The 144,179-nt window shown below is 32.3% G+C and overlaps 12 protein-coding genes, 3 long non-coding RNA genes, 1 other non-coding gene and 1 pseudogene across 18 annotated transcripts; 9 read left to right on the top strand and 8 right to left on the bottom strand.

Annotated features, from left to right (window-relative positions):
- Positions 1-2,369: 2,369 nt before the first annotated feature.
- On the bottom strand, positions 2,370-6,484 carry LOC121218429 (arginyl-tRNA--protein transferase 2-like; annotated as a pseudogene).
- Positions 6,485-13,434: 6,950 nt separating this feature from the next.
- On the top strand, positions 13,435-15,228 carry LOC107899835 (uncharacterized). Its single transcript, XM_016825585.2, has 2 exons — positions 13,435-14,516; positions 14,980-15,228. The coding sequence occupies exons 1-2, from the start codon at positions 13,435-13,437 to the stop codon at positions 15,212-15,214; spliced, it is 1,317 nt and encodes a 438-aa protein (XP_016681074.1). The 3' UTR covers positions 15,215-15,228.
- Positions 15,229-34,837: 19,609 nt separating this feature from the next.
- Positions 34,838-40,816, top strand: LOC107900535 (NF-X1-type zinc finger protein NFXL2). 2 transcript variants are annotated; one of them, XM_041096009.1, is made up of 13 exons: positions 34,838-36,104; positions 36,182-36,295; positions 36,378-36,433; positions 36,736-36,802; positions 37,021-37,113; positions 37,522-37,607; positions 37,704-37,866; positions 37,976-38,149; positions 38,367-38,557; positions 38,682-38,763; positions 38,937-39,143; positions 39,922-40,011; positions 40,089-40,816. In XM_041096009.1, the coding sequence occupies exons 1-13, from the start codon at positions 34,935-34,937 to the stop codon at positions 40,245-40,247; spliced, it is 2,652 nt and encodes an 883-aa protein (XP_040951943.1). In that variant the 5' UTR covers positions 34,838-34,934; the 3' UTR covers positions 40,248-40,816. The 2 variants fall into 2 exon arrangements, with proteins under 2 accessions (XP_040951943.1, XP_040951942.1); XM_041096008.1 differs by having other exon boundaries at positions 40,086-40,816.
- A 2,068-nt stretch (positions 40,817-42,884) lies between these two features.
- On the bottom strand, positions 42,885-45,777 carry LOC121218577 (putative serine/threonine-protein kinase-like protein CCR3). The gene has a single exon (XM_041096006.1). It carries the CDS (start codon positions 45,451-45,453, stop codon positions 43,012-43,014), a length of 2,442 nt encoding a protein of 813 aa, XP_040951940.1. The 5' UTR covers positions 45,454-45,777; the 3' UTR covers positions 42,885-43,011.
- A 10,358-nt stretch (positions 45,778-56,135) lies between these two features.
- On the top strand, positions 56,136-58,201 carry LOC107900218 (uncharacterized). The gene is made up of 3 exons (XR_001684832.2): positions 56,136-56,233; positions 56,706-56,786; positions 57,947-58,201. It is a non-coding gene; the product is annotated as an uncharacterized lncRNA (long non-coding RNA).
- An 11,207-nt stretch (positions 58,202-69,408) lies between these two features.
- Positions 69,409-70,614, bottom strand: LOC107900217 (probable pectate lyase 4). Its single transcript, XM_016825909.2, has 2 exons — positions 69,857-70,614; positions 69,409-69,763 (listed from the first exon to the last, which is right to left on the bottom strand). The coding sequence occupies exons 1-2, from the start codon at positions 70,594-70,596 to the stop codon at positions 69,409-69,411; spliced, it is 1,095 nt and encodes a 364-aa protein (XP_016681398.2). The 5' UTR covers positions 70,597-70,614.
- Positions 70,615-75,983: 5,369 nt separating this feature from the next.
- Positions 75,984-77,143, bottom strand: LOC121218576 (putative pectate lyase 2). Its single transcript, XM_041096005.1, has 2 exons — positions 76,431-77,143; positions 75,984-76,338 (listed from the first exon to the last, which is right to left on the bottom strand). The coding sequence occupies exons 1-2, from the start codon at positions 77,126-77,128 to the stop codon at positions 75,984-75,986; spliced, it is 1,053 nt and encodes a 350-aa protein (XP_040951939.1). The 5' UTR covers positions 77,129-77,143.
- A 3,013-nt stretch (positions 77,144-80,156) lies between these two features.
- LOC121218575 (putative pectate lyase 2) lies at positions 80,157-81,302 on the bottom strand. Its single transcript, XM_041096004.1, has 2 exons — positions 80,605-81,302; positions 80,157-80,511 (listed from the first exon to the last, which is right to left on the bottom strand). Exons 1-2 carry the CDS (start codon positions 81,300-81,302, stop codon positions 80,157-80,159), a joined length of 1,053 nt encoding a protein of 350 aa, XP_040951938.1.
- An 862-nt stretch (positions 81,303-82,164) lies between these two features.
- Positions 82,165-82,638, top strand: LOC107899832 (uncharacterized mitochondrial protein AtMg00820-like). Its single transcript, XM_016825582.1, has one exon. It carries the CDS (start codon positions 82,165-82,167, stop codon positions 82,636-82,638), a length of 474 nt encoding a protein of 157 aa, XP_016681071.1.
- Positions 82,639-84,920: 2,282 nt separating this feature from the next.
- On the top strand, positions 84,921-87,464 carry LOC107900533 (PHD finger protein ALFIN-LIKE 2). Of its 2 annotated transcripts, XM_016826154.2 has the most exons (5): positions 84,921-85,134; positions 85,224-85,256; positions 86,050-86,272; positions 86,657-86,777; positions 86,877-87,464. In XM_016826154.2, exons 1-5 carry the CDS (start codon positions 85,047-85,049, stop codon positions 87,123-87,125), a joined length of 714 nt encoding a protein of 237 aa, XP_016681643.1. In that variant the 5' UTR covers positions 84,921-85,046; the 3' UTR covers positions 87,126-87,464. The 2 variants fall into 2 exon arrangements, with proteins under 2 accessions (XP_016681643.1, XP_016681644.1); XM_016826155.2 differs by lacking the exon at positions 85,224-85,256.
- A 19,693-nt stretch (positions 87,465-107,157) lies between these two features.
- Positions 107,158-110,051, top strand: LOC121218574 (zinc finger CCCH domain-containing protein 29). The gene is made up of 2 exons (XM_041096002.1): positions 107,158-107,443; positions 107,805-110,051. Exon 2 carries the CDS (start codon positions 107,818-107,820, stop codon positions 109,789-109,791), a length of 1,974 nt encoding a protein of 657 aa, XP_040951936.1. The 5' UTR covers positions 107,158-107,443; positions 107,805-107,817; the 3' UTR covers positions 109,792-110,051.
- A 740-nt stretch (positions 110,052-110,791) lies between these two features.
- LOC107900530 (probable serine/threonine-protein kinase PBL18) lies at positions 110,792-113,766 on the top strand. The gene is made up of 5 exons (XM_016826150.2): positions 110,792-111,015; positions 112,114-112,376; positions 112,456-112,722; positions 112,810-112,945; positions 113,094-113,766. Exons 1-5 carry the CDS (start codon positions 110,958-110,960, stop codon positions 113,555-113,557), a joined length of 1,188 nt encoding a protein of 395 aa, XP_016681639.1. The 5' UTR covers positions 110,792-110,957; the 3' UTR covers positions 113,558-113,766.
- Positions 111,992-112,683, bottom strand: LOC121218573 (uncharacterized). Its single transcript, XR_005915050.1, has 2 exons — positions 112,592-112,683; positions 111,992-112,494 (listed from the first exon to the last, which is right to left on the bottom strand). It is a non-coding gene; the product is annotated as an uncharacterized lncRNA (long non-coding RNA).
- A 270-nt stretch (positions 113,767-114,036) lies between the features above and the next one.
- On the top strand, positions 114,037-114,109 carry TRNAA-AGC (transfer RNA alanine (anticodon AGC)). The gene has a single exon. It is a non-coding gene; the product is annotated as a tRNA-Ala (tRNA).
- Positions 114,110-114,209: 100 nt separating this feature from the next.
- LOC107900531 (em protein H5) lies at positions 114,210-114,932 on the bottom strand. Its single transcript, XM_016826151.2, has 2 exons — positions 114,734-114,932; positions 114,210-114,639 (listed from the first exon to the last, which is right to left on the bottom strand). The coding sequence occupies exons 1-2, from the start codon at positions 114,846-114,848 to the stop codon at positions 114,470-114,472; spliced, it is 285 nt and encodes a 94-aa protein (XP_016681640.1). The 5' UTR covers positions 114,849-114,932; the 3' UTR covers positions 114,210-114,469.
- Positions 114,933-124,861: 9,929 nt separating this feature from the next.
- Positions 124,862-136,043, top strand: LOC121218572 (clathrin heavy chain 1). The gene is made up of 31 exons (XM_041096001.1): positions 124,862-125,213; positions 125,452-125,656; positions 126,354-126,442; positions 126,592-126,670; positions 126,813-126,940; positions 127,419-127,517; positions 127,607-127,715; positions 128,084-128,163; positions 128,258-128,485; positions 128,575-128,640; positions 129,042-129,158; positions 129,255-129,452; positions 129,579-129,695; positions 129,852-129,911; positions 130,176-130,262; positions 130,356-130,439; positions 130,531-130,665; positions 130,752-130,814; positions 130,902-131,006; positions 131,079-131,191; positions 131,301-131,553; positions 131,645-131,781; positions 131,863-132,141; positions 132,227-133,229; positions 133,373-133,858; positions 133,962-134,132; positions 134,209-134,394; positions 134,939-135,061; positions 135,214-135,324; positions 135,465-135,642; positions 135,841-136,043. Exons 1-30 carry the CDS (start codon positions 125,169-125,171, stop codon positions 135,630-135,632), a joined length of 5,124 nt encoding a protein of 1,707 aa, XP_040951935.1. The 5' UTR covers positions 124,862-125,168; the 3' UTR covers positions 135,633-135,642; positions 135,841-136,043.
- Positions 136,044-138,556: 2,513 nt separating this feature from the next.
- Positions 138,557-139,147, bottom strand: LOC107900529 (uncharacterized). Its single transcript, XR_001684961.2, has 2 exons — positions 138,902-139,147; positions 138,557-138,792 (listed from the first exon to the last, which is right to left on the bottom strand). It is a non-coding gene; the product is annotated as an uncharacterized lncRNA (long non-coding RNA).
- Positions 139,148-144,179: the final 5,032 nt, after the last annotated feature.

Genomic DNA, 144,179 nt, shown 5'->3' with positions numbered 1-144,179 from the left:
TAAAAAATAGATTTAGACATCTCAAATCAAATGAGGATAGAAATTAGATATCAAAATCTGAATAACATCCAAGGAAAAACAATCTATTGAGTAATATTTTCTCGTGTTGTATTAAGAGAAACACATGGTGTATTTATACACATTCCTACTACTACTATTACAGCTCACAATAGAGTCCACTATTTTGTCTCGGTCTTTGGGCCAAATTCCCAAATCGTAACAAAATCAAATACATAGATCCATTCCTAATTATACCAAAAATTGATGAGTCAATTCAATTATGACCAAGAAACGCCAAGAAAAAAGGACCTTAATTAGCACGAAGATTAGAACATGAAAAGGTGATTCAAGAAAATAAATTGAACATGAAAAAGTGCTAAAAACAAATGGAACATGGAAAAGGGCCAAACATAATGAGGGTTTATAAGCTATTTGGGCCAATCATTTTTGGATTTGTTGTGCCATTTTGGAAAATAAAATAATCTCACTTCGGCCATTCTAACTTTTAGCCACTTGGAATAGGGACTTCAAAAAAAAAAAAACTTTTTAGCCACTAAAATATAAGAACACTCATACTTACCAATATTAAGACGAGAAATTTTCATATACTAAAATTCTTATCATGCGTATACGTGTGGGAATTTTAAAATATATACATATATTTAAAAATAATATATAATAAATAAAAAATGTATGATTTGAAATTAATTAATTATAATAATATATTAAATATGTATGATATTAAAATAAAAAATTAGATTAAATTATGAGTGAAACCAAAGTTAAGCACATAAATAAATGAGATAAACAATATTAAATGCACTACAATTATTTAGCATAATTTTGTCATTAATTGTGAGTTAGTGTCGAGTTAACTTATGACACCAATTCAATAAAATAATATTTTTTAATTACGAAAATACATTTTTCATATTTTCCCTAACTAAGTTGGTGCACGATAAACTCGTGACACCAATTCAGTCAGGAGCTTAAATAATAGTATAGATATACAATTGATGGAAATAATAAATTGTGCATGATAAAATAAAAATGTATAAGACACACCAAATGAAGCTAAATTTAAAGTTTTACTAATTCAATTGGTGTGGCTTTAAATCCCACAATATGCATATTTTATTGATATTAATTGAAATGAAAAGACTAAAATACCCTCAAATACCCTCAAACATTTTCGTAATTTTTCTAACCGAATTAGTATCCGGTTGACTCTTGACACCAACTTAATCAGGAGCTTAACTAGAAAAATAAACATACAACTGAAGGAGATAATAAATTGTGTGTATTAAAATAAAAGTGTATTAAGACACCCCAAATGAAGCTTTGAGTGAATAGTAAATTTAAAAGGTTTATTAATTCAACTGGGACAGGTTTAAATCCTATCATATGTATAGTTTTTAATTAGGGAAAGATATTTCTATAATTTTCATAACTGAATTTATACCCATCGACTCATAACACCAACTCTTAATTGAAGTTATTCTTACACGAGTAATTATCACTGAAAATAAATTAATATCACAAACTTCAAATTTTTTAACTAAAATGCCAGAATAAAAGAAGGGAGGGAAGTTGGGGTTGAGGAAAATAATTTTTGCTTATAGAGGCAAGAGTAAACATTATTTAATACCACACATAGTCACTACAATAACACTAAAATGGCATATTCGAATATCAGAACCAGAGAAACTCACCTGATTTCGATTCCCACACCAACAGGATATCTCACATTCCCTTAATTCTGATTGATGAACCCGAAAACTCAACATGAAGTTCATAACAGCTCTCTTTCGAGGCAACCGGAAAGCTACAAAAGACTTGGAAGGTACACTGATTTGAGACTGAATTTCTAAGTCAAGCAAACCAAATAAAATTAGCCTGGTGAATAAACCATACGCTCGGACAGTTCTTCGCCTACCACTTTCTGGTAGCTGTGCAATTGCTTTTCCAGGTAGGGACCAAATGCTCGTTGAAGATCCTTCGAATAGAAAACCCTTAAATAGAATAAGACATTTTGTACTAGAAGATAATTAAAGGAGATTTACATTTAGCTTACGATATAAGGGTCTGAATCCCTTCACTATATTATGGCTATGTACTTGCATAAATATGCATTCTATAGTATATATGGCAGAGACTGAAGATCAACTGCACCTACTTTTAGTTAACAAATATATTGTGGATCAATGTTCAAACTAGGATCGGAAATCATGAGATAAAAATCTCTAAACTCTTGCCAGTTGCTTAATTGTTATGTTCTTTTCTAACTAAAATTTACCACTCAAAGTAAAACTGAAAATAAGAAGTGCCTAGCTTCACTTACCTTGTATCTTACTAGAGATCCGCTCAGTTCGACTAAAACATTACTCAAATCACCATCAGCTATCGCAGCAGATCTCAAGCCACTTGTTTTGGGCTCCAATAATCTGTTCTTCGTCATCCATAAGAACGTCATTTGAGTCTTCTAAGCCGATGTCATCGTGCTGCGATTCCAAAACACTTTCAGGAACACAAGATTTCTTTTTATCGAGCAATGGCCTTGCCATATGAAATGAAATCCACCTGGAAATATTCCTTGATGCCCCCAGCTCTTTGTTATTTGCATTGAGAAACTTTTAACACCAATGATAATAAAGCATTCAAATGATGGCATCTTAAGGAACTTTTGAATCATTAAAATAAGCAAGAGTTAGGGGCATCGAAGAATTTGCTCGATGTCATTATATGCCTTAAGAAACTTTAACATCAATGCATTATAAACGGAAAAATGTAAGTAAACGCACAGTCATCGGAGGCTGAACTTACTGGTAACGAAGAGGACAAAGAAGCTCGGATGGGTAATATGATCCTTTATATCGCATCTTGCTGCAGGAGTGTACGTAATAGCCCATACAATAATACTAAAGACTAGCACTATAGACTTGGTTCTCTTTCACCCAATCAATTTCTTGCAGAGCTGAATATTTACCCAACGATAAAATCGCATAATCAGGATCCCAGAATAAATACCTACTTGATAAACATCGAGGAAGGATGTCTACCACACCAACAGCAACTAGCTTGCCATCAATATTGTATTGCTGATGGAAAGAGCCAAAGCCACATAGCTTAACATCTATATTATCTCTTTAATCAATTAAATAAATATATTTATATTAATTATGTTGACAATAAAAAATCGTATTATTTTAATATTTCCATCGAACCCATGCTTTCTGTAAGTATTAATTCACTCGAATTTGTTGGTTTTCGTCCTTCTTGATTCCTTGTGTTTTACTCTCAACTTTCTCCACTTCATCTGCTTCTGTCGTTGTCTAGAGGAGTATTGGGGATAGTAATTTTCTTTTTGGTTTTTTATTTGATTGAGTTTGGTAAGGAAAGAGAAAAGTGAGTCAACAAATTAAAAAAATAAAGCTTCCTTAGTATACCTTACATATGGGGAACCACTAAAATCCATGTCTTTCTAAAACTCTTTCCTTTTTCTTTAAGTAAAACTTCAAAGAAGTTTAAAAATGAAACTCTCATATTATGAATCATACACATCAAAAAATAAGCTTAGATCAAATGATATTAATTGTTAAAAGACTCAAGAAATATTCTAAGTAGAGAGTTGATAGCTAAAATGTAGTACCTGTTTACGGCCATGAAAGAGCATAACATACTTGCTATTATCTCTATTTTTAATTCTCTTCCTGCAGCTCTTTTCAACTATGCTATCAATGTTTCTATTTTTATAATAACTTTTTTTCTAGTTATTGGGGACTAACCTAAAATTATTTAATCTTTTCTATGAAATTTTTAAACAGCTTTTAGTATTTGTAAAAGATGTTGGCAAGGTCCAAAACACCCTCTAGCTCCCGTGATGTTCCGCTCGTGTAGATGTCAGCCCAACTAGTAGTGATGAGCAATACCAAATTAACCTGCAAATTTGATCAAAGAGATAATACTTAAAAGTGAAAAAAATGAAATTAAAGGTTGAGATTTAGGGTTAGGGTTAGAACAGTAAATAAAAATAAATAAAGCTGAGTGTTAACTTGATCACAAGTCAAGCCACTCATAGAATGGGCTTAAACAAATAAATAAGGTCAGTTTTTTAAATGGGTCGAACTTCGGATAAGATTTTTTCGTCCGATTCTAGTTCGATCCAACCCGAATCAATTTTTTTGCTATTGTTTCGTTTCTGTTTTGTCATCATCTCATTGTTTTTTTCATACAATTTCGTTATCATACTACTAGTATTTTGTTGTTATTGTTTGAATATTGTATAACTCTTGTTTTATTGTTAATGTTACTACTATTTTAGAGGCATTTGCTTGCTAAGTTGTAATTATTTTAATGTTATTTATGTATAAAGACTTTTTTTAATGTATTTTTAATTTGTTGGGAAACATTAATTTAATGTTTTTAGTGTATTTGATATATTATATTTTTAGATTTGTTTTTATTTAAAAATACTAATCTAAAAATTAATACGGTTGAACCAGATCGAGCTCGGATTTAACATTTTTAGTCTGGGTTGGGCTTGGATAGAATTTTAAGCTCATTTTTAGGCCAAACTGAGCTTGAACCTAAAAAAACGAACCTAAAATTTTACATCAAATCGGTCCATGATCAGATCTACTGAGTACTAAACGAGAAATGGTATGTTTCAAATTTTAAAACATAAATAGGGGAATTTGAGTGTTGTAATTTTTTTAAGGGAGTAATAAATTTTAAAAGGTTTATACAGACGAGACAAATAAATCTTTCGTCGGTATAGAATTTTTACTAAAAATTAATTTTAATTGAAAGTTAAAATTAAAATTATTGCTTATATTAAAAAAACATAGAAAGTGTTTTTTAGAATTCATCCTATACCGACGGTAGTAAAATATCATAGGTATATATAAGATCTATACTGAGAGATCATTTTGAATTGTCATTGTAGATATCCTTATATGTACAGGTTTGACAGATAAGTAATCTATTGGTATAGGCCTTCTTATATCGATAGAATTTGATTATCGATAAAAGTAAGTGTTGGTATATGACAATTTATTTGTAGTTATATGTCGATAAAAGTAAGTATGGTTGTATAACAATTTATTTATAGTTATATGAGCACTTATAAGACCTCTACACTTACAGCACATTTGGTTCGCTGTATTGGAATAGAGGTGTAATGGAATAGAGACGTAATAGTAAATCAATTGTTTGGTTGAATGTAATGGAATAGAGGCGTAATAGTCATCTTGTGTTTGGTTGAATGGAATAGAGGTGTAATAGCATAATGGAAAAAACTAAAATAACTAGAATACCCTTAGCATAAATTTGTTTGGGTAAATCATTATTGTTAATTGTTATTTAAATTTTAATAAGATTATTAATATCAATAATAAATAATTTAATCATATTTAAACATAATTATTATTAAATATATTATAATTAAAATATATAATTTAATAAAATTCTTAATAATTAATATTCTTATATGAATTTACTCAAATCATAATATATGATACTATAAAATATAAATTAACATAATTATTATTAAATATATTATAATTAAAATATATAATTTAATAAAATTATTAATAATTAATATTCTTATATGAATTTACTCAAATCATAATATATGATACTATAAAAGATAATTTGGAATAATTAATATTAAATATATTTTAATTAAAATATATGACTTAATAAAATTTAAAATTATTATTACATATAATTTAATAATAATATATAATTTCATAAAATTCTTAATAATAAATTTTCTTATATGAATTTATACAATTTAAAATAATTAATATTAAATATAATTTAATAATGATATATAATTTCATAAAATTCTTAATAATATAATGTTCTTATATGAATTTACTAAAATCAAAATATAACTTGAGAATTATATTCTGCATAAACATAATTAACTTATATTAAGAAAATGTTAGATCAAAATGAAATTCTACATCATAATCCATAAGTTATATAGTTTTACAACATCAAAAAGTTTGAACATTAATTTTTAATGGTGAGAAAGAAATCTTTTGACCCATTCCAATCGCGCAACAGAAAGTAAACTAAAGAAAACGATTATTTGAGTTGGATGATCTGGAATTTTACTCAAAGCTTCATACCGTTGATCGTCAGTTAAACCTTCAATTTCCCATAAGGTTGAATATAAATTTGAAGCTTTCTCTTCCATCTTTTGATTTTCTTCTGACTTCTGCTGAACTACCACCTCGGAGGCAATACTCCTACTGATTTGATCGCCAACGGCCTTGATGTTTTTGGCCAATAAAGTGGCAGCCTCATCAAATGAAGAATACATATTATCAAGAGCAGCAGATTTCTTCTTTCTCTTGTTTGAAGATGAGGAACCCCCTTGGTCTCTATCTCCTCGCGGCTCCGTACCAGAAACATCCATGTCGTCCAAAGAGACATCAGCTTCGCAGTCATAGAATATGTTTCTCTCTTCATTCATATCTGCAGTAGGTACATCCTCGGCATTTATTTCTTCAAGAACATCAGCAGCTATTTGAGCATCTTTCCCAGTCGCTCGATATATGGCAGTAAGCTGGTCGTAGTAAGGGAAAGTACGATGTCTGAATTGAGCGGCTTCTTTGTGACTCTAAATAAAATGAGGAAATCATATTAGTTATAAGTTCGGTAAAAAAATAAATAAAGACTTGAAATACATTTTACCTTTAAATAGGAGTCTCAAACTGCATCTTCAGCAACAACGAGCTGCCTATGCTCGTCCCAACCAAAACCGCTATTGTTTTGGCCATTAAGCATGTCGTAGACGATTGACCATTCCCTTTTTAGTAACCTAATCCTCGATTCAATATTTGGTTTCGCCTTCAACATTGCATTTGGTAAAGCCTTTTCTAGCATTTTTTCCAACTCGTTCAAATAACCGGCTTTGAACCCGGTATCAGCATTAAATGTTCCAACATTGTGCAAGTCCACCATGCAAGAAACCAAGGCTGCATCTTCTTCTAGAGCCCATTTTCTTTTGGTTCCTCCAGAAGCTTGAGAAGAAGCATGTGATTGTGAAACACCTGACATAATTATCTTAAGAAAAAAAAACAAATTAACATTATTTACTATTTTTAATATCATGAATCAAAAGGTGAACAGTTTATAAAATTATATCGTTGGTTCAATATCATGAATCAAAATCTCAATACTAAATTTAAAATTATAACACATGCTGAATGAAAATAAATTAAATTATAATTCAACAAGTTTAGTACAATACAGAATTTTATTCAAACACGACCAAAGTTTCATAAACTAGCTACATAAAATAACATCAACAAATTAAGTCAAACTCAAACTGTCCCTAAACCTAACTAATTTCTAGATGCTTGCCATTCATCGAACATTTGGTTGGCTAGTTCCATCCTCCAAGTAGCCCAAGCATCCGATGGATGAATATTTGTGATATTCGGTTCATTGTCATCCACCACATTACTAGGTAATCCTTCTCCCACCTCCGCTTCAATGGGATCAATACTCATAAGGGTTCGAATAAAATTATGGAGCAAACGACATGCAATAATAATTCTATTGTGCACCCTTAAAGGATAGAACGATGGACTCCTAAGTATTCCCCATCTAAGTTTTAGTAACCCAAAGCATCTTTCAATAACATTACGTGCTGAGGCATGTTTCATATTAAAAAACTCTTACGGAGAACTTGGCTGATAACCCTAACGCCACTCGTTCAAATGATATCGTTGTCCTCTAAATGGTGCAAGAAATCCTCACAATTTGTGTATCCAGCATCAACTAGATAATAACAACCTATAAAATAATTTTTTTTAAATGATTAATTCAGCACAAAAAAGTTTAATCTTAATGAGTAATTCGAAGTCCTCTAACTATCCACTTTACCATGAGGAATTTTTAGCCCATGTCTTCTACTAATGGCATCTCGAAGAACCCGTCCATCAGCAACTGAACCTTCCCAACCCAGAAGAACATCAACAAATTGCATATCAGGTGTACAAACACCTAGCATATTTGTTGCTATGTCACCTTTTCGCGTTCGATATCTAAGTTTATCAACTGTTGGGACCTTAATCTTAATGTGGGTTCCATCAAGAGCACCTAAGCAATTCTATATCACATGATAGAAAACCTTGAGTTAGAATACTAATTTAAATCTAAATCAACTAATGTTGTACAAGCTATATATAAAACTCAGTCCAATACCTTAAACCATTTCCACCTTGTGTCAGAAGAATCGGCTGTAATTGGCTCCGGCTTTTTAAAAAACACATCTTGTAAGTGTATGATAGCATTTAAAACACTATGAAATGCTCTGCTAACAGTTTCCCCAGACCTTCTAAAGTGATGCTTGATAACTCGATTTTTCAGGTGATGGGAGATGATATGTAAAAACATTGCTACTTGCTCATCAACCAGCATGTTTCTTGACGACTTCAATCCCCCTATCGATTCTAACATCTCACATAATTTAAAAAAGGCAGTTCTATTCATCCTAACTTGTGAAACACAGGTCTCGTCACTAGCATATACAAGCCTTTTCACATAATCTCGTTTTGCATAAACATCTAAGGTATAGGACCTAATCATTGGTCTATAAGTATGTAGGCTAAGGCTGGCACCCATTCTAAATAAGAACCAAATCGCAATTCTATAGAATTTCAACCATAATGTCAATGCAATACGAATTCTTTTACGCCTCGCACTTTGTGCAATTAAAGGCAGACGAAGCAAAAAAGTATATATTAAATGAAATAAATCATATAATATAATATAAGGACTATATATCAAATTATAAACTTAATCAAAAGTCCTGCCCGAAAAGCTCAACTTATATTAACCTTAGTCAAAAAAATTCATAAGCTGGAACCCAGCACATATTCATATTTATTAATTAAAAATTTTATTTAAGTCTAATTGAAAATATACAAATATATTTATAAAAAATAAAATATATTTGTGAGTAAAAATTCATAAGCTGGAACCCAGCACATATTCATATTTATTAATTAAAAATTTTATTTAAGTCTAATTGAAAATATAAAAATATATTTATAAAAAATAAAATATAATTGTGAGTAAATGTTCAGACTAATATTTTAAATACATAATTTAACATTGCAAATACTTTACCCTTTAATGGGTTATCTAATTAAGTGGATGAACTTATGAATTTTTTAAATAGATGAAAATGAATTTTTGGATACAAACATGTATGATCATAAACTTTACAAAAATTATCGTGGCACATGACTGAAACCAATTCTGCCTAAATTAATTTCACTGACCGAATTAGCTTTCATACCAGGAATACTTATTCAGAATAATATCATCATGGCACATGAGGCATTTCATGCCATTAAAAGAAACAATTAGGGAAGGAAAGGTATCATGGCCATTAAAATTAACAGAGAGAACATTTGCACAATAGTTCCGAGTAGAGGACTCCACCAAACAGACCCCCTATCCCCTGCTTTGTTCAACCTCATTGCAAATGTCTGATTAGTTAACATCGAGAAAGCAAAAAAATCAAGGAAACTTGAGAGCTATTGTATTTCTTGAAAATGACCATCAATCTCTCATGTTTTGTTCATAGAAAATTGTTTGCTTTTGCACAGTCAATATACCTAATGCAACAGTTATCTCAGAAACGAATAAAATTTTCCAAGAGGCATCGAGCTAGGCTGTCAATAAAATGAAGTCTTTGATTTTTTTTATGTAGTACATAATAAATTCGTGTCTTGTTTTATACTATATTATAATAAATTTTATCATATGACGTATATACAGCCAATATTTTTATTATTGTACGTCCATATACAATTATGACTGTATTAAAAACCAAGTTATTCCTGCACCTGCAGTTTTGGTCCTTAGAGGGCAAACAATTTAATTCAATTACAATAGGCTTTTCCTGCAATCTCACTTCAACCACATGTGCACTTTGTAATTACCAATCTACTCAGATTGTAAGAGATAAAAGTAAATGGCAAACTCAGTAAGTTTTGAGTAGTAAAAGAATGAACATATTCCTAGTAAGTTTTGAGTTAAAACATCATAAAGCTACCCTAATCCCTAATTCTGAATCTAAACTAGTACAAAATGTACCATCATCTCCCTACTCATCTCTTCCACTACTTTTTTACATCTCTAATCAGTAATATACTTCTCTTACATTTCCACAACCTATCAGTAATATATATGCTAATTGGCCAACCAAGAAAACCACAAGATAATTCACAACAAATTTAGTTAACTTCCATTTCCAAGACTTAAAACGTTCATATATCATATGCCAAATGCTGTCCCTGTACCTTTCGACTATACAAGTACCAAAAGAAACTGCTAGAATATATAAAACCATAAAGATAGAAAGGAAGCAAACAGTTGAATATTCAAAAGAAACTTCAATAAGTACCAAAAGTCAGTTGAATCCTTGTCCTGCCAAATTCTGAGCAATGTCGTTTCAGCAATAAGTGTACAAGATAAGCACTCCTGCATACATGAATGCTGTTACACAAGACCCCCCAGACAAAAATCAATAACAGAGTAGATTTAAAAGCATTTATTAAAAGGAGGGGGGAGCTTCACAAGAAACACACATGATCGCTAACAAAAGCCAACCAAAGAATGAACTGAACTGAACTACATACTGTTCTAATGTATTAAGGACAGATTCAAGTGGTACTTAAAGAACATGTGGAGACTCAAGCGAAGGAGCTCAACCAAAGAATGCATCGTATAGAGGAGCTTGAAGAGAAGGAGAGAGTAGCAATTGCATTTGATTCTGCAAACAATTGTATAGCCACATGCAATCGGGGGAAACAAACCTGTAATGAGGAAATCGGGGGAGGGAGCGATGAAGAACTGCTGGAGCAAAGAACTTGTAATGATCAACAACCAAACAAATAATGAAAAAAAAACCATAACCGGCAAGAAAATGAGGAACGCCGATTTACCAAGAACTGAAACAATCGCATGCAGAGAGGAAAGAAATAGGTTACTCAGAGGCGGAGATTACTCACTTGCCGATTCAAACCGTCCGGAGATCCGAGACCGTCGAGTCGGAGAAAGATGCAAAGCTGAAATCGGGAGCGGCTGGAGGTTTGGTTCGCTGCCACCTTCTGGTGATGTTGGGAGGGAGAGGGTCGGCTGGAGTCGATTTCGGCAAGGGGAGGGTAAATGAGACACAGATTACCTAATCTTTGCTTTTGCAAGGGATTAGAAATCGGTGGTGCAGCAGGCAAAATGCGGAATCCGTCCGCAACGGATTAGGCCCGTATTAGGGCAATACAGCGAACCAAACGCTGTATTGAGTGGGGCCACCGATTCGGGGTGTAATGGCTAATCCATTACACCCAACCAAACAAGTTCTTAATCTTTTATTTGTCCTCAAGCAAAACAATTGAATTGACAAACAAAACATAATTTCATACCATTAGAACAGTAATGAATCAAAAATTTTAGTGTCGAATTTTGTGAAATTCTGAAAAAATACAGTGAGGTTTATCGAGAAGTGACATTTATTTTTGTAGCTAGTAATTATTTTTGAGAATTTTAGTAATGTTATTCAGCCAAGGATTGATTTGAACGAATGTGAAAATTGAGAATTTAAGCATTAGGACTAAATTGAGAAAGGAGTAAAATAAAGAGGTTCTATGTGGTTATTGGTTCAAGGATTTAAAAGCTAATATTTTTAGATTAATTGTAGAGGTGAGCAAAATTCAATTAGATTCGAAAAAATTCAAATTTTAAGTTAAACAAATGAAGCTATTCGAGTCAACTCGAATAGGTAATTTGAGGTTTAAGTTCGAGTTGAGTTGAATTTTAAAATTAAAATAACTCAAATTATTCAAATAATTCGAATAAAAGATTGGTGTAAATACCCCTTTGGTCCTTGTCAATTTTGAAAATGAATAAATTAGTTTCTCTCTCAACAAAAATTATAAAAAAAATTTAAAATAATTTTCAAAAATTCAAAATATTTATAAAAACTCCAAATTTTATAATTTAAAAAAATAAAAAAATTTAAAAATATATAAAGAAAGTTAAAATTTTAAAAGTTTTCTAAAATGATAATTTTGGGACCTAAATAAGTTAATTAATGATTCAAGTTTATCATACTAAAGTATTTTTTTGCTTAATTTTGCTTTGAAAAAGTTTTCAAATATATATGGTTTTACATTTATGTGCTCTAATATGGAATTAGTTATACTGTAACAAGATTTTAATTTAATTCGAATAATTTCACTCGATTCAATTCGACTTGTTTCGATTTGAAAAAAAATTCAAATCGAGTTAGGATAATAAAATAGAACTCATCAACTCAATTAACTCGAAATTTTTTCACTCAATTTGATCAAATACTCACTCCTAAATTTGATAAGCTAATACAAAATGATATCTGAATATTAATTTGGTAAGAAAATAATTATTGTATCTGAATATAAAGTATTATTTAATACAAATTCAACATTTAATCTATTTTACTTTTTTAAATATCCCATCCCCTCACTTCACCTTCCTATTTCTGACACTAGACTTCCACAAGAGACAATGTGTGTTAAAGACTTGATTGATTCAAATAACATAGTCATGCATGTTAAGCCCTTCTTTCCTTATGGCTTGCAGCTAGTAGTGTAAGCACATCTCCTTGGTGGTTCAGTGGGTAGAGAAAAGACATAGTATTCTGATCAGTTGGCAGAAGTCTCAAACCCAGTCAGCTGATCTTTGGCTTGTTAAGTTCTTCTGATAAGTTTATAATGTAAGTGATAAAATTATCACATTTATCACAACTAATTTTACCTATAATCACAGCCTCAACTGTCACAATGTCAATCTTGTTCTAGGGACAGATCAAGATAACCCAAACTTCAGCATCTCTCTTATAGTTTCTATCATCTTTTCTTGTTATGGAATTTTCCCTTTTTATGGTTATTATCATCCTTTTTCCAAGTTTTCAAGTTGCTTCTTTTTCTATTTTTGTATCATATGATTCTTTTTCTCAAATGCTGATGATGCAATTTGGTCATCAACTTTATCTTTTTTATATAAAAATTAGTCAAGTCAATCAACTAAGACACATGGATCTATATTAACCATTGAAATCATTGACATGGAACAACCGGTTCCATGAATAACAGGTGAAAATGTTCTTTTTAATGTTCTAACATATTCAAAGCTCTCCAAAACTCAAAAAAAAAAAGAAAGTTGATCTGATTTCAACCCAAATTTTATATTTTTATTTTTAGCTATTTTTTAATTCTTCGACAAAAAGATTCACATTCTGGGTAAGTTTTCAATTTTATTTACTCCAAGAATTTAGCTTGTCGATGAGATTATTTTAGCTTTAATGAAATTTCTTCATTGTTTTAATGGAGGGTTTTCTTTTATAACAGATTGCGACCAAATTAAGCTATGGAACTAAAGTTTACACCTACAAAGAATCTGCAAATGTCAATATTCAGAACCCCACAAGAATCACCCTCTTTAATATCATCTATAAGATCAGCCGATCAAGTTAAGTGCAACCAATCTTTGGCCTATGGCTACCTTCATCGTTCATCACGTTTTAGCTCAAGAAAGTTTACGGCTCATTGTTGCTCAAGCTTCAATGTATTCCTCCGTGAAAACAGTGTTCACAAGAGCATAGAATTGAATCCTTCAAAGCAGCCTTTACCCTCAAAGGTCGAGTTCCTAGATCCCACATCGCTCGGAATCTGTTCGGAGCCATTGAATTGGCCTGAAAGAGATGAGATTCGAAGGTTCACCATCGAACAAGAAGCAAACAACGTGGGGGTCCCACATTCACTGAGGTTGCGAAAACAGAGGGGGAAGTTGGATAGTTTCGTTGGTAATGCAAGTGGATTTGCATATTCCTCTGTTAAAAACGCCATTGCTTCATTAGTTTTCATCATCAGAGAGATCCAAAACTACACGCTGATAATTAGGGAAAGTCTTTATTCCGAAGATTTAGCGGATGTCATGTCTAAAATCCAACAAGACATGACGTTAACCTTTGTATGGCTGTTCCAACAAGTGTTTTCCCAAACGCCGACACTCATGGTTTACGTCATGCTTCTTTTGGCAAATTTTTCTGTTCAATCAATGGCAGAAAATGTTTCTTTTGATGTAATCCAACGACAAGGATTCACTCAAAATGTTGTTACAGCAATCGTGTTGGTTTCAGACAAGGAAAGTGAAAAAGAAGAACAAGAAGATCAATGTCCAAAAGCCAATGATGAGGTTAGGTTATGGGAACCAATGGTGGAAGAGGCTTCGAGGATAAGGGGGGAGTCGGTTCATGATAAAGCCTTGGAATATCAAATAAGGCAACAATTGGTTTCTCCATTGCACGCGGAGGTTGAACCAGATAACCACGAAGTTCATTTCAGAACGAATCTTGTTTACCAAATGCGTATTGACGAGCAGCCTAATAATTCTCTTTTGCTAACAAATTATGCTCAGTTTCTTCACCTTGTTGTCAAGGACTATGACAGGTAAATTTTCTGCCTTCGGATTTGAGCTTTTTATTTGTGCTCTCAATCTCTTTGCGTCAGATATGGGGTATGAGTATCGTAATTTGTAATGGTTGGGATTTAGTCGTTTACTCCTCATCTTCACTGTATCAATATACTAACCATATGCCCCCTAAAGTTTGCTACATGAAGGTGCACCTGAGTTTTGAATTAAAGGTTGAATGGGTACCCATAGGTTTAAGGTTTAAGATTTAAGGTTTGGATTATCCTTAAAGCTTCATAAGCCTTACTCATATCCCATAATGTGTTAGACACGAATATTAGGCACCACTGCTTAAAAACAATAATAATCAAAGTAACATAATTCACTACTTTCAGAAAAGAACGAAAAATAAGAAAATAAACATTGATGTTTCACGTCGATATCAACTGCATGCCATTTATTTGTTGTATGGTATTAACTTCTTTTGTTGTCTATCTGCAGGGCAGAAGAGTACTTCAAACGTGCTATTGAGGTGGAACCTCAAGATGCCGAGGCATTGGGACTATATGCTGATTTCTTATGGAAAGTGAGAAACGATCAGTGGGGAGCTGAAGAAATGTACATACAAGCTGTCGAGGCTGACACCAAAAACCCTTTTCAAGTATCAAAATATGCAAATTTCTTATGGAGCACTGGTGGCGAAGGCACTTGTTTTGTATTTGATGAATCAAAATAGTAACAAAAAATTTCTTGAAAGTAGATATAACTACCTCCTTCTAGTGGATATTACTTAATGCTTTGTACATATTTAGAAGTTCCTATGTTAGTAAAATTTTCTATTAGTGTAGTATTTTTTTTGTATTTATTCGAATTGAATAATTGATAAATATTCATTTATTATTCTTTACTCTATGCAAACATTTTCTCACTTTTATTGTAGGTAAAACAAATGTTAAAAGAAAAATATCAGCTTATTAAATTACCAATGGTTTTAAACTAATGATAAGTTTTATAATATAGATTGTTTTGTAATATAGGAGACAATTTATATTAGTGGATAATCTAAATTAAGTCTTGTGTTATAGGATCACTATGAGCAAATTATCCATGTTAGGATCATGTTAGGACTATTTTGTTGTTTATAAGACCAACTGGGGAGATAATTTGTGTGACACCCCACACTCGACCCAGTCACTGAATCCGAATGTATGACATCACGTTACGTTGCTGAAGCAACTCAGACTATTGTAAATCAATAGATCAAAAAATTTGGTATTAATCCATGAAAATTTCCAAACAATCATAATTATATGCATAAACACGATGAAGTAATGATAAACGATCTTGCGTAAAATGTTTCGGGTTCAAACAAGGTCAAATACGGAGTTAGGATTCGAATCCAAATTCAATGAGCCAAATTTAACAGTGTGTCTCGAGACAATTAAGTTCATGTCTCGAGACACAGATTCCTTGTTTCAGACCTTTAACTTTGATGTTTAGATGTCTCGAGACCTAAAACAAGGAAAAATATAATTTAGGTTCGATATTTAGTAGTCTCGAGACAAAATATTGATTGTCTCGAAACCTAGCCATGTATGTCTTGAGACATGGTCAACCTATCTTGAGACAAATGATAAAAAATACCTAAAATGAATAATTTGTTCTTGGTGTCTCGAGACAATGGTCTCCTTGTCTCAACACCAAATGGTAAAATGTCAAAATGTGCACTAAGTCAAGTATAGAAATGGTACTTGTTAATCACCTAATCCATACCAATGTGATATACACCAAATGGACTTATAAAAGCACAACCATATATCTAAAATTCATAGCATTCGATGCATCATATTTTGTCATAAGCAAATAGTTAATTAAACAAGATATACACATAAGTTTAACTACTTTAACCAAGCATCAAAATCAACAACTATCCAAATAATACACTTTTATAGCATATACTAATTCACTTAACATTAAGGTTTCTTCAAACCAAACTTCATTAAATTAAAACACACCTATTTAACCTATAAAAATTGTGTCCAAACACTTAATGACCATGACATTCATTTCATCATAATTAGCCTAAAGAACCAACTATCATTTTGTACCAAACTAATAATTCAACCAAAATATCTTAATATGCATAGTATGGAATGCATGATACCAAAATCAATCCAATAATTCACAAGGAATGCATCATCATTATATTTACAAATCAAAACAACATAAAGACTCCAAGATGCTTCTTAATGACCTAGGTACATGTCGTATATAACCTATCAAGTAAGCACATTAAAAAAGGTGGCTGAGCCAAGAGAGTTGATAACTTGGATGTTGACAAACTTGCGAACACTTTAAGAACCTAAATCAAACCTGTACACGGAAACAAACAAATTCGTACATTGAGTATTGAATACTTAGTGGTACTAGAATAATTTGAATTCAAGTATAAAAGCTATTAAGATAATAAGTATACCACTAAAACATTAAATCAAATTATTAATAATTTCAAGATATCATTTCATTATATCAATTTCAATCTTAAGATTGTTTTATATTCAAATCAGCATGATTACTAACATGTATCATTTCTTAAAATGGCCTTTCATTATTAGAATTAGAATAGCATTCGATTACTATGATAAGGGTGACATTTTATCATCAAATTAGAATGACATGTCACTTTCAGAATCAGAATGACATTTCATTTTCAGAATCAGAATAGCATATCCATTATTTACATTTAGCCCCTATTAACTAGATTAAGACACAAGTACGGGTACGTGGATCAATCCCCTAACATTTCACAATAAGACTCGGAGTGTTGATCAGGCATGAATGCACTGATCCCTCTAACACTCCATGGAATGTATTACAACGAAGTTGCAACGACCCAATTTTAGCCATTGTTGAAAAATATGGTTTCAAAACCCAATTTCGTAAATCGAGCTTATGAGATTATAATAGAAGGATTTATGAAGTTAGTATTAAAGTATATTAATGAATGATCGAGTAATTAAAATCATTAATTTTAGTTTAGGGACTAAATTGTAAAAATACAATCACTATTAAATTTTAATTTGAAAAATACTTGAGAACCCAATTAACAATTAATCAAAGGGCTTAAATGGTTATTTAACCATTGTTTCTTACGAGGTAGTGGAAAGGTGATGAAGATATCCACTTAGCCCTTATAATTATAATTATAACATATATAAATGCCTTAAATTAATACACAAAACATGATTAGCTTTGTTAACTAAACTATTAATCTAAGTATAAATATATTAAATAGTGGGAGAGAGAATGAATTCATCATCTTTCCCCCAAATTTTATGCCTTCCTTGATATTGAAAGAAAAGGAAAAATTTCAAAGTCCTTTAGCCATTCGTTGAGTTTTTCTGCATGATTTTTTATTATCTAAGATTAGTAAAACATATCCATGTGTTAAATTTATTGGTTATTAAGTATATGCTAAGTTGTTATTAATGAATTCTTGAGGAAACTAAGCTTGAATGTTGAGAACTTTTGAATGATAAGTTTAATTTTTAGAAAGCAGTGAATTTAGCTTAATTTTTAGAGTTAAGCTATACGGTTAATCTTGGACATTAGGGATTAAATTGAATAAATTAAAATTTGTTAGGAAATTATGCTACAGATTAAAAGTACAAGGTCCCTAATGAAAGAATATGAAATTAGATTCTGATTCGATGTTAAATATCGAAAAATATGGGCAAATCGATTGTAAGGACTAAAATGAATAAAATGCAAACTATGTTTAATTATTATGTGTTTTTCATGTAATTGGCTGAAAACTAATACAGTTTCTATAATTGAATTATCGTATGTAGCTGAAGACGACATTGATCTGTCTCGAGATAAAGGAAATGCGAGAGTCGTAGAAATAAACCACTACAACTCAACAAGGGTTATGCCTCCTCTTCCTATAAATAGATGGCACCGGTAGAGCTATGAACACAAAACGAGAGAATTTTTTTCTAGTTTTTATTAAGAAGAGAGAATTTTTGTTTTCACCCCAAAATGAGAGAAATTTTTTTCTAGTTTTGTGTTTCTATTCAATTGGTTTGAGCCTACTCTTGAAACAATTCGTGGTATGAAAATAGTGGAGAACATCGTTTGGTTGAAAGCCGAGAACAACGAACATCTTCTAAGTAAAAAACGTAGGTACGAATCCGATTAAGGTTTATTACTATAAATATCACAAATTTGGTCGATTTTCAAAATTTTATTTTTCCGCTATGCAAGAAAATCATTTTCAAACCAAGATTTTTCCAACATATTATACTTAGGACATACCAATGAGGCATTGGGTGCCAGATATATTAGTGTGATAGTTGGATGATCCGTGTATCCGCCTTGAGTTCGTGTCTGGTTAATAGAGATTATGAAAACACGTATTTTGCCTATTGACTTTGGTTATTGAATTGTATATTTGTATATTAATATTTAAGCAATAAATGATGACATGTGAAATTACACATGATTGTGTTATTACGAGCCTTGAGGGTTGATCCGGTTATATAACGAATCAATAGATTCGAGAATAGAAGGAAAAGGTACCATGACTCTTTGTGATATACTATATTGTTCATGTAATTGAAAGGTATGGTATAAGGACTAAATGTTGATATATGGCATGACGAGTAACACAAATTGAGATGTTAAGTTCATGAGACTAGTAATGTGATTATGACTTAGATAGTGTATGGATACCATGCTATGTGTATTTGGTACGTTGCTTACGTATGATTATTGATTTAAATCATGTTAGCACCGCTGAGCCCTATTGCTCTGCATACGGTTTGTTTATTTTCATGCGTAGTTATCATAGATCTCGAATTCTCACAAAGTGATCGGCAGCATCCAGATTCAACTCTCTCAACTCAACAAAGTTTGTACAGTTTTTCTATGTTAATAGCATATGGCATGTAGCTAATATCTTGAATAAGTTTTTAGGTTCATTTTGGAAATTTAGGTACTTGTGGTAGAGATGCTTGCACTCTGTATATGTTCATGTTTATTGGATGGTATGTATATGCACTAATCTAGTGAAACATGAGTATGTATGCTCAATTCGTATATGTAAGCTTGGTAACGAGGTATTGCTTACATGCTAGGTAGTAAAGAGTGATGCATGTGATTAGGATGAATATGAATGTGTATGTAATCATGTGTTGAATGATGTTAAATGTGCCAAAAATAGTAGTTTGGCATTTGAATTAATGCCTAAAATGTACAATGTTGAGTTTTAGGGTCACTTAGACCATTTGGGATTTGTACTTGGTAGGTTTGAAAAGAATGATGCAAAATTGGGGAAAACTATCCTCATAGTCGCAACATTCCCCTGTTGGTGTCGCGACATTGAGTCCCCTATCTTCAATGTCATGACTTTCCCCTGTTGAAGTCCCGACACCCTGTTTCCATGGTCGCAACTCACTCCAAATGAAGTCACGAAATCATGCTATTGTATTCAGTGTCGCGATATTCATTCTTTGATGTCGCGACAACACCCTTGTATTAACTTATTTTACGTTTTAATCCCCCATTTGTTACTGGAGTTTCATAAGGACCTACTTATAATCCAGATTTAAATAATTGATGTTGATAGAAGTTTTAAAACTCGAAAGGTTGCATGATTTGTCTTCAAATGTTGAAGTAAAAGTCATAATTGTTCAAAGTTAATGATATAATTTTATCATCGAAGTTTATCATTTTTTATTAAAATAAATCACCAATTAATCTACTAAGACATATGGCTGAATATTAACCATAGAAATCATTGACATGGAGCATCAACTACTACGAATAACGGGTAAAAAGGTTCTTTTTAATGCCCAAACATTTTCAAAGCTTTTCAAAACTCAAAAGCTCATCTAATTTAAACCCTGATTGTATATTTTTATCCTTTTATATAATTTTTTAATTCTCCTACAAAAATATTCATATTTTAGGTAAGTTTTCCATCTTCCTTTTCAATTTTATTTACTCTATCAAATTTGCGTCCGATTAAATGTTCTCTTTTCTTATAACATTTTACCATATTTTCTAAATTTTTTAATTCCATTTTATAAATATATATTTTTACATAAATTTAAATGTTCATATTAAAAAAAACAAAATTATTCAACAAAAATAATTTTAATATTAAAGAATCCAAATAACTTACGTATACATAGAAAAGCAATAGCAATTTATTATTTTGATTTAAGTTATATCTTGAGTTTTCTTCTCTTAGAACCCTTTGGTTACCCTATGAACAGGATTTTTGAGTTTTAATGAATTTTTCTTTCATTTCTTTAATGGGGTTTGTTTCCTTTAATAGATTGAGACCAAATTAAGCTATGGAACTAAAGTTTATACCAATAGAGAATCTGCAGAAGTCAATATTCAAAACCCACAAAAATCACCCTATTTAATCTCATCTATAGGATCTGCCAATCAAGTTAAGTGCAGCCAATTTTTGGCCTATAGTTATTGTTGGGATTGACCCGATTAAGCAACAAGTAAAAACTAAAGAGGATAAAAAATCACAGGTAAAGATAATTTTACTATAATGGCAAAAGAACAAATAGTACAAAAGATAGAGATAAAAACTAAACCTCGAAAACCCGAAAACAAAGAACCCTCTAAATGTAAACACAAAATTCTCTAAATGTGTTTTAAGTTCTAATATCTAATTAGTATATTTTCTAAGGTTATAAAAGAGCCTATTTATAAGCTAAATTCATAGGTCAAATAATAATAAAATAATCTAGATGTACAAGCCCAATTTTACCCGGGCCCGTATCAAATGAACCAAACCATACCAAAAATAAAAATATCCCATTTAGCCCAATTACAAACCTAAATCAGATGGCCCAAATCAGAAAATTTTAACAGCCCAAACTAAACCTACCCAAATAACCCAAAAATTAGCCCAAAACCAAAACCCTAACAGCCCAACTAAACTTTTTAGCAAAAAAAACCCTAGGTGCGCCGCACCTAGGGTCTTCTAGCCTCTGCGCCGCATGTCTCTTCTACCAGTGCCGCCACCGCCGCGCCGCACGTCACCTCAGTCGTCTGCTTCAATCACCGCCTTTGCCCACCTGCCGCGTCAAGTCACCTGCAAACAATAAAGAAAAACCATAGCAGTAGCAAGTGGGGGGATTTGTAATGAAAAAGGCTATATAAAGCCATTCAACAGATTGTAAAGGGGGTTTGAAAAAGAAAAGAAAAAAAAGGATTTAAGAAGAAATAAAAGTAACCTTTTTGTTCTTATTTCGTTTTTGTTCTTATTTCATTTTTTTCGATCTCTTTCATTCTATTTTTCATTAATCTATTTTTTATTTTTTTTTACTATTTTTTACTTCTGTTTCTTCCAAAATACATATGTATATACGCGTATGTAATAAAAAATATAAAAAAATAAAAAAAAATACCTTTTTTGTTTTTTCTGGACACCGGCGGCGGCATGGCCGGCTCCTCTTGCCGGATTCTGGGCTAAGAGAGAGAGTAGAGAGGTTTTTTTATTTTTATTTTTATTTTTTGTTTTAAAGAATGGAGAAATGAAATTTTTTGAATAAGATTTGGCTTTTATAGCACACATAAAACGACGTCGTTTCACTGGGGGGTTTTAGTGCCAAAACGGCACAGTTTTGCTCGACCCGTCGGCCGACCCGACCGGCTCCAGGGGATCCGCTTTTTTTAGGGGAAGGGCTAATTGCACTTTCAGCCCTTCCGCTTTTTAATGATTTTGCAATCAAATTTCTTTTAGTTTTTAATTTGGCCCTAGAATTTCTTTCATATTTCAATCCGATCCACCTTGAGGCTGTGCGTTTTGGAGGGACAGGATTACTCCCCTTTTAGTCCCTTCTTGTTATTCGCGCATTCAATGTGGTCCTTCCCCTTTATTTTATTCGTGATTTGACCCCAAATGTTATTTTTTAACTCAATTTAGTCATTTTTTGTTATTTTGGTTACTTTATTATTAAAATTAATTAGTTTTATTATTATTATTATTATTATTATTATCATTGCATTTTATTTATCCATTTATACCATTTTTTTAGATTTTGTTATATGTATATACATACACACTAACTTATATATATTTTTTATTTTTTTTATATATATGTACGTATTTATTTTTATATGCTTTATAATTTATATCGATATATACATACATTTTTAACATGCATACACACATAATTTTTCCAACCTATATACGTGTATAAATGTACCTACTCAAATATATATTATTTATACTTTATACTTCACATATGTGCACACGATTTTTTTTTTATAAATACGCACACATTTATATTTTTATATTCTTATATATAATATATATATACATCTTAAATTTTTACACATATACATACACTTTTAATATGCATACGTACATATTTCTAACTTTTGTAAGTATATGTACACATATTTTTATATTATGTTTATTTGCGTAATTTATATATATTTATATACATATATATACATACATATTTTAATTTATATCCATATATATACCTTTTTACATTTTAATTGTATTTACTATTTATTTATTTCATTTTCATCATTGTTTTGAATGGATGTTTTAATTTTATTCGTTTATATATGTTGTTACCTTGTATGTTGTAGGTTTGACTTTTTATTTATTTTATGTTGTTGTTATTACTTGTATTATTTTTATACTTTCATATTCATTATGGTTTTGCCATGCATCATAAAAATGTAATTTGATTTCACATTCTTTTCTACGATTTCGTGTTTTATTTTACTCGATATAACAAAATTTGTTTTAAAAAAATGGCATTCGTGTTTAGATTTGAGAAGATCGTATCCTAACTTACTGGGTTTCAATTTTCACAATAAATCTGAATACATGAATCTTTTCAAACTCAAGTTTTAAACAATCTCGAGAATTAAGAAAAGATCGTGTCCTAACTTACTGGTCGTGATCTCATTTTTAAATCCGAGATGGCTAAAATGTCTTTCAAATAAGTAAATTCTAGCATTTTTTATTCGCGTATTGGGAATTCGAGACATTATGTCCTAACTTACTGGATATAATTCTCTTTCTCGAATAATGTAAAATATGCTTCTTTTCCTGAAAATTTTCAACGTTTTAATACAATGATCGTATTTTTAAAATTCTTCAAAGTTTTCAGTTTTTTGACACTAAGGGTGCGTCTGGTTCGCTGTATTGGATTAAAGGTGTATTGGATTAGAGGTGTATTGGATTAGAGGTGTAATAGCAAATCAACTGTTTGGTTGAATGTAATGGAATAGAGGCGTAATAGTAATCTTGTGTTTGGTTGAATGGAATAGAGGTGTAATAGCATAATGGAAAAAACTAAAGTGACTAGAATACCCTAAGCATAAATTTGTTTTGGTAAATGATTATTGTTATTGTTATTTAAATTTTAATAAGATTATTATTATCAATAATAAATATTTTAATCATATTTAAACATAATTATTATTAAATATATTTTAATTAAAATATATAATTTAATAAAATTCTTAATAATTAGCAGAAATTTGTTTTGGTAAATTATTATTGTTATTTAAATTTTAATAAGATTATTAATATCAATAATAAATATTTTAATCATATTTAAACATAATTATTATTAAATATATTATAATTAAAATATATAATTTAATAAAATTCTTAATAATTAATATTCTTATATGAATTTACTCAAATCATAATATATGATACTGTAAAATATAAATTAACATAATTATTATTAAATATATTATAATTAAAATATATAATTTAATAAAATTCTTAATAATTAATATTCTTATATGAATTTACTCAAATCATAATATATGATACTATAAATGAAAATTTGAAATAATTAATATATCATATATTTTATGTAAAATATATGATTTAATAAAATTTAAAATAATTCTAACTAATAAATTATATTTTATGAATTTGTATAATTTAAAATAATAATTATTACATATAATTTAAATTGTTAATATTAAATTTCATAAAATTCTTGATAATAAATTTTCTTATATGAATTTATACAATTTAAAATAATTAATATTAAATATAATTTAATAGTGATATATAATTTCATAAAATTCTTAATAATAAAATGTTCTTATATGAATTTACTAAAATCAATATATAACTTGAGAATTATATTCTGCATAAACATAATTAACTTATATTAAGAAAAGGTTAGATGAAAATGAAATTGTACATCATAATCCATATGTTATATAGTTTTACAACATCAAAAAGTTTGAACATTGATATTTAATGGTGAGAAAGAAATCTTCTGACCCATTCCAATTGGGCAACAGAAGGTAAACTAAAGAAAACGATCATTTGAGTTGGATGATTGGGAATTTTACTCAAAGCATCATACCATTGATCATCGGTTAAACCTTCAATTGACCATAAGGCTGAATATAAATTTGAAGCTTTCTCTTCCATCTTTTGATGTTCTTCTGACTTCTGCTAAACTACCACCTCAGAGGCAATACTCCTACTGATTTAATCGCCACGGCCTGGATTTTTTCCCCCAACAAAGTGGCAGCCTCATCAAATGAAGAATACACATTATCACGAGCATCAGATTTCTTCTTTCTCTTGTTTGAAGATGAGGAACCCCCTTGGTCTCTATCTCCTCGCGGATCTGTACCAGAAACATCCATGCCGTCTAAAGAGACGTCAGCTTCGCAGTCATAGAATGTGTTTCTCTCTTCATTCATATCTGTAGTACGTTCATCCTCAGCATGTATTTCTTCAAGAACATCAGCAGTTGTTTGAATGTTTTTCCCAGTCGCCCGATCTCTTGTGTATATGGCAGTAAGCTGGTTGTAGTAAGGGAAAGAACGATGTCTGAACTGGGAGGCTTCTTTGTGACTCTAAAAAAAATGAGGAAATCATATTATTTATAATTTTGTAAAAAAACAAATAAATACTTGAAATACATTTTACCTTTACATAGGATTCCCAAACTGCATCTTCAGCAACAACGAGCTACCTATGCTCGTCCCAACCAAAACCGCTGTTGTTTTGGCCATTAAGCATGTCGTAGACGACTGACCATTCCCTTTTTAGACACCTAATCCGAGATTCAATATTTGGCTTCGCCTTCAACATTGCTCTTGGTAAAGCTTTTTCTAGCATTTTTTCTAGCTCGTTCAAATAACCGGCCTTGAACCCGGTATCAGCATTAAATGTTCCTACATTGTTCCACCATGCAAGAAACCAAGGCTGCATCTTCTTCTGGAATCCATTTTCTTTTGCTTCCTCGAGAAGCTTGATAAGAAGCATGTGATTGTGGAACACCTGACATAATTATCTTAAGAAAAAAATAAATTAACATTATTTACTGTTTTTAATATCATGAATCAAAAGGTGAACAGTTTATAATATTATATCGTTAGTTCAATATCATGAATCAAAAGCTCAATACTAGATTTAATGAAATAACACATGCTGAATGAAAAGATAATTAAATTATAATTCAACAAAGTTTAGTACAATACAGAATTTTAATCAAACACCACCAAAGTTTCATAAACTAGATACATAAAATAACATCAACAAATTAATTGTAACTCAATTTGTCCTTAAACCTAACTAATTTCTAGATGCTTGCCATTCATCGAACATTTGGTTGGCTAGTTCCATCCTCCAAGTATCCCAAGCATTCGATGGATGAATATTTTTGATATTCGGTTCATCGTTATTCACCACATTAGTAGGTAATCCTTCTCCCACCTCCGATTCAATGGGATCAATACTCATATGGGTTCGAATAAAATTATGGAGCAAACAACATGCAATAATAATTCTATTGTGCACCCTTACAGGATAAAACGATGGACTCCTAAGTATTCCCCATCTAAGTTTTAATAAGCCAAAGCATCTTTCAATGACATTACGTGCTAAGGCATGTTTTATATTAAAAAACTCTTGCGGAGAACGTGGCTGATAACCCTGACGCCACTCGTTCAGATGCTATCGCTGTCCTCTAAATGGTGCAAGAAATCCCTCACAATTTGTGTATCCAGCATCAACTAGATAACAACAACCTATAAAATAATTTTTTTAATAAATGATTAATTCAGCACACAAAGTTTGATCTTAATGAATAATTCAAATTCCTCTAACTATACACTTTACCATGTGGAACTTTTAGTCCATGTCTTCTACTAATGGCATCTCGAAGCACCCGTCCATCGACAATTGAACCTTCCCAACCAGGAAGAACATAAACAAATTGCATCTCAGGTGTACAAACACCTAGCATATTTGTTGCTATGTCACCTTTTCGGGTTCGATATCTAGGTTTATCAACTGTTGGAACCCTAATCTTGATGTGGGTTCCATCAAGAGCACCTAAGCAATTCTATATCACATGATATAAAACCTTGAGTTAGAATACTAATTTAAATCTAAATCAACTAAATGTTGTACAAGTTATATATAAAACTCAGTCCAATACCTTAAACCATTTCCACCTTGTGTCAGAAGAATTAGCTATAATTGGTTCCGCCTTTTTAAATAACACATCTTGTAAGCATATGACATCATTTAAAACACTATGAAATGCTCTGCTAACAGTTTCCCCGGACCTTCTAAAGTGATGCTTAATAACTCGATTTTTCAGGTGATGGGAGATGATATGTAAAAACATTACCATTTGCTCATTAACAAGCATGTTTCTTGACGAATTCAATCCCCCTAAGGACTCTAACATCTCACATAGTTTAAAAAATGCAGTTCTATTCATCCTAACTTGTTCAATACAGGTCTCGTCACTAGCATATACAAGCCTTTTCACATAATCCCGTTTTGCATAAAAATCTAAGGTATAAAACCTAATCCTTGGTCTATAAGTATGTAGGCTAAGGCTGACACCTATTGTAAATAAGAACCAAATCGCAATTCTACAGATTTCAAACCATATTGTCAGTGCAATACCATTTCTTTTACGCCTCACACTTTGTGCAATTAAAGGCAGACGAGCCATTACTGCAACATATTAAAATTAGAACACACTATCAAAGAATTGAAGTTGCAATTACACATTATCAAATAAAAATAAACTCATTATAATTTAGAACAAACGAAGCAAAAAAGTATCTATTAAATGATATTGTTCCAACTTTAATTTCATTTCTTTATCAATCACTAAAACAATAAAGAAAGAAAATATATTTAAATACATTTTAAATATATTAAAATTTAAAGGTATATGTATAATTGACCTAAAATTAATTGTTGGTATTTGTTAGATTATAACTAAACTCATTATAATTTAAAATTATAAAGCATGTTCAAAGTTTGAACATTGATTAGTTTATTTATTGATGATTAGTTTAATTAAGGTGACCTAATTTTAAAACAAATAAAATAAAGAATGAGGATTTGATTTAATGATGAAATTGAAGTTTTAAATATATTGATTAGTTTATTAAAGCATGTTCAAATTTTGAACATTGATTAGTTTGAACATTTAAATTTAAATTTACAGCATTAAACAATAATATTACACCTGAGTAAGCTCTTGTTTTACTCAAAATTCTTTTATCTATTGAATAAATGATTGTCAGTTTATGTTGTTGCCAACTTGGCAGGTATGTTGTAAAATTCAGTGAAAGATTCATCCTTGCATTGGATTTTAGATACAAAGGTTACTAATTATACAGTGTTTGACTTGCTGTGTCTTAAGTCCTTATCATGTGTAACCAATCTAAGTTAGTTTGATTATTTAATGGTCGTTTAGTACACATTTCTCATATAGGCCATATGTGGTTACCAAAAAAAATGAAAACTTTACTAATATTCTTTATCCACTATAATTTCGTTACAATTTACTTTCAATCCCAAAATTAACTTAGTATCTAAATTGTTTCATTTTTTTATTTTTTATTTTTTATCTTTGACTTTTGCATAATCTAATATCTTTGTACTAAAAGGATGAAGGACATTGATAAAAAGCAAGGTCTCTACATCATTGAGTCTAACCAAAATCAATCAACATTGTTTCAATCTTCTTCCATGTCTTTTTTTTTCTTATTTTACCAATGTTTTTACTAAAATTTGTTCTTCTACCGATGTTTCTACTTCAATTTGGCACACTCGACTTGGACATGCATATTTGTAGAAAGTGAATTAGATTTCACCTTTTAAAATTATTTGTAAAAAGCACACTATAGATTGTTCTATTTGTCCAAGTAAGTTTGTTCACACTTTCTTATTATTTATTCACACGTACAAGATGCTTTTTCACTCGCACACATTGATCTCAAAGGTCCTTATATTATATCAACACATAGTGGTTGATGATTTTTTTTGACCATTTTATGTAACCACACTAATATTGCTTGACTTTATCAATTTAGGTGATGCTATTGTTTGCCTTAAATAATTTATTTCTTTAGCACAAACAATTTTTTGTTCTCATCAAAATCATTAGGATTGATAATGGCAGTGAGTGTAACCCTTATTTGTCATTCCTTGGCATCATTCATCAAAGCTCATGTGTTTGCAAGCTTATTTAGGGAGCAACATCTAATGCTGCATCGTCTACGCTAATGCTTATAACAGAGGTATCAAACGTCTTATTATATCCCTTACATTCACAACAAAGAATTCCAGCAAAACCAAAGTAACATGAATACAAACAAGCAAAATAGAAGGAATTCATTCAAACTTGTGCTTTAAAATTGTAGTGCACACTCAGCTTCATAAAGGAAAAAAAAAGAAAAGGGAAAATCCTGAAAATAATATCTTTTCCTTTCTGATAAGCTTGCAACCTTCAACAGGAAAAACAACCAGGAGGCAGATTTCCACTTGGGATTGGCTCTATCTGCAGAATAGAAAATTTCTATGGATTGTGATGCGCAAGTCCAGTATTACAATTGAAAAAAATAAGGTATAATTGAAAAAACATGAAGCTGAAGATTTGTTGTTAATTGTGATGCACAAGTCCAGTATTATAATTTCAGATACTGGAGACAACAGAATAGATACCAAAGCAGAAAAGACTAGATTGTGTAAACATTCCATCCAGGTAACTAGAAACATACTTTTTCATATTAAGGTGAGCAAAGAGAACGAATCAAGCACATAAGTTTTCAAGAAAAAGGCATAACATATACGTTAAGAAAAAAAATTAAAAAAAAGCAGCAGCAAGTTCATAATATTTATTTATGATGAGTTTTGGTTCTGAATTTTCTCAGGGCTTATTTATTTTAGTACCAAAATAAACATATACGTTTGAACCAAAATAAACCTATGTTTCCAAATAACGGTCTTACCACATAAAAACTTGAATGCTTCATTTTGTCTCGGCAATGAAGGAAGTTCGCCTTGTCTTTTTTAGGGCATGCATTTTATTTTTCTAGTATGTTAAACAACAAGAGGGTACCAGCGACTGTTGGTATTATTAATCAAATTGTCTTTTCGTTAAAGACATTCATTCTATGATTTAATGATTTAAATTACCCTCTACAATTTGAACATTCCATTTTAGGAATTTGCTATATGGATATATAGATATGGTTATGAATTATGCTATAGGATCTCATCTTTTGCCCATATTCAACTAACTTTTACTTGTATAAAACTCAATAGGATTCTCTGTTGAACTGCACATACATGAACAATGATTATGTCCTATAAAATGACTAAATTTATCCTAAAAGTACAATAAAGACTAGTTTACATTCCATCATTAAAATTAATAAGAACGTCATATTTTTCTTCTCCATTAGGAAAGTCCAGATAGCTATGGAAATGTTTGTTTCTTTTTCTAATATTATTCCATTACTATTGCTCTTTCTTGTATTCAATGTTCTTCTAAAGACGTGTAACTTACCATGCACTAAAATTTTCTCATCTCATAATACTATTAAACCTAACCTAAAACTTGTGCTTGTATGCACTGCAATTGCAACTAAGCAAACCCATGAATTATGGAACATATTAGCGTACCAGATCAACTAAATGCACTTCTCTCCTGGATTCTGATTCAGTAAAATGGCAACTACTCGTTAAAATATTGAGCACAATGTCAAGATCAACATTCTGAAGCTTCCCCTCCACCTCCTCTAGATTCAGGAAGATTAATGTCAAGTACCTTATGTGGTTTTTCAAGCCACACAAGAACAAACTGCTCATCATATTATATGCAACATATGCCTTCAGAGAAGATTTGATAACTACTACCCTTGGTTCTAATGCTGGTCTATCTGAAGAATGGCTACCAACATGAACATGCCATTCCATAATATTAAATTAAAAAGACTCATACCAACATGAAACTTAACTTCTACTCTATGTTGATTAAATAGAGTTTTATTCAGGAAAAAAATTATTGTCTTCAACTGAAATTATAACATTCAATTTTCAAAGAATCCAAAGTAGGGTCTGATTTTTTCTGGTAGAAATTATGTCTATGCAAGCAAATATTTTTATGACCGAAATCAGCAGCAGCACAATGACAGCAGCCACAATCCAAGGCAAAGACAGACAAAGAAATGAAAAGTTTAAGATTCATACCTCAAGATTCAAAAACCAAACGCCGAGACCGAGAGAAAAAATGAAGCAGTGGATTTCAAAAACCACAACAAATGAAAGGGAAAAAAATGAAAAAAGAGGCCGAGAGAGAGAATGGGTAAAGAAATGGGAGGAGAAATGATGAGGACAGAAAAAGGAGAGGGTGGAGGTCGATTTCGGTTAGGGAGGGAGGGTAAAACAGAGACTGATTTGGGAAGACGGACGTAATAGGGTAATCGTCGATTTGGGAAGGGAATAGAAAAATAGAGAATTTGGGGATTAGGTCGGTATCGTAATAGGCGCGTAATACTGATTACAACGAACCAAATGCCGGAATAGGTCGGTAATGTAATAGGCGCGTAATCGGGGCGTAATGGTATACCTATTACAGCGAACCAAACACACTGGTGTTTTTTATTGAAAAAATAAATAAATTAGTCACTGTAAGCAAAACAGTTTCTCCGTTAAAATTGCACTATTAAATGTTTTTTTTGGTGTTTATATATGTTAGGGATTGACCCGATTAAGCAACAAGTTACAAAAAAGTGGAATAAATTGAGAAATTGAACACACAAATTTAACGTGGAAAAACCCCTCCAAAGAGGATAAAAACCACGGACAAAGATAATTTTACTATAATTGCAAAAGAACGAAGAGTACAAAAGATGGAGATAAAACTAAACCCTAAAAACCCGAAAACAAAGAACCCTCAAAACGTATACACAAAATTCTCTAAATATGTTATGTGTTCTAACCTCTAATGAGTGTTTTTACTAAGGTTGTAAAAGAGCCTATTTATAGGCTAAATTTATATGTCAAATAATAATAAAATAATCTAAACTAATCAGTGTTTGACTGAAACAAATAAACAGAGTTTAACTAAAAGATTATTTCTCAAATTTAACTGAAAATAGGAGTCATACTTAACAAATCTCCACCTCGACTCATATTTCCACAACGCCATCTTTGTCAAAGCCCGCCACGAGCCTATCTTGAACTATGCAGGGAATTAACTGAGTCGAATCTGTGCTTAGAAACTGGAAGACTTCTAGTCTTCGACTTGTACACTGCCAAATCAAAACTAACCCGGGTCTCATTTTCACGAACACAGTGCCCTAACTTTTCAAAACCTGCATCCAAAAGAGAACCTCTCTTCAAAGAAACGGTCATACATTTTTTCCTCCTATGACCAAGTTGCCTCCGCTCCAAACGAGTTGACTTCGACTCTGTAACGGATGAGGGACATCCGATTTCACCGGTTACTGTAAAACCTTCCAGAATATAAAGACTGCCAGTTCTTTTACCTTTTAACAAAACGAGAGCTCCACGAGATACTTTAATAACGCTCGACTCGATGTTGATTCTGCATCCTTTCAAGTCTAAAATACTCAAGGAGATGAGATTCTTTCGTAAATCAGGTACATACCTGACATCTGAGAGTGTCCTAATTGTCCCATCGTGTGTCCTGATTTTAGCAATTCCAATACCAACTACCTTACTAGATGAATCATTTCCCATGTGCACAACTCCACCTTCAACCGAACTGTATGTAGAGAACCATTTTCTATTGGGACACATGTGGAAAGAACATCCCGAATCTAGGATCCACTTGGACGTGAGCTTGGAGTTATTTCTCGTTGACACTAACAAGAAATCATCACTGCTTTCATCTGCCAAATTAGCACCAGCTACATCTTCCTCGTTACTCTCAGCAGCTTTTTTATTTCACAGTTTATAACAATCTACTTTGACGTGACCTAACTTTTTACAATAGCGACACCTTTTGTCTCGTTTCTTTGATGCTACCAAAACGGAAGCTTGCCTATCTGCCTTGCTATCCAAATGAAGCTCATTGTTGAGTTTGTCTCTACTCAACAAATGACCCTCACATCTTCGAACGAGATTTTATCTCTACCATAAATCAGGGTTTCCCTAAAAGACTTGTATGAAGGGGGTAAAGAGCACAATAATAACATAAATTGATCTTCATCATCAATATGAACCTCAACATTCTTTAAATCATTTAAAAGAGTAATGAATTGACTGATGTGATCTCTAAGAAGCTCACATTCGTTCATGCGAAACGTAAATAGACCTTGTTTCAATACTAAACGGTTAGCCAGAGACTTAGTCGCATAAAGAGTTTCTAACCTTTTCCACAAGGCGGATGAGGTCTTCTCCATCAATACCTCCTGCAATACCGTATTCGCGAGGCACAACTGGATTGCAGACAAGGCCTTTTCATCAAGCTCTTCCCATTCTGTTTTATTTAGATTCTCAGGCTTTTTCCCGGTAACAATATTTTTCAAACTGGATTAAACTAGATTTGCCATCATCCGAACTTATCACAGATTAAAATTTGTCTCACCATCGAATTTCTCAATTTCAAACATTATTGTTGTCATATCTGAATGAGCTGATCTATGAAAATTGAACTAGCTCTGATACCACTTGTTAGGGATTGACCCGATTAAGTAACAAGTAGCAAAAAAGTGGAATAAATTGAGAAATTGAACACACAAATTTAACGTGAAAAAACCCCTCCAAAGAGGATAAAAAACCACGGGCAAAGATAATTTTACTACAATGGAAAAAAAACGAAGAGTACAAAAGATAAAGATAAAGTTAAACCCCAAAAACCAGAAAACAAAGAACTCTCAAAACGTAAACACAAAATTCTCTAAATGTGTTATGAGTTCTAATCTCTAATGGGTGTTTTTACTAAGGTTGTAAAAGAGCCTATTTATAGGCTAAATTTATATGTCAAATAATAATAAATAATCTAAACTAATCAGTGTTTGACTGAACTAAATAAACAGAGTTTAACTAAAAGATTATTTCTCAAATTTGACTGAAAATAGGAGTGATACTTAACAATATATAATGTATAATAATAAATTTAACCCTCAACTTTTATACATTTATTCATTTTGAACCCTTCTCTTTTAGTTTAATGTTTTTTTGAACAATTTCATTATAAGTTCTGATTATATCTGTTCTTTTTGACACAATGCCTAGAATTACCCATAATCTCTCCTAGAATTGCTCATGGGTCGAGCCATCCAGCTCGAAAAATGGGAGGGTTTGGATAAAAATATAAGCCCGAAAAATGGACTTTGACAAAAAAAAATAATACTTGTTTATAAAATAGGCTAGGCCTCAGGTAAAGCTTTTTTGTCCCAAGTCCGGAATTTGCAAAAAGAAGTTGTTTTTTTTACTATTTTATTGCTATTTTTTTTCACTATTTTGCTATCATTTCATTATTATAGTGTTACTATTTTGTTGTTATTGTTAATTTTGTTACTAATATAAATGCATTTACTTGTTAAGTTGCATATATCTTAGTGTTATTTAAGTATACATTTTTTAATTTATTTTCAATTTCTTGGAAAACATTTATTTTAATATTTTTAATATTTTTGATGTATTATATTTTTTTTTAAAAAGTTATATAAAAAATTAATACGAGTTCGGCCGAGCCTGAGTTTTAATATTTTTATCTAGGCCGAGCTTGGATTAAATTTTATGCCCAGCCCAAGCCGACTTATGAGCACTTCTAGTCCTTCCGAACTTATAAATAGGAGGATAATGCGATTTAGCGTATTCAAATCCAAGTCCTCTTATATTGACAATAATATCCATATCAATAGACATTAAATATTATATTTTTATTATTCAAATTTAATTGTCCAACACATTTGAATATCTAAATTTGTTCCGAAAATAATTTCATTCTCCGAATTTGTAAATCAGCAAAAAGGAAAATCGAATTAATTAATATCCAATAATATCTGGGCCGTTCATCACAATTGGACGTGATTTTTTGAATATCTCAAAAAAGAGAGCCGTCTAAATCATCACTCTGAAAACCCGGCAAGATCCGATTCCTCTAAGAGAAGTTCAAATCCAAGAAATGAACACAACGGCCAACTACCAACCGCCACCGTCATCGCAACCGCCATTCTCGGACTCGGACCTGGACTCGGACTCCGATTCCGATTCCGAGAACTTCCAAGTCGGTTCCGATCTCTCAAACTCTATTTTCAAAACCTACCTTGAATTTTCCTCATCTTCATCATCATCATCATCATCTTCGATCACAGCCGTTGATCTGTCCAAGATCCAATCATTCTTAACCTCTTCCTCCTCCGGCGCTTTATCATGCCTCATTTGCCTCGAACGGATCCGTCCCTCTGATCCGACGTGGTCTTGCTCTTCCCTCTGCTTCGCTGTCTTCCACCTCCTCTGCATTCAATCATGGGCCCGCCAATCTTCTGACCTTTCAGCAGCACGCGCCGCTGCACGTCTCCCTATCACCGCCGAAACCGCCGCCAAACAAGCCACCTGGAACTGCCCCAAGTGCCGCTCCTCCTACTCCAAATCTGAAATCCCTAGATGTTACCTTTGCTTCTGCGGTAAGCTCCGAGATCCTCCGTCTGACAACCCGTGGATCCTCCCTCACTCTTGCGGCGAAATATGTAACCGCCCGTTGCCAAACAATTGCGGTCACTTTTGCCTCCTTTTGTGCCACCCTGGTCCCTGCCCGTCCTGCCCGAAATCCGTCAAAGCGCGTTGCTTTTGCGGCTCCGTCGAAGATTTTCGCCGTTGCGGTTTCAAAAACTTTTCCTGTAACAAACTTTGTAAGAAGCGTTTAGATTGTAACAAACATAACTGCTCCGAAATCTGTCATCCAGGCACGTGCCCTCCTTGCCGTGCACGTGAGACTTACCGTTGCCGGTGTGGTAAAAAGGAAGAAGAGAAAGATTGTTGTGACCGGGATTATCGCTGCGAAAATGAGTGTAAAAAGTTGCTTAACTGTGGAAAGCATGTTTGTGAAAGAGGATGCCACGGGGGAGATTGTGGGGAGTGTCCATTGCAAGGAAATAGGACATGTCCTTGCGGGAAAAGAATTTATGAAGGGATGCCCTGTGATGGGGTGGCTCCGGTTTGCGGTGCAACTTGTAATAAGCTGTTGAACTGTGGTTTCCATAGGTGTCCCGAGCGGTGTCACAAAGGACCTTGTGTGGAGACTTGTAGGACTATGGTTAAGAAGGCGTGCTGGTGTGGAGGATTGAAGAAAGAGGTAGCAAATGTTTGATTGATTGCTTTTTGTTACTGTTCGTGGAATTTTCGTGATTCTTTTAACTGAATTTAATGTAGGTTCCTTGCTATCAAGATTTGTCGTGTGAAAGGAAGTGTTTGAGAATGAGGGATTGCGGACGCCATGCTTGTAAACGTCGTTGTTGTGATGGAGATTGTCCGCCATGTTCGGAGGTGTTGTGTTTTATTGTCTTGTTTTTTTCTTTTGTTGAAATTGTTTTGCCTGTTAAATGTTATAGAATTATGGATGCTTCAGGTTTGTGATAAGAGGCTTCGCTGCAAGAACCACAAATGCCCTGCTCCTTGCCATAGGTATGCTACATGATTAAGTTTTATTACTTATTTTTCTTTTAAGTGTCTGTAGGGCAATAAAATTGTTATAGTAGGACAATGATAAACAAAGAGAACTGCCTAGCAACTTTGTCATTGCTGTTCTAAATGGAATAATTATCCCTTCTCTAAACTTTTCAAAGTGAAATTCTAGTTGGCTTTGTCATGTTATTATAATCTTGGCAGCTATAGGAGAAAAGAAAGGCTCAGATGCTATTCATTCTTTGCTTTGAGTACTTATCCAGAAGGAAAAATGTGCTGACTATGAGTTTTCATTATTGTAGAGGTGCCTGTGCTCCCTGTCCAATTATGGTGACAATTTCATGTGCATGTGGTGAGACACACTTTGAGGTGAGAGTTCATTTATCACAGATTCTATGTTCATTTGCAGATGGTTATATTACTGCATTCAAGCATTCATATCTCGTATTATGGCTATATAGGGTCTTAGTTGAGTTGATGATGGGTTTGTGGTAACTTGGCAAATTTCTCCACAATGTTATTTTTATTTGTATCTGCTGCTAATATAAGCCACCTTTCGACATTTTGTGATGGTTTCTTTCTACTAGGTTCCTTGTGGTACTGAGATGGATCACAAGCCTCCTAAATGCCGTAAATTATGTAAGATAACTCCTTTGTGCAGGCATGCATCAACCAGTAAGGTACTATTAAGATTCCTTACCTCTGTATATTCCTTGCTGGAGCTTATTTATGTTGTAGCTTCCTTGTGTCTGTTATATGAAGCTTTTGATAGTAACGTGACCTTGCCCGAGTTTTAATCTTATGCTAGGATTACATGTTATCTGTAATCATCATGATTATTTCATTCATTTCTATGCATGATAACTTTCATGGTTTAGCTACTGCATATGTCTTAGAACTTATGTTATTAGCTAGTATTGTCATATTAATAAATCCATAATTTTTTATCATGTTTAAAAGTCTCTATATTGCACGTGTCTCTCATAAAGTCATAGTCTCTGTTTTCTTTATAACTTAGCATAAACAAAGTATATGGCATATTTTGCTCAAGTTCTCCTAGCCAATAATTCTCTTCCCTTTTTTACCAGCCGCACAGATGCCACTATGCAGCTTGCCCCCCATGTCGGGCACCTTGTGAAGAAGAATATCCATGTGGTCACAAGTGCAACTTAAGGTTTGCCAAATAGCTTTTTGATATTCAAGGTGTGACTTCAAACTTTACGTATGTCTCTGTTAGCTAATTTAGTTTTATTTCCTTCTGGTATTCCAGGTGTCATGGGCCAAGACCTCCTCCCAATCCAGAATTCACATTGAAACCCAAGAAAAAGAAATCAAATCATCAGACAGAGTGCACTCCAGGCACCCCTTGCCCTCCTTGCCCAGAACTTGTTTGGAGACCATGTGTTGGCGAGCACTTTGGAGCAGAGAGGATGGTTGGTTTTACTTCTTTTTAAGTTGTAAAGGATTAGCTTCTGATTGATCTACTTGATTGCCCAAAGGCCGTGTATTTCATTTTAAACTAATTCTTCTTCCTTGTTTCAGATGGTTTGCTCCAATACAACACGATTTTCTTGTGATAATTTATGTGGAAATCTTCTTCCTTGTGGCAATCATTATTGTACAAAAACTTGCCATCCCCTGGAGACCCAGCCTTCTTCATCAGGACATCAGAAAAGAAGTGAATCTTGTGAAGTGTGTAATCTCCCTTGCCAGAAGGTGCTAAACCCGTTATTGTTCTCATTTATTCTATTTACGATTTTTGACTCCTAATCTTTTTTCCCTGCTTTGCTCTCTTGGTCTCTTGAGTGCTTTAAACTTTAAAAACATATAAGGCTGCTATCAAGAACTCATAGTCACCACAGTTTATCTAGTTACAAGAAACTGTATTTAATAAGGGGAATCTGATTGCCTTATCTTTTAAACATGTCCCCAGGTGAGGATGCCTAAATGTTCGCACCCCTGCCCCCTACCATGTCATCCCGGAGAATGCCCTCCTTGCAAAGTGCTCATGAAACGGTCATGTCACTGTGGTGCAATGGTCCATGCATTTGAGTGCATCCATTATAACAATTTATCTGAAAAGGATCAAGTGGCTGCTCGCTCATGTGGGGGCCCTTGCCATAGGTAGTTTATAGATATATTCTTGCTCTCTCTCCTGCTGCAGTTGCTTTTTAGGTTGTTGGATTGTTTTTCATTAACCTGATATAATTGAGATATATGATAAATTCTTTTGAAACTTGTGCTGCAGAAAGCTGCCTAACTGTAAGCATTTATGTCCTGAAATATGCCATGTTGATAAATGCCCAGCCCCTGATAAGTGCAGCAAAAAGGTAATAAATTTTAATTAATTGACTATATCACTGATAAGAAAGAAAATTTCTATATTTCAGAGATTTCGGTGAATGATTTCCCTTCAACTTACAGCAACATCATATAATCGAGTTCACAATCAAAATTTAAAGTGTTGTTAGCTTCCTATTCATCTCCATCTTCTATGTGCCAGGTTACTGTTCGCTGTAAATGCCAAACCTTGAAGAAGGAATGGATATGCCAAGATGTTCAGGCTGCATATCGTGATACTGGTAATGACCCCAAAGATATACCAAAGAATCAGTTTGGGCTTGGACTTCTGCCTTGCAATTCAGATTGTAAGAGAAAAATACAGGAGGTTGAGTCAGCTCTACAATTGCGTAAACCTAAGGTTCTGGAGGTAAGATCTTTTAAATTGAGTTAGCATTTTTCAACTCCTATTTCATCATTCATTTGCTTTGGAGCTTACGTATTTTAGATTACTTTGATGCTTTATTTTGGTTTATGACTATTTGAAAACGGCATGCATTGCATGCATAGTGATTCAAGCATCTTCAGTAATCGCATGTAACATGATAGGCAGCCTGGTGAAATAGAGCCTGATAGAGTATCGATTTCCTTCATACAGTTACTAGAAATAGGAGTATTTCTTATACTTTTAGTTGTCAGGTTTTATAGTAACAAGGAATTCTGCCTGCATTTCCCTTTGTGAAACCCGAATTTCCTCATTCCTTTCATCGAGTAATCCTCCTTTGAGTTAGAACTTGTGGATGTTGCTGAGATAATTGCCATTGTGGAGACATCTTAATCTCAAGAAATTCAGCCTACCATCTTGTTACATTTTACGCTATTATCATGGATTCTAGGAGTTGATGCTAGCCTTTTCTAAATTACTAGCAATCAACCCATAAAAGCAGTCTCCAATTTTCAGAGATATATCATCGGGTTTTCACAAAAAAATGGGTGGGGCTGCTTTGGAATTTGGTTGGAAACTGCTTGGCCTACCAAGAGAGTCTCGTACTTGTTTTGTATTCTATTTGTTAAATAGTTACAATTTCAGTATCCGGTTGCAAACTAGTACAAAAAAATTTATTTGCATCGTTCTTTATTGTCATGCATGCTTTAACCTTCCTTGCATGCATGCTTATAATTTTTTACCATTGCATCATTTATTGAAGAAAAAAGAGCCAGAAAACAAAAAGCATGGGCCAAAGCGCAGAAAAAGGCGGGATCGGATTCAAGAGGGCAAGCAAGTTTCAAGATTTCAGGTATGTTGTTCTCTTCACAAGCTCAATAAGCATTTCCTAGTCAGTTTTCCTTGCCTAACAACATTAATTTCCAGCAGGAATTTGTTGCCACCATGAAGCGTCTGCTTTTATTTATCATCATCGTAGCAGCTCTGATTGCAGTCACATATTACAGTTACAAAGGTCTCTTACAACTCTCAGATTGGATGAATGAAGTTGAACTGCAACGAGCAAAACGAAGACGTTCACGATTCTGATCTCTCTTGCCTTAGGTGCTACTCTTGGATTGGGTGAATGAAGCTGAACTGCAACTGGCAGAAAGAAGACCACCACGAATCTGACCCATCTTCAACCTTTTAACATATTACAGTTACAAAGGTCTCAGGAGATTTGGTTTTTTTTTCTTTTTATGATAAGGGGGGTTATCAAATATCAAATTGAAGATTTGATACCAAACTCTTCGCTACTCCACTCCACTCAAGGTTCATCCAACGAATCTAATCGTTCTCGGGCTTCTTGGTTGAATTTTTGTTACTCTATACTAGTGGTTCGGTCTACGAGTATGATCCATTTCGGGCTCTTTTATTATTGAATTTTGTTACATAAAATATGAGCTCGACATTCACCCAATTCATATATAAACTTGGGGAGTGAACGAAATTTCAGAGTTTTCCTTCAATTTTGAATCAGATCTGTAACAAGGCTATGAAAATATCTAAAAAGATACACTTATTGACGGGCTGGGTCTAGTCAAAACCCACATGTCTAAGCTTGTTTCGAATATTCAAATTATTGTTCAAAAGTCGTTTTACTTTAAGGTTCTTTATTTGATGCCCCTTCGATCGATTTTTTTTTTAGATTTAAAAAATGAATTGAAAATGTGATAAGTGTAAAACTTATTTATAGAATAATTAGTTTTAATTCAATTCGGGCAATAACTCAATATTTAATATAAGTTTGAATTTTGATTATTTTAATACTAATCTTCTTATTCTCCAAACATAGACCATGACCCAAAACATTGAAATATTAATTGAGTGAAGACTGATGAACCAAATTGTTGGCACCAACTGAAGTCTTTTTCTAATAATCCGGAATTTGGGTAGATTTACCATGAAGTATAATCTATAAACCACCTTCCCACCTTGACACGTGTCTAGGTTTTCATTTTTCTTTTTCTTCTCATAAGAAAATAGTCAAATCTCGCTTTTGATTTTTCCACTAAAATTAAGATTTAATCTTTTATAAAGGAAGGTCTTTTACTTTGACACGTGTCCAGGCCTTTCTTTTCATCAAATCTCACTTTTGCTCCCTCTACTATACCTTAAATTAAAATTTAATCGTTATACTTAAATTCTACAATAATTTGGTCTCTATTTTTGTAATATTTATTTAGAATTGTTAATATTATTAACTACTATGATTAAATTTTTTACATGGATTTTTAATATATATATATTTTCTAAAATTTTTATAAATTATATAATACTATTCAAATTTTAATTTTGGTCCTTGTACTATGCTCAAATTTAATATTTAATTTTTATATTTTAACTTTTTGGCATAATTTGTTAGCTCAATTTTTTCAATGTCTTTGATTAGCCCAAAAACTTTATTTCGATTAAGATGACGATGTAACTTTTAAGAATTGTTAACACCGTTAAAATTATCTATTAAATTCACGTTCATTGCAATATCTTTTTTTTTATTACATGGTTACCGCGTGAGGTTTTTTTTTCTAAAATTTCAAAATACCACTCTAATAAATTTGACAAAAAAATGTTAACGATTGAATCTGAATTTTTAACTTTAAAAGTTAGACTAAATTCTTAAAAAATAATATTTATTTTGTTTTTAAGTCATTGATACCATGTCCCAAAACACATTTTTATTGTATTTCATATTTTTGTATAATTTATCATATTTTTTAATTTAATTTAAGTTTACTTTCCCTAAAAAAAATAAATCTACTTACTTAAAAGATTGAAATAATAAAATTTTTATTTAATTTTGTAACATTTTCTTTTTAATTCAGTTATGATTTTTAAAATATTTCCAAGAAATATATTGTAGATGAGAGAAAATCTGAAATTTAGTTTTAAAGATTACTAATAATCAAAATAAAAATCCATATCCAAAAATTTATTATTAATAATTAAATTTAAAGTCGAATATTAAAATAAAACTCAATTTTTTATTAAATGAAAAATTAAAATAAAAATTTATGTCTTCAAATAAAATTATTCCTCCGAAATTAGGCAAAAGGAAAGAGGTTGTTAAATCACCGGCCAAATAGGCCACCACCGCCTTATCTGGCATTTGCCATGTACCCCAACATTAGGTTATATTAATTTCGATATTCATAAATAAAAATATGCTTTCAGTTTAATATGGGGGGCACCGTTTCTATTAATGAATAATTGAGGAACTTGAATATTGACCGTCCACGTGTAGGGATGATTAAGATAACAACTATGCCTAATTGGTGTTGACCAAAAGTCTTAATTAAATCCAAACCCCATCTTTCTTTTCATAATTCAAAGTCAATGAATTTTTTATCTACTTCTCTTACTTTTTCACTATAATCATGCTTTAAATATTTATATTTTATTTCATGTTCGTTTTGTACTGTTCATATTTTCTGGATTCAAAATTGTCCATCTCAACAATATTACCTTTAAAATTCGAACCATTTTTTGGCATTGAAATATAAAATAAAACAACCCTGGAAAGCAAAGTTTTAAGTCCCCATCTTTGTTTGTTGTTAGGTTGGCTGACTTGTTTTCGTCTCTCTTCTTTGTTTCTTGGTGTGAAATCAAATGGTCAAAATTTTGAACCATTTTCCCAATTATAAAAAAAAACATAAAAAATTGTAAAAGGCCAACAGACACAAATGATGTAAGCATTTCTTCTTGTTGTCAGTGTTCAAAAAAAGCATCTTGAAAATTCTATCCTTTTTACAACCCAAAAGCTATGCCTGCCCTGCCTAAAACAAATTTTAATTTTTTTTAATAGAAAAAATTACTCTGAAACAATGGAGAAAGCACCACTTGAGATGCTGCCATGGCTGCCATCACAAACAGTCAAAGCTCTTTCCAAATTTGAAACAATATCACCAATTGTAGGCCTATCTTTGCCTTCCAAATTCACACAATGCATTGCTGTATAAGCCATTAGTTCTACGGCCTCTGCTTCATTAAGCTCGGGTGGTCCAACCCTAGGGTCTAATACCTTCACTACTTCACCATTCATAATTGCAGGCACCGTATAATCAACTAAGCTCACTGGTGTCCCTCCACTTTCGCTCTCCTTGAATATGGCTCTTTTCCCTGTCAGAAGCTCTAGCATTACGACTCCGAGTCCATATACATCGCTCTTTGTTGTTAATACGTTTAATCCGTAGTATTCGGGATCAATGTAACCGACTGTTCCGGCTGCTTTTGTTGGCTTGTAATCTCGGTCTGATTCCGGTCCCATCATCGAGAGTCCGAAATCTGAAACCCTTGCTGTCCAATTCGCATCGAGTAATATGTTGGAAGACTTTATATCTCTATGAATTATAGGGGGAACTGCATAGTTGTGAAGGTATTCGATCCCTCGAGCCGCGTCGAGTGCGATTTTGATCCTCATTTTCCAGGAATTAAGTAAACTGCTGGATTTCTCGATGTTGTTCTTATCATGTAAGTGGTCGTAAAGTGCTCCATTCTTCATGTATTCGTAAACTAAAAGCCTTTCATCCATTTCTTCACAATATCCAACAAGTCTAACCAAATGCTTGTGGTGAAGCCTTGATAAGAAGGATAATTCGGACTCAAATGCAATCTCTTTCTCTTGATATTTCTTCATTTTCGAGCCGGTTTCACCTCGTTTGATTGCTACTTCACGACCGTCCGACAGTTTTCCTTTGTAAACAACCCCGTAACTCCCTGCACCAATCTTGTTTTCTAATGAGAAACCATTGGTTGCTGCAACAAGTTCAGCAAAGCTGAATTCCTCGGCTTTATCAGCGTGTTTCGATGATGTTCCGCTTCGTTGACGAATCATTGATGGTCCACTTCGTTGACGCTTCATTGCTCTCGAACTTTGCCGTCTAATCCTCAACGACCTAGAAGGAGGACTGTTGTTCGATCCAGGACCGCCATTTGAGCCTGCTCGAGTGATTGTTGGCTGAACTGAATTATGAACTTTCTTTTTCCCAAAACAAACACCAGTCCATAAACAATAAATAGCACTGCAAATCCCCATAAAACCTCCAATTGATCCAACTATGGCAAATGCCAACAACCCTCTTCTCAACTCTCGAGACGGCCTCGATACCTCCGGTGATGGAGCCACCGGTGACGGTGGTGATGCGGTGGTGATGTTAAAACAGGGCCTACAAATGTTACCAGAACCAGAACAAAGCCTATTCGACTCAGGATATATCCCACACTCACTGCAAAAAGATTGAACACAAGGCCCTGGTAAAATCTCCGCCATTAAAGGTAACTCAAAAGAATAATTTGAATTAAACCCGTTGTTCCCAGGCCACCCGGGACCCCAACAAACTATAGATAAATTCTTAGTTGTTAACCCACAAGTGAAATTTAAGCCTGCAACAATGGATTCGAACTCGATGTCTTCAATGGCGGACTCAGTCATGGAACCCCAACAAACAACCGTGCCATTCAATCTTCTAATCCCACAACTAAACCCTTCACCGAGAGCTAACCATGAAGCAAAGCGTAACCCTTTGTTTAATGGAACATTGAGTTGACCTGCCGAGTTATTTCCTTTACAAACTAAATCGCCAACCGAGTTCACTCCACAGACATGGGAAACCCCAGCTTCGATATTTTCCATTGAAATGTTCCCGAACTGCCTTTCGATATCTGTCGATACTACCGAGTTACTTCCCCAACAAGCAACTCGGTTGTTTTGACTCAGTACAATCCCACAAGAGAACCCAAATCCGGACGTGATTTTACCCATTGTGTAATTGCGATTGGGTAGCTCTCCGACGTCGTTGCGGTTGTTTCCGTTGGGTCTCCAACAGGCGACGGGCTGCGACGTGTTCGTCGTCGTTGCGCAAATCCTTTCGTCGCCGATGGAGAGGGATTGAAGGAAAACGGTGTCGTTAACGTAGAGGCGTTTAACGGGGTAATTCGGGGCGTTCGTTTCCCAGCAGAGGAGGCTGTACCCGCCGGAACGGAGGGCGCAAAGGTTGGTTTCACCACCGGCGACGGTGAAGTAGGAAACGTTGGGGAGAATCGGGACAGGGGCGATTGAGGAAGAGGTGTTATCGCCGGCGCGGTAGCAGATAATGCGTTGAGTCGGCTGTGCGGCTACGATTGCGCATACGGTGGCGGTTCCGTAGGCGACGGCGAGCGTCAAGCCGGAGCCCAAGGCATGAGTTAACGGCGGGAAGGAAATAACGGCGAGGGAACTGACGGCGAAGAGGAGTGGGAAGAAAAGTTTCGTCATTTAAAAAAGTGGAAGATGACGGCGGAAGAAGTGGCGTTTCCGTCCGTCAGCTTCATTTGGGAAGAGAAAGTGAGAAGCAATGAAATGAACGGAAAAATCAAAGTTTTAGAGAGAGAAACTAATGAAACGGAGAGTTTCAATATTAAAAGCGTTTTAAGAAGAAAGAGAATGAGGCCGTGTTTGGAGCCGTCCTCTTTTAATTCCCATCTTATTTTTTAACTGTCATATAAAATTTTAATTCTACCATATCAACTCTCTTATAAGCATAGTGTCATATACAATGTTCTAAGCATGACGGATGATTGAATTAAAACCATAATTCCCGGTTCAATCGTTTTGATTAGTTAGAATTTTATAAAAACCTTTTTTTTAAAGTATTAAATAGGTTTTTGTCTTGATTTTCAATTTTTATTGGTTTCAAGTAATTCCCTATTCAATCAGTTCAACTTCCCTGTTCGAATCAATATATCTATTGGTTCTCAATCTTATCGATCCAGTTGAACGATCCAATCATGTTTTAAGAATATTGCTTGCGTCATCAAATATTAACAGAACCCAAGTTCAGTGATCAAAATAGATCTAGTTGTCAAATTCAAGTATTAAAGTAGATTTAATGTTTGAACTCAAAACATTAAGGTTGACAATTGAACTTAAAATTTACACCTTCTTGTAATTATAAAAAAAATTGTACATGTTGACTAGATAATTGTAAGAACATCATAATTGTTCAAGTAATGTTTGGTAGTATAAATTGTAATTAAATAATTTTATAAGTTTACATTTTAAAAAAAATACTAATTATCATAAAAATACCAATAATAATTGAGGAAATAAATTCCTAAAGATGAAGTTAACAAAAAAAATCGTATACACTTTTATCTCACTATTTTAACATTTCATACTTGTTGAGTTATTTCCTCTCTAATGTTAAATATATACTTCTTGTTACCATTTGCTTATCACCGGCAATGTATAAATAACTTATAATAAATAATATATAATTTAATTAAAATTAATATAAATAATTTATAATTCAAACATCTGTTTTGTCATTTCAATTAAAGTTTCATTTGTTTTTTTATATCAATTCTTTTTTTTTTGGTAAAAAAATACAAAAGCAACTCTTACATCCAGATCATTCTAGCTTAGTCAAACCCTCTAAATCATCATGAATAAGATTCAAAAACATAACCAAGTGGTTGTAGGAAACTATAGAATCCTATCCTCCAACCAAGGGCATGTCTAGCTAATGCATATGCAACTTTATTTCCTTCCCCGTAGACATGTTGTATCTTTACTTTCTATTGGTTTTGAATCAAACACTTGACATCCTGAGCCACTGCAAAACAAGAAAATTCTGACATAGGACTCAACAACATATGAACAACTTCTAAGCTGTTGAATTCAAGAATCACATTCCTTGCTCCTATATGCCAAGCTTGTCGTAATCCATCGTATGCTCCCCATAGCTTGACTTCAACAGTTGAACAAATTCCAATCTTTCGAGTAAATCCCATCTTCCATCTTCCATGATCGTCCCTAATAGCACCACCAGATGATGCGTGATTAGTCTCCAACATCTTTGCACCATCTGTATTCACTTTATACCATTCCACTTTCAGTAACCTTCCAACAAGTTTCCCTACTATATTTGATGAATCGTTTATCAATGCCCTTTATTTATTTTTAATCCATATCATATGTGCATCATAATCTAGTTTTATTTATTTTTTTGGATAAAAAACTTAAGGGAAAAATACTTAAAAGCCCTTGAAATTTAATAAAAAAATATCTATTAGGTAGCGTTGATATTTTTCAATGTTATGATTCCAATGAAATGTTAACATGTTAAAAAAATGATGAATCTCTTGAATGCAAATGGAGAAAGGGGAAGGAGAAGGAGAAAAAAGAGAGAAGAGATAAGGATGAAATTGAATGAAAATAAGGACTTAATGTGAAAGAAAAAAATTTCAAGACATAATATTTTTGAGGGAAACTATATGTTACGTGGTACTTAATAATCTTTTATAAGGTAAATGTCTCTTACACTAAAATTAACATTAATCTAAAACTTTATTTATCCTTTCTGCTAAAACCTTTTGGTTTAATAGTAGTAGTTATTTTGATCAATTTCTATAATCAGTCCAATCACTTTTCTCAATTTCAAGAATTGGTCCTTATTACACTTTAATTTTACTAAATATGATTCCATTTGTCATCTCTCATTACCTTGTGTAGTTTGAAATTGAAGGCATGGCAATGAAGAACAAATAAAAAAACCACATTATCAATGCCAACTCATAATAAAATTAAATATTCAAAAACTTATTAAAAGGTAAATTTTTTTTAAAATTTTCTAAAAATAACTCAAATTTTTTAAATAAAATAAAATTAAAACCATCATAAAGCAAACAAATTCTAAAAAAAAATTCCAAAAAGAAGTTTTTAAATTTCTATTTTTTTTTCTAAAAAATTCGAAATTTTTTTCTTAAAAGAACTTAGATTTTTTAAAATAAAACCATAAGAAAATTACATATAAAATTAAATTTATAAATTTATAAAAAAATTATTATTTTTGTATATAAATTTATAGAAAATGTTACCAAGGTCATCATTTTTTTTCTTCAAAAAAATAAAATTCATTTCAATATTCCAATAATCTGGGTCATTTTTGGAAAAAGATATTTAAGCAATTTTTTTTTTTACTTTTGGAATTAAAACTGTATTCTTTTGAAAAAAATAAAAATTTAAAAAATAATCTAAAAAATGAAAAAAAAAAATTAAATTTAGACAATTTTGTAAATTCATATGCAAAAAATATAGTTTTAAATATTTTTGACTTTACATAAAAAATTTAAGAATATTATAAAATTATAAAAATAAATATACTATAGTTTAAAAATTGAAATTATAAAAAAAGCATTTTATAAATATTATATATTTTTTAGTTTTCAAATATTTTTAGAATATAAGAATTTAAAAAACAGAATTTTTATTATTATTATAAATTATTTTTTATTGTAATTCTATAAAAAAATCTGTTTTTTTTATGAATTTCTTTTTTGGATTTGAAGATTCTTTTGGATTTCTTTATATATTAAAAAGAAAAATTGTTTTTTATTGGCCGTTACTATCACTAAATTTGGTGAAAGTGTTTTCAAGTCCCTCTATTATAGATACTAAATCAAATTAATCCCTCAACTAATAGATGAATCAATTTAATTAATATATTATTAAAAAAGATAGAATAATATGAATCCACAATAAAATTATCATTTACTGTTGAAAAAATGACATGAAAATTGTTTCTACACAAATGAATAAATTCATTTTTTATTTTTTTAAAACATTATATAAACGAAATCTTTCGTCCAAACACAACTTAAAAGATTTTTTTTAATAGCACTTGTCATACATTACAAGCTTGTTTTTTTCACTTAACAATTAAGTTTAATTTTGGCATAGGCAGTATTGTCAATGCAGGAGGATGTGAGTTCGAGTGCATTAAAGTACATTATCCTCCTATTTATGGGTTGGGGAGAGGCTATAGGTAGTTCTAGACATTGTGTCAAAAAGAACAAATATTATCAGAAATTGTTCAAAAATAATAATTTAATTTAATTTTTGAAAATTAATTCATATAAAAATTTATGAAAATATAGTATTAATTTGGATTTGAATCTTCAACTTTTTTTCGAATTGATTTTTCTTTTTCTATATACTTTATAGCTTTTTTTATGAAATAATATTTAAGATAATAAAACTTGTTACCATTTATTTATTTATTTCCTTTTCTTTTTCTTTTTCTTTTTCTTTTTCCTTTTTTTTGTAATGCCTGTTAAACAGGTCATGCTATGAAATTGGAAGATAAAATAAGCAAACTCGCTAAGCTGTGGTACTCGCCATATGGAACTTCCGCGTGTTAGATACTGGTATGCCTTACGCGCCCGCGAGGTGATAAACACACGCTTAGTCAACCCGAATTAATGAAACACTGAAACAGTTACCTAATTTTGACCAAATATTTAACTTCTTTTCGCTAATAATGAATTAAAATATACCTATAATTCAATTTTCATTGAGTTTTTAATAAAAATAAGGAAATTAAAGACTCTTATAAAATAAATTAAATAATAAAAAATTATGAAATTTCACGTTGAAATCTCATTTAGGTTTTTCTAATGTATTTATACAATGAATTGAAAATCATCATAAAGTTGCTTATTATTAGGGTCGGTGGTTAAATTGGTTTGTTTGATCGACTTTTTAATAAATAATTGACTTAATCGATCTACCTCTACTCATAAAACAAATCAATCAATCGATTTAGGTTTAACTAATTTAATCGAAACTACTTAATTAACTTAACGCATTTGTATTCAACATATTTATATTAATCAAACTCTTCATTTTATTTATACGTATTCAAGTTTCTTTTTCATAAACAACCCCAACATACTCTTAAAGTCTTTAACGATATAAACGCCTCTTTACTCTAAAATTTCGTCTTTGTCTCTCATTGCCAAAACTTAAATGTGATTGTGAACCATCACAAGTCATCATGTGCCAACGACGTTTCAAACTTTTAAATGTGGGAGAATGCCTCTTATTTTGACCAAAATTTAATTTGACTTTTCTTTTCCTAGTTAAACTCTATTTTTAGCTTCCCACTTAAACTCTGATTAATCTAGAGTTGTTCTAGTAATATATGTTATGAATTTCAACCTATAAATAGCCCTAGTTACTCTAGGTTTTACACAACAAAAAAACTATTTAGATTTAGAGAATTTTATTCTTTATTTCGAAGGGTTTTTCTTGTGGGGCTTTCAGTTTTTTTAATCATCTCCATCTTTTGTACTCTTATTTATTATAGTGAAATCTCCTTTTTACATGTGGTTTTTTACCCTCTCTTAAGGAGTTATTTCACGTAAAATTTGTGTGTTCGATCTTTTCGATTCTTATTTTATTCACCTTGTTTATTATTTAATCGGGTTTATCCCCTACAAACTGGTATTAGAGCTAATTAAATTTCTGCAATCAACCCGTTCAGAGATGGCAGTGTTAAGGTTCGGTATTGAGAAGTTTGATGGAATTGCAAATTTCAATTTGTGGCAAGTTTGGATGACGACAATACTGGTTCAAAAAGGTCTGAAAATGTCATTATAGGGAAAAAGCCCGCAAATAAGAATCAATCAGAATGGGAAGAGCTTGATGAAAAGGTCTTATCCATTATTCAATTATACCTCACGAATAATGTGGTACAAGAGGGTCCGATGGAGAAAACAACATCTGTGTTATATATGAACGAAATCTCTAGCCAATAGGTTAGTATTAAAACAACATCTCTACATGTTCATAATGGTTGCAAATGAGTCCATTAGAACTCATATTAACGAGTTTGTTACCCTTCTTAATGAATTAAAGAATCTCAAAGTAGAAATTAGTGACACTGATCAAATTATGTTGTTTTTATGCTCTTTGCCCTCTTCTTCCTCTTCTTATAAAACTTTCAGCGAAACTTTGATTTATGGGAGAGATCATATCTTGTTCGAGGATGTAAAGGGCAACCTATACGTTCTGTAAGCGTCAACGATTATTGGTGCGACTGCGATTACCAAACAAAAGTTGAAATTACCACTACGTTGCGACGAGAATCAACCTGACGTCGCGACAACATGACATAACTCTTTCTCTACCGATTCCGACTCAAACAAATTTTAGCATATGCAACTGGGTCATATGAGTGAGAATTGTATGACAGTCTTGTGCAATAGAGGTCTTCTCAAAGACACTGGAGTTGGTAAGTTAGGTTTCTGAGAGCATTACGTTTTCGGGAAACAAACCCGAGCCAATTTCGATTTAACAGCACATAGAACAAAAGAGACTTTAGATTATGGGGTCCATCTTCTGACATTTAGAAATGAATATAATCTTCAAACAGTTTTTTCAGAAGATGAACCTCATAAATCCATAAATCAGAATGAATATAATCTAGAGTTTCTTTTGAGCGTTTAAAGATGGACCTCATAAATCAGAATGAATATAATCTTCAAACTGATTTATGGGGTCCATCTTCAGACAAAACTTTGAATATAATCTTCAAACCGATTTATGCATTTTCGGGAAACAAACCTGAGTCAGTTTTGATTCAACAACGAACATAACAAAACTTTTATTGATGATCACTCCAGAAAAGGTTGGATTTATTTCTTTAAATAGAAAAGCAAAGTCTTCAAAATCTTCAAACAGCGAAAGATACTGTTAGAAAAAAATTGGAAAACCTGTGAAGCGATTGAGAACGAATAATGGTCTTGAGTCTTATTCATCAGAGTTTAATGATTTTTGCAAATAGGAAGTAATTGAAAGACATCGAACCATTGTTGGAACTCCACAGTAGAATGGAGTTGTAGAAAGAATGAATAGAACCTTGCTATAAAAGGGACAATGCATACTTTCTAATGCAAGCTTAGGGAAGGAATTTTTGGCTGAAGCCGTAAACTTGACAAGTTATTTGGTAAATTGGTTTCCTCACTGAGCATTGAACGGTAAAGTTCCAGAGGAGATATAGTTAGGTAATCCTCCCAATTATTCTAATATTAGAATTTTCGGTTGTCCTGTTTATGCTAAAGTTAACTAGGGAAAGCTCAAACTAAGGGTTGTTAAATGCATTTTTCTAGGATACTCTGTCGGTACAAAAGATTTTAAGTTGTGGTGTTCTGAATCTGACAAAATAATTGTTAGCAGTGATGTCAAGTTTAATGAATCTGCCATGTTTCGATCAGAAAAAGGGGACTTCTAATTTTAAAAACATAACAAATCAAAGTTTCTTGAGCAATGTGGAGTCAAAAGCCAAAATAGAGGGCGACATCTCGATGAGCAAATGCCCAACGTCACAATGACACGACGAACAAAGGTCTCACCCGGACAAAGAGTCATACAACGTCATGAAGACACGAAAAATTCTAATTCCTACAAGATTAAAGTTGTTTCGGATTTGTTTCGGGCTCTATCTAACTCTCAAGTATCCTCACCATCTCAATTAACTACTTATAAGTTGGCTCGTGACAGGAAAATGTGAGAAATTCGACCACCATAGAAATATTGTAAAGGAAACCTAATGGCTTATGCTTTAACTGTTGCCAAGAGCATTGATTCAACCGATCCTTCGTGTTATTATGAGGTAGTTTTGTTGGAAAATCAGGTTTGGAAAATGCAACAAAAAAATTTATGGAAAAACCAAAGTTTTAATTTTTTTTTCAAAAATAAGAACTTGGTTGTGATATCTAAAGTAATAAACATTCAATCAAAATTGTACCTTTTCGATTCATCTAGGATGAACACTTCGACCAAGTAGTTTTCTCCATTATCCTCAAGCTTACGTCTGTCCAGTGTGTGCTCACTTAAAATCAGAAAATTTTCCATAAGAACTACCAGTGGGGTAATTTTGCAATTTCTCTAAACTTTTAGACCAAGTTGTAAATAAGAAAAATATCTCTAGAAATTTTCTGAAATAATTACTTCAAAAAAATTTCTGTCTACAACTTTATCTTAAATTCAAGTGTGTGTAAATAATGACCAAAAGCTCTCTTTATATAGGGAGAGTTTAGAGAGTTCAACTATGATTAAACTTAATCATTTTAATACTAAATTTAATCTAATATTTATTTTGATAAATATTAGATTAAATTTAATATTAAATTTTATTTAATTAATAGAAAATTTATCTACAAGATAAACATTAAATTAAATTTAATATTAAGATAATCACTTTAATATTAAATTAATAAAATACTATTAAGATAAGTATTAAATTAAATTTAATATTAAATCTATAAAATAATATTATTTTTGAAATAGTTAATCTAAATCAAATTTTTTGGTAGAGTCCTAGTAGGAGTGTAATTCTTACACTGCTCAACCACCGAAGACCCATCGCCGACCATTTTCTAGCCACTGAAATGCCACCGTCGCAGCCACTAGCACCCCGAGCTGGTTCGATTTCTGTTGGTTTGGTACGGGCTAGTGACAACCCAACTAATCTGGCCCAGCCATCGGTTGGGCAGTCGGTCTAATTTTATATATCAGGTTTCATTCGACCAATTTTTGGGTTTTGGTCTCGATTTTGGGTCCCGAGCCCAATTTACGATCTTAGGTCCAATTTTCAAGTTCAATTTCCCATTGGGCCAATTGTCTGACTTGAAAATTAATTTTCAAAAATATCACTTTAATTTTACTTGATCAAAATTGATTTTTTCAGAAATCACTTAGATTTTCCAAATTAATTTTTCAAGAAATTCTTTAATCAAATTCTCTAGTTGAACAATTCTCACGACCACCTAATTTAATTCTACATCGAATTAATCAACTAAATTAAATTATTTCCAAAAACGTAGAATTTCCTTCTGATTCAAATGCAGTCCAATCGAGTTTTTGTTGAGCTAATGGAGGGACAAATTGGACATATATAGTTAGGCTCTAGTAATTGCAATTATGTTCAGAAGCATCGTTCTAACAAATCACAATTACTTAATCATGGAGTCAGTCCACAAGAAGTACCATGATTGAAAACTTCTTATTGTATACTCTTTACGAAAGCATTTCATTCAACTGCTTTTTCCAATGACATCGTCATATGTGTGTTACCCTCATATGATATCCTTGATTCTTTTGAGTTAAATCTGTTCACTCAATACAATCATATTTTATCTCATTGTCACCATTATATCTTCTTAATGATTAATATGACCACTGTCAACAAATTAATGTGATAAATTGCTCGTTCGAGAACAAGTAACGCGTGGCTACATTCCATATTTATCAATCCACACAATGCCAATGAGAGGATATCGTTAACTCTTTAATTGAGCTATGAATTCCACTATTGCTAGTAAAGCCATGCCATACACAACTCATGTACTCAACATACCAGCTATTAGCTTGATCATCTTTAGAGCATAAACCTCCATTTATATCAAAACACATAAGTTACATACACATGGTCAGTGAATAACTCGGGATTTATGTAAATCACACCATGAATGTCACAAGTGAATTCATTCACAAACGATTCAGAATTAATTCATCTTGGGTCCAGTTTAATGTATCATTCTACCAATAAATACATCTATGTCTCTACCCATGGAGCCAATTGCTCTGATAGCCAAGACTAGCTATCTCTTTAATTGAAATTGTAGACGACATAATAATCTTTTTCAGTATTTGAATCAAATGCTCACTTTGATTCTTTTACGGGATTACAAACTCATTTAGATTATCTACTGAAGCAAGTTGTTTTTCTCCCAATATAAACGTTCTTATAATGCCACTTATCATCAGTCTGAACTTAGACAATCAATGAACTAATATTTTTTTATCATAATTCTACTATGTAGGCAAAATATGGACAGAAATACAAAAGACATAACATGAAATGTGAAATTTATTTATTCATCGTTCAAATACATAGAAAATAATTACATATTTACTACAAGATAGGGACATTTCTCAACAAGTTCAAGCTTCCGATTCTAGCCAATGACTCGTTGCAATGGAAGAAAAGATGAAATCATTTCAAAAGAATAAGACTTGGAGGCTAGTTAAACCATCCATCGGTAAAAGAATCGTTGGTTAAAAATGAATGTTTAAAAAGAAAGAAGGTTCGAGTCCTAACGACACTCGGTACAAGGCAAGAATGGTTGCAAAAGGCTACAATCAAGTGGAAGGAGTTGATTTTCATGATATTTTCTCTCCCGTTGTGAAACATACGTCCATTAGGCGCTTTTGACCTTTGTTGCATCAAATAATCTTGAGTTAGAGCAGTTAGATGTAAAGATTGCTTTTTTTCATGATGACCTTAAGGAGGATATATACATACAACAACTGGAAAGCTTCAAAGTTGAAGGTAAAGAAGATTATGTTTGTCTTTTACAAAAGTCTTTGTACGGTTTGAAGTAGTCACTTCAGCAGTGGTATAAAAAGTTTGACTTCTTCATATTGAGTATTAGTTTTTCTCGAAGTAAGTCTGACAGTTGTATTTATCTATAATGTCTTGATGATGGTTCTTTTATATATTTGTTGCTTTATGTTGATGATATGTTAATTGCGGCTAAGAATCCATCTGAAATTAATTGTCTTAAAACCATGGTTAACTCTAAGTTCAAGATGAAGGGTTTAGGTCCAGCAAAGAAAATTTTAAATGATAGACATTTCGAGAAATTGTTTTTATAGCAACAAAGATACATCAAGAAGATCCTTAAGCGATTTGAGATGCAAGATGCAAAACCAGTAAATACTCCTTTAGCTATACATGTAACAGCCTGATTTTGACCCTAGTCGGAATAGTGGTTTCGGGACCAAGAATCCTAGTTAGAAAAATATTTTAAAATTATTTTCTGTGTTTATTATGTATGAATTTACTTGTGTGAAAATTTCGTGCTTTAATTTTGTCATTTGAGTGTCCGATTAAATAAAATGATTAAATTGCGTAAAATGAAAATTTAGTGGTTATTTCTAAAAGGGCCGAATAGTGGTTGTTCTTTAATTATGGGGGTTTTATGTTGCAATTTGACCATTGAAAAGATAGTGGACGACATTATGTTTAAAATATATAGTTTTTATATTATTTATAAAGGTTATAATAATAATTTATATATTATAATGTTATTATAATAAAAACAAAACATAAGAAAGTGGCCATATTCATTATCTTTGTGCCGAATGAAAAGAGAAAGAAAATAAGAAAACTAAGCTAGGTATTCGGCCCTTGCTCAAGCAAATTAAGGTATGTTTTGATTTTGGTTTTTGATGATTTTTATGTTTTTGAGATCGTTGTTTCGAATACTACTCGACCCATGCTTAAATTTTTGAATTTGATGATGATTTTGTGTTTTGCCATTGTTGAAAGCTTGTAATTTTGTTGTTTAATGATAGAAAATAAAATATATGAAATGGATATATATATGTTGAAATTGAATTTTTGATGATTTTGAGTAATTAAGGCTAAATTGCAAAAATAATAAATTGAGGGACTAAAATGTGAAATAAATGACATGCATGGATTTATATGAGCTTAGTGCATATTCGGCCAAGCTATTGTGCAAGGAAAGTTTGTTTATTTTGTATTTTTGTGAAATAGGGACTAATTTGTGAAAAATGTGAAATGTTAGGGGCAAAAGTGTAATTTTCCCATTTATGTGTTTTGGATTTAATTAAATGAATATGTGGTTAAATTAGTTAAATTTGAACTTATTTAGATCAAGAACAGAAGAAAACGGAATTAGATCGGGGAAAGTCGAAAGCAGTCGAGTAGTCGACTATGTCCGTCGATATCCGAGGTAAGTCGATAAGCATTTAAATGTTGTTAAATTCAAGAATATATAAATGATAAGTGATAAATTAAATTATTTTATTTGTTATATGCTTTGGCTGAATGTGATTATCGAGATAGGGATTTTGTTTCGAGTTTGATTCGATTGATAATCAATTCCTAAAAGCCTCGTACGAACCCTAGGAATAGATAGGATACTTATGTCGTGACATAGGACTCTGATATGTGTTTTCGTGTAAGACCACGTCTGGGACGTCGGCGTCGACTTGTGTTTATGTGTAAGACCATGTCTAGGACATTGGCATCGTATTTGATTCGTGTAAGACCCTGTTTGGGATAGTGGCATCGATATGAGATAGCATGTAAGACCACGTCTGAGACGTTGGCATTGTTTGATATATGTGATTATCTGAGTATCCTATTAAATTTCGAATGGTTCAACGGGCAATGATAAGTTGTGATCGAAGGTGTAAAACGAGCTAAAACGATCAGGTATGAGTTAGTTGACTACCTATTTAAAAATAAGGTAAGTTGGCCAGTTGGTATGTGATACAAATTATATAAGTTACTAATGTGAACATATGTACATTGGTGGAGTATATTCGGCCATATGTTATGTATATGCATATGATGTTATATTTTGATTTAAAATTTTATGTATATGTGTAAATATATTTTCGGATATATAATGATATTATGTCTTTGAATTGATTGACACTTTGAATATATATACATATACATTCGGTTAAGATAAGATTTACTTAAGAAAACACATGTTTTATATGAAACGTTAAGCTTGAGGTTAAATGTGATTATGCTAGTATAATTTAATTTGGTTAAAAAAATGAGTTGATAATGTAGTTTATATTCGATCAAAATTTGATATGTAATAATGAGGTAAAAAAAATGAGAGCTGCACATGTGAATGACATTATATATACATATATATATTCGGCCAAATGTTAAACTTATTTGTATTTGGTTAAATATGGATTTGATGTATAGTACGTGTTTGATAAATGTATTTTTCGATTATGGAAATGTATATGAATATTGAAAACATGATTTGATTTTGTTGTAACTAATTAAATGTTGTTAAGTTATCTATTTGCTTATGACTTACTAAGCTGTAATAGCTTACTCTGTGTGTTTTTCTTATGTTTTTAGAGTTCTAAAGACTTGCTCGGGTTGGAAGACGTTGGAGTCGTGATCACACTATCCGGTTATGGCTTCGGTAAATTAAAGCTTTGAGTTTTTGGTTATGTGGCATGTATAGGCTAGTTTTAATTTAGTTTTTGTATATATATTTAGCCACGCGAAAATGGCTTGATCTAATGCTAATGATCCAAGGTTTAAGTAATTTTGGTCATAGTAAAGGCGTGGGGTATGCTTGGTATATGAATTTGATAAGACGTAATGATATATATATATGGTTTATAATTATTTTATTTTGGTAGCTTGATATGGATGATGGATGTGTTATGGTTGTGGTTTGTTAATGATGCTAATGATAGTGATTTTCGGTCATGTATTAGTTTAATTTGTAAGTATGAATTATGGTCTAATTTGTGTGATGGAATGGTATTGAGATTTGGCTTGATTAAATAGGTAAAATACGAAATATATTGAAGATGAAATAATGGTTATTTCGATTTATGTGATGTAAATATAGGTGATGGTCGTAATCTAGTCTGTGATTCGGCATTGGTGATCAAATCATGTAGTTAAGTATTAGTTATATGTTAATTTTGAATTTGGTTGTATTCATTATGTGTGGACTATGTTATGCTATGAATATTTGCTAAATTGAAATGGTTAATTTGAGTAAATTTGTAATGGCATGAGTACATTGGTGAAATGGATTGAAAATGGAAATTGATATATTATTATATAATCGGTAGATGAAATGTAAACATATATATATGTCTTTGATAAGTTATTTGATAATTCGGTATGTAAAGGACTAATGGTTTTAATGCTTGAATTACAAAATGTGTTATATGTATACATAGTGGTATGATCTATTATGGTAATTGACTTATTATTGTAAGTATGAAATATTTGCATTGGTATGTGTTCTTTTAAGTTTATGAAATGTTTATGCCATTATTATGATTTGACTATTTAGGCTTAATATAGGATGGCAAAGGTTGAATGTGATTTAAATGTTATATAGAAGTTAATTTGCATGACCGGATATATATATTATAAATTGATTTGGGTGTGTATATGAAATTTTGATATGATTTATACTGTATGGAATTGGCATGTTTTGAATGGCTAAAGTACTTGGAAAATGGCTAATGTTAGTTAAGTGAATAAAGTATGTATTGGTTTTATATGTATTTTAGGCTTAATAATTAGCATACAAATTGGGTGTAAATTGTATGGTTAGTTTGCTAGCCAAATAGAAGATAAGATGAATGGCAAAGCATACACATGTTTTGTACTTAAATGGCAAGTTAGGCATGTATGACTTATTAGTTGAGTTTAAAAAAAAAAAGTGGTGCATAGTTGATAAGGTTAAATGCATTAGTGGCTAAGATGTTTATATGCTAAACTTGACTATTTGGTGAAATTGATTATGTTGCATTTTCTAATGGACAATAAGCCGAGCGATATGGATTGTTTGGTTTTATGCACATGAATAGAAGTATGCATTGATATATTTGATATTCAGCTTAAGAAGTAAAATATGCTTAGATGTCTTAATGTATGTGCATGGAATTTGTAATGTGATGAGTCATCTTATAATTTGATTTTGAATGATATGAGTAAGAGGTATATATGTTTCGAATGATGGGATTTTAAAGCATGTGTAATATGACTATTTTGAGCCGTGTTTTATATGGTAATGCCTTGTAACCCTATTCTGGCGACGGATACAGGTTATACACTTTAAACTCTCAATTTCATATTCCCCACGTAATGAAGAAATGAAAGGTACATGTCAAAAGTACCTTATTCAAGCGCAGTTGGAAGTTTGATGTATGCAATGGTATGCACTCGTCCCAATATTTCACATGCTATTAGTGTTGTTAGTCGATACATGACCAACCCTAGTAAGTTATACTGGCATACAGTTAAGTGGATTTTTAGATATTTACGAGGTACTTCTAACATGTTCTTATAGTTTGGAAGAACTCAAAAGGGTTTAGTCGGATATGTTGATTCTAATTATACAGGAGACTTAGATCGAAGAAGGTTTCTTATAGGTTACCTATTTTCTTTTGAGAATTGTACCATTAGTTGGAAGGCGATACTTCAAGCTACAGTGGCTTTGTCGACTATTGAAGTAAAATACATGGCAATTACAAAAGTAGTAAAAGAAACAATTTGGTTAAGTGGTCTGCTCAATGAACTGGTAAGTGAAAAAGGGGAAACTGTCGTATATTGTGATAGTCAAAGTGCCATACATCTCACTAAAGATCAAATGCATCGTGAGAGAACGAAGCACATAAACATTCGTTATCATTTTGTTTGAGAGGTGATCATTCAAGGGGATGTTCATATTCTTAAAATTGGCACAAAACACAATCCAATCAACATGTGGACAAATAGCCTTCCGGTTTCAAAGTTCGAGCATTACTTGGACTTGGTAAGTATCCGATGAAGAATCAGTTAAGCGCGTAATAGGGCTCAGCAAGGGAGTTGGTCCGAATATGAGTCAATGTGGAGATTTGTAGGAGAATGCCTCTTATTTTTACCAAAGTTTATTTTGTCTTTTCTTTTCCTAGTTAAACTTTATTTTTAGTTTCCCATTTAAACTTTAATTAACCTAGAGTTGTTGTAGTTATATACGCTACGAATTCTAGCCTATAAATAGGCCATAGTTACTTTAGGTTTTACACAACAAAAAAATTTATTTAGATTGAGAGAATTTTGTTCTTTGTTTTGAAGGGTTTTTCTTGTAGGGCTTTGAGTTTTTCTTTTAACTCTCTCCATATTTTGTACTCTCCTTTATTATAGTGAAATCTCCTTTTGCCCGTGGTTTTTTACCCTCACTTGAGGAGTTTTTCCACATAAAATTTGCATGTTCGATCTTTTCGATTCTTATTTTATTTATTTTGTTTGTTGTTTAATCGAGTTTATCCCCTACATTAAACACATTCGTTGTTTCCTTTTTCCTTCCCCATTTTGGTTTTTAGTTTTGTCTTCCCAAAATACTTACCTATTAGTGTAAATTTAACCAAAAAGTGCAAACCCCCAATCTTTCTAACTTTCTCTTAGTCTTGTTGAAGCATCTTTGCATCATTTGTTGGCTTTTCACTTGACCGGTTTCAGTGTAGGTGGTCTCTGAAGTCCTAAATCCTAAGTGAAAAACTACTTCAATCTCCTCTTATGCTCGCAAGATCATTGTCGAAATTGCCCATATCCCCCATTTCGTGCCATTTATTCAATTGTTAATATCTCAAAAAACTTGGTTGGCAACCTCCTTAACTAGCTTCAACGGTCAGTCTTTTTATAAAGAGCTCTAGAGCTTGAAAAGCCTCTAGCGGTAAGCAATTGGCTGCCACCCCTACTTGTGGCCTTTTTCACTCCATCCGCTGACCACCGGAAAATTTTTTGATGTGATGAGAATCATTTTGGAATAATAAGTTTTGGAATCAAGGTAATCCTTTTCTTTTCTCAGTAAAGGTTATCATTATGGCATTGGCATTGCACTTAGCCTTTTTTAAGACTATTTCTTTTGCTCGAGTGCAATGATTGGTTTTTTTTATTTGTCGATGATGACCTTTACTCGGTGAGCCTTAGATGACTCGTGTTATCTTTCCAAAGTTTTACACATCTTTTGTTATTGGTTAAGAAATGAAGTTTTCATCACTACGAGAGCGAAAATATTAGAAAGAGGTTTATTACATCAAGGTGAAAGGTGATTGCTCACTTTGATGGTTAACTGCAATTATAATGGTTTTGAATCCTCCCCTTAGCTCCCTTTCGATGTTTAGCGATGGAGGTTGGTTCAAGTGTTGGATCCTCCCGGTTGTCCAAATTGAGCTTTACATTTATCGGCTTTTAGGCATTATTTTGTATTGGTCAAAATATTGGTTCTTGTTCATTAATATTGAGCTTGTTAAAAGTTGTCTTGTTTGAAACTTTCACTTTTGTTCACTTGTACCAAATTTGGCTCCCAATACCTATAAAACTATCTCATATATGAAAGTTTCTCATCAACAAAAAAAGGTATTCATATTCAACATATATATATGTTAAGATATTTTTCTAAGAAATAGGAGTTTTTGTTTTGGTAGTTCATACTCTTTTGTAGATTGTTTCTTAATTTTTAGTTATTGAGCTGCTATTTGATGAATAAAACATATAGTTCAACTTCTTCTCCTCTGAGTCTATTTTCTTATTAAAGTCTTTTATTCATTTGTAACAAAAACTCTCAGTTAAAAATGATATCCGAGCCAAGTTATCAAAAAGCAAAGACAAAGGTAGCAATTTTTCGTATTCCATGGCATCTGAAAATTTTGTGCAACCAGCAATACCTTGCTTCGATGGTGGTTATGATCGCTGGAGCATGCTAATAGAGAAATCTAAGATCAAAAGAGTACTGCCAAGTTGTCTCGGATGGAGTGCCAGAGTCAACAACAACAATGTTAGACACAGAAATAAAAGGGATGAAGTTGAAGGATCTTAAGGTCAAAAACTACTTGTTTCAGGTCATTGAACATTCAATCTTGGAGTTAATTCTTTGTAAGGATATCTCCAAGCACATTTGGGAATTATGAAGAAGAAATATCAAGAATCAAATAGGATCAAAAGACAACAATTACAAGCTCTACGATTTGAATTATTATTCATTTAAATTATACATATTTTTTAAAAATTTGTTCATTTAAATTATACATATTTTTCCTTTTCACCTAGAGAGCATGTCACGTAATGTAGATTTATTTATTTACTTTTTCTTGTGTAATAATAAATTTAAAAGGTAATCTAAAACTAAAGTTTATTTTGTTCCATCAACATGAGGATGTTTTAAGGGTAAGTATATTTCCCCCTAAAGTTGACACCTGAATTTGTATTATGTTATATAATTTAGTACCATCCTAATTAACAACTTTGTTAGTTGGTGTTGGCGTGACACTAATAATCAATATGATGACGATACATGGTAGCCTCTCAGAATACTACGTATTAAACATAAATAAATTTTTTTAAAAAAATCTATCAAAATATTTAAATTAAAAAAAATTATAATTTTTTCCACGTCAAAAATGAATCTGGACAAATGGTTGTTCATATTAGATGTATCTAGACAACCATTTATTTAGGTTCACTCCACGTGTTTTTAGTAATCATATATATATTTATAAAATATAAGCTTTTTAGATTATAATTAGTTTGAAATATATAAATATAAATTTATAAAAACGTATACAATTAAAATTATATAAAATCCTACAATATTTTAAAAATATAAAATTTATAATTTATAAATTTATATAAATGTATAAATGTATAAATATATAAAAACTAAAAATTTATAAATTTAATTTTCAAAAAAAATTAAATTTATAAAAATATATAAAATTACTAAAAGCACGTCTAGAATGAATTTGGACAAACGGTTATTTAGGGGTAGTTGAATCTAGACAATCATTTGTCCAAGTTCATTCTTGGTGTGAAATTTTTTTTATTAATTTTATATATTTTAAATTTAATAATAGTATAAATAACATGATATTTTATTAAAACAAATTAAAATTATATAAAATCAATGAAAGCACATCTAGAATTGATTTGGACAAACTGTTGTCCAGATTCAGATGTATATGGACAACCATTTGTCTTGGTGCATTTTTAATGTGGAAAATATGCTTTTTATTAATTTATATATTTTTAAATATTTTTTATTTTTATTTATGTTTGACACGTGACATTCTAATAGGCTGCCGTGTGTTACCACCAAATAGACTATCAATGACACGTCAACACAAACTAATGATATTAGTATAAGGGTACCGAACCATGTGACACGATACAAGTGAAGGCACCAACTAAGTTAAAAAAAAAGTACCAACTTGGTACAAAAGTACAATTTGAGGGGCCAAAATGTATATTGACCCTTTTTTAAGTTTTTCTTTTTGTAAATTGATCCTAATATTTTAAATTTAAATTAGAATCTTCGGCTCTTTTTTTTTATTACGTTCTAATCAAAAATTCAAATTGAATATTCTATTTTTTTTCTTTTTATATACTTTATAACTCTTTAAACATTCAAGTTTAAATTTGAAAACTGAATCTCAGAGGACTTTATTTATTTATTTTCTTTCTTTTTCCTGTGTTTTTTTTTATACCATTTGGAAAGACAAACAAGTCTTGCTCTAACCGTGGACTTGCAAAGCCTCTTTACTCATCGTGTACAGCCACCATGTGTTAGGAAATGGAATAGGCTACGCTCCTACGAGGTGGAAAACACACGCTTAGTCAACATGACATCAATGAAATGAAACAGTTTTCTTTTTTCAGAGTGAATTAATGTAATTTTTATTTTTATTTACGAAAGCATGCATTTCTTCATCAATTGATGGAAGAAGGTAGAGAATAATTTTTCGTTATTTTAGACTGCAATCTGTGTGTGTAATGTCGTACCAAAAAAATACAAATTAAATAATTTATATAATATTACAAATTGTACACGAGGCGGATCTAGGGATTAGCAAGGCCCTGCCTCCCTAAAATAGAAAATTGTCCATTTAAATCATTTAGATATTTTAAAATTTTAAATTAATAAAGGTAAAATTACACTTTGGTCCCCCTAAGATAATAAAAATTTGATTTAATCCTTTAAAAATTATAAAAATATAAACTATTAAAAATTAATTTTGGCCTCTAAAAAAATTTTTGTCTTCACCCTGGTTAAATAAATTAAATAAAAAATTAAACACATATACGCTATTACTATTTTTTTCTCAAATTTAATGAGTCAAATCACAATATATTATCTCAATATATAAAGAGTGATTATTAACTCAATAAAATAAGGGTAAACTGTATAAATAGTTATTTAATTTTTAAATTTTTTTATTTTAGGTACTAAAAATAGTTTATAATTTAAGCATACATTATATAGTTTGATTAATTTGGTCACTCTCATCAAAATTGTAGATAGAAAACTCATGTGGATTTTTTTTGTAAATTGTAATAATATTTAAAAATCTTCAACTAATAATTTCATTTTAAAAAAAATTAGCTTGGGTTTATGTTTGCAATTTTAGCGGGAGTGTCTAAATTGCAATTTTTTTAATGTCTAAAAAAAATTCAAGAAGTATAGAGACTAAAAATGATTAAATTGATAATAAAGACTAAACCTATCACTTACGCATATTATGGGACCAATAACAAAATTAGCCTAATTAATTTTGTATTACAATTTTTTAATTAATTTTTTATTGCGATTTTTTTCGTATTTATTGAAATCAGTAATGGCAAATTCTCTAATTCATTTCGATGGCAAGCACATTTCGATCATTCAATTGCAAATGGTAAGAATTCTTTTAATATATTTAATCTAATCTAATTTAATTATTTTGTTGTTATATTGAAATTTAAGATTTTGTATTTTTTTTATAATTAGTCGGAAAATTGGATTTTTGAGACGTATATTCGCAATCTATCCGCTCCTCCATCGTCTTTAATTGAACCATACTTAAGAGAGGTGAGATTTTTCCACGTGGCCCTGTATGGGTAGGGAATGTTGATTGGACCCACACTTGTAAGCACATTGGTGGAAAAATGGAGACCCAAGACACACGCATTTCATCCTCAATGCGGCAAGTGAAATATCACACTCGAGAATGTGCAGTTACAGCTCGAGTTACTGGTGGACGAACTGCTAGTGACTGGGTCAGTTGTCACTGCCGATTGGAGAGATATATGCGAGCAATTTTTTGGGAAGGTTCCGAACACAATTTATGGAGTCCAGATAAATATGAATTAGTTAAAAAGATATTTTGTTTGGCTCGATGCAGAATCAAGTGAAATTGAAAGATAACAACACGCTCGGGTGTATATCCTTAGGATCATCAGGGGTCTCCTAATACCCGATTAATATGAAATCTTGTTCATTTAAGGTGATTGCTAAAACTTGAGGACTTAGAGAAGTAGACCGACTCAATTGGGGGTTAGTTGTGTTGGCGATATTGTGCCAGGAGATGTGTTAGGCGATACAACCACAAAAAATTAAAGTTTGTGGTTGCATGCTCTTACTGCAATCATGGGCATGGTATTGGTTGTCATTTTTACGTCCTTGAGTGGACTACCCTTATACATTCTCACTCGTGACAATATAAAATTCATTATATAATATATTTATCATAATAAAATTATTTAAAATTTAAATTATTATATTAATATATTATTTAGATAGGTGGAACCATGTGCCGAGTTATGTGGGACTACCAGATGAGCTTCAAGATATACAGCTCCTGTTAGATCAATGATCAGAAGTTGATGTATGTATTTTAAATTTCCAATTATATAATATTAACATAGTTTATGTTGAAATTAATAGTAAATATATAATTAAAATTATTATTGTATTATAGTTTGAATGGATGTCATACACCAATCCGAGAATTCAAGCATACTTCTTGTCCAAATTTTGGGTGAATCCTAACATTTGGCACATAAAGGTGCCATTGATAGTGTATGCTAGGATGGAGATGCAAAAATTTGATAAAGTTATACATCAAAGATCTGCACAATATTGACTTTTGGGGTAGAACCGATAAAAATTGGGTTACATTCCATGCGCAATATATCAATATTTGGAACCATAGGTACGACTTTATACCTAATTGCGAACCCATTATCGCTCGAGAATTAGCCTATGGTTCGGAGGACATTCCATTAGGGGTGTTAAAACGATTAACCGAACGGTTAACTGAACCGAACTAGTATTAACCTGTTGGCTCTGGTACCTTAAGTGTAATAATTTTGTCAATATACAATTGTAATTTTTCCGAACAGATTGGTTAATAAAACAAATTCATTGATTACATTAATATAATTTTTATAATTGTCCTATCATGGTTTTTGCACGCAAAGCAAAATGGAAGCAAATGTTGCTTATTAGTTGTCTAATGTTTAACTAATACTAAGCAATATTACGTGGTCAGATTGTAGTACAAAAAGACAGCTTGTATTAGTAGATGAACCTAAACATTACTTAGTCTAATAGGAAATGAACAAACCGATTGAAAGAATAATATGTCATCTATCAAGCCCAATTGGGGAGATGTCTTGTCTTGAGCATCGAAGCGGATGGTTCCTACAAAATAGAGACATAGATGTGACTAACTCCCAGAAGCTTGTATTAGTAGGCAGTACAACGGATGACTCCTAGAAGATAGGACCCAAGCAGAATAGATCCTGAATCTGTTTATGGGTTTATTCACTTGTGATGTTCATAGTGTGGTATACCTAAATCCTAAGTGGAAGGGGAACTATGTATGCCTGACTCATACACTTTGATGTAAGTAAAAGCCTGAGTTCAAATAGATAAGGAATCGAAAGCTGGTGCATTGAGTGTACGACTTCCGTAGTATGTAGCGTCATTCACAACAGTGGAATTCATATCCCAAAACATAAGTAAATGATATCCTCTCATTGACATCACATGATTGATGAAATGTAAACATGGTCACGGGTCATCCATCTTTGTGATGGATGACTTGATCACTATTTGATAGTGATTGACTTTTCATGAAGGAAGATGTAATGGTTACCATGAGATAAAATAAGAACATATTGAGAGAACGTATATTATCCCAAAGAGATACAGGATATCCTATGAGGGTAGCACACTAATGAGAAGGTCATTGGACGAGTACTGAATAGTTGCTTTTGTAATGATATGTCATTGGGAAGAGCTCAATCACGATACTATAGTGGAATGACTTTGTGACTAAATGAGTTTATAATTAATAGGCAAAAATCCGAAACTTAATTATAAATCATTTGAGCCTTAACAACATATGTCCAACTGCTCCCTCCAGTAGCTCGTTGAAATTAGAAATGAATTGCGTGTTTAAATAGAAATGAACAGAATGAATAGAAAAAGAGAAATGAGAAACATTCAGGAATGATTATGGTTTTCTTCGAAATGGAGAAATAGAATCATTTGGAAATGGATGTAGGTTTTCAAAAATGGAAATGAAAATGAAATGGAAATGGAAATTTGCAATCATATATAGGATTACTTAAAAAATTATGAAAGAATGAGTTTATGTTTATGGACTGTTTAGAAGCCTAAAAATGAAAATAAATCATTCGGTCATAGTGAACATGTTGAGTTGTGACATATTAAACATATTTTTTCAAAATTTTACCAGGAGCAAAATCGTCAAAGTTTTACCAACGGTAAACTCGTCAAAATTTTGTTGAGGGTAAACTAGGGATGAGAAATTTGTTTTTATATATAAACATTAATGTTTATTTAAGGAAATAGAAAAATTGGGTTGGGTTGGATCATATTACAGAGTACTGGGTTAAAAAAAGGTCTAGGAAGTACTCTTAATTGGACCCGATGTGAGAGAGGCTTAAAACCCTTCATCTAACATGAAGAGGGTAACAACCCTAGTAGAAATACAATTGTGAGTAGTTCACCCCTCTCCTACTCTAAGTAGGATGTTGTTTTTCTATTTAAAATATACTTCTACAACTCTACAAGGGTTCTACCTTCTCCTCCTATAAATAGATGGCACCAGTAGAACTCTTTAAACAATTTTTGAGAGATTGTTATTCTACCAAAAAATAAAGAGAATTTATTCTCAACTTTTAAATATATTTTCCAGAATATAGGTTTTATCAATTTTTATTAAAAAAGAGAGAATTTCTGTTTTCACCCCCAAAAGGAAAACTTTTTCAAGTTCTGTGTTTTAGTTTAATTGGTTGAAGCCCACACTCGAAGCAGTTCGTGGTACGAGAATAACAGAGAAGATTGTTTGGTTGAAAGCCGGAAAACACCAAAGATCTACTTATTCGAAAATGCAGGTACGTATTTGGTTAAAGTTTACTGTTATAAATATCATAAACATGATCCCCACTTAAGTAGCGCCTCACTACTATAACTTTTGAGAATTACTTGCCTTTACTCCAAACCACTTCCAATTCATCAAACACCGCCCACAACTCCAAATGGAGAACCGATGTGATGCAAAAATCTTGCGAAACCCAATAATAAAAAAATTAGTGATAAATATATAAACTAGAAAAAAATGATTTTTGTTAATACTTTACATATAAATGATTTTTATTGATTTTCAAGTCAACAATTTAACATCAATATTAAGTACTATTAGTCAATCAAATTAAGGTAACAATTTACATAAAGCACAATAATTGAATTTGAACAAACTGAAGTAAAAGGACTTCATTGTTGATTTTCAAAAAGTCAAAAGACAAAGATTCATTGTATTATTTACAAAAAAAATAGACACACATATATGAATATCAATATGATAATAATATCCCCTTTCTCTTGTACAAATATTCACCCTGTTTTTACATCAAACAAAATATAACCAAAGCTTTAGTATTTACGTTACAGTTTAGTGGGAGGGATGTTAACGTCACAACTCGAGTCCTACACTTTGAGATGCCAACACAAATGACTTTCAACATATTAAACTTCTGGAGCATCGTAAAACACCAGATTCACTTGTCAATTTCTTAACAGATCCAGCATCGACAACCTTAAAATTTTGTTCTTGGTTATAGTTAGGCTTAGCTCCACCTACACCTGTTTGCTTACTAAAAGATGCTCCATTTTTAAATACATCCCCTACTGAATAAAATTTCCATAAACCTTTCTCTCCTTTTCTCCATGTTACCTCTTTGTTCCCAACATCATTAGGAGCGATGAAAAAATTGGCTTCACTCTTGATGCTAGGGCTCATGCTACCACCAATGGCGTATTGTTCCCACCCTTGGTAGAAATTGTTCGCTACGTGTGCATATCCATGGCGAACTCTGCAATATAATTTAATATATAAAAACTTCAGATAATTCATGTAAATATGCATTAAAAAACATGGAGCTCACCGATCCATAATTATTATTTACCTTGGCATTCTTTGGTTGCACTTAGGTCCAAAATGGTTGAAAATGACAGTGACCTTCATGTTTTTGTCTCTCAAATGACCATCGTCGTGTCCGAGGAGCATAACTTTGTCTTGGTTCCTGAACCAGTTGTTCGACACGGTGATGTTGGTGGAACCGCGAGTGACATCGAGGAGGCCGTCCTGGCACTCATACAATGTGTTATGATCGATCCACACTTTCCTCGCGGTGACCAATCTTATAGCGTCTCCATCCATTTGGCCTAAAGGGATCACCTTCGCGTTTGGACCCATCACAATGCTAGGTGGTTGGGCCTTGCAATGGTGGATGCGAAGCCCATGGATGATTATATCGGTCGCTTGGTACACCAACAGGCAGCCAGCGCCAGTTATGTGGACATCGATGCCACGACCGTCGATGGTAGTGAAGCTACTTAAAAGAAGTGGTCTTTGGAGTGTGATGGTCATGCTATTTTTGAATGTGATCCATACTTTTCCTTTGATCATTGTGGTTCCATAACGAAGGGTCCCTAATTTAGGACTCAAAGGGTCGTCAGAAGGATCAATAACCTTGTATTTCACGACGTTTTTACCAATGTTGTTGATCATTTTGCCGACAAAACCGACGGAGCATTTGGCCAATTGTTGTCGTTGACTTCGCCAAAGAGGGTTCCCTCTCCAACATTTATCAATTACATTCATATTAGCCAAACTCGAACTCGGACTTGCCATTAGAATGACCATGAAAAGGGCCAGTGTGAAGCAACATGATAATGTTGTAGCCATTTTTGTACTCGTTTTTTTGAGTGGAAGATGGAAGAATAATGAGAGATTATTGATGGATTTATATTGCAAAAAAGTTACCAAATTTGAGAGTTAAAAATTTTGTTCATAATGTTACAAGGTCAATGTTATTGTTGTTTTTATTGGATGCAAATAGTTTGGGCTACTTTGTTAGCAACTAACTTGTTTTTTGTTGAGACAAAAAATTGTTCATTTGTTTATTTTTGGTGAATTTTTACTAGTGGTTATTGTACTATGCATAAGTTGCATATTTAATCCCAGTGTATTCTAATTTGGCCAATTAATTCATGTGGTTTTAGAATTTTGAAATTTCAATCATGAACCAAATGGTAAACGTTACATTTATTATTAAGTTATATTTTGCTATTTCTAAAATTGTATGTGACAAATAGATTATCACAAGTATAATGTCATGTCAATTTATTATTTTCACACAATACTCGTAAGCATGTCACAAATGGATTTAATGACTACCCTTTGAATCGGGATTGAAATTTAGATATTCAAAAAGTATAGAGATTAAAAATGATTAAATTGGATAATAAAGACTAAACCTATAAATTACATATATTATCAGAAAAATAACAAAATTAGGTCTAATGGATTTAAATGTTACCATTTGTGTCAAAATTTTCAAAATTGAAATTTACCTAATTTAGATATTCAAAAAGGTTTTTTTTTTTACAAAAATATTCTTTTCTTTATACTTACAAATGAAAGGGTGTGTTTAGGGTTATTTCGTTAATCAAAGTAAAAAAACATGTGGCCAAGTTTGAGAGTTAGTTTCATTAAAAATAATTTTTTTTTATTTCTTAATTTAAAATTTAAAATTTAAAATTTAATTATTACAATTATTTGTATTTTCTATTCAAATTTACTAATTATCAAATATATTTATTTGAGCGTCTTGATGGTATGATTAAGTTCATAATAATTTCAATCTATGGTGGTATGATTAAATGAATATATTGATGGTAAATTTTCACTAGAAAATCTTTGCATAGTTTATAAAATACATAAAAGATTACATAAATAAGGGTAAATTCCATAAATAGTTATTCAATTATCAAATTTTTTATATTATTTTTGGTACTAAAAATAGTTTATAATTTAAGTGTCCGCATTATATAGTTTGATCAATTTGGTTACTCTCATCAAAATTGCAGATAGAAAACACATGTGGATTTTTTTTTGTAAATTGTAATAATATTTAAAAATCTCCGGCACAAAAAAAAAATCTAGCTTGGATTTATGTTCGCAATTTTAACAAGAGTGTCCAAATTAATTAAATTATGTAATATGAGTGTCTAAATTGCAAAATTTTTTAAGTCCACATCAACATTCTATGGCTGCATGATCAGTTTTGGACTTAATATAAATTTCACTTGGTACCTGCCAAAGCTTAAGCTCCTATTGCCATTGTAACTAAAGGCAAATTTGTCGGGATAGGTAGAGGATTCGGTCCCCAATATTATAAATGAATAAATATAGTGAAATTGTACTTTAACCTTAAAAAATGAAAATTTTGTAAAACAATCATCTTATAAATAAAAAATTATAAATTAATATATAATAAAATTGCACTTTAACCTCCCTAAAAATAAAAAAAAATATTTAATCACTTTAGAAATGATGAAATTATAAATTAATGGTTGGGTCGGACCAACGAAAAATGTTTTATTGCTATTTTCTCATTGTTTTGCTACTATTTCACTATTATGTTGCTACTATTTTATTGTTAATGATTAGATATTGTATAACTCTTGTTTTATTGTTAATTTTGCTACTATTTTTGAGTCATTTGCTTGTTAAGTTGCACTTATCTAATAATTATTTAAGTACAAAGAATTTTTTAAACACATTTTTAATTTGTTAGAAAAAATTATTTTAATATTTTTATTGTATTTGGTGTATTATATTTTTAGATTTTTTATATAAAAATAAAATTAAAAAAGTAATATGGGTCAGGTCGGACCAAACCCAAATTTTAACATTTTTATCCAGACTAAACTTGAACAAAAAATATAAGCTATTTTTTAGGAATACAGCCCGAACCTAAAGTTTTGTTAGTCCCGGCCACGTACAACTCTCCTCCAAACCACTTCCAATCCATCAAACACTGCCCACAATTCCAAATGGAGAATCGATGTGATGCCAAAATCTTGCTAAACCCAATAATCGAAAAATTACTAATAAATATATAAACTTGCACTTTAAATTAATATATAATAAAATTGCACTTTAACCTCCCTAAAAATGCAAAAAAAAATATTTAATCACTTTAGAAACGATGAAATTATAAATTAATGCATAATAAACTTATATTTTGGATCTATGAAAAATTATAATTAAATTTCTAGCTTATTAAATTTTTTAATGAATTTTTTTTTAAAAAAAAAGAAATCTTTGGAAGAGAAATAAAAGAAGAGAAGTTCAAAAAGGGTGGATTTAGATATTATTGTTTATTTCCGTTTTCATTTTTTTATTTTTATTCTTACGAATCTATTTTGACAAGAAAGAAAAAGGAAAAGGCTTCAAGAACACTCACCGGGATCGTTTGGCGCCTATATCGTCGGAGGCTTCTTCTCCGGCGATAGATTCGGTAGTTGAAAGGCCGGTGGTCCTTTCCTTTTTGTTTTCTTTTTGGGTGTTTCGAAACCGGAGCTGTATTTAGGAGGCCGAGATCTAAAAACGAGGTAAAAAATATACTTTTTGACTCTCCGTCGGCGACCGGCGGCCGGTGCGGTGGCCCTCGGCCCGGCTATTGGCCAGACTCTATGACCAATGGAGAGAGTCTGAGAGAGAATAAATTTTTTTTCTGAAAAGGAGGAAGAAATAAGCCTTTTAGAAAAAATTTCAACTTTTATACTAATATTGAAACGGCGTCGTTTCATTTGGGGAGCTTCAGCGCCAAAACGGCGCCGTTTTGAGGCGACCCGAGATCCGACCCGTTGGACATTAATGATCCGCGTGTTTTTGGACCAAAGGTCTATTTGCGATCCTGGTCCTTTCGCATTTATTCTCTTTTAAATTTACTCATTTTGTTCAATTTTGTTTTCTTTTAATTTATCCCCAAAATTTTGTTTGTTTTTCGATCTCGTCCCTGGCTCACTGATGCGCTAAAACGACGGACATGCGTCCATATTTGGGTTTTATTACTCATTTGGTCCCTGAATTTTGCACGCATTTTGATTTTAGTCCTTTTCGTTTGTTTTATTGCTTTTTTACTCTGTAATTTTATTTTTGCTCCCAATTTTGCCCCTATGTTTTGTTTGTTTGTTAATTTAATCCTCTTCCACTGTGACTTTTATTATTATAGAACTAATTAGATTAGTACTATCATTATTATTAATTATTATTGTTATAATTTACTTATTTCTACTTTTTAATCTTAATTTTGTTATATACATTAAATATATATACGTTTCTACCATATATATATACATATGTTTTGTTAACATATATATAAATGTACATTTTCAAAGTCATAAATATATTTTTATATTTCGTTTTTGGCACATACATACACCTATATCCATACACATATATGCATATTCTTTATATTTTAAAATCCATATTTTCCTTTATATATATAATTCATATATACCCATATTTTCAATACATTTCACAATGTATATACATACCTATATATATCTATATCTATATACGTTTTTCATTTTTTATAAATACATATATACATACATACTTTTGACATATATTTTTAATACCTTTATAAATTATCATTATTTACTTGTTTATATATTTCTTATTGTTTTCAAACTTTGATGTGCACTAACATGTATATCTTCTCACTTGCTTATATACTTGTTATTTCGCATGTTGTCAATTTGTCCTTTTATTTTACTTTGTTGCTATTGTTTGTATTATCCATGCTCGCATTATTGCGTTCATTAACATTTTGTTATGCATATTTTACATCTACATCAAAAGGAAAGTTTTTCTAAATAAGACAATGTCTTGCGTTTGGAAAATCGAGAAAACGTGCCCTAACGTGCTGGGTTTCGATTTTTTTCGTTCGACCAAATAGTCAAATATCCTTTTTAAACTTTCAAAACGAGGCAATGTTTCGCATTTAAAAATTCGAGAGAACGTGCCCTAACGTGCTGGGTTTCGATTGCTCGTTCGACCAAATAGCTAAATATCTTCTTAACTTTCAATCAATATTATTCGAGTTTTCTTTAAGGATCGTATTTTTAAAATTCTTCAAAGTTTTCAATCTTTGACACTAAGACACTAATTAATCAACTAGGTACCAATTTTGGGTGCATCGAGGGTGCTAATCCTTCCTCGTGCGTAACCGACTCCCGAATCCGTTTTCTAGGTTTTTGTAGACCGAAAAATAATGTTTTAATAAATCAAACTATTTATTAAAACGTTCACATTGCGAGGTGATCCGATCACACCTTATCAAAAAAGATTGGTGGCGACTCCCACATTTGATTTCATTTTTCAAAACCCAAGTCGACCCCGTTTTCATCCAAAAAATGGTGTCAACAATGTTGCTACTATTTTGTTGTTAATGATTAGATATTGTATAACTCTTGTTTTATTGTTAATTTTGCTACTATTTTTGAGCCATTTGCTTGTTAAGTTGCACTTATCTAATTATTATTGAAGTACAAAGAATTTTTTAAACACATTTTTAATTTGTTAGAAAAAAATTATTTTAATATTTTTAATGTATTTGGTGTATTATATTTTTATTTTTTTATATAAAAATAAAATTAAAAAAGTAATATGCGTCAGGCCGGACCAAACTCAAGTTTTAACATTTTTATCCAGACTAAACTTGAACAAAAAATCTAAGCTATTTTTTAGGAATACAGCCCGAACCTAAAGTTTTGTTAGTCTCGGCCACGTACAACTCTCCTCCAAGCCACTTCTAATCCATCAAACACTGCCCACAATTCCAAATGGAGAACCGATGTGATGCCAAAATCTTGCTAAACCCATTAATCGAAAAATTACTAATAAATATATAAACTTGAATGGTTGATTTCAAAATAACTTATGGATTTACATAATCACAATAATTGGGTTTTAACAAATTAAAATAAGAGGACTTCTTTGTGGATTTCTGTAAAGTCAAAAGACAGATATTCATTTATTATTTACAAAACAAAACAGACACACATATATGAATATCAATATGATAATAATATCCCCTTTCTCTTGTACAAATATTCACCCAGTTTTTACATCAAACAATATAACCAAAGCTTTAGTATTTACGTTACAGTTTAGTGGGAAGGGTGTTAACGTCACAACTCGAGTCCTACACTTTGAGATGCCAACACAAATGACTTTCAACATATTAAACTTCTGGAGCATCGTAAAACACCAGATTCACTTGTCAATTTCTTAACAGATCCAGCATCGACAACCTTAAAATTTTGTTCTTGGTTATAGTTAGGCTTAGCTCCACCTACACCTGTTTGCTTATTGAAAGATGCTCCATTTTTAAATACATCCCCTACTGAATAAAATTTCCATAAACCTTTCTCTCCTTTTCTCCATGTAACCTCTTTGTTCCCAACATCATTCGGAGCAACGAAAAAATTGGCTTCACTCTTGATGCTGGGGCTCATGCTACCACCGATGGCGTATTGTTCCCACCCTTGGTAGAAATTGTTCGCTATGCGTGCATATCCATGGCGAACTCTGCAATATAATTTAATATATAAAAACTTCAGATAATTCATGTAAATATGCATTAAAAACATGGAGCTCACCGATCCATAATTATTATTTACCTTGGCATTCTTTGGTTGCAGTTAGGTCCGAAATGGTTGAAAATGACAGTGACCTTCATGTTTTTGTCTCTCAAATGACCATCGTCGTGTCCGAGGAGCATAACTTCGTCTTGGTTCCTGAACCAGTTGTTCGACACGGTGATGTTGGTGGAACCGCGAGTGACATCGAGGAGGCCGTCTTGGCACTCATACAATGTGTTATGATCGATCCACACTTTTCTTGCGGTGACCAATCTTATAGCGTCTCCATCCATTTGGCCTAAAGGGATCACCTTTGCGTTTGGACCCATCACAGTGCTAGGTGGTTGGGCCTTGCAATGGTGGATGCGAAGCCCATGGATGATTATATCGATCGCTTGGTACACCAACAGGCATCCAGCGCCAGTTATGTGGACATCGACGCCACGACCGTCAATGGCAGTGAAGCTGCTTAAAAGAAGTGGTCTTTGGAGTGTGATGGTCATGCTATTTTTGAATGTGATCCATACTTTTCCTTTGATCATTGTGGTTCCATAACGAAGGGTCCCTGATTTAGGACTCAAAGGGTCGTCGGAAGGATCAATAACCTTGTATTTCACGACGTCTTTACCAAAATTGTTGATCATTTTTCCGACAAAACCGACGGAGCATTTGGCCAATTGTTGTCGTTGACTTCGCCAAAGAGGGTTCCCTCTCCAACATTCATCAATTACATTCATATTAGCCAAACTCGAACTCGGACTTACCATTAGAATGACCATGAAAAGAGCCACTGTGAAGCAACATGATAATGTTGTAACCATTGATGTACTCGTTTTTTGAGTGGAAGATGGAAGAATAATGAGAGATTATTGATGGATTTTTACTTCAAAAAAATTACCAAATTTGAGAGTTAAAAAATTTGTTCATAATGTTACGAGGTGAATGTTATTGTTGTTTTTATTGGATGCAAATAGTTTGGGCTACTTTGTTAGTAACTAACTTTTTTTTTTTGTTGAGACAAAAAATTGTTCATTTGTTAGTTTTAGTGAGTTTTTACTAGTGGTCATTGTACCATGCATAAGTTGCGTATTTAATTCTTATAATGAGTGTATTCTAATTTGTTCAATTAGGCTATATGATTTTAGAATTTTAAAATTTCAATCATGGACCAAATGGTAGACATTACATTCATTAAGTTATATTTTGCTATTTCTAAAATTGTATGTGACAAATAGATTATCACAAGTATAATATTATGTCAATTTGTTATTTTCACATAATACCCATAAACATGTCACAAATAAATTTAACAACTACCGTTTCAATTAGAATTGAAATTGAAATTTTCAAAAAGTATAGATTAAACCTATAAATTACATATATCATGAGACCAATAACAAAATTAGGCCTAATGGATTTTTTTTTTATAACAGGCCTAATGGATTTAAATGTTACTGTCTATGTCAAAAGTTTCAAAATTCAAATTGACTTAATTAAAATATAATAACTAAATTTATAATTTAAGCATAGTATATGGAGTAATAGCAAAAATGATTTTTTTTTTATAAAAATGTTCTTTGCTTTGTACATACAAAGAAAAGAGTGTGCTTAGGGTTATTTCATTACTCAAGGTAAAAAAACATGTGGTCAAGTTTGAGAGTTAGTTTCATTAAAAATAACATTTTGATATTTCTTAACTTAAAATTTAATTATTACAATTATTTGTATTTTCTATCCAAATTTACTAACTATCAAATATATTTATTCGACTAGAAAATCTTTGCATAGTTTATAAAATACATTAAATATCACATAAATAAGGGTAAATTGCATAAAGAGTCATTCAATTATTAAAATTTTTTATTTTTGGTACTAAAAATAGTTTACAATTTAAGCGCACGCATTATATAGTTTGGTCAATTTGGTCACTCTCATGAAAATTGCAAACAGAAAACACATGTGGATTTTTTTTTTGTAAAATGTAATAATATTTAAAAATCTCTGGCATAAAAAAATCTAGATTGGTTTTATGTTCACAATTTTAACAAGAGTGTCCAAATTAATTAAATTATATAATGTGATTGTCTAAATTGCAATTTTTTTTTAAGTCCACATTAACCTTCTATGATGTGCATGATCCATGCTAATTTAATATAAATTAAGAAATAGTAGTGGCGGTGAGATTAATGTTATGGTTGCATGATCAATTTTGGACTTAATATAGATTTCACTTGGTACCTGCTCAAGCTTAACCTCCCATTGCCGTTGTAACCAAAGGCAAATTTGTCGGGATAGGTAAAGGATTTGGTCCCAATATTTGAAAATTTTCAATTTAGCCTCTTTATAAAAATTATAAATTAATATTTTTAGTGAAATTGTACTTTAACCTTAAAAAAATGAAAATTTTGTAAAACAATCCTCTTATAAATAAAAATATAAATTAATATATAATAAAATTCCACTTTAACCTCCCTAAAAATGAAAAAAAATGTTATTTAATCACTTTAGAAACGATGAAATTATAAATTAATGCATAATGAACTTATATTTTGGATCTATGAAAAATTATAATTAAATTTCCAACTTGTTAAAAAAATTTCGAATTTGCCATTGGTTGTGGCTATAACTACATATTAACACGCCATACCAATGAACAAACATGTCCCCCACTTGAGCAGCGCCTCACTACTATCACTCTCGAGAATTACTTGACTTTACTCCAAACTAGAGTTGTTCATGGCTGGGTTGGGCCAACCCAAAAAATGAGAGGGTTTGTGCAAAAAATTGGTTCGAAAAACGGGCATAGGCAAAAAAAAGAGACCCGTTTAGAAAATGAGATAGGCCTCAGGTAAGGTTTTTGGCCCAGACCCAACCCGACACAAATTTTCAAAAAAAAAATCCTGCTGTTTTTCCATGTTTTACTGTTGTTTTCCCACTATTTTGCTACCATTTCACTACTATGTTACTACTATTTTGTTGTTAACGTTTGGATATTGTATAACACTTGTTTTATTGTTAATTTTGCTACTATTTTAGAGTCATTTGCTTGTTAAGTTGCAATTATCTTAGTATTGTTTAAGTATAAAGACTTTTTTTTAACTCATTTTCAATTTCTTAGAAAACTTTTATTTTAATATTTTTAATGTATTTGGTGTATTATATTTTTAAATTTTTTATATAAAAATAAAATTAAAAAAATAATATGGGCAAGCCAGACCAAGCTTGAGTTTTAACATTTTTATCCAGATCAAAATTTTTTATCTAAGCTACTTTTTAGGATCCATCCCGAACCTAAAGTTTTGTTAGTCCCAGCCATGTACAACTCTCCTCCAAACCACTTCCAATCCATCAAACACCGCCCACAATTCCAAATGGAGAACCAATGTGATGCCAAAATCTTGCTAAACCCACTAATCAAAAAATTAGTGATAAATATAAATGTGAATGGTTGATTTCAAAATAACTTATAAATTTACATAAAGCACAATAATTGAATTTTAAAAAATTAAAATAAGAGGACTTCTTTGTGGATTTCTATAAAATCAAAAAAGACGGAGATTCATTTATTATTTACAAAATAAAACAGACACATATATAAATATCAATATGATAATAATATCCCCTTTCTCTTGTACAAATATTCACCCTTTTTTTACATCAAACAAAATATAAGTAAAGCATTAGCATTTACTTTACAATTTAGTGGGAAGGATGTTAACGTCACAACTTGAGTCCTACTCTTTGAGAAGCCAACACAAATTACTTTCAACATATTAAACTTCTGGAGCACCGTAAAACACCAGATTCACTTGTTAATTCCTTAACAGATTCAGCACCGACAACTTTAAAATTTTGTTCTTGGTTATAGTTAGGCTTAGCTCCACCTACACCTGTTTGCTTACTAAAAGATGCTCCATTTTTAAATACATCCCCTACTGAATAAAATTTCCATAAACCTTTCTCTCCTTTTCTCCATGTTACCTCTTTGTTCCCAACATCATTAGGAGTGATGAAAAAATTGGCTTCACTCTTGATGCTAGGGCTCATGCTACCACCAATGGCGTATTGTTCCCACCCTTGGTAGAAATTGTTCGCTACGTGTGCATATCCATGGCGAACTCTGCAATATAATTTAATATATAAAAACTTCAGATAATCCATGTAAATATGCATTAAAAAACATGGAGCTCACCGATCCATAATTATTATTTACCTTGGCATTCTTTGGTTGCACTTAGGTCCAAAATGGTTGAAAATGACAGTGACCTTCATGTTTTTGTCTCTCAAATGACCATCGTCGTGTCCGAGGAGCATAACTTTGTCTTGGTTCCTGAACCAGTTGTTCGACACGGTGATGTTGGTGGAACCGCGAGTGACATCGAGGAGGCCGTCCTGGCACTCATACAATGTGTTATGATCGATCCACACTTTCCTTGCGGTGACCAATCTTATAGCGTCTCCATCCATTTGGCCTAAAGGGATCACCTTCGCGTTTGGACCCATCACAATGCTAGGTGGTTGGGCCTTGCAATGGTGGATGCGAAGCCCATGGATGATTATATCGGTCGCTTGGTACACCAACAGGCAGCCAGCGCCAGTTATGTGGACATCGATGCCACGACCGTCGATGGTAGTGAAGCTACTTAAAAGAAGTGGTCTTTGGAGTGTGATGGTCATGCTATTTTTGAATGTGATCCATACTTTTTGTTTGATCATTGTGGTTCCATAACGAAGGGTCCCTGATTTAGGACTCAAAGGGTCGTCAGAAGGATCTGTAACCTTGTATTTCACGACGTCTTTACCAATGTTGTTGATCATTTTGCCGGCAAAACCGACGGAGCATTTGGCCAATTGTTGTCGTTGACTTCGCCAAAGAGGGTTCCCTCTCCAACATTTATCGATTACATTCATATTAGCCAAACTCAAACTAGGACTTGCCATTAGAATGGCCATGAAAACGGCTAATGTGAAGCAACAAGATAATGTTGTAGCCATTGTTGTACTCTTTTCTTGAGTGGAAGATGGAAGAATAAGGAGAGATTATTGATGGTTTTATACAGCAAAAAAATTGCAGAATTTGAGAGTTAAAAAATTTGTTCATAATGTTACAAGGTGAATGTTATTGTTGTTTTTATTGGATGCAAATAGTTTGGGCTGCTTTGTTAGTAACTAATTGCTTTTTTGTTGAGACAAAAAATTGTTCATTTGTTTATTTTTAGTGAATTTTTACTAGTGGTCATTGTACTATGCATAAGTTGCGTATTTAATTCCTATAATGAGTGTATTCTAATTGGTCAATTAGGCTCTATGATTTTAGAATTTTAAAATTTCAATCATGAACCAAATGGTGGACATTACATTTATTATTAAGTTATATTTTGCTATTTCTAAAATTGTACATGACAAATAGATTATCATAAGTATAATGTCATGTCAATTTGTTATTTTCACATAATACTCGTAAACATGTCACAAATGGATTTAATGACTACCCTTTGAATCAAGATTGAAATTTAAATATTTAAAAAGTATAGAGACTAAAAATGATTAAATTGCTAATAAAGACTATTTTAATATTTTACTCTTTATTATTCTATTTGATAAGGAATAAATAAGTTAAGCTTCAACAAATCGAATTTATCAATTCAACCAATTAAATTAAAATTCGATATATAATTCAATCCGACATGTAATACAAACTAAAAATTTAAAGATCCAATGAAAGATTAAATCGATTAAAAATTCAAATTTAAGTTTATTTTTAAGTTCTATAATGATTTTTGAACATATAACTGATGTTGTTGGTGATTCTTTACCCCAGCAAGATGAAGATTTAGATTCAGCACATCGACAAGCTGATGCTCATGATATCAACACTCATCCTATGATTACAAGAGGCAAATCAGGTACTGTTAAGCTAGAACTTCATGTGTATAATGCTACTAATATTCCTTTTGGTCCTGCAAATGTTCATGTAGCCATGAGGTATCTACAATGGCAGCAAGCCATACATGCTGAGCTAGATGCCTTGCAAAAGAATAAAACTTGGGATTTAATTCCCTTACTAGAAAATCAAAGAGTTGTTGGCTGTCGATGGTTGTTTAAAGTTGATAAAAAAGCTAATGGCACGGTTGATCGCTATAAAGTTCAACTGGTGGCCAAGGGATATGCACAGGAAGCTGGATTTGGCTATCAAGATACATTCAGTCCCGTGGCAGAGACATGCACTGTTCACTCATTGCTTTAGCTTTTTATCATCAATGGCAGCTGAGGCAAGTAGATGTTAACAATGCCTTCTTGAACGGGGAGCTTCTTGAGGAAGTATATATGACCCAACCCCCTAGATTTGAGCAATATGATGATACTGGCAACTCTCTAGTGTGTAGATTGAAAAAAAGCTCTCTATGAGCATAAACAAGCTGATGTTTACTACTTCTGTAGTTGACCCTTCTTTGTTCATTTGAAGACATAATGATGCTTGCATATTTTGTTTAGTAAATGTCGATGACATTATACTGATTGGAGATTGTTTTCACACTATTGATGAAGTTATAAGGGATTTGAATTAGGAGTTTTCATTGAAAAACTTAGGAGAATTGAATTATTTCTTGGGTATCGAGGTTCATAGACAAGTACTCTTCACTTGTCACAAAAGAAGTATATCACTGAGCTCTTGCAAAAAGCTGAGCCGAAAAGTTCCTAGTCTGTTTCCACTTCAATGATCACGTCTCCACCTTGTCTGCTTCAGATGGTCAACCTTTATCTGCTGACAAGGTTGTGAAGTAAAAATGTATTGTTGGTGGTCTACAATATGTATGTTTGAACAGACCAGATATTAAATTTGCCGTGAATAAAATCAGTCAGTACATGCAAGCTCCAACTGATAAGCATCGGTAGGCAGTGAAGTGAATGCTGAGAAATCTACAAGGGACATTGTCTCATGGTCTTCTGTTTTACACCTGCTACGCAACTTACCCTAACAACCTTTGTGAGTCTGATTGGGGTAGTTCTATTAAGGATCGGAGATCTACTTTAGGGTTTTGCATTTATTTGGGAGGAAACCTTGTTGGTTGGTCCTCCAAGAAGCAGCATCTGGTTGCTCGCTCCCCTTCAGATGTTAAGTATGGCAACATTGCAAATGCTGTTGCTGACATTGCGTGGTTTGTTTCCTTATTGTCTGAGCTTAGAGAACCAGTAATTGGAACACCAACCATCTGGTGTGAATTACAAAAATAGTATTATGCATTCTTGAATGAAACTTGTTATGCTACTTGTTATCACCGCCTAAAATCCAAAAGGGTTTGGGCCTGATTCTATCGAGCTCACATGATAATAGGTGTTTGCAGGATGGGTACTTACATTCTCCTGCGAAGCCAGACGTGAGATCGTGCATGGGACCACATAAATACGTGTTAAGTCTAGAGTAAGATACGTGTTGACATGTATGAGACGTACCTAATATATCATATCAATGAACAATACCTATATCATATAAAAAGATAAACCTTACCATCTAAGAGGAACAGAAAAAAAACACTCAACAAAACTTTTAATTATTAAAATAATTAATTACAAACATGGTTTTTTTTGTCATAAACTTCAATCACAAAATATATTACTCTAATTATCCATTGTTATTTTTACTACCTTAAACAAACACAAAATTATGCATAATAAAATTAAATATTTGGCTGAAATTCTTTAAAAATACTTTTAAAGTTATAACCATTTTTATATAAAAAATTAATTAGGGTAAACTACAAAAATAGTCATTTTTATTTGCCTCAGATTACATTTTAGTTACTTATATTTGAAATGTTATGTTTTAGTCACTTATATTATCATTTTATTACGAAGTAATCACTCTACCGTTAAGCTTCGTTACCTCCTAACGGAAATCCTTCGTGACAGTCCAAGGGTTTTAAATGCCAACTTGGATGTCCAATTGGGATGAGAATAATTTTTTCAGTCAAAATAGAAAATAAAACTAAAAGAAAAAGAAGACGAACGGTTTTTATTTTCCAGTTCAGGGTGTAATTAATTTAAAATTTTCAATTAATTAAATTTATTTAATTAAAAACTCATTCTTGTCTCAGTTAAACATCCAAGTTAGCATTTAAAACTCATTTGGACTGCCACATAGGATTGTCGTTAGAGAGGTAACGGAGCTTAACAGAAAAATGACCACTTCGTAACAAAACGATAACATAAGTGACTAAAACTTAACATTTTCAAACATAAATGACTAAAATGTAATATGAGACAAACAAAAATGACTATTTTTATAGTTTACCCAATTAATTAAATTCTATAAAATCAAAATTTTCCATAAATTGGATTTCTTGAAGGTACCAAAATATAACTTGGGTTATATTTAAATTTAAAATAATTATGATTATAAACCAAAATGGCCTTGTGATCTTTAGAGGCCTAGACCAAACACGCCCTTGTTATTTTGGTTTGGGCCAAGACCAAACAAGGCCTTGTTTTATGTTCCATGAAAATCTGCTAAAAACCTTTTTTCTTTTCAGACAACAAACAAACAAACAAAAAGATCTGTAATTTTTTTTCGAAATAAAGAACAATTTTCCTTTTTTGCACAAACAGAGTTACATTTATAATTATAATAATTCATAGTTATTTGTAAGAAAAAAAATGGCTTCCTCTAGTCCTCGTACTGTTGAAGAGATCTTCAAAGACTACAACGCTCGACACTCCGCTCTTGTTCGTGCTCTCACTTACGGTATTCTTTTTCTCTCTTTTTCTGTAAACCCTAATTTCCATTTTGGGTTTTATTAATTTGTTTATGGTTTTCCGTGCGGGTTGGATCAGATGTAGATGATTTCTACTCGCAATGCGATCCAGGTCAGTTTGGGTATTTTAATTTCTTTTTTTCCAGTTTTTCTATTTATGTTTGGTTGCCGAGAAAGTTGACTAGAAAATTGAGATGGAAATTCTTTTTTGCTTGTGGTGCGTTTAATTTTGGAGTTAACTGAGTAGTCTCTATGTGATGGAATTGGATTCGGTTCGATTTCGAAGCCGAACTTCCCTTAACCGTTTCAAGTTTTCTGCTTTTTCATAGGCCATTAGATTTTCAATCTAGTTTTCTGCTTTTTCATAGGCCATTAGATTTTCAATCTTTGTCTTGACTGGCTTCTCAAGTAAATTTCAAATGAGTTGCTTTTTAGCGCGTGTGTGTGTGTGCCTTTGGGTTGTCGTTTTTATGTCTGCTATTCAATCTAGATGCAGATTTGTTTTCTTTTTGCCTTTGAGACTGCTTGAATTTGTGTTTGGGTACCGAGAAAAGATAGGAATTTATTCAGATTCAATACATATTTCCTGCATTTTCTTTTAGGTACCAAATTGAGCATTCAGTCCAAGTTTCTGCTTTCCATAGGCTCCCAAATTTGCGATTTTGAGTGCTTCTTTTGAAAATTTTTAATTGAAGTTTTCTTTCTTGTCTTTGAGGTTGCTAGAGTTTTTGTTTGGGTACTGAGAAAATATGGTAATTTATTCATACCAGTTACATTTTTTTCCCGCATTTTCCTTTAGATACCAAATTGAGCAGCCATGAACTCCAAGATCTGCTTTCCATAGGCTCTTGAATTTGCAGTTTTTAGTGCAGCTTTTAAACTTATTTTAATTTGTTGTTGCTCAGATAAGGAGAACTTGTGTTTGTATGGTCACCCGAATGAGGCATGGGAGGTAGCTTTGCCGGCAGAGGAAGTTCCACCCGAGCTCCCTGAGCCGGCCTTGGGCATTAATTTTGCAAGAGATGGGATGAACCGCAAAGACTGGCTTTCGCTGGTTGCTGTGCATAGTGATTGTTGGTTGCTCTCTGTGGCTTTCTACTTTGGGGCTCGACTTAATCGTAATGAGAGGTACACTATTCTGGCATCTGTCTTTTCTCCATGTGAACTGTAGATTTACCATTGTGCATTGAGATTGTCTTTATGATCCATCTCTTCCCTCTTGCGCTATGCTGTTATATATCTTATTCATACTGAAATATGAATGTCTATAACTTGACATAAAACGAAGAAAAAAAATTAGGAAGGAGACTGGTTGAGCCTGAGTCTCGAGTCTGAAATTTGAAAAATTATCAGTACTGATGTTCATATTGGAATGCTTGACTCTGTTACTCGGACTTAGGTGTGAGTGTCGAATATGTGTATATATCTGAGATGGGTATGCAGTGGCAGATTTTGGCATTTGGTGTTGTGATAGGATTATAAATCACTAGTTTTGTGCCTTTCACTCCACAGAAAGCGATTATTTAGCATGATAAACGATCTTCCCACCATCTTTGAAGTTGTTACTGGAAGGAAGCAGGTCAAAGACAAACCCACAGTAGAGAGCGGAAACAAATCACGAAATAGCACTAAGGTGAATGATGAATGCAGTTCGAACTGTTAATCAGAACTCTGTATCATCGTTTTTGCTTGCTTGGTTTTTGTATTTACCATTCCACCTTTTGCCTTTCAGAGGTCACTCGATGGGCAGCCGAGAAACAATCCTAAGATAGCTGATAATAGTTACGAGGAGGATGAAGAAGAGCAGGGCGATACCTTTTGTGGGATCTGCGGGGGAGGATACAATTCCGATGAGTTTTGGATTGGTTGTGACAACTGTGAACGGTGGTACCATGGAAAGTGTGTGAAGATAACACCAGCGAAGGCAGAAATGATTAAGTTTTACAACTGTCCTTTGTGCCAAAAGAAGGTAAGGCAATAGCCGTCAATGGAGGGATTAACCCCGATTGGTTTTATTCACCGATGTTGTTGTAAAGCAGCTATGGGCAAATGAGTGCGTAATTCTGTTGTTACTGGCCTATCCTCCCTAGAATCGCAAGCCAGTCGCTTTGGTGCTTTAGGTACATGAATAACATGTAGTGGCATACAAAATGAATGATGCATAGGCTTTACGTTTGTGTTCGGTTTTCATGTTTCGGAATTGTGTGGATACTTAGTTGCTTTTAAGTCCAAATGACTGATCCAATTCCCAATCGATTAGGTTTTATGTACAAGAGAAACATCTATCATGTCCAGTTTAAATACTTTCTCTTTTCCCCTATTGAAATTTCCCATTTTCTTTCAGTAATGTGCTATATATATATACAAATATATTAACTTCCTATGTTCTTTTCTTTTGAATACAAAAATACTCAATCTGGAGTTCGTTGCATATATTGGAATTCGAATTTAGTACTTGCTGGATTTCGTTTTTAAAAAATTTGACTGTCTGAATTAACTGGATTATTTCGGGTTTAAATTGATTTTTCCTTATTGGTGTCCTCAATGATCCTATGTTGCCCTGTGCTATTTATTAGGTTATAATCATATTTAAAATATTTTAATATATAAATAATTTGTGTTGTATATATTTTGATACATTTACATATTCATATTATATTTTTTATAATACCTTTTATGTTGTGAAATAAGGATGTAGCCCACAACCATAAACATTAAGAAAAGAAAGAGAAATCATCCCTCCATGTTGTTTGGATAATTCATAAAGATTTTATCGTTTGGATAAAATATATATTTAAATTAAAATATTCATGATTTTCATTTTAAATGTTTTAGCAAATGATAACCATTATACGCAATTAAAAAATGTAGGCTAGCTAAGACCAGAGTGGGCAACTTCAAATAATTGGCGACGGTAGGCATAAGATGTTAAAATAGTATAATTAAGCCTTTCGATTAACCATTTTTGATCCAAGTGACTGTTAATGACAGTTGATTCAACTATCTTAATGCTTATATGGCACTGTTGTTTAAGCGTTTCAATAATGACAAATGCATTCAGTGGCAAATACGCGAGTAATCCACTGATGACATCAAATATGCACGCTCACCAATGTTTGCAAATTAGTGAAATCCATTTTGCCACCTTTAAAATGATCTTTGTTGACGGGATAATGGCTAATTAATCTCCTCAATTTTGGCTGAGGTTAAACTCAATCACATCAGTAATAACGACTAGAAAGCTCGTGATTAGGACATATCATCCAACATGATTGTTGCTTCACCAAACGAGAGTTGAAGGTAAGAGTCTCCTGTCTTTACCTTTTCCATGGCAAAGTTGTAAACAACGATGACCCCATTGGAATACGAGGTAGTTGAGATATTTTCAGAAAAAGCTTGTTATAATTATGGCATCTAACTCGAGCATGGTCTTGATTCAACATCAAATAATGTACGTTACTTCAGATTTAAAGATTTTGTTTTTCAACCTAGTAAGTAAGTAAAAAATATATATATTCAATATAATAAAAAATTTAGTGAAAAATAAATACTTGCTTAACTAATAAGATAATAAAAAATACCATATCAACGATTATTAAAGCAATATGATTTTCTTCCCTTAACTGAGCCATGGTAGGGTTGAAAAGATTAATGTTACGATGAAAAAGAAAGATTTGAAGATATTACTTAGGAAGTTGATAATAGTGGGAGGCAACTTTAGCTTGCGTGAAACAAACAAATGAAAGGAGGGGTACTTATAGTACGATAAAAAAAATTTTCTTGATCCATTTATGAGGGTTAAGTTGAGATAAATAGTTAAAATTCATTAGAATTAGGTTTACGGTAAATGATGAAATTTTAAATAAATATAAACTCGACACCTATAAATGTCGAACTTAATAGAATGTATTTATCAGGGTTATGTTTAAAGTAAACAGTGAAAATTGAAAATGTAATGAACTCAGCAGTCACAGGTACTCAGTTTTACGGAACACATTTATTAAGGTTAGATTTATGAAATTGTTATATTATTTAAATAAAAACTCCACAACCACCTGTGCTGAGACCCTTTTGTATTTATTAGTGCTTAACTCTCACTAGTAAAACTAATTTGGCTAACGGGGTATATAAGCCTCTAAACTTTGGCGAAAAGATCAATCAAGTCCTTTTTGTGAAAAATACATTCAACTAAAATTTCAAATTCTCATATTGCATCAATTAGACCATTTCATCAATGCTTTCCATCTTTGATAATTACGCTACTAACGTGACCGTTAATGTTACTGACATGGCAATTTACATCAATTACAATTATTAAAAAAAAGATTTTATTCCGTGGCCAATTTTAAACTTATTCAAAAAAAATTCTTGAAAAAAAATACAAAATCTAAAATTTAAATATGATTTTGTTGACAATAAAATAAGAGGTCTAGTATTTAAATAAATAATTAAATCCAATTTTGAGATAACACTAAATCCAAAAATTTAAAACTAAAGTCAATACAATCTAATCTAAAAAAGATTGAACATGAAGCATAAAGATATTTCAATTTAAATAAAACTAATCTTTAATCCCTGCTATGCTGGGATTTCAATTTATATTATTTTATTAAATAATATATTTTTGTTAATCATGAAATTAAATTTAAAACAATTGTTTAAGAATCTTGGATATGAAAGTTAAATAAATTGAGTGGTTCACACCAATGTTCAAATTTTAAATCAATCAAAAATAAATGTTGGACTTGAGCTCTTCAAATACATTATTTAAATTAAAAATTAAATTAATATAATATAAATAACGTTTTTTTTAATAATTTTATTATAAATTTTGATCATTTCTGATATTTTTGACATAATATTTAAAATTATCCATAATCTCTCTCTAACCCATAAATAGGAGGATAATACACTTGAGTGCACTCAAACTCACATCTTCCTACATTAACAACAATGCACATGCCAATCTAAGACTCAATCAATTTTAAAAAACCTTCTATATATTAATGTTTCAGGTAAACAATTTTTTTTAAATAAATCATTATGATAAATTATACATTTACAAAATAATATATGAACCAAAAGAAATTTAAAACCAAAAATTTATATATAAAAATACTAAAAAGTATATTTTTATTTTTAAAGGAATAAAAGTACATTTATAGAATGTTTAGTTAAATATATCAAAATCTATAGAGAACTAAAATTTTACTTTAAAAACTTAAAGCATTATGTGAATAAATAAAAATATAATATATATTTATAAATTTACAATACTATAAATACTTAAATATCATAAAAAAATTAAATAGAAAATTCTCAATTGTTTTTTTACTCAATTTTTATGGTTAAAATATATCATAGGTCTTTGTACTCTTCTTAAATTTAGAATTTAGTACTTATATTTTATTTTTAAGAATTTAGTCCTTCAAATTTTTAGATTTTAAAATTCAGGTTCAACTGTTACACTATTAAGATTATTTTGTGAAATTTAGGTTCATTGCAACGTTATTTTTTCGTTACATTGCTACTAAGTGAGTAATTTTTTATTTTAAAATGTCACACCAATAAATTTAATAAAAATAATAGTGTTAACAAATAGACTTGAATTTTGAAATCTGGAAAGTAGAAAACTAAATTTCTGAAAATAAAAATACAAGGACTAAATTTCAAAATTAAGAAGAGTGCAAAGACCTATAACATATTTTAACTTTTTAATCCCAAAACCTTAAAAAACCTAAAGGACAGCTGTCAGATAGATGGGTAGGCAAATTTACAGCGGTACCAAGTATCTTATATTTTGGGAAAAACTACAACCATAATCACTTAACTATGGATAAATTTTAGTTTTGGTTACTTAACTATAAAACTAATTATTTGGTCACTAATATTTTGGAAGTTATTTTTTCTGGTCACCCAACCGTTAAGTGACTAATGGAACAATAACATGACACTTTTTTAATTAGTATAATAATTATTTTAGTTCTCAATTTTTATACTTTCTATCAAATTGACCTTATTCTATATAAAAATTATTAAAATTAAATTTCTTTTTAAAAAATGAAATTTATATAAAATAATAAATATATTATAAGTATATATATATATTTTTTGACTAAAAATCGATTGGTTCATTTATTGAAGTAAAGACAAAATACAAGTGAGAAAGTTGTTACAAGTTGTGAGGGTAAGCTTAGAAAACATAGAAACATAAAAGCAAAAATAAATGACTACAAAAACATATACAAAAAAAGAAAAAAGAAAAGCAAACTCATCATCTCAAAAAGTGAGCCCTTCAATCTCCCTCGAACTAGAGATTAAACCTCAATTGATAATTCTTCTTCAACCTGACTATAATCTTACCTTGAATAGAACTGAAGCTAAATAAATTAAAATTAGGGAAGCATTTGTAACACCCTAAACTCGGCCTAAATGTTATGACTGAATTTTGAGGAATTACATGGGCTTGTTTAGAAACTCTAATGTAACTCTTGAAAATCAAGTGATCTTAAAACTTAGTTTTTGCAAATCTCTTTCTAGTTTTTAGAAAATTCGTGTTTTAATTTATTTATTTTACAGAAAATCATTTAATTGATTACTTTGTTTTGCAGTGGAAATTTTTTAGTATTAAATTTTGAAAATCGTGACTTAACTTGTAAAAATATATAATTTTGCAATTTAAAATAATAATTACTTTTGAAATCAAATCAAAAACGAAAAACAAAGTCCCAAACAGTTACACAGTCTACAAAAGTCCAAAGAAAAGTTTGAAATAGTTTAAAAACATAAAGCGTCTTATTGTTAACCAGAAAATCAATCTAAGCTCCTATGTGCCGCCTGATCTTAAGTTTGATGAACTAATTAGTCAGAAAATTTGGGTGAGCTTACAAAGCTTAATATGTAACTCAGCCCATAAAAGTAGAACAGATAGCACAATTCACATATAAGTCAGATACAAAGCAGAATACATAGCATGGCATATGATGCAATGCAACATAATTATCATATCAGATATGGATGGCGTGGCATATCAGGCGATGCAACACCTAATACAGAATATATAGAGATCCTACCTCCGTCCGCTACACATCATCTCTGTCCATCCCTACACACCAATTAGGGTAATAAATACTCATCCAACCCCACACACCTATAAGTGAACATATGTCACTTTTTAGAATAGTGCAATCAAGCTGCCAAAAATAGTGTGGTAATTCGCCAGAATCAGATAAGTGTGGTCAAGCCACCAGAACAGATATGTGGTTTAAACCACTAGATAAGGTATATCATTAAACTATCAACACTTCTTTCATCACATCATTATCCCACCCCTGCTGCACATGCAATCACTAACCAGATATCCAGATGCACACAAATCATACATGTTATACATATCAGAACATGCTAACATGCTTTCAAAAGTCACACATACAGAAGCAGAATATCATATTTTATTTATATATAAGTCACACATTACCTTACGAAGTATCTAACCTCGAAGCGTACATTAAACATGGCTCTACTAAATTTTACTAAAAATGGGCCTACACGCCTGTGTGGCCCACATTGCCTACCTGGCCCAGCCTGTGTGGCTCACACAATCTAGCATACGGCCGTGTGGGGTCGACAATAGATTTTTTAGATTCGTGTTGTTCGCTATTTTTGAGACAAAAGGTACACACCTTCCTGTTTCTGGAAAACGATAATACGACACACTTTTAAACCCTAAAACTAGTATTTAAAATGGACTAATTCATATGATATATGAAATCAAATCACTAATTCGGCATTTGGCCTTAAATAGGGCATTGGTCACTTACCCTTAAAAGAAACAACAGCTTCTATCGACACCTAGACCATCGGAGGAGTCTTTGTCACACGATATTCACCTAAATAGATTCATAGAACCAATTAAAACGAGAATCGTTGAACCACTAAAATCTCCTACCTTGTCCAAAATGAGGTAAAAACCTTAATTCAGAGAGGGGTATATGAAACTTACACAATGATTGAAATATAGTCTACTCGATCAAAAACACCACACGGAATATACGAAAGTCTTTAGGAAAAACAAATAAAATTGACACGATGTTAATTTTACTGCAACAAAAAGAAAGAAAGAAAGAAAGGGGAAAACCAACGAGAGAAAAAAGAATGGAAAAAACTTAGAACGTGAGAGAGAGAGGAATGAGAAAGTGGACGACAGTTTAAGGAGAATTTTGGGAGGGATTTTCTCAATTTTTTTTTAAAAACTACCCACTAAATATGTTTTTTATCCATATCAAATTTTTTAAAATTTGAATTTGGCCCAACTACTAACCATATGGGTGGCACACTTAAGGAGAACCAAAAATGATTTTCGTTTTGCACACACTGTTAGAACGCCGGCACCCTTACGGCGCAGCGAAAAATAAAACATCCGGTGATCCTAACCATGGATCCATGTGTGAGGAATGAATCGGGGTGAAATAAAGGTTTTAAAATTACCGAATCTTTATTCTAAGTAGACAGCAACGCCTCGGCAACAAGTGATCTGATCTACTATCGAACCAAGTCGTAATCTATCGTGACTCCGGCCTCTACGTAATCCACCCTGTTGACAATGAACGAAAGGAATCCCCAAAACTGTTTTGGAGAAGACTTTGCTTTGATGGCTGCTAGACCCCTAAACAAAGAAAAATGGGATTTTATATCTATTTTTAAGATTTCTAAAAATTAAATAAATATAACAATATTTTTAAACCGAAAATTATAATTACATTAATTATAATAATGATTTCGGTAAACTATATATTTATTTGAATTTATATACGAACCAAAATCATGTTCTCATTATGCGTACAACAACCTTGTACGTATAATGTATTCGATATTTGATTACCCAATTACATTAATTCTATAATTAATTTAATTCAAGCGACAACCAAACACATTACCAACTATGTTTTATTCCGTTCATTTCAACTATAGGGTGTGACCCTGTAGGTTATTGTAACGTTAGCAGTAACACTAGAACGATTCCAAAGTTACAAACAACGAGTGGCACCTAGCAATACATCATTGCTACCTAAGTCACAAGAAATCATGATTCGACATAACATTTTATGATTAACCTTTCATGCAATAATCCTTAAGTCATTTATATCTGGATTGGACACAAGTCATGGAATAGTCACACTTGTATAGTCCATTCCATGTTCCTTGATATTTTAAGTAGACTATGATATACAAATAAGTATGACCTCTCATATCAAGTGGCCTAAGATATTGCTCCCATTATGTAGGAGGGACTTATCCTATATCGATCAACCATATCCCTATACACAGATCGTGGTATATCCAACATCAGTCTTTATAGAACAACCAGTTACGGTGTACGTTTGACTGTATCAAAATATACAACTCACGATGTTGGGATTATGATGATCTCAAGTCTGAGGGTCATATACATATTAATCACTATGAGTAATGTTGTGATAATTACATAATAATTCAAGAAACTTACTCATAACGGGTCAATCCAATATGTTGTTCTCTAACACACATATTCATGCATCGATTTTGACATTCCATATCGATGACAACTCTTTATCATCAATCAACTACATGTTAGTCTTAATGCATTATTGTTGTCCTAGCCAACAATAATACTTGACTAAGGACCTTTTAAGAATAATCATATTATTCTCAGGACATTATTATAAAACAGTTTATTTATATACACAGAAAAAAAACTAAAATAATAATGGTAACGCATTATATTAATAAACATGATAAATCAAGTATGTTATTACAACCATCTCATGATTGATCTTTGGGCATACTCTATCAATCTCCCACTAACACTAAGATCAATCACTTATATATCTAATACCAAGCGACTTAGTGTGAAGATCATGCTTCTGCTGTGTCAGAAGCTTGGTCAAGGGATCAGTAATGTTATCATCTGTAAGTACTCTACATATCTCTACATCCCCTTGGTCGATAATCTTTCGAATAAGATGGTAGCGCCTAAGTACATGTTTGGATCACTGGTGAGATCTAGGTTCTTTAGCTTGTGCAACGGCTTAATTGTTATCACATCGGAGTTCTATAGCATCTGATATGCTAGGCACAACCACCTCTAGTTCAGTAATGAACTTTTTGATCCAAACCGCTTCCTTTGTTGCCTCACTAACTGCAATATACTCGGCCTCTGTTGTAGAATCGGCTACTGTGCTTTACTTTGAACTCTTCCAGCTCACAGCACCACCATTAAGGCAAAACACAAAGCCTGATTGTGATCGAGAATCGTCCTTGTCGGTTTGGAAGCTGGGATCAGTGTAACCTTTTACACTTAACTCTTCCTCACCTCCATATATTAAGAACGTATCTTTAGTTATTCTTAAGTACTTAAGGATATTCTTGACTGTGGTCTAGTGACCTTTACCTGGATCTACTTGATACCTGCTCGTCATACTTAAGGCATATGAGACATCTGGACAGGTATATAACATGGCATACATGATAGATCCAATAGCGAAAGCATGTGGAATTTTACTCATGCGTTCTCTCTCTTGTGGAGTTAAAGGATACATTTCCTTCGAGAATGAAATACCATATCTCATGATAGGAATCCTCTCTTAGATTCTTCCATACTGAACCTTTTTAGTACTTTATCTATGTATGTGCTTTGGCTTAGACCTAGTAGTCGTTTTGATCTATCCTAGTAGTCGTTTTGATCTATCTCTATAGATCTTCCCTCCTAAGATGTAAGTGGCTTCGCCCAAGTCCTTCATAGAAAAATAACTTCCTAACCAAGTCTTAATAGACTGCAAGGTAGGTATGTCATTTCCTATGATAAGTATGTCATCCACATATAATACCAATAATGTTATAGTACTCTCACTAACTTTCTTGTAAACACATGGCTCATCTTCATTTTTGATAAAACCAAACTCTTTGATTGCATCGTTAAAACGAAGATTCCAACTTCGAGAAGCTTGCTTTAATCCATAAATGGATCTTTGTAGCTTACATACCTTTCTAGTATCCTTTAGATCGACAAAACCTTCAGGTTGTGTCATGTACACATCCTCTTCAAGTTTCCCGTTAAATAAAAATGTTTTGACGTCCATCTGCCAGATTTCATAGTCATGAAATACAGCTATAGCGAGCAAGATCCTGATGGATTTAAACATAGCTACAGAAGAAAAGGTTTCATCATAGTCAACACCATAAACTTGGCGAAAACCTTTAGCGACTAATCGCCCTTTGTATGTTTGTACACTACCATCCATGTCGGTTTTCGTTTTGAAAACCCACTTACACCCAATGGGTTTAACCCCTTCGAGTGGGTCAACCAAAGTCCATACTTGGTTTTTATTCATGGAATCCATTTCAGATCTCATGGCCTCAAGCCATTTCTCAGAGTCTGGGCTCGTCACCGCTTCTTGATAAGTCCTAGGCTCATTTTGATCTATAAGAAGAACATCACCATGCATTGTAATGAGAAATCCATATCTCTTGTTTGAGGACAATCCTCAAGTTACGGAACCAGTCAAGAAAATTCAAACCATTCAATTTGTCCTTCTCAATGACCGATCGCAATGAGAATGTATTAGTGTTTGAAGCCATAATATATCTACAACAATAAAATATGTGTGTAAATTTACCAAGTTTATATCAATCATTAAAAGGACTTTATTAAATGATATTTCCACTATTTTATTACAAAATTAATAACCCTCATATATTGGTTTCAGAAAGAATTTCTCGAAAAGTATTTTAAGTGGGTTAAGAATCCTTATTTCACCTCATCCTAAATCAGCTTTGGCTTTACTCTCAAGATTATGGTTATCTAGGTAAGCAACACTTGCTAATTACATCATATGTAACTCCTAAAGTTTGGTGAACAACTCTTGTTCTAATCATCTTATGATTTATCCAAATTACTTGCCTCTAGGTTTCTAATCCTATTAGAATAACCTAGTTAAGTTATTAACCAATTTTAACTAGCGAATATCACTTGTTTATTCTTCGCGTTTAACCAAGATAAATACTAGCACTTTCCTTTAGTAGAACCTACACAGTATTGATCGAGGCCTTAACGTGGACAAAATTGGAAGGCTATACTGATTTAATATTTTAATAGAGGGATTTTGTTAAGGTTTACATCTCACCAATTATGGTTTACTTTAGTCCATTTAGCTATTTAATTGATCTCATCAATTAATGTAGTTCATTATTATCAAATTTTAACATATTTAAAATTTGGCATGCTTTAGACATCCATAGCATCTCATACATGAATAAATAAAGCAATAAATAAATGCAATAGTTATAGCCCATAAACTAAAGTGGTGCAACCCAAGCCAATGGGAGAACCAAAAGGAAACCTAAAGGTGCAAGTCGTTTCACAAGCTACCGGTCCAAACTAGTTGGCCCATCTTCCTTCTCGTCTAGCCCACAGCAACTCTTGCAAATTACAATATGCAAAAACTCCTTTTAAATACGAGGGAGTAAGATGAGAAGAGAAATACAAGAAAATAGTAGTAATGCACGACACGCAGGACGTATTTAAAATAACTACAACATATTATCAAATGGGTCATCGGGCTATAACTATGCATTTTCAAACATCGTGCATCTCAAAAATAGCATACATAATTCAACGTTTTGTTAAGGTGAATTATAACATATCCTTTCAACTTCTATGGCCACCAAGTTTAATTTATTATAAAACATACTTTAAGCGATATGTTAAATTCAAACGTATAATAAATAAAAAAAACATTTACTATATTAACTACATATTATTATTAAATGTTTTTTACCTTGTCACCAATGGGAACGTATAAGGGTTGTTCACTCGGGGGCATAGAAATGGTAGTTGCCACCACGTCCATGACTACAACAGGAGCAGACAACCACCGATTGACATTTTATTCGGTTCCGTTACCTGACACAACTCCTGATACAACATGGCTAACATGGTCGATCCCCAACTCGGTCGTCTGTATTTTTTTAAGTCAACTAGGTGTAGTAGCCACCTTATATATACCAAATTTCGAGATTTATTGGGCATTTGAATGCCCCAAATTAACCATAGGATGAATGTTCAGGTTGTTCTTTGACAACGTCAGGCGCGTCCTTAGGAAGTTCTTTGAAATTATTCTCCAACCACTTTATATCTATCCAACCACCTTGAAACTTGTTCAACACCTTCCCCAAAAATGCCTCGCAAAGGTCCTCTTTATCGGGAACGACCGCTGACCCCATAATGACTAACCCATCCACCGTAAACCAAGTTGTAAAGCTACGCCCTCGAGTGTGATTGTACACTCACCGCATGGAAGATGGAAAGTGTGTGTCTCGTGCCTCTATCTTTCCACCAACGCGCAGATGAGTTTAGGATCGAGTTTGCAACCCTCGAGCATACGAGACGCATGCAAGAATCTCGCGTCTTGCAAGCAACCACGAATTTTGGTGTTTGGGCTCTTTGACAACTTATGTATGAACCCTTCCAAAACATAATTATCCGCCTCTTTATATCAACAAAGTAAAATAAATACTTTTTAAAAAACTTAATTGAAAATAAAAAAATTAAAATTTCTCCTTACCGTTATCGCTTGAGCGGCAGAAATGTGCTTGTTGTTGAAACAAATAAGTGAGCTTGTCATTCGTGAAAATTTAATCGAAATAAATATTTTAAAAAATTAAATATAACTATAGTATTTTTAAACAAGTGTATAGCAAAATTTCAAACAAAAATTGAGAAAATTAAGAGTGTAGAGAGAATAGAAAAAGTTGGATTTGAGTGAAAAGAATGAAAAATAAATTGGTATTTATAGGAAAAAGAATACCGTTGAGCCATTTATAAAATTTTATCGCTGTCAATGTTTAAAAAGTCATTGGAAAATAATGAACATGCTTTTACATACTATTTTTCTAAAAACGATCTATTTACTAATTAAAAAAAAACGAGTCCATTAAAAAAATTGGACATATTTAATTTATTTAACCAAGATTATAATTCAATGATATGACACGTGCTTGAAAGAAAAATGCGAGTTTCCGAATAGTGGGAAGTAGTAGAAGGCTGAGTCAAGGACAACATATGATATCTTATCCTAAACTAAATTTCATATCTTATTTCTATTAATTAATTTATCAAATCCTTCCAACAAAAAAAAATTAGTAAATCCTATAAATGAACCCCAAATTTATGTATTAAATTTAATTCATTGAAAAGTTTAATAAAATTTTACTATTAATATATTTAAATATTGTATAGTTAGTTTATTTCGTATTATATAATTATAACAAAATGGAAGTGAAACGTGCCATTGCGTTATTGACTCGGTTACAGCTTGGAATCCCGCCCTATTTCTGGTCCACCCCAACTCACTCCGGGGTATTCTCTTTTCTAGCCTACTCGCAACTCACAACGCGTGTTTCTCACTCAGCCCTTTCTTTTCCTCTTCACCCACGTGCCCTTAATTTGCGTCCTACTTATACTTTTCAAGTAAACTATTGAAATAGTCGCTTTTGTTTATCTAATATTACATTTTAGTCATTTATGTTATTACGTTGTAGTATTTTAGTCATTGAGTCGTTAATTACCGTTAACAGTATAATGGTAAGCTAACATAATACGTTAAATCATCGTTTCAAATAAAAATTAGGTTCATTTATACAATTGATCCCCATATTTTTTCGTTTTGAATAAGTTAATTTTTTCTTTTCTGTTTTTTTAACTTTTAACTTTTTTCTTTTTTTCATTCTCTTTTGTTTTTCCCTCTATTTTTTTCCCTTCTCCCTAACTTTTTTAACGTAATTTTTCTATGTTTTACATTTATTAAAACTAGTCATAATACTTTTATTTTTTTTAATAATTTAACTTTTTCAAGTGAGGGAAACTTGTGAACTAGTTTTAACAAATGGAAAATATAGAAAAACTACATTAAAAGAAATGAAGAAGGGAGGAAAACAGAAGGTGAAGTAGAAGAGAATGGAAAAAAAAGGAAAGTTAAAAAAATATAAAGAAAAATTAAATTGCTAAAAATGAGAAATATATATATATAAGGATCAATTGTAAAATTAATTAACTTAAAATTTTCATTTAAAATGATGATTTAACGTGTAAAGTTAGCTTATCATTCAAACTAAATTTTTTTAAAAGAATAACCACTTGGGAAACAATAAATTTTTAATTTTACCATATTTATATTTTATATAATTTTTTCACAAATATATGTTATATACAAAAAAAATTCAGCTATAATATATTATTTATATAATTTTTTTGGTAAGGGCAAAAGCAGCAAACAGATGTGGAAGAAAAAAACTAGGGTTCCCATTCCTTGGCAAGCTATCCAGTGATTGCCTGTCGAGCCAGTCTATTCATTTTGTGAAGGAGGTGATGTTGTTGGTGCTTGAAGGAGATGCGCATCGCTTTGCTCAATGTTGTGCCATCAACTTGGATAAGAGCCAGTTTCTAGTGGAGTTTAATATAGCCCTCTAGTATTGGTCGCCATTGCTTGTGGTGTTGTATGAAGCATACATGCTTAATCCGTAGTGAATGAAGTTTCCCTAAAACGGAACAGATTAGGAGAAGTTTACTGTGGAGCACGAACAAGTGTTTATAGTATGTGACCTTTATATAGGAATGGGGAGATAACCTTCCAGCGTCGCTGCTGCCCCATATCGTCTCAGTTTCATTGTTATATGTCAGTGATGCAAAGACTAAAAGGCGAGGAATGCTGGTTTTGCATAAAGGGAGGTTTAGCTAGTGTGATGCTATAGCGGCGGTGCATATGGTATATTTTTGGGGCTACTTGCTGAGGGTTCGGTGCAACGCCGGAGGATAGGATTTCATTTATGTGCTTCCATATCTGCTAGAGGGTAAGAATGCACCCAAAGATATCTTCTTTGACCTCTGGTGGCGCTTTATGGAAATCCTGAACGAACTCATATGGTGATCCAAGTGTAAATGTGGTTATCGATTCTGAAATCTAATCGTTGTAGAATCATTAACATCGATAACAATACATATGTAAAATAATTAATGAATTTATCAGTAAGAGCTATATGTTTTTTTATTAAAAAAATTATCCAATTAACAAACGAAGTAGTGAAGGGTCAATATAAATTTAGAGTTATCCATAGGCTAGGTTAGGTCAGGTCCTATCAAAATTTTAAGCTCGATTGATGATAAAAGGGCTTAAATTTTTACCCAAGCCTGACCTGGATAAAAATGCTAAAATTCGGGTCTAACCTGCCTGTAATATTTTATTTTATTTTATTTTTTATATAAAAAAGTTTAAAAAATATAATACATTAAAAACGCTAAAAATATTCAAATAAATATTTCCCCAAAAATTGAAAATATATTTTTTTAAATCTTTATACATAGGTGCAACTTAATAAGCAATTGGCTCTAAACTAGTAGTAAAATTAACAACAAAATAAAAGTTATACAATATCCAAATAATAATAACTAAATATTAACAACATAATAATGAAATGGTAATAAAACAGTGAGAAAATAACAGCAAAATAATAAAAAACAACAGGGTTTATTTTTTGTAAAGTCAGATCGAGGTCTTATTTTTTACCTAAACTCTCCCGCATTGAATTAAGGTATAATTATAGTTGTTAATGGCCGTGATCCGGCCAGCTGAAAGCATACCGAAAAGTAAAAATGATAACATTGTACCTTAAATCGCGTTTATTAATTTTTCCTAATAAGGTCAAAATGAAAAATAAAAATCATTAAGAACCTAATTGTATGTATGTATGTATGTATAGATTAATAAACTTTAATAACAATTACACCATAATAATTAGTACTGAAATAGAAATTTAAATATATTGACCAGTGAAACCCACATAATTAATATAAAAAGCTGACATGTCAGTCAATTACTGGTGAGACTTGTCACATAAAGAACTCATTCGAAACTTAAAATTCTCAAAATTGTGTCCTAACCTTACTTTAGTATATATATTAGATTATGGTTTGAGGCATTCTATTATTGCAATATTTTAATTATAAAAATAATTAATATATTTATATTATATCCAATAATCCGAGTAATATTACTTTAATTGATTATGTAAAATAAAAATATTATGTAATAAACATGTAAAATTACTTACATAAAAAATATTGAGATTAAAACATTATTTTGGACATGGGAAAATATGATAAAATAGTTAGAATATTATATAAAAATAATATAAACAAAATATAAAATATAAATATTAAAATCTCACTGAACTATTTACTTGTTAAGATTTATATAAATTCTAGTATCTTTAGACTTTAGGTACCAAAAAATATAATTTTGTCAAATATAAGTACTATATTTGATTAAAAAATAACATAGGTACCACGTTTAAAAAAATGTCAAACTCAAGTATCAAATGCATTAAGCCTTAATTGTTTAAATAATTGTTAAAAAAAGTGAAAAGATATATCAACATTTAAATTAATTAAATATTTAAATAATGGAAAAAGTATAATAGTAAAAAAAGTATAATATATTTATTTTTCAAATGATTTAATATTTAAAATTTGAAAAAAATGTGAAGTGAATATTATATTAATTTTTAATTAAAAATTGAAAAGAGGATAGAATATTGGAAAACAAAACAAATTAATTAATTATAAAATGTATATTTCAAGGTAAATTATGTCCTCAGTGAGTGTTTAAACTCTATCAACAATGTTAGGGGTTTACAAGTGTTTTATAGAAAATAATAAAATGTTAAAAATAAATATTTTAAAAAGATGCTCATACCAATTTTTCAAGACTGCTTGTGAAATAAAAAAAATATTAAAAAAGAAAAAATTTAACATCAACAATAATAATTTTAATGAAATTTTACAACCAATAAAATTAATAAAAATAAAAATAATTACAATTTGAATTTGAATTAAATAAAAATAAAAATATGTAATATATGTAACTTGTCACAATTTTAATACATGCCACTTGTCACAATTAAAATAAGTAACTTGTTGTATTAAATATTGCAGGAAGACAATATGGCCACAAATAGGCACTGCTTTTTAGCTATCCATTCTAAACTCAAAATTCTTCCTGTGTCTCTTGTCAGTTGATATTCTCTAGTCTAAGTTTAATTTTTGATGTGCAGGATCCATAGTATGGTAAGCACAGAGCATACTCTTAAACTCATAGGAGATTCATTCTCAAATTGCCTAAAAGGTTTTACTCAAAAAAGAAAGAAAGAGAGAATTTCAACGAGACATAGTTTTAAGAAAATACTCGGGATTTTTATAGATAGTTTTTTCTATATCTTACAACTGAGGATCCTTCCTCTAATGCACGAGTTGATTTATGTATTAACTCATTTAATATTTGACTAACAATTTAAGTAAAAAATTAAACATAATAAACAAAAAGTTATTATTTTTTAAAACATGATAATTCTAATAAGAAATTAAATTTAACAACTACAAATATTATAACGGTTTTGTAAAAGTTTCCAAACAAATAATCTGAATCATTTTTTGGCTGTAATTTTTTCAATTATTAATAAAATATTGTGTATTAAAAATAATAAAAAATATTATTAATGTGTTGTAAAAATTTAAATGTGAATGCAAAGATACACTAAAATCATTGCTTCTTATCATGCAAGAATTTTGACTACTTAAATTAAATGTATCATTCATTTAAAATATATACTAAATATATTATAATTAAAAATAAATGTATAAATATAGTATTTTTTTTCAGTGGTTTTTCTGTAATGGATAAAAATTGTTTTCCACAAAGTCGTATGGGTTTTTTACAAAATTATTATAAAAAAATAAAAAATAACTATAATGTTATCCTTTTTTTATTTACCAAAATATTATAAATTTTTTTATTTACCAAAATATACAAAAAAAAAACAAAAACCTGCAAAAAGAAAACATGTGGCAGCACCAAAGGTGCCAAAGAGATTGGCCTGACCAAAGGTGCCAAAGAGATTAGCGGCACAGGATTAAAATGTAACTCTCTATAGTTTTAAGGACCTGACATGCAAATTTACCATTTTGAATTTTGAAAGTGAATTGGTGTGACTGTGGGTGTGTCAGCACCAAAATTAAAACTTGGCTAATTGCCTTCTAAGCTCTCCTTATTTATTATTTTCTTTGTATTCCCCTTCAACTCACTTTTTTATTTAATAAATAAGCCCTCAACCTATTTTTGTAGTTAGATAAGCTCTTAATCTATGATTTTTACTCATAAAAGCCCTTTATTTTATTATTAAAGTAAATATATTTTACCTAAAGTAAAGCTATTTAAAAAAGTATAAACTAATTCGCATTTTATGTATTATTTTGGTAATTTGATGAAAATAGTTTATTAAAAAGTAATAACTCTATTTTACTTTAATAAGTTTATTAAAAAGTAATTTTATGTATTATTTTTACTTTAATAAGTAAAAATTTACAGAAAATAGAGAAGTCTCATATCAATTAGTCCAAATTTTTTTTTTACCTAAAAGTATTTTTGTTAAAAAGGTGATTCCAACCACAAATAAATTTTATTTAATTTTAGAAAAATAATTTTCTATTTAAATTATGTCTGACTTAGCAGTTAACGGTACTCATAGTAGTTTTCTTTCGCTCACATTATATTTAGAAACTATAATTTATACATGATAATACTTTTCTAAAGCTTTTATAATTATCCTTATTATCAATTTAATTTACGTATACGGTATAAAATTTTAATTATAAAAACTTTAGAAAAATCTTATTATGTATAATTTATAATTATTAGTTGAATTTATAGTTTCCAGATATAATGTGAACAAAAGAAAATTATTATGAATATCATTAACTATTATGTCAGACATACTTGAAAAAATTATTTTTCGAAAAATAAATAAAATCTATTTCCGGTTGGAATCGATTTTTTACAAAAATACTTTTTGGACTAATTGGTATAAGACTTCTCTATTTTTGGTGTTGAAAGAGAATAATAAATAATAAATAATGAAGGTTTATGAAGCAATTATTCCTATTTAAGGTTTGATGTCGCCACACTCTCAGGGGAGACCTTAAAGCTTTTTTTCAACAATCAATCTAAATGAAAAATTTACTTATTAGGAATTTGAATATTTTAATTTATCATATTTCAGTTTGGTGTCGCGTGTTTAATATTATTTTTAAGAAATATTTTTAAGATAAAAAATATTTCTAAACAAGTTACTTTTTAAAAGAAAAAATACTTCTCCCAAATAAAAAATTAGCTAAAAAAGTTTTTTTTTAAAGTTAAAATTTTTTACTTATCCTTAAAAACATTTTTTGAAACATTACTAAACTAAGCCTAAAAGCAATAATTTATTAAAGTAAAATAGAGTTATTACTTTTTAATAAACTTATTAAAGTAAAATAGAGTTATTACTTAATTAGAATTCTAAGTATCTTAATTATCACTTAATTATAAATATTGGTAATTTGATGAGAATAGTTTATTAAAGTAAAATAGAGTTATTATTTAATAAACTATTCTCATCAAATTACCAAAATAATACATAAAATGCGAATTAGTTTATACTTTTTTAAATAGCTTTACTTTAGGTAAAATATATTTACTTTAATAATAAAATAAAAGGCTTTTATGAGTAAAAATCATAGATTAAGAGCTTATTTAACTACAAAAATAGGTTGATGGCTTGTTTATTAAATAAAAAAGTGAGTTAAAGGGGAATAAAAAGAAAATAATAAATAAGGAGGGCTTAGAAGGCAATTAGCCAAGTTTCAGTTTTGGCACTGACACACCACAGGCGCACCAATTCACTTTCAAAATTCAAAATGGTAAATTTTCATGTCAGGTCCTTAAAACTACAGAGAGTTACATTTTAATCCTGTGCTGCCAATCTCTTTGGCACCTTTGGTCAGGCCAATCTCTTTGGCACATTTGGTGCCGCCACAAGTTTTTTTTTTTCAGGTTTTTGTTTTTTTTTGTATATTTTGGTAAATAAAAAAATTTATAATATTTTGGTAAATAAAAAAAAGAATAACATTTTAGTTATTTTTTATTTTTTTGTAATAATTTTGTAAAAAACCCAAGTCATATAGAACACAGAAAGAAATAATCCATTTTCCTTTTAAGGGTAAATGTTTGTGCATTTGCTTTGTTATATTAAATATATATGATGAAATAAATTAATGAAATTTATAACATATAACTAGAGCTTATCATGGGTTAGGCTGGATTAAGTAAAAAATTTAGGCTCATTTTCTAAGCTTGAATCTTGTTGTACTTGAAAAATAGATTTAAAATTTTACCCAAACGAACCAGAATAAAAATGTTAAAACTTGAGTGTGGCGCACTTGTATTAAAAGTTTTTATATAAAAATAAATTTTAAAAATATAATACATTAAATACATTACAAACATTAAATAACATTAATATAGATACAACTTAGCAAATAAATATCTCTAAAATAATAGTGAAATTAATAATAAAATAAGAGTTATATAATATATAAATAATAACAATAAAATAGTAGTAATATAATAGCGAAATGATAGCAAAATAATAAAAAAATAGTGACAAAACAGTAAAAAACAATAACAAATTTTTTTTTACAAATTCGAGTTAGACTCGAATAAGAAAAACTTCACTCAAGATCCAACCCGTGTAAAAATCGAGTCTTACTTTTTATCTGAACTTATTGTTCGAGCTTATATTTTACCCAAATTCTTTCACTCTCCAAACGGACCTTTCAACTCTACCCATAATCAAATTTACAAGTTATACAGTAAACTCTAGATACAAAATAATTAAAAAGTAATTAATAAAATTAAATTGTATACAAAATTCCAAAGCGCGTGAGCAGAGGGCGAATCTTTAACGTACGCATGAAGGCCTATGGCCAATCAGCTTTGGAGTTGAAAAACATCCAACTAGATAATGTTTTCATTTGGTTTTGCATTTACATTTCATTTGCATTTCATCTTTAATTTTAAGTAAGTAAGAGGGGACCTTTCCCCTGTCTCTCTCAATGATAATGATAGCCATGGAAGAACCGAGATGAAGAAGAATAAGTTAAAGCCTGCCCTTTGAAGTTTAGACTTTGACCCATAATATAGAGAAAGTGAGGGGAAGGAAAGCCGCACTTTCCTACCATTTTCCTACTACCATTTCCCAAACCTTAAAAGGCCCCCCCCCAACTTGCTCTTTTTTCTCCTCCAATTTTCTTCTAAACCAAACTCACTCTTCTCCTCACCTACTTCCAACTAATACCCTTTTCTCTTCTTCTTCTTCAACTGAGACTGCTTATAGGTAAAAATACTTGAACTTTGGTTTGAATTTATGAGTTCTTGTTTGTTGGGTTTTTGGATTTTTGGTCAAAAGTTGTGAGTTTTGGTTCTGAGATGCTGAAGTCTTAGAATAGTCCAAGTCTTTTGATTTAGAACATAGCTGTTTTCTTTCTTTTATGTTTGAATTTTTGTATTATTTGATTTGTAGTGTATGGAACTGATAATTCTAGATTTGGGGTTTCTTTAATTTACCTTTTTTTTTCCAAAAAAAACGAAAAAAAAAACATTTGCATGTGTTGTGGTGTAGCAGAGCTATCTTGTTCTTGTCTGATTATTGCTATTTAGTGGGAAACTGAGTTCTTGTTGATGTAATAATTATGCAGGCCGTGTTTTGGGATGTGCAGTGGTTCAAAGAGTGAACATAAGCCCTCAAGTTTCATCATGGAAGGTGAATTACAGGAGCCAAAAGCCGGTTCTCAATCAATTTTGCTCGAATTGGCTGCATCTGATGATCTAGTAGCCTTCAAAAGTGAAGTAGAAGAGAAAGGTTTGGATTTCGGGGAGGCGAGCTTCTGGTATGGTCGGAGAATAGGGTTGAGAAAGATGGGATTTGAAGAGAGGACGCCTTTGATGATCGCAGCCATTTTTGGTAGCATCGAAATTTTGAAATACATCATTGGAAGTGGCAAGATTGATGTGAATAGAGCTTGTGGCAGTGATGGGGTTACTGCCCTTCATTGCGCTGTTGCTGGTGGTGCAGATTCTTCGGTTGAGATTGTCAAGCTGTTGCTTGATGCATCTGCCGATGTGAATTGTGTAGATGCTAATGGGAACAAACCTGTTGATCTGATTGTGCCGGGTTTAAAATCTTCGAGCAATTACAGAAGAAAGGTGATTGAATTGTTACTGAATGGCGATGATGTTCTTTACGGGGAAGAAGAATCTGATAAGACAACGATGCCTCAGTTGCCAAAAGAGGGGTCTGAGAAGAGAGAATATCCTATGGATGTATCACTGCCTGATATCAACAACAGGATATATGGAACCGATGACTTCCGGATGTATACGTTTAAGGTGAAGCCTTGCTCGAGGGCATACTCCCATGATTGGACTGAGTGCCCTTTTGTTCATCCTGGTGAGAATGCGAGGAGAAGGGACCCAAGGAAGTACCCTTATAGTTGTGTGCCATGCCCTGAGTTCCGAAGGGGGGCTTGTCCTAAGGGTGATGCTTGTGAATATGCTCATGGTGTGTTCGAATCCTGGCTTCATCCTGCTCAGTACCGGACTCGGCCTTGCAAAGATGAGACTGGTTGCGCTCGTAAAGTTTGTTTCTTTGCTCACAAACCTGAAGAATTACGTCCCGTTTATGCTTCCACTGGATCAGCGATGCCTTCTCCGAGGTCTGCTGCAATGAATGCAGTAGACATGACAACTTTGAGTCCTCTAGCACTCGGTTCTTCATCTTTGCCGATGCCGACGACTTCAACGCCACCCATGTCTCCTCTGGCAACCTCTTCATCACCAAAGACTGGAGGCTTGTGGCAGAACAACTTTAACCTCACCCCACCTGCATTGCAGCTACCTGGTAGCCGCTTGAAGACTACTTTTAGTGCCCGAGATTTCGATTTGGAAATGGAGTTACTCGAGCTTGAAAATCAATTGCAGCAACAACAGTTGATAGATGAGATATCGAGTCTCTCCTCCCCATCTTGCTGGAGTAAGGAATATGGTCGTCTCGGGGATTTGAAGCCTAGTAATCTCGATGATGCATTTGGATCTCTCGATCCTTCCCTGCTGTCTCCGTTGAAGGGACTGTCTATAAAATCCGGAATACAAGCCCAGTTGCAATCTCCAACTGGACTTCAAATACGCCAGAACTTGAACCAACTACGTTCAGGCTACCCAACAAACCTTACATCATCCCCTGTGAGGAAGCCCTCGGCATTCGGTTATGACTCATCGGCTGCAGTGGCTGCAGCAGTAATGAATTCCCGGTCTTCAGCATTTGCAAAACGGAGCCAGAGTTTCATAGACCGTGGAGCAGTGACCAACAGTGCCGGACTTGCCACATCTGCTAATCCCACAACCACAATGTCTTCAAACAATTCGGATTGGAGCTCTCCTAATGGGAAACTGGACTGGGGTATTCAAGGAGATGAGCTAAACAAGCTTAGGAAATCCGCTTCGTTCGGGTTTAGAAACAACCACCCTGCTGCGAGAGCAACAGACATGATGGCATCCAATATGGAAGAGCCAGATGTGTCCTGGGTTCATTCCCTCGTGAAAGATGCTACTCCGATGGGAACTGCAACTTTGCCATCGTGGGTGGAGCAAATGTACATAGAACAACAAGAGCAGATGGTGGCATAAGAAGAAAGGATTCATTTGCTCATTTGCTTTAGTCTTAACTTATTTCAATATATTATTGAATTATTAGGTGAAAGATGGATCAAAACAACAAAGAAAATTGATTTGATTATTTCATATTCTTGATTCTTTTTTATTTTCTTCCTCTTTGGGGGATTGTTCTTCAATGTTTCAGCCAAAGTTGAAGGTTATGGCATTCCTCAAATTTCTGTGATCGAAGCCATTGTGAACTTAATCAACGATCTCGTTGTAATTTTCTATTACTGTGATTTTTCTTTTGTCTGATGATACACTTGTGTTGGATGCATATCTATATGGTACAATTATATCTCTTATTTAATATTGGTATAGGTTGCATTATTCTTATTCTACATGCTTATCTGTGTTGGTATATTTCAATATTTTTCATATATTTATAGTATAATTTTTACTCCCAAATATATATCAATTACATACTTAAAAATAGGTTTATATGCACAGATTTTTTTAATTATTTATTAGGTTGAGCAACCTAGTTTAATAATTATATCATATTTATTAATGTAATAATAAAAAATAAAACTAATTTAGAAAAAATTAAAAATTATTTATAAGGGAGCTTCTTAAAGGTGGTCTTCATCCTACTATTATTTCGACTAGTTAATTTAGTTTTTGTTATTACTCTTTAACTGTTTCCTTGTAAAAAATAAAAAATATTTAAAATCGCAAAATATTATATCAATTGTTACCTAAAAAAACATTCATTAATATTAAGCAAATGCGACACAAAAATAATAAAATTATAGTTTAATCTTACAAAAATAATAATAATAATAATTTACAAATTAATTCTCGAAAAAAGAAAATTCTGGCTTAGCAGGCAGCTATCAGAGCTGACTGATTTCTCAGAATTACCCCTTCTTGTAGCCGCAATATATCCAATACAACCCAGCCACAACAGGGTTGAAAAAGTCTTAAAACAAAAATTTAACCCTCTATAAAAAAGAAGCCTCCTTTTTTCTCTGATTTCATGCTAAAGAACCTCTCTACCAGGCACTTGTTCACGTTAACATTGTTCATTCAGCTTCTTCTTTTCGTTTTTACGCAAAACCCATACAGTTTATTCCCTTTGTTTCTTCGTTTTTGGCTTCCAAAGGATAGGAAAAGGGTAGATACTGAGTGAAGTGACAATGGGCAATTGCTTGCAATACTTCTGGCCTACTGCGCAAAATAACCCTGACACTTCAGGTAATGTATTAATGAGGTTCATTCAATCGTTCTTTTTGTTCCTTTCTTGCTTTCTTGGAAGGTTTCATTTACTTTAGGTAATGTTTTTAGTTGGATATTTTTCATTTCATGCAATGGTTTCTTTTTGTTCCTTTCTTGTTTCTTTGGAAGGTTTCTTTTACTTCAGGTAATGTTTTAATGGGGGGTTTCTCATTCCATGCCATTCTCTTCTCTTTTTCTTGTTATCTTGAAAGGTTTCATTTACTTCAGGTACTGTTTTCAGTTGGATATTTTTTATTTCATGCAATGGTTTCTTTTTGTTCCTTTCTTGTTTCCTTGAAAGGTTTCTTTTGCTTCAGGTAATGTTTTAATGGGGGGTTTTCTCATTCCATGCCATTGTCTTCTCTTTTTCTTGTTATCTTGAAAGGTTTCCGTTAACTTTAGGTATTGTTTTGATGGGGTTCTTTCCATTTCATGCCATCTTTCTTTTCACTTGTTATCTTGAAAGGTTTTCCATTAACTTAAGCTATTGTTTTGATTGGGTTCTTTCATTTCATGCAATAGTTCTTTATCTTTTTTTTTTTTGGGGGGGGGTTCTCATTCCATGCCATTGCCTTCTCTTTTTCTTGTTATCTTGAAAGGTTTCCGTTAACTTTAGGTGTTGTTTTGATGGGGTTCTTTCCATTTCATGCCATCTTTCTTTTCACTTGTTATCTTGAAAGGTTTTCCATTAACTTAAGCTATTGTTTTGATGGGGTTCTTTCATTTCATGAAATAGTTCTTAATCTTTGTGGATACTTGATTTCAGGTAGACATGTTGAGTCTTTTGTTAATCACTTATACTATGTGTTTCCTTGAAAAGGGCATTTTTGCTTGTTCTGTATTTGTTTATCACTTGAAATTGACTCAAAAGGCATGTATGTAATTTGATACTTCTAATGACATGGAGTACTGTTTTAAACATTTGAGCAATGATATAGTAATCTGCTTGTGTTCGTAAATAACCAATTGTTTCACATATATTCATTCAGCATGTAAGGCTTTGGTTTTGATGTGAATAACTTAGTTACATATGGCCTTAAATCTTATATTAACTCATAGAAATGAGTCTCTCTTCAGGACTTACAACCGGTCTCCTGAGTGAAATAACATCTGAAAGTGATTTCCCAACTGTCAATCTGAAAGTTTTCACATATGCTGAGCTAGACAAGGCTACTAGAAACTTCGCTTTGGCGAATCGCCTTGGGGACGGCGGGCCCAGTCATGTTTTCATGGGGTACATTGATGAGCGGGCCTGTAGAGCTGCAAGCCTTGCAACTGGAACACCCGTTGCTGTGAAGCGGCTTAGAACCGGAAGCAATCTGACTCATGATGAGATGCTGGTAGGTTACTTCCTTCATCATGGTAACTTTGTTTGAAAAATTATTCTTTGCCTCATGTATCTGTTTGCATTGACTGTAGAGCGTAGTTAATGACCTCGGTCGGCATGTTCATTCGAATCTGGTCAAGCTTATTGGTTATTGTTTGGAAGAGGAACATAAGCTTTTGGTCTGTGAGTATCTACCTAACGGAAGCTTGGAGGATCATCTTTTCATACCTGAGCGTTTACCATTGTCGTGGGAAACAAGGGTCAGAATTGCCATGGATGTTGCTAGAGGCCTTTCTTTCTTACATGGTCATCGAGTTATATTCCGAGATTTAAAGGCAGCGAATGTCCTACTAGATTCGGTATGTATGTTAATGGTAACATAATAGCAACATTCATGGTTGATCATGGCATTAGCAGTTGTATCAGTCACTGACACATTGTTGCAGGCCTTCAATGCAAAACTTTCGGATTTCGGCTACGCAAAAATCATTCCTGGCGTTGATCCATCTCACACTGATCCAATTTTTCGAACCCGAGCTTCCGGTATTGAAGGATATCTTGCCCCTGAATATCTTGCTACAGGTTAATTTGTTTGCCCCTTTTATCCAATCTCTGTTTACCACAAGCTCTGATTTTGGTTCTTATGGAACTGATAATAGCACATTGCTTCCTTCATAACCAAGTAACAAGTATTGAATGAATGAATTAGCTCTCTTGCAATGTTGTGCAGATCAGTTAACTTCAGCAATGGATGTCTATAGCTTCGGGGTCCTATTACTCGAACTGGTTTCCGGCCGCCGTGCTGTCCAACAAACAGAATCTGGTATAGAGGACAACATAGTGGAGTGGGCACAACCGAATATTGGCAGTAGACACCTGTTGGACAAAATCATGGATACCAAGTTAAGGGAGTACTCCCACGAGGAAGCTTATGAAGTTGTGCTCATTGCATCGGAGTGCGTAGGTGAAAAGGCGCAACGACCGCGAATGCGCAAGGTTTTATCGGCACTGGAACAGCTTCGCCCTTCTCTTGTCCCTGCCACTGCGTCATCAAGCAGTGCTCCTGTTGCATCATCAAGCACTACACATGAGCTTTCTTTTAGGACCCTACCTCAGCTTCAGTGTCCTCCCTCAACCATAGTTTCATCTCGCGAAGCACTTTCTCCTCCTGGCTGCTGCTGTCAGGTCATCTGATTTGAGACCCACCCACCATGTGAATTCTCTCCATTTTTGTCACCATGTCTGGCTGTTCCAAAAACAAAGAAACAGGAGGTAAATTTGGCTTTTAAGCAAAAAAAAAAAAAGAAGAAAAGATTGTATAGAAAAATGATTCTTTGGATTTTGTATACAACATCATATCTTGCAGAATTGCTTTTATGGAATGGAATTGATTTTTAGTTTTACTCGTACTAGTCTGCATTTACATTGTAATGCATATACTAACAAAATGGAAACTTATTAAAAAGGTCGAAATTGATAAGATCATTCTAGTCTAGCCCTTTCGTTGATGGTTTCTTCCCCAACAAGCGATTACAATTCGGTAGAAACCAGTCTAAATAGGTTTTATTTAAGATGGATTTGCCAACCTTCTCTTAATTAAAATATATTCACCCTAGTATCACCCACTTAGGATTATTGCTTTAAACTTCACTAAAACAAGGCGTCAACGACATGGGGATGTAGCTCAGATGGTAGAGCGCTCGCTTAGCATGCGAGAGGCACGGGGATCGATACCCCGCATCTCCATTTTTACTTTTTTCTCGACTTCTTACTCAACTAAAATCTTTGCCAAATCTGTCAGAGGTAAATACGTTAAAACAACATAAATGAATTATGGAAGTCATAATTACTTATATAAAACATCTCCATTGTTAGCTTTTAACTGCAGAGAAGCATAAACTGAGATCAAACATCTCCATTTTCCACCTAGCTACTTTAAAGAAAAACACTGAAACACATCCATTTTACATACTACTTACTACTAACTACTACATGACACACGTGACATGAATACCTCCTTAAAGTTTAGTTTTAGCTACCCCTAAACATCCGCTGCTTCTCCACCAACAACGTTGGATTTTTATTTATTCCTTCTTTTTTACTTATTTAGCCCCTCTGCTTCGTCGCGAACTTGTCCTCATTGATTGGAATCCCCTCTTCCGCTGCACGTTCTCCGCCCGACTTCTCGACGGTGCTCAGCCCACCTTTACGACCCATTTCTTGATACCCTTCCCTTCCTATCTGGTCCCTCCTAGCCTGCCCTCCCCGGCTCCTCCCTTTGCCGCCACCACCAAATGAAAAGCCATTAATAGGCAAACAGTTATTCATAATATGATAATAATAATAAAGAATCATTGTTAATTATATTACCTCCAGCAAGGTTTTCTTGAGCTTCAACGCTTTTGCCACCGGTTCCACCAGGGACAACGGTCTCTCCTTGCCTTGCCCTACGATCAAGCTCATCTCTTTCCTGTTGGGAAGCCATGGTTTCTTCTTCTTTTTCTTGGTTTAAACTCCTAACGTTGACTGAGGAAGTTAAACTGTTAAGTTCTTAACCAGAATATTGTTGGCACATAATTAAATTAATCTTGCACAAAATAAATTATGAAAAGTTACGAATGTGAAGAGGCTTGAATATGAAGAGTTAATAATGCAAAGAGACTTGAAGATGAAAAGTTACACACATGCATGGATAGTCATAACTCTTATAGTATTTAAGTTATGTAAATGAATAGTCACAACTCCTAGCATTTAGTGATATAGATGAATAGTCACTTACAACTCCTATATAAAGAGTTGTATGTGATGAAGAATATTATTGAGTGAGTGAAATAAAAATTAATCAAAAGGGTGTTTTCTTTCTTCCATAAAAATTATTTATCTTTTCATTATATTCTTTATTATATTCTTTGTTTTATTTCTTCAAATTTTGATCAATTTTCTACAAATTGGTATCAGAGCATTGTTCGATCGAAATGAACAATTCTATTCCTCTTTCTTCCGTTCCCCAATTAACCAAAGAAAATTATGGCAAATGGAGTATCCAAATGAAGGCTCTTCTTGGATCTCTAGAAGTTTGGGAGATTGTTGAAAAAGGTTATAATGAAGTTGAGGCTGAAGAGGAGGAAGGATTAACACAAGTTCAAAAAGAGAGTCTAAGAAAATCAAGGAAGAAAAATCAGCAAGCCTTATTTTGGATATATCAAGGAGTTCAATCATATGAAGCGGCTTGGGAAAAAATAGCTTGTGCCACCACGGCAAAACAAGCATGGGAATTTTTACAAAATTCATTCAAAGGAGATGAAAAGGTGAAAAGAGTTCGGTTGCAAACTCTTCGAGGAGAGTTTGAAAGATTGCAAAAAACAGAGTCAGAATCAGTTTCTGATTACTGTTCACGGGTTTTGTCCATAGTCAATCAATTAAAAAGAAATGGTGAAACTATGGATGATATTCGTGGTGTTGAGAAAATCCTCCGTTCTTTAGATTCCAGATTTGACTACATTGTGGTTGCCATTGAAGAATCAAAGGACTTGAGTACCATGACTATTGATGAACTCACAGGTTCGATGCAAGCCCATGAAGAAAGATTAAACAAGAAGAAAAAGGAAGTAGATCTAGATCAAGCACTCCAGTCAAAGTTGTCTCTAAATGAGAATAAGGGAGATTTTAAAAATCAAAGAGGGAGAGATCGTGGTCGTGGAAGAGGAAGAAATTTTAGAGGAAGAGGCTCAAATGCTCGTGAAAGAGGTGAAGATGTAAGCATGGAGAATGGATGGAAAGAAGCCAACCAAAGTCAAAATTTTAGAGGATCACAAAGAGGACATGGACGTGGAAATCAAAGAGGAATAGGTCGTGGCTATTTTGAATGTTATAATTGTCGCAAACCTGGTCATTTGGCAAGTGAATGCTGGTACAAAAAAGAAGAGAAAAATGAAGCTAATATAGTACAAAATAATCAAGAGCAAAAGCAAGAAACTTTGTTGCTCGTATCTCATGGTGGAGAGATTGATGATGTCTGGTACATAGACAGTGGTGCTAGCAAGCATATGACAGGTAACAAAAATTTATTTTCGAAGTTCTTTGAATCTGATTGTGGAGAAGTAAAAGTAGGAGATGGCAAAGCTTACAAAGTTAGCGGTGTTGGTGAGTTGGAGTTCAAAACAAAGCAAGGAAGGGTAGAGAAAATGTCTGAAGTTTATTTTGTTCCTGGTCTTAAAAATAATCTGCTTAGTGTTGGGCATCTCTTAAAGAAGGGGTATGATATTCATTTCCGAGACATGGCTTGCTATTTATCAAAGAAAAATCAGGTTGTTGCTAGAGTTGGAATGGCATCAAATAATCTTTTCTCTCTTACCCTTCAAAATCAGAATATGTCTTGTTTTATTGGTGCTCATAAAGGAATTTCAAAGTTATGGCATGATAGATATGGACATTTAAACTATGGAAATTTGGAGATGCTTTCAAGGAAGATGATGGTTAGAGGTTTACCAAAAATCGATCGGCTTGATGATGTTTGTGAAGCATGTCAACTTGGAAAGCAACACAAAATTGCTTTTCCTTCTCAATCCTCGTGGAAAGCAAGAAGACCATTGCAACTTATTCACTCAGATCTTTGTGGTCCAAGGACAGTTTCATCTTTAGGAGGTAATCGTTACTTTATCTCTTTCATTGATGATTACTCAAGAAAGTTATGGGTGTATTGTGTCAAAGAAAAATCAGAGGCTTTTCAGAGATTCAAAGATTTCAAGGCAGAAGTGGAGAACTTTACTGGGTTGAAAATTAACACCTTGCGTACAGATCGTGGAGGTGAATATTTTTCAAAAGAATTTGAGAAATATTGCCGAGATAGTGGCATCCGGCATGAAATGACAGTCCGCCATACACCTCAGCAAAATGGTGTGTGTGAAAGAAAGAACAGAACAATTATGGAAATGGCTAGATGTCTTCTTAAGAAGAAGAGGTTATCAAGAAGATTTTGGGCTGAAGCTGTTTCTTGTGCAGTTTATCTTATAAATAGATCACCGACAAGAAGCTTGGAGAATTGCACACCACATGAGGCGTGGTATGGTATAAAGCCTAGTGTTAGTCATCTTAGAGTATTTGGGAGTGTTGCCTACTCTCATATTCCAGATGCAATAAGAAGCAAGTTGGATGACAAGTCAGAGAAATGCATTTTCATTGGCTATAGTGAAAGAAGTAAGGCATACAAGTTGTACAATCCGGTGAAAAAGAAGATTGTGATAAGCCGAGATGTTCGGTTTGATGAAAATTCCATGTTTGAAGATATGGAAGTTGAAAAGGAAAATTTGCCAATTTTTCCTTTTGAACTTGAAGAAGAAGAAGAGGCAGTAATTGAGAATGCTGAAGATGATGCTCAAGTAGGAAATCCTCCTGCTTCCCCAAGTTATTCATCAAATTCTTCTTCATCCAGCCCGATCCGAAAAACGAGAAGCATCCAAGAGTTATATGATGTAACGGATGAAGTTGTGCAAAATGATGTTGTATTCTTTGCCTTCTTTGCAGGAGAAGATCCAATTTCTTTTGATGATGCATATCAAGAAGAAATATGGAGGAAAGCCATGAAAGAAGAGATTTGCTCAATTGAAAACAATGATACATGGGAACTCACAGATTTACCGCCGCACAAGAATTCAATTGGAGTCAAATGGGTGTACAAGACAAAAATGAATCCGAATGGCTCTATCAACAAGTACAAGGCAAGACTGGTTGCAAAAGGATACAAGCAAAAGGAAGGAGAAGATTTTACAGAGGTATTTGCTCCAGTTTCAAGACTTGAGACAGTTCGGTTACTTATTTCTCTTGCTGCCCAAAACAATTGGAAAATGTTCCAAATGGATGTAAAATCTGCGTTTTTGAATGGTGTTCTCAAAGAAGAAGTCTATGTTGATCAACCACCAGGGTTTGTCAAAAAAGAAGAAGAAGAAAAAGTTTACAAGTTGAAGAAAGCTTTGTACGGGTTGAAGCAATCACCCCGAGCTTGGTACAGCCGAATCGATTCTTATTTTCAAAAGTGTGGATTCCAGAAATCTCCATATGAGCATACTCTCTACATCAAAGGCAATTTATCAAGGAAGATTCATGGTTGTTAGTCTCTACGTTGATGATCTTATTTTCACAGGAAATGATGTGAAGATGTTGAAAGAATTTCAACACTCAATGATGGCAGAATTTAAGATGACAGATTTGGGAGAACTTCATCATTTTCTTGGTATTGAAGTTCATCAATCCAAGAAAGGAATTTTTATTTCACAAGAGAGCTACGCAAAGGAAGTTCTAAAAAAGTTCATGATGGAAAATGCGAATCCAGTCTCTACTCCATGCATTACAGGTCTGAAGTTATCTAAAGAGGGTGAAGGAAAGCTTGTCAATTCCACCATATTCAGAAGTTTGGTTGGGAAGTTGATGTATCTGACTTCGACAAGGCCTGACATCGTGTATGCTGTTAGTTTGGTGAGTAGATTCCTGGAGAAACCTTACTCCAATCACTGGGAGGCTGCCAAGAGAATATTGAGATATGTGAAGGGAACCATTGATTATGGAATTTTCTATAAAGCTAATACATTAGTTGATCTCATTGGTTATACGGATAGTGATTTAGCAGGAAGCATTGATGATAGCAGAAGCACTTCTGGTTATGTTTTTCACCTTGGTAGTGGTGCAGTTTCATGGAGTTCAAAGAAACAATCAGTTGTGGCGCTTTCGACTACAGAAGCTGAATATATCGCTGCGTCTTATGCAGGATGTCAATTGATTTGGTTACGTGGAATTTTGGAGAGCCTTAAGCAGAAGCAGAGCAAGTCAACGATTTTGTTTTGTGACAATAGTTCTACTATTTCGGTCACAAAAGATCCAGTTCTTCATAAAAGGACAAAACACATTCGCATTCGGTATCACTTCTTGAGGGAACTAGTGAATAATGGTGATATTCAAGTTGAATATTGCAAGACAGAAGATCAGATGGCTGATATCTTCACAAAGCCGCTTAGTGGACAAGTCTTCAAGAAAAATGTTGAAAGGCTGGGAGTTCGAAGCAAGTTTAATTTAAGGGAGACATTGTTGGCACATAATTAAATTAATCTTGCACAAAATAAATTATGAAAAGTTACGAATGTGAAGAGGCTTGAATATGAAGAGTTAATAATGCAAAGAGACTTGAAGATGAAAAGTTACACACATGCATGGATAGTCATAACTCTTATAGTATTTAAGTTATGTAAATGAATAGTCACAACTCCTAGCATTTAGTGATATAGATGAATAGTCACTTACAACTCCTATATAAAGAGTTGTATGTGATGAAGAATATTATTGAGTGAGTGAAATAAAAATTAATCAAAAGGGTGTTTTCTTTCTTCCATAAAAAATATTTCTCTTTTCATTATATTCTTTGTTTTATTTCTCCAAATTTTGATCAATTTTCTACAAATATCCTGGGAGTTCCAGTTTCTTAATAAGCATATATATATAGTGGTTTGTTGGGCTCAGCTCGAATCACGGCGGGAAATATAAAAAGGTGGGGATTAATCAGTGACTGTTGACAGGTGAACTTCGAGAATGACACGCGGTGGGTTATCTGGCGGAGCTAGAGAACAAGTTATGTACGCGTAGGTCACCGTCGGAGAATAGAATGACACGAGTATCGTTATTTCATGCATGGGGAATATTAATTTATGGTTTAGATATTGATGACAACATGATGTTTTAATCCCTATTTTATGATTTCATGTTATTTGTTCGTTACATTGGTTTGACAGTCGAGCTTTTACAAAGTTCATTCATTTGTGGAGTCTTCTAGTTTAGTTTTGCCATTCCCGGTCTACGTAATAATTTGTATATTAGATACTACACAAATCATTATGAAAATTGTAATACTTTAAGTAATTATTTTGTGTATTTAAATAATACTTTGACCTGATACAATGCTTAAAATTATATTTTGATAAATTTTAATTAATGAATATGTGATTTTTAATTTACATAATTATTTTCAATTATTTATAAGCATCTTAAATGCTAAGATTGATGGTTCGAGCTACAATGCGTATATCTCCACAATTATTCGCACATTCAATATTAATATTTATTTCGAATCTTATAAGTATTGATCTTCACTAATCAAGATACTCTTCTATAAATTGTACATAATTTTTTCATGGATGTCAAAAACTAATGCCTGGCATAAAGATAATACATTTGATAAAATTAGATTTAAAATTAGATTGATAAAATTTGTAAATTTAAAAGACTAAAATTATTATACCAATAAAAAAGTTATAACGTTTGACTTCCGTTAATGACTTCACAGAGAAGTGATAAAAAAATTTAATAATTTAAAAATATTAGTGACTAAATTAAATTTTTTTATAATTAGATAACTAAAATAGAAATACTCTCATTATTGGGTGACTATTCTTGTAGTTGACCCTAATCATAATACAAACTACACATTTAAGAGTTAAAAATTTTAATATATTTTAAAAAAATAAACATAATATTATTTATATTAAGCTTCTACATTGCGAGCGATAAGAAACTAATTATTATATAAATTCATTTAGTAAAAATATTTTAACATTATAAATATTATATATCAACTTGTCAAATTAATTTTTTAAACCAAATATTTTAATAACATAAATTATTATTTATAAATCATCTTATAATTGATATAATTTTTTTGGTCACAGCACAAATGTCCATCCAAATATGGCTTATATATAGTTTCAAGGGACATTGATGGGCTTTGCTAATCCCAAATGCAGCCCAAATAAATAGTCCAATTGTAGACAACCAATAAAAAGACTATTTTTATTAAAAATATAATTTCGTTATTTTGATAGTCTATAAGTTTATATTTTTAAAGGATTAAATCAAATTTTTATCATTTTTTAAAAACTAAAGTTATAATTATACTATTACTAATTTAAATTTTATGAATTATAAATGACATAAATGAAAAAAAATTCATTTTAGGGGCTCAGGAACTCTTGCCAGCCTCACTAAATCCGTCCTTGGATGTACATAACATGAGTGAGTTGGGTTAGATTGATGGTTTGATTTGTTTCTATCTAATTTTTTTATTTTTTATATTAGATTTTGGGGTTTTGAATTTATTTTTATAACATGAGTTTTGTTTTATGACTTTTAGATCTTATTTGATAAAATTTCAAAATGTCTTTTATAAATATTTTAAAAAAATTCAAGTAAATAAAAATAATCAATAACTCTTATACATTTAAAAAAAAATTATATAGGACTTTAAAATTATATTCACTATTTTACATATAAATTTTATCATAAAAATAAAATTAATTATAAATTAAATAAAAAATAAATTTTAATTCTATTCAAATAATCATAATTTTTAAACTTATATTTCAAAAATCATCCAAATTCCATAATTTTAATAATTTTTTATTTCTCTGTTTTTTTTTCCTTTCTCAACCCTAGTATGCAAATTTGAATACCAAACGTCTATCCCATTGTTAATAAAGTAATTATATTCGGAGCATTAAAAAATTTCATTACTAAACAAAAAAAAAATTATTTAAGGAGGGGTGAACAAAACTCGATAAATAAATAAAATCGAATTTTAAGTTAATCGAATCGAGTTATTCGAGTTTACTCGAATAAATAATTTGAGTTTCAAGTTCAAATCAAATTAAATTTTGCAATTCAAGTAACATATTGGTGTAAATACCATTTTTGTCTCTGTCAAGTTTGAAAATGAGTAAATTTATCTCTCAACAAAAATTACAAAAAAATCAAAATAATTTTTAAAATTCAAAATATTTGTAAAAATTTCAAAATTTATAATTTTTTAAAAATATATAAATTTCTATAGAATAATAATTTTTGGACCTAAATAAGTTAATTAATTATTCAAGTTTATAAGTATTATTATTATTATTTTTGCTTTGAAAAAGTTTTCAAATATATATGGTTTCAAATTGATGTGTGCTAATATGGAATTAGTTATACTGTAACAAAATTTTAATTTGATATGTTTAATTTTTTAATTTAGCTCGAACAATTTCACTCGATTCAACTTGACTCGACTCGAATTTCATTTCACTCAACTCGATTCAAATTTTTTTTAATCGAGTTAGGATGATAAAATAAGACTTGCCAACTAAATTATCTTAAATTTTTTTTACTCGATTCGATCGAATGCTGACCCTTATATCTAACCATATAAAATAAATCATATTAAGCAAAAATTATAGCTGGGATGAGCTAGTAAGTCAAGACTTTTGGAGCCATTGTATTATCAACTATTTACATGATTGTTAAAAGGTTTTCCAATGCTCATTTACAAGAAATGTCAAGTCAAATAAGGAACTTACAATTATGGGTAGCATGTTGAGAATAAAGAGTGCTCTTTTTATGATCACTAGATGGACACCAAATTATACTTTAGGTACACACTTAGTTTTCATATGTTGATATTTGGATGCAACTTTGGGTTTTTTTTGGTTAGAATATCAACCTCTATTTTTCGTTGTTCATCTTATCTAATTTGCCGGGGAAGTTATATGGGTAGGGTCAAAAATTTTGTCTAAGCCCGGTCGAAAGAAAATTACTAAGCCTGAGTCTGGCCCGGCCCGGTCCATATTGAACTTTTTTTAGCTTATTTCATTAAATAAAAAATTTTAAAACAAATATTAAAACAAAAAACAAATAAAAAAAGAGACTAAAACAATTCTTAAAACAATACACAAATTAAAAATATAATAAAAAGTTGTTATATTAAAATTGAAACAAATTAGAACTTAAATAATAGCCAAATTAATAATAAAACAAAAGTATATTTGATTAAAAATAAAAATATATATTTAATATATAATTTGGGCCGGGCCGGGCCCGGGCCAAAAATTTTACTTGATGCCCGGCCCGTTTTTTAAAACGGGACTCATTTTTTTACCTAAACCCATATTTCGGGCCTATATTTTTACCCGAACCCTCCCATTTTTCGAACGGGCCATCGGGCCAGGCCGGGTAGCCCAACCCCATGATCACCTCTACGTTGTGGTATGATAAACATATCTTGGACAAATGCCTATTATGATAAACATATCTTGGAAGTGTAGATAAAGATTATCTATTGAGACTTTGGATATGACTTATATATAATGCTCAACACTCACATTATATAACTTCTTTCCAAGCTTAGCCAGTACAATTCCTTACATGTTGCTCATTTTACTCACTTTCAAGCACGCATAAGGGTCACTAATTCGTTCCAATCTATGAGGTATGAATTCTAGGCTAATCAACACCCATACATGGCGAGTTCAATCTTATAATTAGATTTCAGCTTAGAGTTAGACGTCAGCATAGAGTCAGATTCAAGTATAGAGTTGGATTCTAGCTTTGCAGCTAGTCTAACCAATTCCATTAAATGATGTTTGCCTACCAACTAAGCTTATCCTTCACATTGCTCATTTTGATGTGCAAGTGACTCATGATCAGGGGTGGAACGTTATAAGGGCCTAAGACCTCAAATTTTTGAAAATTTTTATTTTTTTTTTCTAATTTTTAGAAGATTTTAATTAACCCCTTAATTTTTTTTAAATCTCACTGTACAGTTTATTTTTTTTTTAAAAAAATTTAATTAAGCTCTTAAAATTCTTATTAATCTGATAAAAATTTAATTAAACCCCATTTTTTAAAAAATTCTTATTAAACTCTTAAAATTTTTGAAAATTTTACTAGATCCCCCAAAACTTAATTTTAGGATTTGCCACTGCTTATGATATGTGAGAAATTAACTTAAGGCAATGTCAAAAAAGTTAATTGAGAATTAATGTTGTGTGTTTCCAAAACGATTTATATGTCAATTAGCAAAAAATGAACCATGATAAACTAATTCTCTAACAAGATTCTACTTTGTGACATCACGACGAAATTGAGGATTTTTTATATGACAATGACATGTACCATGTAGGTGATATGGAAAATGAATAATTCAACCAAATTCCGGGAGAAACTTTGGATCCAGAAAAGGTAGTCAAAGAGACGAATTGATTCTCTTACAATATTCAATATGCATATTAATTGGAGTAGGTTTGGACATAAATTAAGATTAACAAATTCAAACATAAATGAAAAGTGTAACCATAATGTAATCCGATGTTATTATTGAAGAAAGTCGGCTCTCCACTATCATCTTTTATTATTCAGGGAAGTACTGATTGAGAATGCAAAATTTTAGAATTGTAAAATGCCTTTGTCATGTTTTATAGAATATTTTACACAACAATTATTTAAAACGTACATTAATTTTAAATGATATTTAGCGAGTCCAACACCAAGTAAGAGTCGAATTTACATGTGTTTTTTAATCTTTTGGATCCTCTAATTCAGTTTTTGTCACATTTAACATAGGTTAATACTATCTATTTACATTTGCTTTGCTTTTGCAAATGACCCCTTCCAAAATAAAAATAAAAATAAAAATGAAATTTGGACCGGGTTGTCACCCGGATCCAGCATCTACATTAAATCCAAGAGCTAGCTAATGCGCACACCAGTGTTTCAAGGCACATTACACGTCCGTTCCACTTTCTCCGGTGCCTTGGATTGGATCTCTCCCATCTGCTTCACTTTCTCTCTTTTCAAATGCTTTAATTCTCTGCCTCAGATCTCTTCGCAAAGTACTTTTTTTTATAGTTTCGCTCGTCTCTTTCTCAGTGTTCAGTTTTGACTCGCGATTGAAAGATTCAATCTCAACCGTTAGATCCGCTCCTGATTCGTGGATCTTCATCCTTCGATCTGAGCCACCATGGCGGCCGCGAACGCTCCCATCGCCATGAAGGAGGTTTTAACTGTAAGTATTCTTCTTTCACTCTCATTCTCTCACTCTTTCGTTTCGGTTCGGTCGTTTATTTTATAGAAAATTCAGCTGAATTATAGTTAATCAACGGTTGCCAAGCTTAATCAAATAGTTTATAAACTGTATCAGATCTATTATCTGTAAAACCTGCTTAGATCTGTTTGAAAGTTACTCTTTACGTTTTGACATAGTGAGAATTTTGAGTGATCTGGATGATGTTGTCTGTTTGCAGTTGCCGAGCGTTGGTATTAATCCGCAATTTATCACATTCACGAATGTAACTATGGAATCTGATAAGTATATTTGTGTGAGGGAAACCGCGCCACAAAATAGTGTTGTGATCATCGACATGAGCATGCCGATGCAGCCGTTGAGACGGCCTATTACAGCTGACTCTGCTCTCATGAATCCAAATTCTAGAATCCTCGCTTTGAAAGGTTAGTTACCTAACTGCCAGCCTTAAGTTGTTATTTTTATTGAAGCTCGTTAAATGTGTGTAGTAATCAATAGTGATTATTAATTATTTAGCGTTTTTGTTATTGATTAGTGGGTTGTATATTTAATATCGCTGTCTTGTGTGGTCCATAGAGCACATATTGGATTCATGATATTGATCTGTTTTGCATCTGGCCTTACAAAGAACCTAGTTGTGTTTGAGGTTTTTCTTAATGGAATACTTGTTTACAATATATTTTTCAAAATGATACTTACCATCCTTGTGTTTAATATTTGTTGCTTGCTTTTTGCTTCTAAATGAACAAATGAATGTTGCCATACATGTTAACTGCAAGGAACCTGCTTATGGAATCTTAGTGTATGTGATATACGGTCATAGTAATTATCACTTCCCTATTGTTTTATCCATATATTCCTTGGATGTATTTGCAAATCAAACGGTTGTTCAGCACTGCTTAGAGTAAGCATGTTGTTATAGCAGAAATTACTTCAATTTGATCCTGTAATGCAACAAAAATATGGTTGAAATGGAAGCCATACAAGTGCTTCACATTCCTTTTAACAAAACTAATTGAGGGAGAAGGAGATTAAATATCTCTAGTATAAATTTTATGTCTTCTTTAATTTTTAAAATCTATCTATGCTTTATGCTAACAGAATATGAAATTGCTTTTGTAGCTCAACTACCGGGAACAACTCAAGATCACTTGCAAATATTTAACATAGAGATGAAAGCGAAAATTAAATCGCATCAGATGCCTGAACCGGTCAAATTCATTTACTGTCTCAAGTTTTTCTTTTTTTAATGGTTCCAATTTTGTTATTGCAGTATCTGGCAGCCTCCACATTACTTGTATTTCCTTAATACTGAACTTGATTGCATGACCTTAGCAAAATGTCCTTGGTTCATTTACAGGTTGTATTCTGGAAATGGATTACCCCAAAAACGCTTGGTCTGGTCACACAAACCTCCGTGTATCATTGGTCAATTGAAGGTAAGAAGTTATTCTGTTAACTTTTCTAGTATCCCAGGTGCTGTTTTTTTTCAGCTCTAAAAACTTCTTTTTCTGAATGTACTTTTATCTATTAAACAATATTTTGTGTGTTACAAGTCTCACTGCATCTTATTTCTGGCAGGTGATTCTGAGCCAGTTAAGATGTTTGAGAGAACAGCAAACTTGGTGAACAATCAGATAATAAACTACAAATGTGATCCTTCAGAGAAGTGGTTGGTTTTGATTGGAATTGCCCCTGGTGCACCTGAGGTAGGTGGTGCCTTATCAATGCTTTCTAAAGGTGTTTTTTTAAGGGGTTGTTGCTTCATTTGTTTTGAGTTTTGGGATTTGGAAAACTGCGAAATGTTAAGTAAATTTTGTTCTATGTCAAAAACAGAAGTTTTAAAGTAACATACTCAAAACATTACCCTAAGCTAACTGTGCCTAAGAAGTTCTTCTAGCTGGCGTGGTTGTTATGTGGCCCATAGCTCAAACTGCTATAGAGAACTCTGAATTAGTTTATGACCCTTATGGGTGATTAATTCTGTCTCTTGCAGTGTCCTTTAGGATTTGCGTCCCTGTAATCCCCTTTTTAGTTTTCTTTGCCTTTTCCTTTTCCCCATCTTGTCTTTCTACTGTTAGAATAGTTATTTGCATAATCATTATTACTGATGAAATTCGCTTTCTAGAAAAATGTTCTGCTGCTACTGTGTAATTCTGATTTGATCTACGTGTCTTGTCTCTTTAGAGGCCACAATTGGTGAAGGGGAACATGCAACTTTTCTCCGTTGATCAGCAGCGTAGTCAAGCTCTTGAATCTCATGCTGCTTCATTTGCACAATTTAAGGTAAGGAGATTTCTTTGTACTTTATTCCCTAGATATGATACCCTAATTAACTAGCCTGCTTATTGTATATGCTTGTTTGTGTTGTGCAGGTTCCAGGAAATGAGAATCCTTCTATTCTTATTTCTTTTGCTACCAAGAGTTTTAATGCTGGCCAAATTGTATCAAAGTTGCATGTAATTGAACTTGGTGCCCAGCCAGGTCTGCTTGCTATGATGTCTGTTATACTTTTGTTATCTCCTTGTTGTATATAAGGGGAAACTGAGGGTCTTTCTAAGTGAATTCAAAAATGAAAGTAAAAATAAAAATAAAGAAATAGAGCAATTTGCCATTGCCCCTTTCAGCAGTCAAATAACATTTGGGGTTTAATTCAGTAATCCTAGAATTTTATCTGTAGCAAACTCTAAATCATGATCTAGACTATTCTAAGTTAATTTTGATGGGAGGCATGTGTTGGCCCTGGCTGTATATTAACTATTTTCTTGAAAACAACGTAGTAGCTACAACATTGTGTTGTATCTCCTGTCTATTTAATTTCGAACCTTTTAACAGAACCTCTAATATGACAGGTAAGCCATCATTTTCAAAGAAACAGGCAGATCTATTCTTTCCACCAGATTTTCAAGATGATTTTCCAGTTGCAATGCAGGTAGTATAATGTCCTCAACTTTGATTGTTTTTCTTGGTAAATCTTTTTTCAAACTTTTGTGCCATTAATAAGACATGTTTCTGTTAAATGGCAGATATCACACAAATATAGTTTGATCTACGTTATTACAAAGCTTGGGCTGCTATTTGTTTATGATCTAGAGACTGCAACTGCTGTATACAGAAATAGAATAAGTCCAGACCCAATATTTTTAACATCTGAAGCTTCGTCGGCAGGAGGGTTTTATGCCATCAACAGGCGAGGTCAGGTGTTGTTGGCTACTGTAAATGAAGCAACAATAGTGCCATTTGTTAGCAGTCAAGTATGTTTTTGTGTCTTTCATGTGTTTTCTGGTATCAATAAGGTGAGACATGCAGGCTTACAACTTTTCCGGGTTGTTTTCTGCTTCAGTTGAACAATTTGGAGCTTGCTGTCAATCTGGCTAAAAGAGGAAACCTTCCAGGTGCAGAGAACCTGGTAAGTTGATTGATGTGTGTATAGCTTGGTCTATGGTTTGTGGATCTTTGCATTGGAATGACAATTGAGAAGTAAGAACCTGATATTATTAACCGTAGGTTTTAGTTCCCAGACAATAATATCCCAAGGAGTAATCTATATTATCCAAGAGTTACTTTTGTGGTAACTTTCTTCAATGATTCTGGGATCTCTTCGGTCTTGCTGCAATGCTGAGATTGGAGATAGCATTTGGATTGCATAATTAGATTTTGTGTTCTCTATATCTGATGCTGCGTGTTGTTAACAAGAATATGTAGTTTAAGTTATTCAATTTTATCTGTTTATTTAGATTCTTGTTTATGATTACTTTGTTCTTTTAAGAATATACTAGGGTTTTGATTCTGTGGTTTTTAATATCTCAGGTTGTCCAACGTTTTCAAGAATTGTTTGCTCAGACAAAGTATAAAGAAGCTGCTGAGCTTGCAGCAGAGTCTCCACAGGGGATCCTTCGCACGCCTGATACAGTTGCCAAGTTTCAGGTAATATTTGCTTTTCCCTTTTTGCTAATGCAGATTCTGGTTTTTATGTTTGTGTTGATTTTATCTGAGGCAGAAATGTTTATTTGAATGCTGCAGAGTGTACCTGTGCAAGCTGGGCAGACTCCACCACTGTTGCAGTATTTTGGTACACTTTTAACAAAGGGAAAGCTCAATGCCTTTGAGTCATTGGAATTATCTCGACTTGTGGTAAATCAAAACAAGAAGAATCTTCTAGAGAATTGGTTGGCTGAAGATAAATTGGAATGTAGTGAGGAACTTGGAGACCTTGTGAAGGTTTGTTTTGTTCTCTAATAGAAATGTATCTGTATCTTATTCAGTTGTATCTAAATTTCATTTTAAAATTGGGACTGTTTTGACTCTTTTTTGCTGCCTTCTACTTTCATTTTGCTTTTGTTGTAGACTGTGGATAATGATCTTGCACTGAAAATATACATTAAAGCTAGAGCAACTCCTAAAGTTGTCGCAGCTTTTGCAGAACGTAGGGAGTTCGACAAAATCTTAATATACTCAAAGCAGGTAATTGCTGCATTTTCTTCGCTGTTAGCATTTTCTGGTGTGATTAATGTGTGCTCTCCTTTTTACAGCCTATCAAGATGAGAATTTTTCTCCACTTGCTTTTTACATTTCTGTGAATGCTTGCATTAAATATTCATGACTAAATTGTTTCCTCAGGTTGGGTACTCTCCTGACTATCTCTTCCTTCTGCAAACAATTCTTCGTACAGATCCACAGGTTCGTCATTCTTCTTCTTGTAGTCTTTAGTGTTTGAGGTGTTGAAGGCATGCCATATGACCAATCGATAAATATATTCAATTGTGTTAATTCCCTTCATTAGAGCCTCTTAATTAAAGTTTTATGAATATTCTGATTAAAGTAAAAGCTTCCTTTGTTTTATTGTTTGCCAATCAACAGCTACTATTATGAGATTTTTTTAGGGGATTGAATCTGTGTAATTTTCATGGACAAATGGGTTCTTGCTTGTTGTTTTACTTGCAGGGAGCTGTTAATTTTGCATTGATGATGTCTCAAATGGAGGGAGGTTGTCCGGTTGATTACAACACTATTACTGACCTCTTTCTTCAGGTCTACTGCTCATCAAATTGGTTGTGTCAATAACCTTATGTTTCTATGCAAAATACATGAGATTGTTTTCTTTTGCTATCTGCCTTTTTTCAGAGGAATTTGATAAGGGAGGCTACCGCATTTCTTTTAGATGTTTTGAAGCCAAATCTGCCAGAGCATGCTTTTCTACAGACGAAGGTTATATATTTTATGTGCTGGTTCAGCTAATCTAATTGGTTTTAACTTTGAAAAGAATAATTTAAGATCAACAACATTCTTTTCTATGCAGGTTTTGGAAATCAATCTAGTAACTTTTCCTAATGTTGCTGATGCCATCTTAGCAAATGGAATGTTCAGTCACTATGATCGCCCTCGAATTGCACAACTTTGCGAGAAAGCTGGTCTCTATGTGCGAGCTCTGCAGGTAATTATCTTATTTAGATTTTTACTTGTTGCATCTTGTGTGGTTTTAACTTTTAGGTAATTATCTCATTGCTCTTTTTTCTGCAGCATTACAGTGAGTTGCCTGACATTAAACGTGTCATCGTGAACACACATGCTATTGAGCCTCAGGTACATGTTTCTGCTATCTTTATCTCCTGGAAAAATTAGACTACTAAATCCTGATATATTTTTATTCAATAATAATTCTATTTTCAGTCGCTTGTTGAGTTTTTTGGCACTCTTTCACGAGAATGGGCCTTGGAGTGCATGAAGGACCTTCTTCTGGTTAATCTAAGAGGCAACCTTCAAATAATTGTTCAGGTAAAGAATGTTATATAATAGTATGCTAATAATGTTTAGTAAATCACCGAAGGCTAAGCTGTGGCTCTGCAGGTTGCCAAGGAGTACTGTGAGCAGTTGGGTGTTGAGGCTTGCATAAAACTTTTTGAGCAGTTTAAGTCATATGAAGGATTGTACTTTTTCCTGGGATCTTATTTGAGTTCAAGGTAAGCTATTTAGCAAACAAGAAATGTCCTTTGTTTGATAGGGCATACCGCAGATATATCTAATATATCTAATATGGCACTTACTATGTTGGTTCTGATTATGGGACAGTGAGGACCCCGATATACACTTTAAGTACATTGAGGCAGCTGCTAAAACTGGACAAATAAAGGAGGTTGAGCGTGTGACCAGAGAATCAAACTTCTATGATGCTGAAAAGACAAAGAACTTCCTGATGGAGGCCAAGCTTCCTGATGCTAGGCCCCTGATTAATGTTTGTGATCGATTTGGGTTTGTTCCTGATCTGACCCACTACCTCTACACAAACAACATGCTCCGTTACATTGAAGGTTATGTTCAGAAGGTATACAATTTTCTTGACTGGATATGTTTTCTGGCATATGATATGAGTTTAATTTAAACCCAGGTAATTGTGAACTTGCTTCTTTTGACAGGTGAACCCGGGCAATGCTCCTTTGGTAGTGGGGCAGTTGCTTGATGATGAATGCCCTGAAGATTTTATTAAAGGTCTCATTCTCTCAGTCCGTTCCTTGCTTCCAGTTGAGCCACTTGTGGATGAATGTGAGAAGAGGTGATTTTTTACCATATCTTTGGTCCTCATTTCCTTTGTTCACTACTTTGTGATTCTCATTTTCCTGCATGTGATTTCCAGAAATCGACTTCGTTTGCTTACGCAGTTCTTGGAGCATCTTGTGAGTGAGGGAAGCCAAGATGTGCATGTCCACAATGCTCTTGGTAAAATCATCATTGAAAGCAACAACAATCCAGAGCACTTCCTCACAACCAATCCTTACTATGATTCCCGGGTTGTTGGTAAGTATTGCGAGAAACGTGATCCCACCTTGGCAGTTGTGGCTTACCGAAGAGGACAATGTGATGATGAACTTATCAATGTCACAAATAAGAACTCGTTGTTCAAATTGCAGGCCAGGTATGCAATTCTTTAGTTTATTTATGATGATATATCAGATATTTGTTTTTAAGTGGCTTATAGGTGCATCATCCTTTGATCACAGGTATGTTGTTGAGAGGATGGATGGCGATCTTTGGGAGAAGGTTCTAAATCCTGAAAATGAATATAGAAGACATCTAATTGATCAGGTTGTGTCAACTGCTTTGCCAGAAAGCAAAAGTCCAGAACAAGTCTCTGCTGCTGTTAAAGCTTTCATGACTGCTGACCTGCCCCATGAACTAATTGAGCTTCTTGAGAAGATTGTGCTCCAAAACTCTGCATTCAGTGGGAACTTTAATCTGCAAAATCTACTTATTTTGACAGCTATCAAGGCAGATCCCTCTCGAGTTATGGATTATATTAATAGGCTAGATAACTTTGATGGACCAGTAGTTGGAGAAGTGGCTGTGGAAGCTCAACTATATGAAGAAGCTTTTTCAATTTTCAAGAAGTTTAACTTAAATGTTCAGGCTGTCAATGTTTTACTGGATAACATTAGAAACATTGATCGAGCCGTGGAATTTGCCTTCCGAGTTGAAGAAGATGCTGTTTGGAGTCAGGTGGCAAAGGCACAACTGAGGGAAGGGCTAGTGAGCGATGCAATTGAATCATTTATCCGTGCAGATGATGCTACTCACTTCCTTGATGTCATCCGAGCTTCTGAGGATGCTAATGTCTACCCTGATCTCGTGAGGTACCTTCTGATGGTCAGGCAGAAAGTCAAGGAGCCCAAGGTTGACAGTGAACTCATTTATGCATATGCAAAGATTGATAGACTGGGTGAAATTGAAGAATTCATTCTCATGCCAAATGTGGCTAATCTTCAAAATGTTGGTGATCGATTGTTCGATGAAGAGCTCTATGAGGCTGCAAAAATAATATTTGCATTTATATCTAACTGGGCCAAGTTGGCTGTTACACTTGTGAGACTTAAACAATTCCAGGGTGCTGTTGATGCAGCACGGAAAGCAAACAGTGCCAAGACATGGAAGGAAGTTTGCTTTGCTTGTGTTGATGCAGAGGAATTCAGATTGGCACAAATATGTGGTCTTAATGTTATTGTGCAGGTGAGTTTACTTTCCAGTTGACTTGCAATTTTCAGGAGCAATAGTCATTGCGCATACAGTTCCCCTTTTCTTCTTCTCATGTTTGTCTGTTGGAGACTGTTTGGCCCCAATGATTTTGACCATTATGTTTGCTGATTTTCTAGGTGGATGACTTGGAAGAAGTCAGTGAATACTATCAGAATAGAGGATGCTTCAATGAGTTAATCTCTCTTATGGAGAGTGGTTTAGGATTGGAGCGTGCACACATGGGTATCTTTACTGAGTTGGGAGTCCTGTATGCCAGATATCGTCCAGAGAAACTTATGGAGCACATTAAATTGTTCTCTACGCGTCTCAACATTCCCAAACTGATAAGAGCTTGTGATGAGCAGCAGCATTGGAAGGAACTTACCTATTTGTATATCCAATATGACGAGTTTGATAATGCTGCAACTACTGTCATGAACCACTCTCCTGAAGCATGGGATCATATGCAGTTCAAAGATATTATTGTCAAAGTTGCTAGTGTTGAGCTCTATTACAAGGCTGTCCACTTCTACTTGCAAGAACATCCAGATCTCATCAATGATATGCTGAACGTGCTTGCACTTCGTGTGGATCACACTCATGTTGTTGACATTATGAGAAAGGTTCAATTCTGGCAAAAGATGATCTAATATTGAAATAAACGATTTTCTTTGTTATTACCATAGTTCATTTTGGGTTCACTACTATTTCCTTTTGGAATTTCAGGCTGGTCATCTACGTCTTGTGAAGCCGTACATGGTTGCTGTTCAGAGCAACAATGTATCGGCAGTAAACGAGGCATTGAATGAGATTTATGTGGAGGAAGAAGATTATGATAGATTAAGAGAATCTATTGATTTGCATGATAACTTTGATCAGATTGGACTTGCACAAAAGGTGAAGTGCTCTTTTTCTTACATTCGTGTTTGGTGTTAGGTTTGTTTCTGATATTATTTCCTAATTGCTTGTGTAGATTGAGAAACATGAGCTGCTTGAAATGAGGCGTGTTGCTGCATACATCTACAAAAAGGCAGGCAGATGGAAGCAGTCCATTGCCTTGTCAAAGAAGGACAACCATTACAGAGATGCAATGGAAACAGCTTCACAGTCTGGTGAACGTGAACTTGCCGAGGAGTTGCTTGTTTACTTCATTGAACAGGTACTGACTTCATTCCAAAATACATACAAAAAAAAAATATGCTGACTGATTATCTGTTTGGACTTTGGAGGTAGAAAGCATTACACCTTTTTGGCCAATTGCTACTCCTAATTATGTTATTGTGCTCTCTTCCACTTGTTCCTTTCCGGTGCAAATATAAGTTATGCTTTTCTACTCTTTCATTTTCTTGAAATATCTGTGTCTGACACTTATTTCCAGCGCATATTTGGACACGGTTAATGGGATATGACCTTCCAAGGACTGTTCAAATAGATGGAAAAACTTAAAAAAAAAAAAAAAAAACATAAATATACTTTGTGCCAGACACATTTTTTGTATCCCACACTAACATCCGAGTCTGAGTAACATAGAAAGTATAGACCATAGTACTCAATTATCGTACTATAGGTATAGGACATGGAAAGTATAGTTAACTGATGTTTGTTTTTGCACTATGGTGGTTTTCCTTATGGTATTATCACTATAATGTTGGTTATTGTTTTGAATTGTACTTAATTTCAGTGTTGATGTTCTCGTTGTACAGGGCAAGAAGGAATGCTTTGCATCGTGCCTCTTTGTCTGTTATGACTTAATTCGAGCGGATGTTGCTCTTGAACTGGCCTGGATCAACAATATGATTGATTTCGCATTCCCATATCTGCTGCAGGTGATTTCTGTGCTCTGCCGCTTTCAGTATCATCAGTTAAAAGGGTTTCATTAGCTAGAATGCTTGGATGGTTGATCTTAGTTCAACCTGTGATTTTTTTGTTTCGAGATTATGTTGTTTGAACCTTGTTTAATTTCTCTTTGAATTTACAGTTTATCCGTGAATATACTGGCAAAGTTGACGAACTTATCAAGGACAAGATAGAAGCTCAAAAAGAAGTAAAGGCTAAAGAGCAAGAAGAGAAAGAAGTCATTGCACAACAGGTAATAATAACTTGGAGAGCCGAAAATTGATCTCCTTTTTCTTGATAATGTATTCTCTACCCCTGCACAGTGGGAGTAGATAGATTTTCGACTGATTCAAAATGCTTCTTACTGATAAAATTAATTGCCTCACATTGCAGAACATGTATGCTCAGTTACTGCCTCTTGCCTTGCCTGCACCGCCAATGCCAGGAATGGGAGGACCAACAATGGGTGGTGGATTTGCGCCTCCACCACCACCCATGGGAGGAATGGGAATGCCTCCGATGCCACCTTACGGCATGCCACCAATGGGCAGCAGTTATTAACTCATGACAGGTTTGTTTGAAAGACTTTTTTTAGCAGAGTTGATTCCTTCTGTTGCTGTGACGAATAAGACATTGATATCCTAGTTCCAATCATGGCAATTTCTTCAGGCTTGAAGACCAGTTTATAATAATCCCATTTCTATGTTTCATCTGTGTGATATTATTATGTTCTAATATTCTCTTCTTTTCTTTTTTTACTTTTTGGTAGAAAGAGGCATTTTTTGGATGCTGGTAAGAAGGTAAGCCGAGGATTTTTATCACACATGCATATTTGTATTTTGTAGTTTTATTTTCCTTTAATGTCCTTGGAATTGACCCAGCAGTATATACGAGAACACTTCCCACTTAATTGTTTCTTCTTTTTGCTTCATTCTTTTCCTAAATCGGAACAGAAAATTTGTTTATGATTCATATACATGTTTTTCTGGGCTACTCTTTATTGGTAGAATTTGTTGGCAGTATATACATGTATATCTTTTCTATATAAAATAAATATTATTGCTGGTCTTTAGTTAGATTTGATTATTTTGATCGGAATGGTGATTATGTGATGCGAATACGTGTCCAAAAGGTTTGGAATCCAAAAAATTAAAATGACATGCCACGAAAGAGTAATGCACGTATGATGTAATTATGGAAAAAAAATCAAGAACGGACTGAGAGGATCGACAAAGTTTATGTAGATTTTGATCTTCCGAACACGTAATTGACCTCGAAATCAAGAACAAGATCTTGATCAGAGTTTGAATTTGATGTGTTCCGATGATCCGCCTGAACTGCTCTCTGAGTTCATTGAGTTGTTAAAAGCTTTGCTCCTTTGCAATGATAACAATGGCGATCAAGTATTTGTTTCATTGCTTATAAAAAAAATAATTGTTTCATTAATAACTGTTAAACAGTTCCCTTGATGCTGTTTTATACATGGTTCGTCGTTTGGAAGATCAGACGATCAAAGCAGAAAATATAGCTTGTTCTTAGCGTTGTCAATTCACATAATGAAAGTATGTATATATTACAATTGCAAGTTTGCGATAATGAGAGATGCTTTGTACTTGGTTTATGATTCCTCGATTAATAAAGATGGGAGCGACAATTCAAAACTTTGATTCCTGCCGTTTGGAGGTGTAAAAAAGAAAAGGGTGAGAAGACGTCGCAATTTGGTCACTAAATGCGCGCTCATGTTTGGTTTGTCTTAAAGAGAAATAGAGGGATACAAAAAGAAAATGACAAGGTTGGTAGAAGCTACTGAGAGATTTTGTACCATTGGGGTTACATTAAGTGAGCTTAGTTAGGTAAAAAAGTGGAGAAATGGGAGGAGAGAATGAAAAAGTGAAGAGAAAATAAATTGAGTGTCCTTGGTTGGGATGAAAATAGGAGAGGATTATTTTTCATGATAATACATAAAAATCAATACTTCTAAATTGGAATGATGAGAGGAGAAAAAATAAAGGAAATATATATACTAATTCAAAATTACATATTTTCAGATGTTTTATTTCATTTCCTTCCATGCTTTAACTCCACCAAGCAATGTATGGAAAAAATTATTATTTTCATTTTTCCATCTCTCCCTGTGAAAAAAATTTATGTTTTCCATCTTTTTAGGTTTTTATCCTTTTAAAAAAGAATTCATTAAAGCCTTGTAATCTCTTGAAATGATCTTATTTCTTGGAGAAAGAATTTCCCCTGAAGCTCTCGACGTTGACAACAATGTAGAGCTCACTCGAAGCACGCCTTAGGAGAGAACCACTGCTCACCTTTGTGTCGAGCTATCATGGAATCCGACGGCTTCACGCCCCTAGATGAACGAGCATTAACGACACAAGGGATACCACCGCCACTTGCCTTTAATGGAATTGATCATTGTAAGGCCTATTAATGGGTTTTGTCCGATCACCGACGCCACTGGCTTGGTGAATCATCAAGTAATGAACTTTTCAAGTCAAGGGCACAATTAAAGTCTACCTCCCTCTAAGACTTATTTTGCTTTCTTTTCTTTTTTGCTAAGGTTACTTCTTGATAGTAGAGCCTAAACTTTTCTAACTTATAATAGAAATGAGTATATAGGTCTTCAATTTTTTTCCATGCCACAATGTTTTCATTGCAGAATAACTCATCTTTTACTTTTCATTTCTCTCAAAATATTCGACATTTATCCAAATATGAATATAATCCTCAAACAATTAAAATGTATTTAAAGAACCTAACATACTAATATTATTTGAATATGAACATTAGAATAAAATCCTTGTTGAGACTCTTTTCTGAAAAAGTTCCTACAACCGATCTCTCCCGCACGTTAGTACATCTTCTCCAATTAGTGACCTATATAACATAGGTCAAGGGTTCATACCTCACAAAAGGTGAAACATTCACACTCTCTTGGTGGATGGCCATACACCCACAGTCGAAGCACTCCCGGCTTTGTGAATCAAGCCCTCAAGGTAGTCGCCGGACGGAGACGAAAACCCCAATAAACAATACTTTTGATTGTTGGGGACCAATAGTCTCCTTCGAAAATTTCTACCGAATCTCTCAACAATGCTTAAAACAGATTCAATTGTACCTAGAAAGTTCTCTAAAAATATGAATCTAGAAAACCATAACATATTAATACGAAACACATTCATATATCTAACAAATATACCGCCAACTAAGTTGAATAATTAATCGGCATAATTGTTGATGCAATATTTTGAAAGGTATGAGTTCGAATATTCTTATGCTCATATGTAGTTCTATATAAAAAAATCTGACAATCATACCAGAACTTCTAGAATCATGTCCCAAAGAAACAAGCTATATCTCATCAACTTAGTCAATAACTACATCCCCCAAAATCAAATCTGTAGCCATAATCTTCCATTTGAAGATAAAATGAGAACGCCAAGTGCGTGCAACTTTGAGCCAAAAATATCAGAAAATTAACATCCAAAGCCATAAGCTTTTAATAGAAAACACAATAACATGTTTCCAGAATATTCAAAAGGTTTCGATAAAGATAACTTAAATCCTTTTAAAGTAAAGTATCCATCAAACAACAGAAAATCTAAAGAAACATAGACCGAATTGCTAGCTTTAAGATAAAATTAGACTACTTAGATCTTTGCCTCATCTTTCTTCTCTTCCTCTTCAACCTCCTCATACGCTTCTTCTTCCACTGATATTAGCACAATTTAAAAAAAAAACCCCCATATCAATATTTCAATAAAAAAAAAGAATCAAATAGATCAAAAAGAAAATCATGGTTTGAGTTTTGACGTTTTCACCTTAGCTCTCATGGTGAAAAGGCTTCGAAATCGATCTCCTTTTGCAGTTCAAAACCACTCGTGTAGTGTTCTTCTACGGAGGCTGCGAGGAGAATGGGGAAGAGAAGGTTAAGGCTTTGAGATTATATATATAGGCTTAAAAGCTAAAACCCTAAATCCCTAATGGCCTTTCGGTAGTTGGGCTTTGTTATTATATGTTGGGTTAAACCATGAATCGGCCTATTTTAGCCCAAAATCAAGTTTAGGGTTTCTCAGGTTCCCTTCAGAAGAAAAAAAAACACCCTTTAAGCTGGAATCAAATCAATTTTGGACTATTTTAAAAGTCTGTTTTAGTATTAAAAAAAAACTGAAATATTATAATTTTATATTAATATTAATATAAATATTTTATAATTATATTTAAATAAATAAAATTAAGAATAATCATATAAGTTGATTAAGCAAAACTTCAAAAATAAATTTGTATAATAATCTGATTGAACTAAAAAAAAAGGAAAATTATTTAATATATCGTCAGTGTATTATAAGGTGTAGAAAAAAATTAATTACATAAATAAATATGACACTTGTCACACTTTTAATCCATTTGTGAAATTTTAAAAACTCTATTAACAATGTATCAAATAATTACCCGAATCTCCTACGATAGAGATATTATATCGATATAATTTTACATATAATAACTAATCTAAGTAAATAAGTGCTAGTCATTATCACACAATAATTTAATTTATAATATTTCCAGTCTAAGGGCACACAGATTTTCCAGATGCAATTAAAATGCCAAATTATTGAATGATTAAAGGCAAAAAGAAATATTAATTAATTCACTGAAACAAATCTCCACCTTGCATTATCCCAATTAAAGTATTTTCTGGATTCTTCATAAAGTATATATTATAAATTATATAAAAAAACAATCGTGCTTTAACCTAATAATTATCCATATACTCAGTTGGACCCAAAAAAAAAAGAAAAAAAAAACCCTTCTCGTGTTTAATCAATTATATCTGGAAAATTGCGAATATGTCCCTATTGTATTTTGATTTTTATATTGGTCCTTTTAGCATTGATTGCAATAAAGGGAATAAAAACTGGAATTTTGTTTCCCCAATCACAACAGCCCACGTTCAAAGGGCCACAAGGCAACAAATGACCTAACTTTCTCCATCGTTGAAAAACAGAAACGTTAAAATCTACTTCAAGTCCTTCTACTCTTTGTTCAGTTTGAATTTAGTCTCTTTATTTTTCAAATTTAAGAAACAATTTCAATTATTAATATCATGTGTTTTTATATATTAAGAGAGTATTTTTTTTTTCAAAATATTACACTAATGAATTTAATAGAAGAATTTTATCGGTGTTAACAAATAGACCTAAAAATAGAGAAACTAACTTTCAAATATATAAAAAGTACAGGTACTTGAAGCATAATTTAGCCAAAAAACAATTATTCATTGAACAATTTCACCGAGCACATGGTAGCATTACATTCATGGCAACCCCACAATATAAGACAAAATCAAAAGCAGAGAAAAACCCATAAAAGGAATCTACTCAAATCCACCATCGTTTACATTTTTTTTTTTTGGTGTGCGTGTGTGTTTACTGAGTCACAATGACTGGAATCTGACGAAGCCGATCTGATTCAACTTGAAGAGAATTTCTACACAGTGGACAACTCGACTCAGCACTGAGCCACCTATCAACACACTCGGAATGATAGGAATGGTGACACGAAGGCAAAACCTTAACTTTCTCACCATCTTCAAACAGTCCAAGGCATATACAGCACTCGCTCCCAAGCGCCGCCCTCCCCCTCGTCACCATAGTTATCGGCAACGCATTGATGGTATTGGGGTCGAGCCCTCGAGGCTGAGGAGGAGGCTGTGGGGGTAAGTGAGAGGTCGGGGATAGGTCGTGTCGATGAGAACTGCACAGCCATCGAGTGTAAAAGAAGATGAGAGCGAAAATAAGGACGATGGCAAAGAGGACGACAGTGAAGAAGAGAGTTCGGCCGTGGATTTGGAAGTCACGGTCTTCGAGATCTGCGTAGTGCCAGTGGAAAGGCTGAGAGTCTCGGGCAGACGCCATTTTGGAGAAAGGGAAGGTGTCGAGGGTTTTATAACAGTGGAAGTTGAGGCATCTTTGGCAGTTAATGTGGACGGTTGGGAAGTAAAGATGAGGAGATCTTTGTCCTAAAATTCATATAATGTGACAAAATATTAAAGTTTATCTTAATTTTCTAAAGGATATATTATAATAATTAAAAATTTTATCATATGCATATACGCATAAAACTACAAATTTAGAATAAAGATGTGTGTTTAAAAATAATATAAAATAAATAAATGCATGGTTTGAAACTACTTAATAATAACACGTGAAATATATACGATGTTAAAATGAAAAAATTAATTTAAATTGTTTATCACGGTGTTGTCATCAATTTTGAGTTTGTGTCAAGATAACTTGTGACACCAACTCACTCTTGGGGACCGGCTCGTATAAACAACGAATAAGAAAAGTAGAGAATAACGAACACAAATATTTTACGTAGAAAACTCCTCCGAAGAGGATAAAAACCATAGGCAAACGAGATATCTGCTTTTCACTAAATAAGTAAATAAACCAAAGTATAAGATGGATAAAATAAACCTAAATGTACAGCTTATACATTATCCAAAACCCCAAATACAAAGCTCAAAATCTCAAATAGCAAACCGATAAACAAAACCCTAAAGCCTCATGAGATACTCGCAAAAGGAGTATAAAATACTCTCTATAATTACCACGAAACTCTTGCCAAAACTCTTATGCGACTACATCTTGTCACTATCAAAGAAAAGCTCTCGCTAATTGATACATCAAAACGGGGATACGGTGACCCCCTAGAATAATTAGAGTCCAACTAGGAAAAGATAACAAAGTTTAACTGAGAGAAGAATACGAGACACACCCTACAAATACATTATTAATAAAATTCCATCACATGTAATTCAGTGAGGAGCTTAAATAATAGTATAAATGTACAATCAATGGAGGTAATAAAATATGAATAAAAATATTAAAATAAAATTTTAGTTGCGTGGTAAATTAAATGTTTTATTAATGTAATTGAGAAGCATTCAAATCCCACAATATGCATATTTTTATTGATTTTTTCAAACAAAAAAAAAGTTTAAAGTACTCTCAAATAATATAAATTATTGTAATTACGGAAAGCCATTTTCATAATTTTTTTAACCAAATTAATACTCGGTTGACTCGTAACACTAACTCAATTATAAACTTAAATAACAATATAGATAAAAATATATTAAATTGAGTTGAATCATTTTGGTTGGAATTTAGATTATTTAAGTTTAAAATTATTAAAATTTAAAATCAAATCAACTAAAACTCAAGTTATTTTTTCTATTTCATCTTTTAATTTTTAGATTTAGATAATTTATTAGGAAGGATTAAATTATTTTAAAAAAACTCTATCCTTTATACATGATTAAGTGATATTTTAATGAATAATTATTAAATACAATTTTTTAATTCTAAATATGCTTTATCTAATAAATTTTAAAAAGAATATATCTAACAATTAAACCTCGATATGTATAACTTTATGTCTTATTATTAACTCAAAATCTCTTTTATTTGTAAAAAAAACCCTTCTAAAAATAATTTTAATTGAATCTAAGGGTCTTATATTAACATGACTTTGTTGAGATTTTTATATAAGAAAATTAAATCTCAACTTTTTGCAGTTCTCAATGTTTTTTAATACAGAAAAAGTATATTAAATTATGCCAACTTGATATATGCATACCCTAATGGATATTGAAAAACAATATTATTGGTGTGTTTATTCGTCGAAGGATATACTGAAAAACAGCCAATGGAAAGAAGGGACTGTAAAGGATTAGATTGGAAGTGGGAAAAAAAGAGTGTAGAAGTAATTAGGAAAATTTAAGGGCCAATTTTTGATTACGTGTAAAAGTATTATTGGACAGATATCAATGGATAATTTAATTTCCATGTTTTAAAGAAACCGTTCATGGAATGAAGGGCCAATTTTTGGTTTTCAAGTTTTGTGAAAAGTCGGATTAGTCTCTTCCCAAGGGACAGAAAAAAGTGAGTCGTTGTTGTTTTTAAACCCTAACTAATATTAAATCTTTGGTTAAGTTGATGAGACTACTGACATGGGAATGTCTTTAGGGTTTGATTGTAATTACGAGTGTAATCGAGCTCAATCAAATTTACATTTATTAGAGTTTGAGTTTGATCAAATATCTATTTTTAAGTTTAAATATAAATTAAATTTTTGATTTCGGGTTTTGTATGAAAAAACGTAAAATATTGAGATTTTCTTTTTCATATATATATATGAAATAAGAAAAATATTTAGCAAAATAGATAGGGGAGTGGATTATTTAGAAAATGCTTGTCGATTTCCATATATTTTTTGTAAAAAATAATATCATGAATAATCCTCATATTTTTCATAACAAATTTTAATTACTTTCGATTATTTCAATTGTCTTCTTTTCTAGTTTTTATAACCTATATCTTTATCTTTTTTAAAAGATAAAATTGAATTCTTATAATTTTAGGGAGTTAAAGTGTAATTTTATCTTTACTAATTTATTTTTTTAAATTTAAAAGCTTAAATAGTAATTTTCTATTTTAGGGGGCTGGGGCGCCTGCCAACCCCCCTAGATTCACCTGCCAACCACCTAGATTCGCCTTTGGTTTCAATTAGAGGTGTCCATGGGCCGGGCCCATAAAAAATTTCAGCCCGCTTATTAGGCACGGGCTTGGCCCGGCCCGAAATATGGGCCTGAGATTTTGCCCAGGCCCGGCCCGAGAAAAAAATAAGAGGCCCGAGCCCGGCCCGGCCCATTTTTAATTAAAATTATTTTTTAATAAAATTAAAATTAGTTGTTACTTGTTAGTAAAATTATCAAATTATTAATTGTTAATTGTATTAATTATTGTAATAAAATCTAACATTTGATTAATAAAATTATCAAATTATTAATTGTTAATTATTATAACAAAATCTAACATTTGATTAGTAAAACAAACTTGATGTTTTATTATTTTTATTTTGTAACAGATTTCTGTTAAAATAATAACTAATGGAAATCTGTTAAACAGATTTCTTTTATACTGAATTGACATTTAATATGTATTATTAAACATATACAATACATGGGTTTATTTATTCCATTTCTATTCCTATTTTGATATTTCTATCCAAGGTTGATAATTGATCCTTGAA

The sequence above is a fragment of the Gossypium hirsutum genome, chromosome D06 (assembly GCF_007990345.1).
Source record: "Gossypium hirsutum isolate 1008001.06 chromosome D06, Gossypium_hirsutum_v2.1, whole genome shotgun sequence".
Lineage (NCBI taxonomy): Eukaryota > Viridiplantae > Streptophyta > Magnoliopsida > Malvales > Malvaceae > Gossypium > Gossypium hirsutum.
The sequence above is the reverse complement of the archived record's forward strand: the minus strand, read 5'-3'. Positions and strand labels throughout refer to the sequence as shown.

Bases quoted from the DNA above. Each gene is read 5' to 3' on its own strand.
- LOC107899835 (XM_016825585.2), top strand. From the start codon at position 13,435: ATGGAACTAAAGTTTACACCTACAAAGAATCTGCAAATGTCAATATTC. The intron at 14,517-14,979 runs GTAAATTTTCTG...GTCTATCTGCAG, and splicing joins GTTGTCAAGGACTATGACAG to GGCAGAAGAGTACTTCAAAC.
- LOC107900535 (XM_041096008.1), top strand. From the start codon at position 34,935: ATGAACACAACGGCCAACTACCAACCGCCACCGTCATCGCAACCGCCA. The intron at 36,105-36,181 runs GTAGCAAATGTT...AATTTAATGTAG, and splicing joins GTGGAGGATTGAAGAAAGAG to GTTCCTTGCTATCAAGATTT. The intron at 39,144-39,921 runs GTAAGATCTTTT...CATTTATTGAAG, and splicing joins GTAAACCTAAGGTTCTGGAG to AAAAAAGAGCCAGAAAACAA.
- LOC121218577 (XM_041096006.1), bottom strand. From the start codon at position 45,453: ATGACGAAACTTTTCTTCCCACTCCTCTTCGCCGTCAGTTCCCTCGCC.
- LOC107900217 (XM_016825909.2), bottom strand. From the start codon at position 70,596: ATGGTCATTCTAATGGCAAGTCCGAGTTCGAGTTTGGCTAATATGAAT. The intron at 69,764-69,856 runs GTAAATAATAAT...ATTATATTGCAG, and splicing joins TGCAACCAAAGAATGCCAAG to AGTTCGCCATGGATATGCAC.
- LOC121218576 (XM_041096005.1), bottom strand. From the start codon at position 77,128: ATGAATGTAATTGATGAATGTTGGAGAGGGAACCCTCTTTGGCGAAGT. The intron at 76,339-76,430 runs GTAAATAATAAT...ATTATATTGCAG, and splicing joins TGCAACCAAAGAATGCCAAG to AGTTCGCCATGGATATGCAC.
- LOC121218575 (XM_041096004.1), bottom strand. From the start codon at position 81,302: ATGAATGTAATCGATAAATGTTGGAGAGGGAACCCTCTTTGGCGAAGT. The intron at 80,512-80,604 runs GTAAATAATAAT...ATTATATTGCAG, and splicing joins TGCAACCAAAGAATGCCAAG to AGTTCGCCATGGATATGCAC.
- LOC107899832 (XM_016825582.1), top strand. From the start codon at position 82,165: ATGATTTTTGAACATATAACTGATGTTGTTGGTGATTCTTTACCCCAG.
- LOC107900533 (XM_016826154.2), top strand. From the start codon at position 85,047: ATGGCTTCCTCTAGTCCTCGTACTGTTGAAGAGATCTTCAAAGACTAC. The intron at 85,257-86,049 runs GTCAGTTTGGGT...GTTGTTGCTCAG, and splicing joins CTACTCGCAATGCGATCCAG to ATAAGGAGAACTTGTGTTTG. The intron at 86,778-86,876 runs GTGAATGATGAA...TTTGCCTTTCAG, and splicing joins AATCACGAAATAGCACTAAG to AGGTCACTCGATGGGCAGCC.
- LOC121218574 (XM_041096002.1), top strand. From the start codon at position 107,818: ATGTGCAGTGGTTCAAAGAGTGAACATAAGCCCTCAAGTTTCATCATG.
- LOC107900530 (XM_016826150.2), top strand. From the start codon at position 110,958: ATGGGCAATTGCTTGCAATACTTCTGGCCTACTGCGCAAAATAACCCT. The intron at 112,723-112,809 runs GTATGTATGTTA...ACATTGTTGCAG, and splicing joins CGAATGTCCTACTAGATTCG to GCCTTCAATGCAAAACTTTC. The intron at 112,946-113,093 runs GTTAATTTGTTT...AATGTTGTGCAG, and splicing joins CCCTGAATATCTTGCTACAG to ATCAGTTAACTTCAGCAATG.
- LOC107900531 (XM_016826151.2), bottom strand. From the start codon at position 114,848: ATGGCTTCCCAACAGGAAAGAGATGAGCTTGATCGTAGGGCAAGGCAA. The intron at 114,640-114,733 runs GTAATATAATTA...GTGGCGGCAAAG, and splicing joins TCAAGAAAACCTTGCTGGAG to GGAGGAGCCGGGGAGGGCAG.
- LOC121218572 (XM_041096001.1), top strand. From the start codon at position 125,169: ATGGCGGCCGCGAACGCTCCCATCGCCATGAAGGAGGTTTTAACT. The intron at 128,164-128,257 runs GTAGTATAATGT...GTTAAATGGCAG, and splicing joins ATTTTCCAGTTGCAATGCAG to ATATCACACAAATATAGTTT. The intron at 131,782-131,862 runs GTGATTTTTTAC...TGTGATTTCCAG, and splicing joins GTGGATGAATGTGAGAAGAG to AAATCGACTTCGTTTGCTTA.